Source organism: Acipenser ruthenus, chromosome 13, assembly GCF_902713425.1.
Source record: "Acipenser ruthenus chromosome 13, fAciRut3.2 maternal haplotype, whole genome shotgun sequence".
Classification (NCBI taxonomy): domain Eukaryota; kingdom Metazoa; phylum Chordata; class Actinopteri; order Acipenseriformes; family Acipenseridae; genus Acipenser; species Acipenser ruthenus.
The window spans coordinates 5,059,997-5,204,175 of NC_081201.1; the positions used below are offsets into that span (position 1 = coordinate 5,059,997).

The 144,179-nt window shown below is 39.0% G+C and overlaps 4 protein-coding genes and 1 long non-coding RNA gene across 10 annotated transcripts; 2 read left to right on the forward strand and 3 right to left on the reverse strand.

Annotated features, from left to right (window-relative positions):
* The first annotated feature begins 1,658 nt into the window (after positions 1 to 1,658).
* On the forward strand, positions 1,659 to 17,539 carry LOC117962960 (sterol regulatory element-binding protein 1-like). Of its 4 annotated transcripts, none has more exons than XM_034925964.2 (19): positions 1,659 to 1,976; positions 4,451 to 5,026; positions 6,802 to 6,992; positions 7,208 to 7,357; positions 7,692 to 7,910; positions 7,990 to 8,104; positions 8,540 to 8,727; positions 9,078 to 9,276; positions 9,390 to 9,574; positions 10,445 to 10,706; positions 11,091 to 11,257; positions 11,706 to 11,874; positions 12,204 to 12,312; positions 12,551 to 12,660; positions 12,885 to 13,017; positions 13,229 to 13,388; positions 14,306 to 14,482; positions 14,577 to 14,685; positions 15,195 to 17,539. In XM_034925964.2, the coding sequence occupies exons 1-19, from the start codon at positions 1,871 to 1,873 to the stop codon at positions 15,413 to 15,415; spliced, it is 3,546 nt and encodes a 1,181-aa protein (XP_034781855.2). In that variant the 5' UTR covers positions 1,659 to 1,870; the 3' UTR covers positions 15,416 to 17,539. The 4 variants fall into 4 exon arrangements, with proteins under 4 accessions (XP_034781855.2, XP_034781856.2, XP_058891488.1 ...); XM_034925965.2 differs by having other exon boundaries at positions 6,802 to 6,977; XM_059035505.1 differs by lacking the exon at positions 1,659 to 1,976 and adding an exon at positions 3,063 to 3,259.
* A 514-nt stretch (positions 17,540 to 18,053) lies between these two features.
* Positions 18,054 to 48,383, reverse strand: LOC117418552 (retinoic acid-induced protein 1-like). Of its 2 annotated transcripts, none has more exons than XM_034031722.3 (5): positions 47,946 to 48,383; positions 22,521 to 27,826; positions 21,737 to 21,830; positions 21,362 to 21,411; positions 18,054 to 19,908 (listed from the first exon to the last, which is right to left on the reverse strand). In XM_034031722.3, exons 2-5 carry the CDS (start codon positions 27,807 to 27,809, stop codon positions 19,900 to 19,902), a joined length of 5,442 nt encoding a protein of 1,813 aa, XP_033887613.1. In that variant the 5' UTR covers positions 27,810 to 27,826; positions 47,946 to 48,383; the 3' UTR covers positions 18,054 to 19,899. The 2 variants fall into 2 exon arrangements, with proteins under 2 accessions (XP_033887613.1, XP_058891490.1); XM_059035507.1 differs by lacking the exon at positions 47,946 to 48,383 and adding an exon at positions 44,107 to 44,233.
* On the forward strand, positions 23,164 to 30,302 carry LOC117418553 (uncharacterized). 2 transcript variants are annotated; one of them, XR_009330814.1, is made up of 3 exons: positions 23,164 to 23,272; positions 26,072 to 26,196; positions 28,646 to 30,302. It is a non-coding gene; the product is annotated as an uncharacterized LOC117418553 (long non-coding RNA). The 2 variants fall into 2 exon arrangements; XR_004546820.2 differs by having other exon boundaries at positions 26,072 to 26,191.
* An 11,848-nt stretch (positions 48,384 to 60,231) lies between the features above and the next one.
* On the reverse strand, positions 60,232 to 65,097 carry LOC117417662 (forkhead box protein L3-like). Its single transcript, XM_034029846.3, has 3 exons — positions 64,328 to 65,097; positions 63,099 to 63,267; positions 60,232 to 62,271 (listed from the first exon to the last, which is right to left on the reverse strand). Exons 1-3 carry the CDS (start codon positions 64,432 to 64,434, stop codon positions 61,816 to 61,818), a joined length of 732 nt encoding a protein of 243 aa, XP_033885737.1. The 5' UTR covers positions 64,435 to 65,097; the 3' UTR covers positions 60,232 to 61,815.
* Positions 65,098 to 79,393: 14,296 nt separating this feature from the next.
* On the reverse strand, positions 79,394 to 116,713 carry LOC117418035 (extracellular serine/threonine protein kinase FAM20C-like). The gene is made up of 10 exons (XM_034030555.3): positions 115,138 to 116,713; positions 113,398 to 113,576; positions 110,737 to 110,815; positions 84,896 to 84,988; positions 81,891 to 82,006; positions 81,414 to 81,594; positions 80,422 to 80,531; positions 80,238 to 80,319; positions 80,088 to 80,147; positions 79,394 to 79,960 (listed from the first exon to the last, which is right to left on the reverse strand). Exons 1-10 carry the CDS (start codon positions 115,695 to 115,697, stop codon positions 79,705 to 79,707), a joined length of 1,716 nt encoding a protein of 571 aa, XP_033886446.3. The 5' UTR covers positions 115,698 to 116,713; the 3' UTR covers positions 79,394 to 79,704.
* Positions 116,714 to 144,179: the final 27,466 nt, after the last annotated feature.

Below are 144,179 nucleotides of genomic sequence, written 5' to 3' on the forward strand. Positions count from 1 at the left end.
TACAAGCTGAACTCCAAGGTGAAGGTACGTCAGTTTCTGATCGCACCATCCGTCGCTTTTTGAGCGAAAGTGGGCTCCATGGAAGGACTCCACTTTTGACAGAAAAACATAAAAAAGCCAGACTGGAATTTGCTAAAATGCATATTGACAAGCCACAATCCTTCTGGAAGAATGTCCTTTGGACAGATGAGTCAAAACTGGAGCTTTTTGGCAAGTCACATCAGCTCTATGTTCACAGACGAAAAAATGAAGCTTTCAAAGAAAACAACACCATACCTACAGTGAAACATGGAGGAGGCTCGGTTATGTTTTGGGGCTGCTTTGCTGCGCCTGGCACAGAGTGCCTTGAATCTGTGCAGGGCACAATGAAATCTCAAGACTATCAAGGCATTCTGGAGCGAAACGTACTGCCCAGTGTCAGAAAGCTCTGTCTCAGTCGCAGGTCATGGGTCCTCCAACAGGATAATGACCCAAAACACACAGCTAAAAGCACCCAAGAATGGATAAGAACAAAACATTGGACTATTCTGAAGTGGTCTTCTATGAGTCCTGATCTGAATCCTATCGAATATCTATGGAAAGAGCTGAAACTTGCAGTCTGGAGAAGGCACCCATCAAACCTGAGACAGCTGGAGCAGTTTGCTCAGGAAGAGTGGGCCAAACTACCTGTTAACAGGTGCAGAAGTCTCATTGAGAGCTACAGAAAACATTTGATTGCAGTTATTGCCTCTAAAGGTTGTGCAACAAAATATTAGGTTAGCGGTCCCATCATTTTTGTCCATGCCATTTTCATTTGTTTTATTATTTACAATATTATGTTGAATAAAAAATCAAAAGCAAAGTCGGATTTCTATTAAATATGGAATAAACAATGGTGGATGCCAATTACTTTTGTCAGTTTCAAGTTATTTCAGAGAAAATTGTGCATTCTTCATTTTTTGTGGAGGGGTATCAACAAATTTGAGCACGTCTGTATATATATATATATATATATATATATATATATATATATATATATATATATATATATATATATATATATATCAGAGGCAGTAGGCGCAGCTGGCAGCCATTATCCAATCAGAAATATTGCACTATGACCTATAACTGAGGATTTGGAAGATAAATGCACTTTGATACCTCAGGAGACATTTCAACATACTTTAGCCTCATACACCAGGCATGCCCAAGATTGCCGTCGAGATAAAACAATGAAAGAATAGTGAATAAACCAGCTTCTTCTGTGCTTGTACTGTACCTGTGCTTCACTATCATGAGGGTCAACTCAGGTCATTTGATAGAAGTACCTATCAGATAAAACACATCATATCAATACTGAGAACACATTTATGCTCTAAAGAAGTGGCTGCAAAAGCATGCAAAATGTAACAAAATCGGACATTTTAATCTAACTGATGTATTATTAACTTATTTTATTTTTTAAATGTGAAGAGGGTGAATTTTCTTGGTGATAAATATGACATATTTACATAATAGATATCTATAGCGATATCACCACCGACTAGATATATAACTGAATAGAGTAAAACCATTTATCACTTCACATTTATACACATGGTCTCCTCTCTGGAGGCTACAGAACCACATGCGTTTCAGCTTCTGTGTATTGAAAAGCCATATTAAGTAAGTAGGCACGTTGATTTGCTCCACCTACTGTCAGTCACTACAGCCTAGCGCTTTCTTCCTGGTAGCAGGTTTGAGTTCAGCACGCTCTGTTTGGACAACTTTAGTTTCACAGATATGGAGGAGGATGATATTCATCAGAAAGTTTAATTTGAGTTTATTGTTTTAAATTATTTTAATTGTTAAAGAAGATCTGAGAACATTTAAAAAAAAAGATATATTGAAAATGAACAACTTGTCCTTTGACGATACGTCCCTGGACAATTTGGATCCTACTCTGACTCTAAATGAACCCAATGATATTGACACAGCACTTCTGAGCGATATAGATGGTAAGTTTTAATGCTGAAATGTTCTATGTTAAATTGTATTGATTGCGCGTTATTTATAAGTGTATGGATAACAATTGTGATGCATTCTGTTATTGATAGCAACTTACTCATTTTATATAAGGGAAACAAAACAGAGCAAAAATAAATACAAGCATATGCAATAACAGTACTCTAATGGAATATTATAAATCATTATTAGTTCAAGTTCATGTTTTTCTAACTGTAGACTGAACTTGAGTGAGTGACGTCACATCAGGTTACTATCGGGCATTCCCTTTGTTTTAGCGTTCACTGACATGCTTGAATAGAGGGGTTGGCTGTACAGCGCAGTCACTCAGCAGTCCTGCAAATGTGTAATATATAATGTCGGAATCGAACAGAAAACTGACAATATCTGTCTAATATTATTGGCGTTATATTTGCGCTATATTTAAATGCATACTTTCTGAAGCTAGAAACTACAAATGCTACATTTGAAATCACACGGTCCATAGTAGCGTAAGACTTCACTATTAAATCCCTGGCCAAATGCAATAAGCGCACTTTATTTATTTATTTATTTATTTTAATGGTAATCCCACTTATGAAAAGTAAATACGATTACACTGATGTAACGGGTGACCAGAGACCGTGAACCCTGAAATATACTATAAAATATATTTACTTATATTTCAGATTTTTATAGTGTCAGTATTTATAGTAATATTTGATTACACCAATGATATACATTTCAATTAATATATACGTTTGTCAAAGCTGTTTCCATAATACTGTATAGACTTTTTTTTGTCAGTTCATTAGATTTAGTTAATACAGTTCACTGAATGCAGTTCACCCCTCCCCTTTGAGCGTGAAAGGGTTAAATGAAAATGACCGTGAGTAACCTCCGAATACCCTGGAGTAACCCCGAGCTTGTACCTTGACAGTGTGGAAGTGGCAGACTGCAAAAGAACTGGGCATCCGTCACGTCTAGAGATACGCCCACATAGCAAGGCGGCCTGCCGGGCTTTCATTGGCTACCAGGAATCACCTCATGCAAAAATATTGCTTTACACAAACACCCCTTGCTGGCTGCCATACTTTCTGTGGTTAAGTAGGAGGCGTGCTTAAAGTCCCACGTACCTTACTTTTATTTTTTAGTTTAGCGGCAGAGGCTGATGGAAGATAACAAAAATAAATCAAATAAAAACCCTAAGGATGGGGTAATGTTACAGCATTAGATTCATTGATTGCATTAAGGAAGTAAATTGCTCTCTTTGCAATAATGGACTGCACTTTGGAAGGTAATAATGTTATGCATTAATATTTAGATTTGTTAATATAATGTAATATACGTATATCACAGCCTTCTTTATTTTTAATTTAGGCAACATTATGATGCCGTGTAATAACTTTTTAAAATAATGTTGTTTCACTTTGTAGAGCTTTCTCTTGTCTTTTTTTTATTTTGATCTTAAATGGCATTGGACTAACATGCCTGCTGTTCCAAGTGTACTTGTCCACTTTTTAAAGTTGAATACAGGTGCTGTTAATACTGTACTGAGTGAATCAATATGCTCCATGGAAACCCTTATTAATGTGACCCCTTTGCATTGTGCTGAGGTGTAGAGGCTTTGTGTTAATCCACAGTACTGCTGTTGAAAACCTCTTCACAAAAATTTGCTTCAGTATGCGTATGGATGATGTTACAGCTAAATCTTTTTATTTTTATTATTAATAGTATGGGTAAACGATTAAACTCTTAACCTGTAATACCACGATATTAATTGCTAAGTGGATTACTAATTGCTACTGTGACCTGATAAAGTGGCTTCATGTAGATCGGGCTGACCAATAGGACGAGAACGTTCTTCCTCTTAATCAGTTTTACTTTTATTATTTGTTTGTTGTGCTTTAACTTTACATTGGTAGATGTGCTTTTTACAGAACAGTTAGACAGTTTTGTTCATATGGTCTGAGTTTTAATCTGCGCTGGTTTCAATACAAGGGCTTATAAAACTGATTTATTTAATGTTTTATATTTGATTGTTATGATAAACTTTAACATGAAATAACTCTGTATAGTAGACTGTGTATCACAATTGTCATGGCTTTTTAACTATTTCTTTATTTTGCACCTGATATTAAGCCTTGGTACAGAATTTGTAGAGCAGAATACATTGCGTAGTATTTCAAGTAGGAATTGTAGTTATCATGTCTACTTTTAGTTTTATTTTTTCATGCATTTCTTTCAGTACAGGATTGCAAATTAGCAAAACGTTTGACACTATGAGCTTGCCTTTATTCAGTTACTTTTAAAGGCTGAGGTAACACTCTAAGAAAATAAGTCAAGTTTCTTATAGTTGTGGTTGAGCATTTTGAAGTTTTGGTTAACTTTTGAAAGCTCTAGAAAGCAAGCTGCAAAGGCCGTTGCAGGTTTTTTACAGTATAGCTCCTGTTGACTAAGAATGCTTTTTATTCACTGTTCTTCCTAGATATGCTACAGCTGATCAACAACCAGGATGTGGAGTTCCCTGGCTTGTTTGATCACCATCACTTCGGAGAGAACATGCCCACCCAGGAGACCACCCCTCCACCCGTCCTGCATGCTCAGGGCTTCCTCAACACAGTTAACGCACCTCTATTGAATGCGTACCTGGACAGTACCAACAAGCAGACAGCAGCCCCCGCTACTGCTGCTGCAGCCAAGCTGTATCAGGGCCCCCTCTCCCAGCCCGAGCCAGCCTTTCAGCATCCCCAGACACCCCTAATGGTGCCTGTTCCCCCTGCCCAAGCCCCTGCCCAGGCCCTCGTCCAGCCAGCTGTCAAAGAAGAGCTCAAACAACAGCAGCAACAGCAGGGAGCATCGTTGCAGACACAGCAACCCCTGCAGCAGCAGCATCAACCCCAGAAAACACAGCAGCCCCAGCAGCCACAGCTTCAGCTGGCCCCTCCATCCACCATCATGATGACCCCGAACTTCACAGCTTCCCCACAGTCCCAGTCCCTGTTCACCACCCAGCAGCAACCGCAGCCCCTAATCAGCTACCAGAACCAGGGAGGCTTCAGCGGTAAGGCCATTGCACTGATGACCACACTTTGTTACCTGCTGTGCTGCATTGCGTTCGCAGGCCAGACTGCAAGCATTGCAGAATATGATTGGTTGGCGCTTTGCTGGATTTGTAAACCTACAGTTTGGTTTCAGTACCTCAACAGTTTCAGGAAAAAACCCAGACAGCTTGTCCTGGGTTCACCCAAAGAGTCTCCCAAGTGCCGTCCAGTAGGTTGTTGTGTTTGGCTAAAGCATGCATGTTTGAATTCAGTTGCTTATAAAATTGCAAAACAAGCAAAAGCATCAATCTGCGGCATTGCAAAGTCCAGCAACAGCCAAGTAAAGCTGGTGCAATAATGTAGAGGGCACATCATGCAGGTCCAACATTGGTCGTCGTCCATTTGCTCCAGTGTGCCTTGAACCTGCCTCTGCCTTGGCAGTCTTTAAATAACGTAAGAGTTTTATGCCCTGAGTCCATTTTGAACTGATCACGCAGCACACATTTTATTTAATCAATAGTGAAGTTCAGATTGATTTAAAGTGATTGTGCAAAATTTAAATATATACACACATGGCAAAGCATGCTGGAGGCTGTCGTTGTGTTTTTATGGCAACAGATAATTTCAATGAAGAGTAAACAAGCAGTTCTTCAGTTTTCAGTCAAGTCCTACCCATCTACAGTATCTGCTGCAATGTAGTTAGTGTTTCATGTGGACAAACAGTATAGCAGAGCACTGTGACATTGTTTTCTCATATTATAGTTGCACAGTACACATTCACTTTCTGGACCAACTGAGACATTCTCCTGATCAGCCCTCTGATCCCTCATTCACCAGGGTCAGGCCTGGGCAGCTTTAACTAATACTTGGCCCGGAATACTGTTGTTGCAATAAGGCAGATTTGAATATTCAGCAAATGGGTAAAAATAGTGTACAGTTTGTGAGCCAAGGCAAATGTTGACTTTGTTTGGACTAGACAGAGGACATTGCATAGCACAGACTTCGCCCCTTTTTTAAACCACTGTACAGTGGGAAAGTACATTTCGTCTCATCATTGACGTCTGTAATAAAACTGCAAGAAAGACGCGGTTATAGGCAGAGACGTTTTTCAGTGAAACAGCAGTACAATATACAAATGACTTTATTTTACCTGCACTTTGACTGTAGGCTAGCTGTGCTATAATTACTTTGGAACTTCAGCATTGAGCCTGTTGGAACTGTTTAATTCATGGCATTGTACTGAGTCATAAAGTCAATTAACTTTTGACCAAAGCTAGTCTTAAACCCCATATTTATACTGTACCATATAATCCTACCTTTTGAAAGAAATGAGTGTAAAGCCTTTTTTTTGCACCCAGGAATCACATATCTGTGGAACATTAGGATGGATTAAAACAGTATAATAAACTACTGCTGGTAGATGAGGGGAGTACAGAGGCTGAAAATCCTTTCTAGAAAGGCTGAAAAAAAAACACAAACAAAAGGGAACAATAGAGGATAATGGCATATTCCCAGGGCTGGAGCCGCGGGCGACAGGGACAGTTCAAAAGCACTCTCAGTAGAGCCTGGGAGCTGCTTTAAAAGACTGCCAGGGGCACTGTAAGAGCCCAAAGACCTCAAATTGCTGAGCCTCGGGCAGTAATTCGGGCAGGTTATAGTCACATTGACAGACTGCAGTGAAACCTGAGTTAACAGGAAAGGAACATCTGTGGCCTCATACAGCTGCCTATCACTGCCACTTGGTGGATGGCTGTCAGCTAATCTCTGTTTTCTCTCTTGTGTTTATCTCTGGCAGCGGTGCAGCAGGGAGTTTCCTCCCCGCAACTCGCCTGCATCTCCGCCTCCCCCCAGCAGATGCAGCCAATGACCATCCAGACTCAGATTCAGAACATCTCCCCTCAGCAGCTATTGGCCACGGCGGCCACCACCACTTCCACCCAGCGCGTCCACACACAGATCCAGCAGGTTCCAGTAAGCAGCTCAATGGTATAAATCAGCTCACGCTTTCAATAGATATGTCATTTTCTCAGTCATCAACCATTCCAACAGTGGCTTGTGTTGTACATGTTGTACATTGAGACACACAGGGATAAAGTAAATGTGCTTTGTCACGTTAATATTTTTCAAGACTTCTAGATCTATATTTTTGTATTTTTACAATCCCAGTTGTCCCGTCACTGACTGGTCATTCCACTCCCCAGGTGCTGCTCCAGCCCCAGTTCATCCAGGCAGACTCCCTGCTCCTCACTGCTCTCAAGCCGGATGGCAGCTCTGTGGTGACGACGGTCAGGTCCCCATGCGTCACTACGCTGGCCACCTCGACCACCCCAGTGCAGACCACGTCTATACAGGTGCAGTACAATACAGTACATATTATTAGATACCCAAGGCCATAAATACTTAACACACATGTAAGTACAGTCAACACAAGCTTACATAATTAAAATCCAGCATCAGAAAATACCGTGTACACTTAACCATAGTCCAAAAGGTGGTTTAAGTACTTTGGCTGCTCTGCACTGGTGCTGTGGAAAGTTAGACAGAAAAAGGTTGTGTGTTTGTAGTGTGCATATTCTGTGCCCTGTATTTATTAACTTAGGCCAAGGATGGAAACCCTTCTTAAGCATCCAGTGACTGCGGTATGTACAGATTTCTGGATTTATGATTCCTGCCCTGTCTTTGCAGGCTCTGATGAGCGGAGGCACCATTCTGACCACAGTGCCACTGGTGATGGACGCTGACAAACTGCCCATCAACCGGATCACAGTGAACGGCAAGCCCTCCGGCATGCCAGTCAAAGGGGAGAAACGCACAGCGCACAACGCCATCGAGAAGCGCTACCGCTCCTCCATCAACGACAAGATCATCGAGCTCAAAGACCTGGTCGCGGGTACAGAAGCAAAGGTAGGACTTGTCAAAGTTGCCGTGACGCCTGACTGCGCTGTGGTTTTTGTTTGACGGGGGGTTTTATTTTATTTTTTAGCTCAACAAATCGTCCGTTTTGAGGAAAGCCATCGATTATATCCGGTTCCTGCATCAGTCTAATCAGAAGCTCAAACAGGAAAACATGGCGCTGAAAATGGCAATGCAGAAGAACAGTGAGTTCAGGCAGCTTTGGAACAGGCTGTGTGTCACATTGGTGTAGTACAGTGCCGCAGGAATGCCCTAGAATGTGAAATAGGCTCAGCGTGTACAAATCCAGCAAAGCGGGATAAGCCAGAACATCCTGAAAAGAAACTCGGCAGTACATTCTGTTATGTTTATAAAATAAGAATTTGCCTTACTAACACTCAAGCTTCCTGTAAAAACATTCAGTTGTGTGTGTGTATATATCTATCTATCTAACTAACTATCTATCTATATATATATATATATATATATATAATATATATATATATATATATATATATAGAAGCATTACGTTTGAGTTAGCCCACTAAGGCATTTGGTGTGTTTGAGATCTGTTGTGTGATTGATGAGCCTGTGGCTAGTGTCTTTGATGACCGAGCATCCCCCCCCCCTTCATTCCTCAGAGTCCCTGAAGGACCTGGTGGCCTCGGCTGGGGTCAGCATGGAGGTTGAGGTGGAGGAGCTCAAGCCGGAGGCCATGGAGTTGCCAACCCCCCCGCCCTCGGACGCTGGCTCACCCGCCCATGGCAGCCCCTTCTCCCATTGCAGCAGTGACTCGGAGCCCGACAGTCCCGTGTTCGAGGACTCCAAGGTAATAGACTTTTCTGACTGGCAACAAGCAGCATAGATTACTTACTCTGGTGAGTGGCCAAAAGGTTGGTCTTTTTGCCTGGCAGATTCTAATATGCTGCAGGATTTTCTATTTGGCTGCATCTGGCTTTCATTAATAAACGTAGCTTTTGAACCTAGCCACGCTACCTAAATATTGCACAATCAAGATGCGTTGAAACCGTGTGGTTGCTGTTTACTTCCTAAACAGTTTTTCAAAGCATGAGATTGTGCATTTTTAGGTAGTGTGAATCTAGGGATAAACACTGCTGCAACATGCTCTGTAATAAGCTATGAGGCCTTGTGGTTTAATTGCGCCCCTCCCTCTTCCAGGCTAGTGTGAAGCAGGAGCTGGCCTCCCCCACCACCATGGGCATGCTGGACCGGTCCCGCATGGCTCTATGCGTGTTCACCTTCCTCTTCCTCTCCCTCAACCCACTGGCCTCTCTGACGGGCGACTCGGGCAGCTACGGCTCTCTGGACAGCACTGATTATCATGGCACTGGGAGGAGCATGCTGGGTCACTCCCTAGGTCAGTCCTGCAGTTCAGGGGGAAAGAAAGAGCTTTTTACTTTTCACAGTGAATGGAGTTTTTCAAAAGTATTTACCACACCTATAATAAAGTCTCTGTGTCTCTGTGTCCAGGGAGGTCCTCTGGCTGGCTGGATTGGGTGCTGCCCACACTCTTCCTGTGGCTCATCAATGGCGTTCTGGTCCTTGTTGTCTTTGTCAAGCTCTTTATCTATGGGGAGCCTGTGACACGTCTGCACTCGGGCTCTTCTGTTCTCTTTTGGAGGCATCGCAAACAGGCTGACCTGGACCTTGCCAGGGTAACTACTGGCTTTTGTGTTTATGCATTTATTTATTTCATTATATTGCCAAAAAATTCATAAAAGTGGGCCTAGTGTGCTTTCTGAAAGCACCCGGTTGTCTTTTTACAACAGCAAAACAAAGCACAAATCAATGTCTCTCTTATCATAGGAGACATTATTTTCAGTCCATTGTAACTGCCAAAAAAGTAAATCCACATTATTCAGATGTTTTATATGCGTTATATACAAGTGATGGTTATACAGGAAATTAGGGAGTAGATTTAACAGACTCTGATATTGCCTGGTGTGTTTACACTCTACTTTTATTAATGTTAGCTTAGATCTGTACTGTATTTTTAATGGCATTCAGTCTCCCTGGGGAGAAAAGGCAGCATCACCAGTATCCCTTTGAAATTTTTTCTTTTTCTTTTTTAAATTGCTTGTCCTCCTATCCCTCTGAGAGATCTGGGTTCCTTTCCATTGGGACTTCCTTGCTAGATCACTACAATAGCTGTCTTATTTGCCATGGCACATCAATGAGGCGATGCGTGTAAGCACTGTAATGCGCTTCATTAGGAGTCTGCTTCCATGGCTTTCTATCCTGCGTCTCTCCTGGTTGACTTCTCATTTACTTACCTGGGGGGGATTCTGAGAGCTCCTAATCCAAGGTTTTTTCCAATCAACACACATGCAATCTCTACAGTACTGTATTGTGATACTGGCTGTGATTCACTCCATCCTGCCTTCTTATAAGAGACAAGCCCTTGAATAACTCCAGTCTAGCTTTACGGTAGACTGATATTAAGGCAATTAGCAAAAGTAGCTGATTTAAAGTCATTGAATGTTTGCCTCTCCCCAACTCTGTTTGTCTCTCTTGTCTTGTGTCAGGGTGACTTTGCACAGGCCTCTCAGAACCTGTGGACGTGCCTGAAGGCCCTGGGCCGGCCCCAGCCCACCTCGCACCCAGACATGGCCTGCAGTCTGATGTGGTCGCTGGTGCGCCTGGTCCTGCAGCGGCTGTGGGTGGGTCGCTGGCTGGCAGGGAGGGCAGGGGGGCTGTGGCGGGACCGTGAGCTACAGGACGATGTGAGGAAGAGCAGCAGAGATGCTGCCCTCGTCTACCACAGACTGCACCAGCTCCACATGACAGGTAAGAGCTGGACACCCCAGCCACAATGTTTCTTCTGCATAGCAGTTGGATCCATTCCTGGTTTTAATAAGACACCTGTGAGCTTGTTAGCTATGCACTGCGGCTAATCAAGGTTGTAGTAAAACCTGGAGTGGGTCTTTAGGTCTTAAATGCTCAATGGGATTGAAATCTTGAGTTGGCTTCTTGTTTTAGTCCTTTTCAGCAGTGCACTGGAACCTCACTGCTGTGCAGGATTTGAAATAACTTGTTTATTTTAGAATTCAGATAAATGGAGGACTCGTACCATACGAGTCCTCAATGCTTTTATACTATTTTGGAATGGCTCTGGGTGGTTCTTGCTGAATTGTGTCTCCAGAGGTTTTTTTCTTGTTGTTTTTTTGCCAGGCAAGCTGGGTGGCAGTCACCTTGCAGCCATCAACATGGCATTGAGCTCAGTGAACCTGGCGGAGTGTGCCGGGAGTACCATCTCCGTGGCAACGCTGTCAGAAATCTACGTCTCGGCGGCGCTGCGCATCAAAACCAGTCTGCCCAAGGGACTGCACTATATGTCTGTGAGTTCAGCCGGGAAATCAATATTAATGGGGGCTGCAGTGAACTTTGCAACTGAAGTGCACTTACAAATGAAATATATAAAATAGTACATAAAGCCTGAAGTACATCACGAATAAAAACACACAAAGTCGGATTGTAGAAAATGCACATGTATACAACATTCAGAATTTAACTGAATAGACTAATACAAAGAAAGTTTTACGATTTAGTATTTGGATTTAGATGTAATGCTGTAAGTGAACTGCAGATGGTAGCAAAGTGAGCATAAATACCTGCGGTCTATTTTAATTGGGATTGATAGACTGCAGTTGTTTGTACCATAACATCTCTTTCTAGTTGACTCACAACATCTCTTCCTAAGTAGGGCTCCAGCAGGTATGTGTCCTCCATAGCAGGCTGATGTTGTCTTCATTAGAGTTGTAATGGTGCAGTGTCCTTGTCTTTCAGAGGTTCTTCCTGAGCAGCGCCAGGCAGGTGTGCCTGTCTCCAAGCGGCACAGTGCCGCCTGCCATGCAGTGGCTCTGCCACCCCCTGGGGCATCGCTTCTTTGTGGATGGGGACTGGGCGGTCCGCAGCACCCCACGTGATAGTATCTACAGCATCGCTGGGAATTCCGGTAAGGACACAGATTGCTCTTAAAGAATATTTAGAGGGGTGGCTGCACCTGACATGTGCTAGTTTTCTTTAAGTTTTGTTACATAGATGAGCACATTAAAATATGCATCATTGATGGATGGCTGACTCAGCGATTACGTATCTAAATGTGCATATATTGGGTTCTCAGCAATTTCCACAAAAAATCCAAGGCTAAGATGGACTTGGTGGCTGAGTGCATCACCCTGGATCCTTGTCAGATGATACTGAAGAGCTCTGGATCCATTCTACACTCTGTGTCCGTCTGCGTGCATTGGTTGTGAACAACTATTTTCGTTGTTCTCCCTGCAGTTGACCCCCTGGCCCAGGTGACACAGGCGTTCCGGGAGCACCTGCTGGAGAAAGCTCTGTACTGCATCGCCAAGCCAGAGAATGAGAAGGCTCTCACTGAGGGAGAGGGGTGAGGCTCAAGTATAGGACAATATTTTTATGTTTTAAGTGTATAGATTTTACTCAAATGCATATAATTCACATTCACTTCAACAACGGGGGTTACAGATTTCACTTTTGTTAAAACAGAACGCACATTCATTCAAGGTAAAGCACAACCATAAGAAAGTAATAACGCCACACATGTCTTTGCTAGTTCCAGTGCTCTGTGATTCAAGATGCTGTTGGTTTTGCTCTGCTTCCTGCAGGGAGTTCTCCGATGCGCTAGAGTATCTTCAGCTGCTCAACGGCTGCTCGGACGCAGCGGGGATCACAACGCAGACGTTCGCTATCGGATCAAACATGACAGGAGTTACCGGTCAGTGTCCTTCTAGAAAATCCACCCACAATGAACAAAAATGTAATCTTTAAAGCTTTACTGATGAAGTGGTCTTGGCCCAGGAAAATAAAATTCATTAGGCATTATGGCACAGCGCAGTCTTGTGGTTGTAGAGCATTTACTGTAGCTTTGTGTGGTGTAGGTCCTGTTTGTCTCTGGAGATGCATTGTATAAGCGCTGTATTGTGAATTCTGTCTCCGCAGGTACAGACCCCATTGCGAAGTGGTGGGCATCCATGGTGGTAGTGGCAGTGAATTGGCTGCAGGGGGACGACGAGGCAGCTGAGAGACTGTACCCTATGGTGGAGTACATGCCAAAGGTCCTGAACACCACCGAGTGAGTCCTCATTCCATCAAACAATTGACCACCTGCACACTAGAAAAAACATTCATTCTAATTTGCTTATTCAACTCATTGCATCCTGATGGTTCATCTGTCAAGCCTAACGTTACGTGGTCTATGCGAGTCAGTAACTGGCTGTGAATATGTTACCCTGTTTGAAATCTCTGCGCGCTCTAATGAAGGCCTGTCTGTTTCTCCTTTGCAGGAACTCTTTGCCCCGGGCGGCGTTGTTTGCCTTCAGAACAATGCGCACCCTGTTGGCCAAGCATGAGAACAGCCAGCTGAGCCTGAACCACTGTGAGAAGGCGAGCAGCTACCTGCGGGACAGCATCAACATGGTGCAGTGCAGCAGCAGCATTGACAAGGTACGCCAGCTATTAGTGTGGCTGCTCATCTGTACCAGCCTCCCTGGGAGAACCAAACTCACAAACAACTCTGACAGTGCTGCAACACTTCTAAGAAAATACAACTGCATCAAAATTGATTAATGCAAAGCTTCAGTCTTATCAATATTCATTTATTTAAAGATAATAGTCATTTTAATTGTGCTCTGTAATTGGGAGCCTGTGATATTCATATGCTAGGTGAGCAGTGAGTCAATGAAGATTGTGGATTCCTTCCCTGTGGAGGAAATAGGAGCCGCCTGGACAGCTGTTTCTCTGCCTGCCCGTGAGGGGGAGGGTCGCCGCTGTCGTGCATTGTAGTTGCATTGCATGTGTCTGCTTCTGTGCAATGCACCTGTGATGCAATACAGAGCCTGACCGCACACATCAATCAGCACACTGCCTCTGTCTCAACCATTGCCCTTGGAGGAAAGCAGAGCAAATCACTCTGCTCTGCCCTCTTTCCAAACTAGGACACTGTTTCTGAACTCCAACTGACTGGGTGTTAGGAAGCACTTTCTTTGAGCCAGTTAGTCCTAATTTAGAAGTGTCACAATCCATCAGTTTAAAAATTTAGTAACCAAATCTTTTTCTTAACACTACGACAGAGTCCCATATCATTTTGCTGTAGATAATATCATTTTTCAGACTTCATTTTCAGACTTCGTCCTGCCACAGCGCTGTAAGTTTGAGGATAGAACCTCTGCTCCCTGTGCAGCACGTGTAACACTCCAATAACTACAAAGAGGTTCTTAGGACGAGTTTAGAAGATTAACTATAATGGCTGCAGAGCACAGTATTCTGCTACTGCGCACAACTATAACCCGGCCTGCAGTGATTACAGATGATCCAATCAGAGGGCTTGTTTAACTCTTCTGCCTGTTGCCTCTGTGATGCAGGCAGTGCAGCTCTTGCTGTGTGACCTCCTGCTGGTAACCCGGACGAACATGTGGCAGCAGCAGAGCCCGGCGCTGAGCAGCACTCCGCAGGCCTCCCCCCTGGAGCTGCGCGGCTTTCAGCAGGATCTGAGCAGCCTGAGGAAGCTGGCACAGAGCTTCCGACCCGCCTTGCGCAGGGTGAGCGAGGGAAGAGTGCTGGGGATTGCAGATTTGCAACAGTAGATAGTATGTTCCGGCTAACTTGTGTTACTGTGCTTTCTCCACGGCACAGTTGTTTCTGCATGAAGCTACAGCCCGGCTGATGGCAGGCGCCAGTCCCACACGCACTCACCAGCTGCTGGACCGCAGCCTGAGGAGGAGGGCAACCCCCAGCAAAGCAGGTGAGTGAGGGGCTCAGCTTCGACACATGCTCACCAACCTTCAGGAGCAGGGCAGGGCAATCAATCTCATTGTTTTAGATTTACATAAAAGGTCACTAAGGGCCTGATTTTGCCAAGTCCCCCCCCATTTTCATGCAAATATACAGCATATGGTAATATTTGCCAAATGCAAACATTGCCTAATAATATGAATCTTTGACATCAGGTACAATATACAATTGAGTGGTACCAACGAAATAGTCAATCTGAACAGGTATTCTTACCATTAAACCATTTTCTATTAAAAAATATAAGTAGCCAAGACTAGAATGCTGTCATTCCTAATAAGTCTAGTGTATACTGAGGCTTACTTACTTGCATTAAAGATTTCTATTGTATTCATTTTTTATATTGTGAAATCCATCGTTGAAACAAACGCACACAACAGTGAGCCCAGCGGTGGCTGTCTGGCGAGTGTGCGTCTCTGGAGGGATGATTTAGTAAGAGGCTGTGTGTTTGTGTCTCGTCAGGTGAGTCGGAGACGCGGCCAGGCCGGCGTGAACAAGCGGAGGCGGTGCTGCTGGCATGCCGATACCTACCTCCCTCCTTCCTGTCGGCTCCAGGGCAGCGTGTGGGCATGCTGGCAGATGCAGCGCGCACGCTTGAGAGGCTGGGTGACAAGCGCACGTTGCACGACTGCCAGCAGATGATCATCAAGCTGGGCAGCGGCACCACCGTCGCCTCCACTTAGAGAACACCCCCCAAATAAAAACTTAAACTCCAAGCCTGGGTGATAACCCAGTGACGGCCATTTTCACTGGCTGCCTCGCCCCTTCCAATTTGAATTTTTTTTTTTTATTGAAGAGAGATTTGACTGATGTTGTTATTTTAAACTCCCTGTTTCAGCGTTTAATAATTATTTTTTTAGATGCTAAGTAAGCTCTCACTCTCTCTTATTTCCAGTTATCTAGGGCTATTTTCTCACTGGGGTTGCCCAAACGAGATACATTATAGCATCTAAAGAGCGTGCAGAAAGTTAATATTTGACTTGCCCTTTGAGATCCTTGCTGCAATTAAAGTATTTGGCCACCATGTGGCATTGCATGCTACAGTTAAGGAACAATAAACAGTTAAAGTTAAAGAAAATGAAGTGTTAAATAGATGTTATTAATTTCAAAGACGGCAACTGTGATTTGTTTTTTTAAGGGGGAAGTTTAACCTGGAATCTGATATCTAGACCATTCTACAGTGTTTCCATGTTTTTTATGAAAGTCGACTGAAATGGGGAAATTTGTTCAACACGAGGCATAAGATCTGGGACCTCACACGATGGGCCACTTAGCTTAATCAGGCTAGTAAAGGCTGTTCCCTGTAAATGTTGTACATATCTCAATCTGCACTGACCATTCAGAGTTCTTCTAATTAAAAAAACGAAAAGATAAAAAAGCAAGACAAAAAAATGAACATGCATTTCCTTGTCAAACATTATTTTCATATGGTTTGACAAGGTGTTTTTTTTTGTATATAAAATATTTATAATTTTCTAAGAATGTTTGAATGCAGCAGAATTTTATTTTGTAGACGGATTCTCTCCTCTTCCTACTTCGCTATTTATTAGGGCTTGCCTTTAGTTAATAATATTAAATGTTGTTCTTTCATGGTGTTGCAAACACAGGAAGGACTAAAAAACAAATATTATTTAGAATTGAACCTCAGTACTGCTAAAGCCTCTAAAAAGAAATGAAAAGGTATACTTGGTATAGCTCCTGTATTAGGCTATCCCTAGAGTTATGCCTTGGTATTGTCAAAGAATGGTGACCCATTCTGCCAGATTGCATTTAGTAACAGCTTTACCTATCATTGGGGTTCCGCTGGAGGACAATTATGATTGGCTAATCAGACCACAGTGGATCCATAATTCCACTGAACACAGTGTCCTTGTAAATCAACACAGAAAATTAATTTATTAATTCATTTCATAACATGTAGCTAGAACCCTGTTGGTGTCTCAAACAACATTCTAGAAAAATCTCATGAAATGAATAACCACACCATGGTCTTGATATACCTGCTGGAAAAAGGTTACAATATGCAGGTTAAGTAAGTTGGAATAACTCCAACTTACTTATTTGTATTTGTATTCAGCCTCCTGGGTCTTGTCCTATATGCTCACGTCTCCCAGCATTGACAGCTCCATGGGCTTGCAGTGGCAAAGTGACCATTGGGGGGTGCTGTGTGATTGATAACGGTGCTGTGGCTGATGCATTTTTGAGCTCCCTCAAGGGTTGGCACATGTGAGAGCAGATCCTTGCTGTTTTGTGAATGGAAAATGCAAGTGACTGATATTGTGAGCCAGAGCTATAGCCCCTTGGAAGTGCAACAAGTCCCTGTTAAATGTTCATGTTCAAAACCCATGTGCATTCACAGTAGAGTTACCATATTTTGCAAAAGATAAGCAGAAGGATGGGGGTGTAGGAAATATTGAATACTATGAAATTAATTGATTTTATCCATTTAAGGGATTTTTGTAAGCAACCAAGTTATTTTTTGCTTTTTCTTAACATTTTTTGTTTTAATCTAATTAAATAGAATATATTTATTGAGCAGAAGTACAGCCAAGCACAAGCAGACAATAATACCTGCATTACTGTCATCATGTTAGAGAATTGCTTCTTGTATTTTGTTATTTTGTTCCTTTATTAACAGAATAAAGCTCACCAGATTTACGACTTAGATCCTTCTTTCCTATAAATCTATTTTTTTTAACATGCTATTTTGCAGCACTTGGTTTAATAAGTAACTTTTATGGTTTAATAAATCTGTAGTTCTATAATTTATATTTAATAAAATAAATCTTAATTGTTATGACTATGAACGGACTTGCTTCTTATGATTCTATTACTCATTGATGTATTTGAGAATGTAAATACAATTTTGTAACAAGCTGTTAATATGAAATATTGTTTACAGAACACAAAGGAACTTGACTATCATCTATAGATTATCTTAACCTTCTTTGCTGTCACACTGCACTGCCAGCTCTTCAGTGTAAATGAATTATGCAGTACCTAGGTTTACTGTAAAATTGCAAAACTCAACCAATGAAAAAGAACATTAGTTGAGGGAAGACGAGGGGTTGAACGGTCTTCGTGCATCATAAGTTTGAAAAGGCATACCAAAGTTAGCAAGCTTGGGTTTGCTTGTCAATGATAGTGTGCAGCTTACAGCCTTTAATCATTCAACCACACATGGTGACATCATAGTAATGTTGATCGCTGAACAGTGAATGAGATTCTGTTGTCTACCACAAGAGGGCGCTCTTCCCATTCACTTAAATCTGCTCAGTGCTTTTAAAACAAGGGAGGCCACCAAGAATAACATTCCAAAAATCATTTTTAATTCATTCATTTAATCACATTTTATAGGCAATAACATATTTATTTTATAGAAAATAAACATCTCTAAGAAATACTATACACAATTATTTAAGTACATCACATCTTACAATTAAACATAGTCAAATACTTATATACACCATTAATAATAATAATAATAATAATAATAATAATAATAATAATAATAATAATAATAATAATAATAATAATAAGCAGTATCAGTCTATTTTGTATTTCATTTTTATAGATTTCTGTTCAATCTTACACAATTCTTTAAATTAACTAATTGGTATACCTTGTAATTGGCTGAAGGGAGGTTTAAAATTGAGTTCTGGCAATGACCTTTGTATAAAGAACAGAAATGGGGCTTATCTCAGTTCTCCTCTGAATACAAATCAGGGAGTTATGAATTCACCAGACAGCGAGCGGAGAATATACCGAGAGTATCACTGGAGCGCTGAGCTTGATCTATGAACTGATCCACGGCCAGATCTATTTGTCACAGAGAGGCAGCTCCTCAAGATAGCTTAGAAACCAATGCTGCTCAGAATGCACAAGGACTGGGCAGTCCACTGTCAATAAGGATCAAGAATCTGTCGCTACTTTGCCTTGGTATAGATGGAAACAGCACTTACGAATGCAAAAGAGCAAACAAAAGCCTCCGAAAAGGTGGTCAGTAGAGAATGTGACTTGGTTTAAATTCTTATAGCATTGTAAGCTAATAATATTTATCTTTCAAATGACACTGCACAGCGGTTTGATACTGGCACTCGGCATCAATACTCTTAACATTGTTTTTATGTATAGATCACTTAACTCCAACGTTAATATATGTATGCTGAATAGATCCTTTGAGAGGCAGCATCAGGGATTTCAGAGATTTGCCATTTACAGAGGCAAGAGAGCTGAAAACTTCTTGGAGTGGGAATTTATCCAGTTTTATATTGGAGTTTAGCCAGTACACTGCTTTCTTGGAATGAGTGCCATGGGCTCTTTAGGTGACAAGCTATGCATCTTGTGTTGAATCTGACATGAAGCATCTCTATATACACCAGCTCCACCTGCTGGACACTTACAGCTAACTTGAAATGTATTAAAAATCCTGATGGCTAGTGCACCGTGATTCAAATTAACAGCACCTTTAGTAGCTTGTTTGACCCTTTTAGTGGCAATGAAAGGAACACAAACATTTTTACATTTTTGCATTAATTAAAATAAAAGGAGTCGTTAAAATACATTGCACAAATAGTAGTTCAGTTAAATCACTTTGTTGTTGATACAGAGACTGCCTGAGAATGTACAGGGATTCCCGACACAAAAACTTCTCTATTCCCCCCAGCCTTGTTTAAGATCTGAGCTTTGCATGGGTGAGAGTATGTGTGCACGGTCCATGAAAAGAATGAGAAATAAAAGAGCACAGACAGTGCTGGTATTTTTTATTTTAAACTAAACCCTAAAAAAATAACCAGCTTTGTATTTTCTTTGAAGTGCAGCAACAACTAACAGATCAGGGTCACTCCTTAACAATCAAACAATCTGTTGGTACTGGTAAGAGAAACTGTGTCACGTAACACTGGATGAAGACATGAAGCATTGCCTGTGAATAAGAAGTGAGAGAGAAAAAAGAAATCTGCTGCATTTATGTAATGAAAATACTGTTGCGTTAACAGCATTGCTGCAGTGCTGCTACGGGCTGGATTTTGTATAATCAGGTGGTGTGAAGCATTAAGCTCTAATCCATATTTAGTTGTCTATGCAAGGATGGATGTCCTTTGATGCACTGCATAGAAGGGGATATTCACAAGCCTGGCTGCTTCCCTTTCAGCAGAACTAGCAGGGTTCACACGCCCTAGGAAAGAAAAACCCACACACAATCAGAAAACGGAGGCAGGGTGAGAGACTTTGATGTCTGAAAACACTCCCATTAAAAAGTCAGCCGTCTGCATTGGAAACGTGGCATGACATGTACGGTACTCCATATTGCTAGCCTCTTCGTTATCTTTCATGCTATTTTCTCCCACCTCCCTTATTATTACGTTTATGAAGAAATCGTTTTCATCAGTGTGTATTTTAAACTCATCAAACTGATTTCTGATCTGGTTCACTCTTTTCAGAGGGGGCTGGTTAAAAGAGTAGAAGAGCTGCTCTCTGCTTCACCAGCACAGGCTGTTCGGATGTTATTTTCACATGCTTTAGCAGCACATCTTAAGCCACGTGGTACATGGGCTGAATCACAAAATTACCAGCTTAAGAAATGAAGCAAAAATGAGAACTTTGATTACAATGATTTGAAGAGGAGTGAAATAATACTAACACTAATGAAAAGTTGTGAAGGATTATAAAATGCTAAGAAGTATCCCTTTACGGCACTGCATTGTAGAATTGTCTCCATCAAATACTGCAAGGGACCTACTATGGTCATCAATCTGCTTTGAAAACACATACAAATAGATACCCAAGAGCGATTAAAGTCCATTCTTGACACAGATTGTAAATCAAGGGTCGGTCAATAATTCATAAACGGTCAGCAAGTTGTCCAAACTGAAGATAAGCAAAGGTGTCATTCTCTGTCTAAAACACAGTGATTGGAAATCACAAAATGTTTCAAGTTCTGTTTCGTAGTGTCTCAATAGCCAAGTCCAAATTCCTAATGTCTTCCTTGGTTTATCTGCTCTTTCTTTCTTTCTTTCTTTCTTTCTTTCTTTCTTTCTTTCTTTCTTTCTTTCTTTCATAGTACAGTGAGACGGATGCCAAAGAATAAAATCTTGTGTCAGAAGAAAGATTTTCCCTTTTACCTATTGACATCTAGACAGACTTTTCCCCTTTCATTACTGTAGTTCAGCCAGTTATCCTTCCCTGGACTTCACAGCCTTGATATGACTGAGCCCCCTTTGAAAGGAACCCTCCCGTGTCAAGTATCTGGTTCAGTGGGAATGTTTGAGCATAGTCAGTATTGATCGTTTCTCAGGCTTTCACATATTGCATCAGTCACTTTTTATTATCAGACAGAATATAGGATAGGCAACATTCCCTTTAGAAGATGCTTGGAGGAAAAATCATATTTAAAGAAACTGCAATTGGTACCATGTTCAATAAAAAATCATATTAATTAAAGGTAAATAAAAAATCTGTAGTACAGTACATTTTTAGAACTGCCATAGTACAGAACTAACTAACTAACTAACGAACAGTACAGTATGCATGACCTGGGGAATGATTTTTCCATCAGCATCTCAGCAATACTCTTATTAAGACCAAGAGTAAGCTGTGTCCTGTATAGTGCATTTTAGTACAATTCTTACCTTATGTTTAGGACATTTCAATGAGAAATTTTCTTCCCTCAACAGGCAGCCTAAAGAAAAAATACAAAAATTAGTTGGATGCCTAATATATATAATATATAAGGCATATACAGTTTGTTTTTTTAATGAATGAATAATAATAGTAATAATACATTACTTGGTTAAATAAAACAGATTTAATAAATTGAACTAAACAAATTAAAATTAAAGACCATCATGTTTTTAAAAATGCAACATGCATTGCAAACATTTTCAAGCTGCTAACCCTAATCCAAACTTAATATACACAGAACCTCCTGCCCTATCCAGGAATTCTGTTTGACTGTAGACATAGAACAGGATATTAACAGCTCCAGCAGTCGAAGAAATACTTACCCATATCTTTGGCACAGACGTAGTGAAATTTCTGCGTGCATCCTTTCGAACAACAGCCTACTGTGGCCCCAGATTCCAGGCATTTCAAACAGTTCTGAAATAATAAGGAAGAATAATAATGAATTAACAGACGAGACAGAAAGATAATAGATGATCACACCATGTTAATAAAGGGTTTGGAATGTGGAGTGAACAGATGTCTAGTGCAATGTGTAATATGAATTCAATTTAAAATGGGATAGAATGGTTTAACTGACAGAAGAAAAGTCCCTTTGTGACATGAAAAACCACCATGTGCAGGTGTTAAACAGCACTGATGGAGAATGTAGAAAACGTTTTAGATAAAGATAAAAAATGGAGTGAAGTAGGGACAAAAAGACAAGGGGAAATACAAAGGGTGATTCAGAAGTCACTAGACAAATGGGATAAACATTGTAACACAAGTTACAGATACAGTTCAAACTTGTCCACTGGGGGACTGAAAAGTCACTGGACAAGTAGAGAATGAACCATACCTGTAAGTTCAATGTTTATCCATCAATCAACGTGTCTATTATATTTGTCCAGTGACTTCTGAACCACCCTGTATATTGCACATCAGGTCTCATTTTCGGTCCAGAAAAAAAAAAACAACAAAAAAAAACAACATTTATTTTGCAGAACTAGACACAAACAGCTTCAAATGTTCTCGACAGGCTCTTAAGTCTTAAGAGCACATAACTTGTTTCTCAAGAAAGGTTCATAATGTTGAAAAAAGGGAAGCAGGTTTATAAAATGGGTTTACCGTTTCACTGGCCACCAGCACAGCTTCCTGAAGTCCATACAGCTTGCCCGCGACGAGGAATGCGCCATTAGTCCATACTACACAGGCCTCATGTACCCAGTGCTCTTTAGAATCTACCTCCAGCTCCAAATGCTGTGAGACTGGCCCACTGCAATCCTGTTCTTTCAGGGGGTTTGACTCTGCGTCCACAGCTTTCCTGTTGTACCCCTGAAACTGATGCAACTTCCGGTACCTGTCCCTAAACTTCGATCGGACACCGGGGTGTTCCCCTGGTAACTTGTCAAGACGTCGGGGCCTTCCAGGGACAACACTACTGCTGCTCTTCTCAGTTTCTGGCTCTGTAGCCTCACTTTGAACAGAGCTACATAACATTTTCACCCTATTCTCCCCCAACTCTGTTTTGCACTTAAAAGATTGTGTTTTTCTTGGAATGCTGTCCTCTGGGTAGTATGGCCCACAGAGGTCTCCCAGCTCTCTGTAATTTGCAGGCTTTCTACACAGGCAGCAAGTTAGACATCTATCAATCAGATTCTTGTTTATCAAAGGACCCTGCTGCATGACAGAAGAGTTTGGTATCACCTTGGCAACTGCTACAGAGTTCTTTATCCTTGGTGAATTATTTTTCCTTGTCTGAAGAAGCTGACATGCCTCTTCAGGCCTGTTAACAATGTTACATATAGAAGACAACTCTTTTGACTTGTCAATGTGAATATAAGGACAGAACTGAGGTGGCTTGTTTTCGTTTTTCTGAGGTTTGTATGACACATATTTTAATCGGATCTCAGGCTCCTTGTCTTCTACTATTGGAGCACGTTGTTTTTTATGTTGGTTCTTGAGCCTGCATCCATTCTCCTTGGTTTTAACTGCATCTAAATGCTTTCTATTCCTTCTGACTGTCCCTGTTTTTTTAACAGTCTTTTGATTTTGCCTGTTCTTGTTATCTAAATATTTCACCTGTTTCTTTTTTGGATGAGATAACCTTTGATTGACCCTCTTACATGTGCTTGTTTCTACGGTAACTGGTGTGGGTGTTGACAGTTCTGTTTCCAGGGGAGGTAATGCAAGCAAAGGGGTTGAAGAATGCTGGTCTGCCACAACATTGTCTTCGGGAACCGTTGACCCAATACCTTTTCTCCTTCTCCTCCGTTGTTTCATGTGCATTTCGTGATTGTTTTTGATTGCCCTTTGTTTAGCTAGCCTTGGTCCAACAACTAAATTCACTTCTGTTTCAAAGGCTGAGGCAATTTGGCTCCTACTTACACAGATCTTGCCAACTGACAGTTGCCTTCTTTTTGAAGGAGGGCTTTTGTTTCCTTCTAGTTCCACAATCACATTCTGTGATTCTGCATCAGCCCTTGGTTTCAGCTGCTGTGCTTCCTTTATTTGCTCATTCTCTTCATGACTCTGCAATGCAGTTGTTGGATTAGCCACTGTATTTTCTGCGTAAGTGCTAGGGGCATTCTTCTTGGAGCCTGGAGATGTGATCTTCTGCACCATGGCTTCATATTTAAGGCCCCTGCCTTTCCTTGGGGGTAGATATTTAGTCTTAGCAGGGTACTGAGCCTGAACGCAAGGGGTAACACTTGAGACAACGAGAGGCAATTCTTTGGTAAGGTAACTGTTTAAAGAGGTTTTGAAATGGGCTCCCCTCTGAGATTTCTTATTGGGAGTTTTTGCCACCACCTCTTTGTTATTTAATGGGTCCAGGAGCGCCTCACCCTTTCCCTGTTTCACACCTCTGTGTCGTTTCACAGGGATGGGTGAGCAGCCGTTGGACTTCCTCTTAAGGGCGGATAACAGATTCTCGGCTGGCTTTTCAGTTTTATTTTTTATTCTGTACATCACTTTTCGATGGGAGTCAGCTGTGTTTTGTTTAGGGCTTGCTCGTGCCTTACCTTTCAGAAAGACAGCCTTCTGCTTATGTGGTGTTTTAAGCTTCCTAGGCAGGAGATTGGGCATTCTTTTTTCTTTTACTTTTTCTTTCAGTGGCTTCTCTTGCTTTTGTTTTCTTGACCTCAATACCATTGGCCTTTGCTCTTTTAGCAGTGGCAATATACTCTGGGTGCCATCCTGGCCTTCCCCATTCGGGCAGCACTCACTCAGACTCCTTTTGCCCTTAATGCAACCTTCAATAGATTTTAGGCCTTTGTGTTTCAAGCACTTGATTTTGGAAAGCATGTCCGTAGGGTGACAAAGAAGGTCTTTTGAGGAAGCTGTCTTAGGGAGGCTAGGGGCTGATTGTCTTTTTATATGCACACAAGCCTTGGGGACACCCTGCGCTGTGAAAGATCGAGTACACATCCTTGATGGCGGGTTCTCTGCAAAACTTTTAGGTATCTGACTAGACAGATTGTTGCTAGTTGCTTCTGTCTGGTCTGCTGAAGTTGTATATTTACTAGATGACATATTGATCACTTGTGGAGCCGTTGGCAGCCCCTCTCCTACCAGACTAGAAAGCCTCCTAATTCTAACACTTGTGTGCATTAATCTTCCCGGTTGGTTGGTTTTCTCTTCATCATGTTTTCTGTTTAATTCATTGAGCTTTGCTGGTGCATTGAGTGACTCTGATTCAAAGGATTCTGGCACTTCATCTAGACAGTCAGTTCCAAGTTCTATTTCTTCATCCCATTTTTTTGAAGAGGGAGGGGTATCAGCCCATGATGAGGCAGAGTGAATCACTGACTGAACGGCTAAGAGAGGTATGTCATGGGCAAGTATCATGCTGTCCTCTAGATCACTGTTGTCACTTGTCTGGGACAAAGGTGTAGTTTCATCGGGGGTCACTAAAACTGATGTCTTAGAAGGATGTTGAGGTGAGACATCGCGTATTACTGATCTTTCCGTGCTAGAAAAGACTGCCTCTTGGACAATTGACTCAAAAAACGTTTCTTTAGGTTCTGGGATCTGGTTTCCCCTATCCTGGTCTTCTTCTGGACTACTGCATTCTGCAGACTCCTGCATCCATACTTGGTGCTTGAATGTCTCTTCAGGTAATAGTGAGCTATGCTTGTCCTTTATCACAGCAGGTTTACTTGATTCTGACAGCTGGACAGAGCACTCCTCAATGTACAGGTTCTCCTCAGCTGCTGAAAGCTTTTCTTCAAATACTTCGACTCCGGAATTAAATTTGGAATAATTGGAGACTTCCTCTTTCATGGTTAAATATTGCTCTTGTACAAGGTCGTTGCTCCAGTTGAACTGCACAGCTTTACCTGCAACGTTTAACTCTGCAGGAAAGTCTGAATTATACATTTCAGCATCCACATCAGAGCCTGCAGCCGTCCCACAGTGAAACTCAGCAGGGCTTGAGGGCTTCTCACAGTCTTCCCTCTCATCTGTCACATACTGGATTTGCATGTCCTGATATATTTTCTGCTCCATGCTATTGGGATAGCTTTTGTTTATTAATACTTTGCTTAATTTATGAAAGAACGCTGGGTATTTCTCTTCCTCCAGCCAGCCTCCTTGGTCTACCACACAGATGTCACCCTTCTCATCACCTGTGAGTAGAGGCTCATTTATTTCTTCCTTTTCTGCTCTTGTCTTATCAGGCCAAGCTGACTCTTCGAAGTTCTCCTTGATAATGGCAGCGGCAGCGTTCTCCTCTTGCTTCAGAGGACTGGAGGCAGACTGGCTTGTTGGAGACTTCTCATTGCCTAGGTTCTTCTTCAGTAAGGTTGTAAAATGTTCTCCTGGTTCACCACTGTGCAGAGAGTCGTCAGATTTGGCTGACATATTGTCAGGTGAAGTCACAGAATCTGAAGATACAGTTTCGAGGATAACCTGTGAGTTGTTTGTTGTCCGGGCTGGACTGTTCTGACTGCACATGTAATAGATCCTCTCAAGTTGCTCTTCAGAACTGCTTGAGTATTCTCCCTCTTGCATCTCTGTGTGGACTGACTGAGGAGTGCTGAAAGGTTCGGACGCTGGTGTGGCTAGCTGCACCTCAGACCCATCCTCCACAGCTCTCAGCTGACCTTGATAGTCTTCTGTTTTTTTAGGGGTCCGTTTTCCACCTTTCTTGTTGGAGACAAGAGCTTCGGAAAGCAGAAGCTGTTGGACATTATTAGAAATGTTCTCGACTTGAGAAGTCAGTGCATTGAGGCTCCAAAGGCTGGGGTTGGAGAGAAGCTTCTCTGAAAATCTGTCCTTGAGAGATCCTGCATAACTGGTCGGTTGAGGGTTGAGATTGGAAGAGTGGGTGTGAGAGGGAATCAAAAGACTCTGGTCTCTGATGCCAGTGGATGACGAAGCCCCTGTAGTGATGGGTGGCTGGTTGTACTGGAAGGTCTCTGGGTTGACCATTAAGGGAGAAGGCGTGGAACTGTAGGAGGGAGATCTCCCAACGGATCTAGCCGGGGATTGGCTTGAACTGGGGCTGCAGTTTTGGTAATACTGCTCGGGAGACCTCACAGAGATGTCTGTCAGGCAGTAGTTCTGCTGGGGTTGGTTATAATGTTGGTACTTTGAAAGGTTGTCCTGGGTATTGGGCATTGCTTGCAGGGGAGCTTGCTGTTCATAGCCAACTCTTGCAGGAGTCGACTGGTAGCTATAATTAGTCTGGGCTCTGTAGCCACCTTGTTTGATAGTGCCACTCCCAAGCTGCCTGTTGTATTGGGAATTGGAAGGCATGGCATAGTTTTTGTAACAGTGACTAGTTTGGTTGCATTTGTCCACCACGGTGTAGGAAGGAGTTGAGGAGGAGAGCGATTGGGAGTGCTGAGGAAAGTGGAGGGAGCCTTGTGTGTACGTCATAGCGGAGGTGGAGGTGTCTTGTTGGACCTTTTGCTGGTGATGGGTGGTATAAACTGGGGGGTTCTGCTGGGTAGAGTGGGAGCACTGGCTCCTGGATACAGGGTGTAAGTTCTGCTCAAGGTACTGACCACCACTGGTGGGGGACTCCAGCCTTCCTACGAGCTCCTGCTCATACTGGGGTAAATGTGAGGAGTCTTCCCACTTTTGCTGCAGGTGTCCCTCGCTTACGTACTGGGCTGAATACGCATTGGTGAGGTGGTTGCTGTAGCCAGTCAAGGACGAGCTGTTTTGCAGATGCTGGGTTGGGATTTTTGCTCCTTTGTATTGCTTATCTGCACCGGTGCTGTTGCTGTAGCCAGGGTAGACTTGCTGGCTGTAACAGTCCTTTGCTGCTGCAAGAGCATGCGCCTCATAGCCCTGTCTCGTCTGGCTCTGATGATGCCTGTAATTCTCAAGGCGTGATAATTCATGTGCCTCCTGCTGGTAGCACTGCTGGTTGCCATGGAAACCACTCCTTTCTCTGAAGGACTGCATGACTCCAACTCCAGCTTCTACAAACAAAACAGAATTCATGATTACTTCCAGCCCAGCATGTTTACATTTACTGTGCTTTCTTCTTTCTTATTAAAGGACTGACGTGGAACTGCTTCTTGTTGTTTTCAAGCTCCGTGTTTACTCACAGAAGGTTACAAATATTCTCAGCTTATTAAAGAATATACAGTACCCGATTAAAAAAAAGCTACTAAGAAATTGGTTGTCAGTTTTTCATTTTGTCAATAGCCAAGGTAATATGCTAAATGCAATCTTTGGTAAGACCTGAAGTACATAAGCTTCACATTGCAAAATATTTCAATTGAAGAATAAAAATGAGGTAACTTGATGGTACAGAGTTATGTTGTTAAGAAGCAAAAAAAAAAAAAACATTTCAGACCCAATACCACCAATAAGTATGTTGATTTTTAAAAATCATTTAGGTAAACAATAGGTGTGTTTGCACTGGCACAAATATTCCGGATTGAGAGGATAAGAGAACGGATTCCGGTCACCTTTTTGCTCGTGTAAACGTTACTGAGCACGTTCCGGAATCCGTCCTCTTATCCTCTCAAATGCTGAGTTCGTATTCTGGACTGAGTGGACAAGAGGATGGATTCTGGTCACTTTGTTTCAGTGTAAACACGCTGAGGACGGATTCTGGAAAGATAGCACAACTCCAGCTCCAACTCAAAGCATCTAAAAAAGTGTAACGCATTTCTATATTTTTTACATTAAGTATTGATAATATGTTTGATATATCAATTAACAGTGTTATGTAGTTTACATTTTTCGATGTGTAGAAACTTCTGGCTAAACCTAATTGTATTGTATTACAGATTTCGGAAATAATGTCGGAAGGATGCTTGTGCAACTTCACTGATGAAGAAAGCAGGGTTTTAATATCTATCTGGAAAGAAGACAGGATTCAACGAGCACTAAATGGGCATCAGAAAAATCTGTCACTACAGCAGGGCGTCAGCTTCTTTTTTTTTCTTCTTTCCCTATCAAAGTACGCATGCTCAGAGTCTGCTCCTGTGAGAAGTACCCCCTGCTGTTTCAAGCAAGTGTGAACGCACCGTTCCGTTAAGGACTGTCCCAGAATCTTATCGGAAAGATTCCGGAACGCTAGTGCAAACGCACCTAATATCATCTAGTTTTTAGGTTAACAAATATATATTTTTTTTATAAGCAGACTAAACATTATATTTTGACCAAGCTTAATTTAGAAGTGTTATTATAAAAAAAAGCAGTAAGTTACTGCCGTTGTCAGCTGAAAATGTTGCATGTAGGGCAAAACACCTTACAGCTTGTGTTGATAAACCGTCTGTATTGTTAGTTTTTTTAACCTTTTGTTTTCCAGAATTTATTGTCCTCCATCTCCTATCTTTCACCAGTAGACGATCAAACTGAAGTTTCTAGGGATATGCAACTGTACTCTGTGTACCAGTGAACAACATAAACAATACACAGTGAAGAGTACTGTGATACAGTATGGTCACTATAGAGGAGTTTTCTACGCTCTGTTGTCTAAAAGGTCCTGGCTTTATGCAAGTCATTTTGCTGCAGAATAAAGGCACTAACTGTGTCTCTTGCATCTGATAAAGACAGATCCTGTCCTCCTGGCTAACTAAAGCCTTCAAAGTGCAAGCACTATATGCCAATTTAACAAAAAAATAAATAAAACAAGCTGCAAATTGGGCATGTTTAGGGGCTTTATTATAATTCCTGATTAAGCTGTCCATTGTCACAAGTGCAGTGGTAGCTGCTTCTTTGTGACGAGGAACGCTGTGCTGTTTAAGAAGCTATCTGTGTGCAGGGAAGGCGGAATCTGCTTGTTAAGCTTTATGGTGGATAATCAGGCATGCACTGAATGCAGAGGCCTCTCTTGATCTCATCATCCATTTGGCAGGAATTACTTTTCTCTATTTCCCTGCCTCGGTTTCATTGAAGCCTGAACCCCATAAGGCTCTAATGCTCCACCCTGTATTTACTTTGCCGTCATCCCCTTTATTATGTATGGCAGAGCAGTTGGGTGGGAATAGTGAATACTCCTGGAAGGAATTCAGACACGGTCCAACACGCTTCTCAAAGGTTGCTTTGCCCTCGTTTTGTTCTACATATTTATGACCTTGAAATATGCAAATTATTTGGGGCTCTAATGGGATTGCAACATTTTTTTTTCTTTTAATAATCATCAACAATCTGCTTGTACTAGAAATTACAAAATGCTTTATAGTTGAAAGCATAATAGATTTTTTTTTTTTTTTTCACTAGGAGTACTGTTTGATACCCGTGATTAGCATTTTAATATACTCTTCAATGAGCATGATGGCAGCTTCCTTTAGAAGAGTTAGAGTCTGACAGGAATTCTGATCATCGCACTCACTGAAGCGGGCAAAAAACACGGACAACTAATACCTGTCCTCTTCATTGCCTGTCTCAAGCTGAAGGTTGTTCCATAGTGAATACCTGCTAATAAACATGTCTATTTCAGCACTATCTGAGTATTGTATTAATCTGGACTTTTTAGGTCTAATAATAAAGGCTTCCACTCGCTGGTTGGCAATGGTGACCATCAATATAATCTGTGAACTGGAGAACATCTTTACAGGTTTTATTCTTGTAACCTACACCCAGCTATTTTATTAAAAAGCCTTTAATCTAACAGCCACCTACTGGACTATTGTTGTATTGTAAATATATTGCCTGCACATCTTGCTTCAAGGCTATGCCAGTGGGTTGCCTATTCAAATTGGTGATGTGTCACTATATTGACTTAAATTTGAAGAATACATTTAATAAACAATGCCTCATTCAATTGATCTTCGCAGACAGCAGTTAAACAAGTAACCAAAGCATTACTCGTTTTTGGGATCAACATTTTAAAATGATAAATATTTTTAATAATAGGTTATAAGGCAGTTTTCGTGTTCATAGTGGAAACTTCCTTTATGGAATGTAAACAAACTGTTCAGCCAAAAGATATACTGTGCACCGAAAAAAATGTAAACAGTAACCCAACAAACTGAATATGCATATGAGTTACACAGCAGCTTTAAGAGATGCATATGGATTGTTCACCTCTTGAGGAACATAAGGCATTGCTGAAGAAAGATTTCCCAAGGGTGTTTATGGAGTATAAAGTAATTGTCTTCAGGGAAATTAAACACAGCAGTGGTTCTGGCAGGGAACTCACTTTAATCTTAGGTCAAATCACGTAACAATCAATCATATTTTAGGCGCTTCTGATAACAGACTAAATTGTCAATTCAATAGCTAGTTTCTTATTCGTCTCTCGATAAACAATACGTCCAATGATAAGGCAAGGAAAGGATTTATATCTTACCTCAATCCGCTACGTCACCGCTGTGCGTCAGAGTTCGCTTCCTCCTACCCAGCCTCCACTTGCTTTTTTTTGTTTTTGGTTTCGTCTAACGGAGGGCAACTAACTTGCATATTGTAGTGTTGGTTTGTCTGTGTTAATAAATACTCTATCGCATGAGTTTTCAGACTAAAAAGTATGTTTAGCCATGTCTACTGTTACTTGTTTTAATATTTGCTTTTCTATGGGTTACAGTTGCATCAGCATTCTTCCTATCTCCCCCCCAAAAAAGCAGGAAAGCAGGTTGCCAAAAAAGACTTGAAAGACTTTGTCTTATCAAAACAAAAGCTATCAACATGCTCATAATTGGGCAGATTAAAGCCTACTAAATTGTCAGCCTGCCAATGTTAGCTTTTGCCATAATCTCTGATTTCTATCAACGGTGAGTAATGACGTTTCTAGAATGTGCGCTGTCAGCAGCACTCGTTTATTTTCAATCACACCTGTGTGTCCGCGCTGGAGGCTGGAGACTGGAGACTGGAGACTGGAGATGGGGGAGAAGCAGGCAGCGGCTGACCCTGGATGATGTGACGGCAGATGCAAGGCTGAGATTTGGATCCGCAATGCGATGCAGCACAGCCTCGCACCCTTGGGATATATAAATAAAACTGCTGCTCAAGGACCGCTGTCCCTGTCACATAACCACACAATCTAGAACAATGGGCAACTCGGCTATCTGAAGAGCCAAATGCATTAAACTGATGGATTGCACTGCTCTCTCTGCCCTCAAGGTGGCAGGCCCCCTTTCTACCCAAATTAACCCTTTAAATCTTAGGTACAGGAGTGTCAGAAATACTATAGCATGCATTCATTTATTTAAGATTCAAGTAAGATTACCAATCGCTTGTTTAAAGGGATCAGCATTAAAACAAGAGTATTCTTTTATGTGGCGTCAAATTTCCTACAGTAGCGGTATTCCGAACCTTCAGACAGAGAATACCAGGCTTCCAGTTTTGTAGTTCAATCAATCACTCAGCATTAAATGCCGTATCGTTATTAAATGCTGTAACATTTTCACTAAGACCCTGAAGAAGGAAGAAACAGTCAAATTGCATTAGCACCATAGCCTATGCTTATTTGGCGTAGTCACAATGATAAATTGCTTGACGTGGTTCTATTTACATCCTGGCTACACAGAGCTCTAAAATGTTGCTTTCTGTTTTTTTGCAAGGTCCCAGGGTGAAAACTGATGACTGTCTGTGGGTTCATATTCTGTCACATGACTCTGGGCTCACGGTTCTATTTTTATATATTGCAGGATGCAGCCTCTTTATTGGCAGATAAAGCAGGCACATCATAACTAGGTAATGCAAAGCAAAGGAGCTAATCCAAGTGACACGTCACATGATCAGTTGTGCAGTAAATATGTCCCAGAGCAGTTAACTGTTAGTTGGCATTAAAGTAGATAAAAGCAAAGATTTATCAGAGCCTAAAATGTGCATGGTAGTGAGTGCATTGTATCATCCAGAGCTCCTGTATGCCCGGACACCATTAATACTTAAGGAATGGCAAAGGACCAAGAAGAAAATTACTGATCATCGTGATGACTCATAGGCTGCAGGTTATTGGGTTTAAACACCCAAACATGGAATGCAGGTGGTGAGCAGGGCAAGATGAGCAGGACAGTGGGTAATATACTGTAATTTATGTTGGTGTTACTGTTTAATCTCTATGACTGTGGAGGTTAATTGGTTTAAACTACACAGAACAACAAGCCTAGGGTTATGTAGCAGTGCTGAGTTTTTTAAAAAAAAATTTTATTGTACATTTACATAAATTAATATTTATGGAACACTGAACAGCACTCATACTGAAGGTATTCAATATATGTATACATTTTTTCCCCCAATGTATTTTGTTGTCATTTTCAGCAATTCTCAGTCATTAGTATATTAGTTTTCGCTAACCCTAATCCTTTTGACTGTCTCTTCTGATAGTTGTCAACAATCAATTTCTCTATCAATCTGACCTGCAATATGCTATTCTATAATTTTTCATTGCAGAATATCTTTTTTAACAACAGCCTAGAAGTGTTTTCCTGACAAACAAAACAGTGGCGCACTCACTCACTCCCTGACACTCACACGCACTCGATCGCCCACCAGGACACGCACACACTCACACACACATGACAAGATTATAAATGAACTTCTGTCATGGAGGCTGGCTGAGAAACCCCTGAGCTAGCGGAGCTGCAGCATGGTGTTCACAGCAGTACCCTGTTGCTGGAAGCAACAGCAGCTACAGAATCACACAAACAAACGGCATGCAGGGCTATTCAACAACTCGCTATTAACAGGTCAAACACAAGCATCCATCACCAGCTCACTCGCAGACTGCCTGTTATAAGTGTTATAAGCAGATCTCTCAAGTGATAAGGTGCTGTGGGATTAGTGAATTTCCATGCACAGAGACTACCCTTTACAAAGGACCTCTCTATGAATAGTTGTAGTGGAACCCATATTAACCACAGTACATTTGCAAGAAAATGTGGCATGCAAATAACATGCATTTACCATGACTTTTCTTGCTTGTCTTTAATTTACCAAGGCTCCACTAGGCTTTACCACACTTTACTATAGGTTTACCATGTCACACTGCAGTGCACTAATACAAGAGGAAATCACATCTGAGGCTCACAGTTGGATCCCATAATCTTTGGCTCAGTATGCTGAACTATCGCCATGGTCAATTATCTATCAGGTAAGTCCTCCTGAATCGTGCTTTATTGCTGAATTCTAATGGGATACACTGTGCACTAGAGGATAAAGCTGGACTGGGATCTATGGGATCACTGGTTCAAATCCCTGCTTATCTACTGATTTACAGTGTGGGCATGCAATAATAATATTATACTGCCTATTGTGAAGTGTGCTACTGAAATTAATAAGTGCAGCCTTATCCAGGAGATAACCTACCGACTTCCCTGAAATGAGCTGAATTTACATAAAGTAACATGCAGTACAACGTGAATTTATATAGCATCTTTAGTGCTTATAATGTAATCGACTGAACTATGTTTTGTCTAATTTATCCCGCAGCTGCTGAGCAGCCGTTCCCCAAAGCCCCTTCTTGTTTTCCCCCAACATCGGCAGCACACCAGTTAGCAGTCTGCAGTATAACAGTTTCTGACAAGCAGATACAGCAACCTGTAATTATATGTTTCCCCTGACTCTGCCGGGCAGCTCCCAAGGACAGGGCTCTGTGCTGCTCTGCCACTGTAAACAGCTGCTGTTTATTGTTGCAGCCCATAATAAGCAGCAAATGGAGTGACAAAGATGAAAGGCGAACGGAAAGAGTTTGGTATTCTGCAGAGATCAGTAAAATCAATCGCACACAAAGGTGTTAACATTAAGAGTTTTTATTTATTTATTTATTTCTAAAAATTGAAATAGTTAACACCAAAACAAATCCTACATTGAGCTTAGTGCTGACAGTCCTGGAAGTGCCAACATGTATTTATTTTTCTCCTGATTAAAATCTAAGGACAGGAGGTGTTGTGAATGTGTTTACTGCAGTACTACAGGAATCAACGCCTGATGTTCAAAAGCAAGAGATGGGAGGCAGTGCCAAAGTTGCACTGCCAGACAACATTGCTAAAAGAATCTAAATAGCGTGGCTCTTTTAGTGTTGAAGATCTCTCTGTTCGGAATACCTTTGGAGAAACATTGAACATTGTAATATATTGTATTTCCCAATGCGAATCCCATTCAAGTGATCTGCAGTATGAAGTGTTTCTTGCACTCCCCTAGCTTTAACCAAGCGCTTTGTTTAGTATGATACAGTGCGGTGGTCTGCCTTGTAACACTGTGAAGGTGAATGGATTTCTCTAACTCAAGGGACAGTCTCTGTGCTGTAGTTTTACTGGGCTAATCCCTGTGTAAAGGCTTGGCAGCCGCATCAATGCTCAAGTCTCCCGTGCCTCCTCTCGAAGCGCTGTCTCTTAAGTGACTGCTCAGGATCGCTGCTCTCTGCCACGCTCTGCCTCACCTCCTGACAACACTAAAACACAGCGAGGGAGCCATAGCTGCCGGAGGATTGGAAATCGCTGCCCATGCGAGCCGCAGCTGGGAGAAATTCAGAACGTGAGAGAAGGTCTTCTGTCAGAAAGGCACGGGCTCTCCCACACATGAATGCAAACGTTCCCATTCTCAGTAGATTATTTCCTGTCTGTATGTTTAATCATTATAGTTTTGTTTTGTAAATGCCCTTACAAAACCTTCAGTTTGGATAATAGTCTATTAACAATAAGACAAGCGTAGCACAGTGGTAACATTTTCATAAGGATTAATGACAGTGGCATGAACCAATATATGCTGTTGATCAATTGCACTACCATTGTACCGTCTGTACCAATGGCTTAGCATGATCAAGACAATTGTACAATATTTGTCAGAAAACTTTGCGTGGCTAAGGCTGTGGTCTGTTGCTGATTCTATCTAGAATAAGTTGAAAACCTTAATGACGTAATATTGGTTCCAGTAATACATTATACAGTACTGCCGTCATACAGGTACTCACGACAAGTATAAATTGGAGGTCTCTGTGTTGCTTCTGCTCTCTCTCTCTCTCTCTCTCTCTCGCTCTCTCTCTCTCTCTCTCTCTCTCTCTCTATATGAATCATTTAAAAATCTTTACAAGCAATCTATCCTCAAGAAGGCTGAAGTCAGAAACGAATACAGAAGATTTTCTGTTTATCAAATCATTTCCCTGTTCCATTGCCACAAGTAAGTGACTCATTTGTTGGAGGTAGACTGTGCTGCATTACAATGTCTGTTTAATAGCACTATATATGCACATGCACACACACCAGGCAAACAAGTGTTTTCAATAGCATGCTGATACTTTGGACTGTGACCCCTATTTATGTGGATTGAATACAATACAATGCAATACATTATGTGTGACAGTATATCGACATGCCATACATAAGCATTGTCATACATAAGTGCATCTCAGCCAAATGCCTTAATAAAGAGAAAATCCTTTGCAAGTGAAGATCTGATTTGAGGTCCAATTCAGGATCTTTGTAAAAAGCCAGACTGACATTCTCTGTGCTACTGTATGCATCGGTTAGCAGCACTATAGTTTTACTTTTCCATCCTGGTATTTCCAGTTCATGTATTTTGACTGTTGGGATTATGTCACTTCAAACACAGGGCTGCAGCAGTGGGCCTTTTACATGATTAAATGTGACTTCCGAGGAGCTGTGCCAGTCTTAAACCTATAGAAGAGCTCTCACACATCACTGTATTTCCAACACTTGTAATGCAAATCTCTCATTATTATTATTATTATTATTATTATTATTATTATTATTATTATTATTATTAACCATGGTAGACTTTTACTTGTGTCTTCCAATCGCATTCTCTCCTGTTCCCCCTAGCGGTTATCTGAAATTGTTTCTGCCTCCTTAGCTTCATGGGATCAGCTAGCCTTCCATACCCGTCCATGCAAACCAAAATGGTGAGAAAATATTTTGTGTCCAGGCTGCTGTCTCCTGCACTCCTGCACTCCACACACATGTCTGACTCCCGGCAGCAGGGGGAATCAAACTCGCGATGGGAAGTGTAATGTGTTTCTGGAGAATAGCCAAGCCGGTAGGGGGGAGGTAGAGCCGTCTTCCTAGCTGATGAAAAGTGACATTGAAATCCCCCCGACACCAGTTAGGCCAGTGCATGCTGCAGAAGCAGGTGACTGACATCTCATATAAGGCTATGGTATTCTGTTGCATTAGGGTAAAACTATAGGACTGATGTTGTATGAGAGTGTTTTGTGTTTTTTTTTTTCATTTGAGATTCAATAATGGTGTGCAGTGGTTTTGTGAGTGGGGTTTTGAGGGGAATACTGAAGAGGGAGCAAAATGGCAGTGCAGTAACTGTCCACAATAAACCACTGTTTATATGAGCAAATAGTAATATTAAAAATGCAGAGGCGGTGTGGATGAAGAGAAAAAAAAAACATTACATGCTGTTATGTTTATAGACCAGTCCGTAATGATGTTTGCCTTGCATAGTTTTATATACGCATTATTATTATTATTATTATTATTATTATTATTATTATTATTATTATTATTATTATTCCAGGCTGGAAGGAGTTAAACACAAGGGCCATTGCCATTTTCCCCCTCCCTCCCTCCCTCCCTCCCTCCTGTTGCTGCTGCTCCCTTCTGCTGTCCGCTGGCTGTAAGCAGATCTGCTGTGGACCCTAATGTGGTGTAAACAGTTATTACCAGTAGCGTCACAGGCGTTGTTGTGCTGTGATGGCGCATACTGATCATTCTCGCTCATTTCACTGAGGCAGGCTCAGACAGGAGGCTGGTAATGAAATGCGCCAGTCTGGCACTCAGATGAATGACATTGTTCTCAGGGAGGTGAGTTTGAGCCGCTTATCACAGCCCTGCAATAGGATTTCCATTCACTGGCAGCTGCTCGAATCAGGTGCTCGCGATGCAGCCTCATGAATAACTTATTGGATGCTGGGAGGCACAGCAGCTTTTCCTGGGCTCATTTGCATACTTTAAGGAGATATGACGGAACCTATTGATGGAAAGAAGAAAGAATGGCCCCTCCCCAGCCCACAAGCAAATAGCCTTTCCTGACTGTTCTGTAGTGTGTCCTACATTCTCTTTCTGTCAGTCTCTCTCTCTCTCTCTCTCTCTCTCTCTCACAGACACATACAGATGTAGGCAAGCTGCCACAATACTTGAGCGATTCTTTTCAATGCAAATGGGAACATCAGCAGCATTTTGAAAAATAAAACCCCTCATTATACAGGGAACAGCTCTACCAGCTGCTTGAGAGTAAAGAGCTATGCTGCTGTGCTAGGGAGGTGTACCTGGCCTCAAAACTCATTGCTTCCTATTTAAATCAGCTGATGACACCAAGAGCATATCAACCTTTGTATGAGACATTCTATGCTACAACAAAGGTATCCTGTCTAAATTCCTTCTGTTTGACCGAATTAAAAAGTCTTAAGCCCTCTGAAAATGGGACAGGAATGGAAACATCTTGTTTATAAACAGATATCTTCAAATAAATAAATTACCTGCTGTCCTGTCAGCTGTGCATGATGGGTGTCTGGGAACGGACAGAGCTGAGATCCGCAGCAGTGAGGGAGAGTAAGTGCTCTGGGTTATTGTGCTCCCAATCGGCTGACCTGGCTGTGGAGAGCTGCTGCCTGCTGTTTAATCAGGGAAGGCTATCAGACAAAGCCAGCCAATCGCTTTTCTCCTGACCAGAAGGCAATTATAACAAGCATATATAACACTTGTGAATAAAATGACCTCGCTTTTTACCCAATCATTTTGTAATGTGTTTTTCTCTAAATGTACACAGCTCCAGAAATGGAATTGGAAACACATACTTAGACATGGATTGTTTAAAAACTCTCACCAGTGCACCTGCATACCAAGATTAATTGTACAGTACATTTGAACTGACAACAGGCAATTGACTATAAAATCTACAACCAAACAAATGTGCTTATTTTCTTGTGTTTCCTTAGTACAGCACTACAAGCTCCTGAACCATCAAACAATCTAGACAACTGTCTAAAACCAGAGATGGCCATGTCTTCTGTAATTTCTGACAAAGCAGACATGTAAAACACTTCCATGCCATCCATCCCTATTGTTTATTTAAGACAGGGAAACACAAAGCACCTTTATATAACAGCAACTTATGATATCAGCCTGCAGAGATTCAAGAGACTCAATCCTTTTATTGACAACTTTTGATGTTTCAAAGCTACTGTAGAAACCTTTATAATATTGACTTTACAGAAGCGCAAGTCATCCCCCAGCGAGAGGGAACTTTACTGGGTGCAGTTCTGTGCAGGACGACAGTGAAGTAGACCGTAGCATGTCATTCGCATCTGCATCCAATAAACAGTGAAGGGAATACGAAAAATATTTAATCTGAGCTACTCAATACAATTAACCTCTAGGTTCCTTTTTCGCAGTTTACCATACTTTTTTTTTTTTATAAACTACACTTCCTCCAGGGAGGCTGTTTATTTTTTTTAAGCAAGACTCCGGCTCACACCTCTTATTCTTACTCAGGAGTCTTGCTGTGTTTTTTGAGGCAGTGCTGAAACTGTTGCTGCTGAGCCGCTAGAGCCAGGGTCAGGGCTGCAGTGGCACTCCTCCACTCAACAAGGGGCTCCAGGGGGAGGTGGCTAATGGCACATTGCTTTATCCATTGTATGTTTTTTTGTTTGTTTTTTGCTGGATTGCAATAGTACAAGCTATATGACCAAAACCAGCTAGTAAGTACAGGGAAATTCTGGGGAAAACAAAATTCTAAAATCCAGAAAGGAAAGACTTTTCCCCATGAATTTGACATTACAAAAAAAAAAAAAGATGTCCACAAAATTCGGTATTTCTCTCTTTTTGCTGAAACAAATAATGTGTGCAAGTTCTCTGACCTTTGATACACAAGCAAACACAATATCCTCCTGTACGTTTTGAAACACAGCACTTTTTGTTTTTCAGAAGAAATGGTGCACTGTGTACCTGTAAGGCTGATCTGATTGCATGCTGCAGCTGTGCTCTGGCTGCCTTCTGGGCCGGTGTTTCCCTGGAGTGCAGGCAGGGAAGGCACAGTTAATAGGTTGTAAAGAGAGACAGAAGCACAACAGAGAATGCGCAGGCAGGAGAAACAAGGGGCAAGCACCACATTACTCCCATACACTGACATCTTACAGTCCATATCAACCTATGCTAACAAAAAAATATCAGATGTGCCACTGGAATGAAGTAGGGTTGCACTGTATGAACAGTGTTTCATATGATTAAAGCTACATAGCACAGGTAGGGACTGCTTTATTAGGAAGAGGTGTCTTCTAATAAAGTAGCAACACTACTGAAAAAACATCCTGTGCACACATTCAGTGTCTGAGTTAATGTGCATATTGATTGACGATAGTTGGTCTTCAATTGTCATGACCCTTTAAAACTGATAAATATTTGCTTTTGAAGATTTTAAGGCCTAATAATTAAAAGCTAACTACTGTTGGCCTTACATACTGCCAAGCTGATAACGTTGCTGAGATGTGTCTATTGCTTCCTTTATTTCTGAATCATTCCTGTTACTGGTATGATTTATACACCTGTACCAAACAATGATATGATATTAAACATCTATTGCATTCCAGTAAAGACTGGAGCTAGCCTCCCACAGCACTTTCTTAAAAGGGGATAGCCACAAACACAGCTGCAGTGATGCCCTGTCACCACTGAACAGGTAATTGAAGCAGCAAGAAACAAGCTTGTATTATCCTCTTCAAGTCTGCTAGCTTAAGCCAAAGGCCTAAGGGATTGTGCACATGATATTACAGGGTTTGTTTATACTGTACAAACAGCCCATGTGAAACTAAAAATGTGTTAGCTCTAAGAGCTCACTGCAGCATAGTTCAGTATAGCAGAGTGAAAGCGTTAGAAAGCATAGCCAAGCTCATTGAAAGCAGCCCAGCATTGTGCTGAAGGCATGTGAAAGGGTTTCTATGATGGTAATGGCATGGGAGTTACAGCGACAGAGCGATAAAGCTAGCTATCTACAATTTGTGCTTCAAAATGATGTAGTCTGTTCTCCGACACCAGTTAAGGTGATTAAAAATACAGCAATGAACTTGTAAGGTGGCAGAAAAAAAATAAGGACTATTTATCTTGTGAATAGGTGGACTCCTGTGGATGCAATCACTTGCATTAAAAAACACGAGCCCAAGAGGTAATCACCAGATTGGGAGACAATATTTCTCCCACCCAGATCCCAGCTGACAAGCACTTTCTCAAAGCTCACATCCTGACAATTTGCATTTGCCGGTAAAATACTGAACCCTTTTAAAAGTAGACACAGCGTTCCCATTATGTCAAACACTATATTTCAGTTGCTGCGGAAATGATAATTCTGGCATCAAATCAATAACATTACCCTGAAAATGAGATCTAACAGCTGTTAGGTGTTTGAACGCTGTTCATGTCGTGATTGAAGTATGTACACTGGCCAGCAGATAAACAAGTGTGCCTGGCTCTCCAGGGAGGTAACCATGGATACCAGAGAGCTCATTTTAAGCTGTCTGTCCTGTAGGCAATATAATAAAAGGTTTCACGGGCCAGTGTCAGAATGCTTATTGATAAATGGATTTTCAAACACTGATATTGGCTCTGGCTGTTAGAAGCATAAAAAATATGTACATACAATGGTTTCATTTGGTTCAAGGAAGTAATGGCGTATGACTGGGTTATTATTAATAAGACTTCAATATTAATCCAATGTGAAACCAGACTATAGTATCTATTGAAGTTGTGGTAACACTTCACGCATTAAATGTCTCTAATTACAATGTAATTAAACTGCAACTGCACAGTTAAATGGTAATTACACTCAAATATACAAACACACGTGGAAATACAATGTCCTCACAAAATATATATTTTATTTTGCCATTAAACATGCAGTTGCATTGTTACTTTACAACCACACATAACAGAGCAATTAAGCAGAATAAGGAGACTATTGAAAAGCATTGTTAGATTTAAATCGCAGCTGATAATTATTAAGTGTTACTGTTAGTAATGCAAGAAGATAACCAATCAGCTAATGCACTGTAATGTACACATGCAGTTAAGACATCCGAACCAGCTGAATTACAGTATTAATAAACTAGAACAACAAAGCGGGGTAACAAATAAGCGAACGTCTTTAGTCTGAAAACGCAGTGTGTCAGGAATGAATGGGTTACAAACAAAATGAAGCAGCAATAACCCAAAGCCTTGCAGGTATTTTAAACATGCTCTGCAGACAAGAGTGTGCTAACCAAATGAAATGTACTGAAGACACGAAAAACTCACTTAATTAACCCGTAGTTCACTGAAATGCTATTGATCTCTGTAAATTGGCCTTGGTAGACTGTGCGTGTGTGTGTGTGTGTATGTGTGTGTGTGTGTCTGTGCGTGTTTGTGTGTATCTATGCGTCTGTGTGTGTGCGGGTGTGTGTGCGCGTGTGTGTGATTGCGTGCGTGTTCATCAGCAGCACAGAAGGAATCTATAAGGAAAAGACCTTTGCAATTGTTAGAAAGACTCAGTTGGTTCATGTTTTATGTGTTCAGTTTGTATATGTGACTGGTATGCTATTGAAATGGAAATGCATTCCCTTTGCTGGAACCACAAAATAAGGTTGAAACTATTGTGGTTAAAAATTTAAGAGTTACCTTTGGGATGGAGTGAGGTTTGTATTGACAGCAATGGGGGCACCCAGGTAGTACCATACAGTACATACAAATATCAACCTTTATATAAGAAAAGAGGATTCAATATATTGTCGTAATTAACTTACTAACTTAGAATATGAAGAAATATGATTAGTATGTAATAGGGGTGGGGTAATTGGGGAACACTGCCTATTGTATTATTATTATTATTATTATTATTATTATTATTATTATTATTATTATTATTATTATTATTGTTATTATTACTATTATTATTTAGTAGCATAATGTAAATAACTAATGCATGACACCATTTGTAATGCGGGAATATCCAATGTTTAAATTATGACTCAACATATCAGTACAATGAAAGTTACTGCACCACTGTATATATATATAAATTTACACTTGTAATATTAATTGTATGAAAAGGTAATGTGCATGCAGTATATGCTTTATATTGTCTTGTATTGTGTACGATTAAACTGGTAATTAACTGAGCAAGTAAAGTGATGAAAGCTCTAACCATACATTAAAGGCAATATTCACTGCCAACAGGAATGTAGTCTGTGGAATCACCAGGGAAAAAGAACTGGGATTTGGAACATGAGTTCTGCTCTTTTTTGCTTTCTTTTGTTTTGAATACATATTAAACATAACACATGTTAAGGACATAAACCTACACATGCTATAATCCTCCTTACCATTTGATGTTATTTCCAATCATTCTGAATGTATTCTTTTTCTATAGTGCTCTAACTGGCTGCCATCTCGTAGGTCTGTGTTGTTTTTAAATTCTTCACGAATCATGCGTGCAGTGACCTTTCAAACCTACCTGCTTCATCATGGGTGCGTTCACGGAGATCATTCTGCACAGGTTCTGCGCAGAACCTGACCAATTTAGCCAATGATCTTCTAAGAATGATCTCCGTCAACGCACCCATTGGCTAAATTGGTCAGATTCTGCACAGAATCTGCGCAGAATGATCTCTGTGAACGCACCCAGTATACTACAGGGTGCAGTCAACAATTATATTTTACAATTATTTCATTGCATTGCTAATTGCTCCCTTGAACTACAAGGTAAGCAGATGTTCACCTAATTAGTTATTTTTTTTTAGCAATAGAAATAACAGCTTCACTGTAGGTGGAAATCCCTACATTTGTATTCACACACACACCAGTGTTGCCAAGTCTCACGAGAAAAAAAAAGCGGCCTCGCCTTTCAAAACACGCCCAAACCATTCAATTTTCCATTTTTTTTTCAAATGACTTGCATATACATTGACACGTCAATCACCAAAACCACTCCTACAACCATTTTAACTGCTAGTCACGTTACCTATTAAAAAAAAGGGACTCTAAAAAATCAAAGCGACTCACAATTAAAAAAAAGCCCAATCCCGCGTATTATAAGCGGACTTGGCAACAGTGACACACGCACACTCGCACTCGCACTGCTTTTTTAAAGAACCTCTCCAAAACGTAATATAAAGTCTACCAGCGCCTCAGCAGTTAACACTGACTGGCGTAGTAACGTATGCACGCGCCCGGCATAAATTACCAAGCGAGCAAAAGAAAGAGAGAGAGCGTCAGGCTGTCTGTGCACAAGGATCAGCAGGACTGGAGCTCTGATTTCGCAGGCAGGAGAGGCAGCGAACATTCTTTTTTTCTGCAGCAGTAAATGGTGCACTCACGTCAAGCCGCCAGCCTGGCACATCGACCACACAGCGCATTCAATCAGTCCTAGCCATTTCCTTTCAGGGGGGGAAGGTACGGAGATAAACGTCTCCAATTACTCTTAATTTGAGGAGCCCAAATGAGGCTGCAGCATGAGAGTTAAGTCTGACCCTGAGCCAAGCACTGTTTTCAGCTCTTGCTAATAGGTGGTGACGAGGGATGATTACATTTTGTTTTTGTTTATTTATTTATTATATTTTTTCTTCTTTCATTTATGTTGTTAGGTTCCATTATGACTCTATTATTATTATTATTATTATTATTATTATTATTATTATTATTATTATTATTATTATTATTATTATTATTATTATTCTAGACTCCAAAAAGCCCCTCAGTTATTCAGTCACCTAAGGTTTAAAATTCCTTTCAATTATGCCTCTCACCTAGTACGTGATCTGACAGAGAAGTGTTTCCTGGATTCTATCTACCTCCCCCAACCCAATCACCTTTGCAGGATTTTTTCCCTGAAGGCTGAACATTAGAACACCAGTGATGCACTACTTGCATTATAAACTCTTGTCTGCTGTCTTCTTGATAGCAGACTCTGCAGTGTTACCTTTGATGTGGCATTCTCACAGATCCTGGACTGCAGAGGTGCATGAGAGATGCTCCCTGTATGTTAAGTACCTTAACAAATAAGTCCTACAGCTGATTAAATGAGCAGATTCCCCAATCTGTCCTCACCTACACCAGGGGCATCAAGAATCACTATGTGACACATCTCTAGTGAATTGCAATTGTCCAAAAAGAACTGACGATCAGAGTGGTCAGAATAGACTGGGGAAGATGAGGTCTGCAGGTGGAATGTGACATCTGACTTGTGACAATCTATACTCACAGTAACCCCAAAACAAAATGCAGGTTGTGAGTTTATCATGCAGTGGTACCCTGTACTGTATATACAGTACAACCAAACCTCACAGCAACTTTTAGACAGTCCCTTGAGCATTCAGTAAAAGCAGGATTGACTGAAGACGCATATCCTCTGATGCTGAAGATCACTTTTGCGTTCTTGCTGGCTCAGCAGATTACTGATAGGTCAAGGTCCTCCATGCAAACAGAGGTCCAAGCATCATGCGCAGTCCTTCCTTATAACTGCAGTACCTAGTGTCATCATAGCCATGCAACCTCCCATTCATATACATGGATATGCAAGTTGTGACTAAATTGAAAATTATACTCAGCGCTTTTACACGCAAAGTGTTATATATACCCATATTGCATTGCATTTGTTTAGTATGCGTAAACATGGCAATGCTACACTTGATTGGATATTGTGGTGGTATCATTTTGCAAGCTATACAAAACCTAGGCTGATTAAGGTGCAAAAACAGTAGCACATTGATGCTAGGTATGTGCCCTGGTACTGCATCAGATTACCAGTTTTGGTTAATATCATTGTGGGGGGGGGGTCAAGCTAAGGGGATCTCAGAATAAAAGACATTTCATAAATCATACCATTTTTTTGTGCAGCAGTCTAGAGCGTGTGATGTCTCCCCTTAATTGCATTTGAAGTCGCAGCGTCAAGAAACCTACAGTGTACGGTTTACCATAAAAAGATACAGTACATATAAATTGATATGAGGACTGAAGAAGATAGATACAAGAAAATAGTAATAGCATTTTTCTCACATGAGACCCAATGTTTTTTTTTAAAAAATCAGTATTATAAGCAAGGCCATTTATATATATAGATATATATCTTCCGTATATAACAGCTGTGGTAATTTGTATCCATCTTAAATAAAAAGTGGATGACATATTTTGTTATTTTTTTAAAAGGGAAGGTACATGACTAGCACTAATCGGAAGGCAGATTGAAAGCGATTTTGTTTTTTTGTTGTTCGTTGAGGCAAAAAATCCTAGCTGTACCTGTCCACAGTGGCAGGTAAAAGAGGCTAGTTTCCCTTGGTTACGACCCAGTGGGCTGGTAAATCTCACAAGAGGAAGATCAGAAATGAACAGCCACAGATCCACTTAGATGGGCCAGTCATTTCAAATCCCTGGATGGATGCCAGGTAATTTCCATGAGCTTTGAGAAAATAGAATTCACCCCCCACACACCCCTCCTATCACACTCCTCCCCTTTACCCCAAGGCAATACCAGCACAACATAAACTAAAACACCGGTAGATGGGGTTTATTCTGAAACACTCAATTCAGAACTCCTACAGTACTGTACATAAAGCATTCTAACACATGGAAAGTCAACCGTGATAAATATTACCTGAACTTAGTTACTGCAAATCCTGTGTTAGTTCATGCATAATTCCATACATAATTCCATGAGTTTTACTGGCACTTTATTATGGAGTGTTAGCCAAGGACCTCTGCTTGCACTTGAAAAAGGGGTTGGGGGGGGGGGGGGGGGGGGGTCCTTGATTTGGTTTGTCGTGTTCAAGCTGTTGGGATGTGAAAAAAAAGGAACATTGCATTTTTAATGCGTCAGACAGTCTCTAAGCTTCCTGACAGAACTGGTACCTGGGGATTAGTTCTGTTCAATTAAAACTGACCAAGACTGCTGAGGATTATTAGGAAGCATGCGGCAGAGTCGGAGATGAATAAATGATTCAGAAGGTGAATGATCACTTAAATACAAGCAGAGCGCCACTCACAGCTTGCACCACATTGTGTCCCTGTCCTGTATCCTACCTGCTCAAGGTCTCATTAGCCTGTGTTTTAGATGCCCAAAGCTGCAGTTTCAGGTTTGAAATAGGCTCCTCCTGCTCGTTGCAGAACCATGCATTTTGCTTTGGAATTCCCACACATAAACCATACACTTCACATCTTTAAACATGTTTACCCACTTTGCCTGAATGCTGTTCTAAAATGACACAGTTTAGCACATTTATTTTAAAATTTGGATCTAGTAAATGCATTCTTCACTTCCTTGCAGTCAAAGTATTTTTCTGGTACTAGTTTTTAAACAAAGTAACCGATTGCTTCAGATGGGAGAGGAACAGCATCTGCCAAGCTTACGCATTTGAAGTTTTTTTTTTTTTTCTTTTCACATACATGTATAAGAATAGGAATACCATAGTAGTATCTTTAATATTTACATGGATCTGTGAGTATTATGTTAAAGTATTTTGTTATTTAATTCATGCTAGTTTCCTATCTTCTGATGTCACTGAGGACACAATGCACCCCCCTGCCCTTCTGTCTCTCTAAATGAGTTTCCAGGCTGTCCTAGGCGTCTATTTCAGTCATCTATGACACTGCAGTCTCAGTGCAATGTTTAATAGCTTTTAACTGCAGCAGCAATTCAAGGTTCTCTTGTTTTGAAGCACTCTGATTGGTAAAGAACAACGAAGTCTGTGAAACCCCACAATTGGTCAAAGACAGCAACACAAATAAATCACCCCAGTTTCCCTTTATTTTGGCTTGCTCCACGATTATAACAATAATAGGCTGAATAATAGAAAAAATAAGACCGACAAGCCGCTAAGGTTTAATGACACAGCATTGTCAGTGCACCTGTAATTGACAGTGCTACTTTCAGGCTTTTTATCTGATTTTTTAAGGTAATTAGGGCAATTTTTGTCATGCCTGTATGCACTAAAGATGTAGTATCCTTTTTTACTTCCATAAACAGATCAGTCATACAAACTCCAAATAGTTATCCCATATGTTGCTATACTGTCCCTGCAGATAGAATGCATTCTAACAAATACAATGTTTTTTTATGTTTTGCTCTTGCACATGCACACACACTAGTAAACAGTTTAGTGACATTGAGATGCCAAAAGAACCACCATCAGAAGAATCAGAAGAAAACGCTTGACAACAGTACCTGCTTATGTATTGGTCTGTCTCCCTCTCCTTTCCAGCAAAGCTCGACCAGATTAGATCCTCAGCAAGGTGAAATAGCACAGAAATTTCCAATCAGCTGCAGCCACTCTCTCTAATGTTCCTTCCTCTTACCCTTAGCAGCCATATTCACAGAGGCCAGGGAGATACAAAGCAATTAGAAGCCAGCCCTGTAGCTTCCAGACTGAATGTATAATGGAATTAGCACTGGGATGCTCAGCTGGCGGATCCTGCAGCCAGTCCGATAGAGAGAGAGAGAGAGAGAGAGAGAGAGAGAGAGAGAGAGAGAGAGAGAGAGAGAGAGAGAGAGAGAGAGAGAGAGTTAGCCAGGCGTTCAGGGTCAAGGGAAGCCAGTAACAGGGCCACCTGCTCTGGCAATGTCAAGTGAAGAAGGATGCTTCCTTGAGACGTTTTGACTGGCTCTTTCTGTCCCTCTGAGTGGGTGGCAAGCAGACTGATCAGTGTGTGAGTGTGTGTGTGTGTGTGTGCGTGTGATTGTGCCATGAATGAAAATAAGGAGGAGGGGCCCCCCTTTCAGTGAATAACCGACTCGGCGGAACATTCAGTGGCTCAGACAAATTTGGCTACTACATTACAGAGCGCCCTCCAACCCTCCTTTAATCAGAGCGCAGCAGCACAGCAAAGCAAGAGACAGCCTGCAGGAAAGAAGCAGCCACTTATCACCTGGCTCACTGAAATACTGATTCTGAACGCTTTTCTGAAAGACTGATAAACAACCCAATTCAACCAGTATGTTTTTGGTCGTGTTTTGTTCTGCTATTGTTTCCCTATCATAAAATTCTGACATACTGTAGCAACATTGGTTTGTGTTTTGTTTTATGTGCTTTCCTTTATATAACAAAACAACCAATATAACTGGCACTAATAGGAATGGCTGAACTACCCTCTTGCCCTTTAGAGGAGGGTGATCTCTCAAAGGCACATTGATGGGGAAGGGGGAGCTACAGCTGCCCATGCTGTACTTGCTCTGTGTATAAATAGAGGACTTCGCGCTCCAGTGCCACTAATTCAGCATCTTTCTCTATGCTGAATTCTTCACTTTTCTGATAATAATACTCCGACAGCAGTTAATTCATTCTAAATTTAAAAAAAATATATTATTTTTCCTTACTTTGAGCTGAGAAGAAAATGTATAAAAGATGAATGGTTCAGTCTGGTTTGATCTGCTAGATCTTTCATTTTTTTTTTATATGAATTGTTATTTCTAAAGGAAGAGAATGGTTAGTGGTAGACCTACGGTAGTTTAGAGATTACAGTATTTAAAAAAATGTTACAATTACATCGCAAAATCTGAGTAGTACAGATATGCAATACTGCATGTCCTTTAAAACACATGATGGGATTTGTATTGATTTATTTTTCTACTAAAACTTCATTTATACTTGTATGTATTGCGCATATGTTATGCTTACAATCTTTTGCCTCTGCCTGCTTTTCCAGATCTCCAGATCAGAGATGATGCACCTGACTAAGCTAAATCCCAGCTCATCAAATTGATCGATCAATAGATAGATAGAGATAGAGATAGATAAATAGATAGATGGATAGATATAGGAAGGTTATTTTCTCTAAACACATACAAGTTACATTGTATATTGCTTTGATATCTGCAAATATATAGTACCCTCATTAGAGCAGGGTCTCCTGGTGTCTCGTCTACTGGAACCCTTTATCAGTGTGTGTGCTGCAGTGACGGTAACATTAAGCAGATTTACTGTTCAGGAGATACACAGGCATTGAAGCACTGCATTAGAAGGATCCTAACAACGAAGCATATATGAATAAGGGCAGAATACTTAGCCAGGTTAATCCTTTTTACTTTAATTGCTGTTGATCAAGAAAATATGAAGCATCAGACTTCCACGTTTTTATAATAAACCAATAGTGCCGTAACACATCGACTAAAGAAATCCTTAAATGACACACCAGATTCAGAATAAAAAGTATTGAAAACTACAGCTACGTTCTGAACCAAAATAAAATGACATCTTTAATTACAAACAGGATCAGTTTGGTTTTGACTGCCAGGTGCATTTTTTTTTTTTTTTTGGCCAAATAGTCTGAAGGGCCATGTTTGACCAACCCTAAGTTATATTATAAAATGGGAGTGATTGCTATTGCAGATTCAATCAAAACACCAATGTGATGGAATATATCAGTACTTTGTAGCTGATGTTTGAAATGCTCCATTGATATATGTGCTTAATAGATGTGCAATAACAGAACCCTCTTTAATGCTGCTTTATAACTATTTTAATCGTGTATTACATTTCTAATTATGTTTTCTAGTTTGAAGTACTATATACAGTATATATATATATATATATATATATATATATATATATATATATATATATATATATATATATATATATTTAAAATAAATATGGTGAATTAATGAACCATCTTAAGCATTAAAAAACAAAAGGAAAGCCTTCAACAAATAACTGTGTTTATTTATAAAAACCCAGTTTGAACATGTAAAAAACCTTGAAGAGGGTAATTAAAGGCTCACACTGTGGAGGAAAGAAAAAGCCATTTGAAGAACAGGGGCCTTCACACAGCTGTATACAATGGCTTCACTGGACCACTTTACCGGCGTGCTCTGAAATGCAGAGCCTTGCATCTGGTTAGCTTTAATTAGCTGTAGCACCCTGGCTGTCTGTGGCAGCATGAGGGCCTGGGATGTGTGAGTATATTAATCTGTACAGATGTGTGATACAGCTTGTGCGTATCGCAGCAAACGTCACAGCTCGTCCCTGCATGCTCAGAAAAGAAAGGCAGGCTGCCTAGTGTGCAGAGGGTAAACAACATGGACAGAGACTGCAACGGAAGATGTATCAGCTGTCTCTCTGAACTCAAAGCCTGCAAACCTCTCTCTGGCCAGTAAAGCTGCCCGCTAATAATCAGAATTAACTTTCTAGTCTCATTCACATGCTAAAGCCCCCGGGGCTTCACCTTTCTCTTGATCAGATAGAGCAGAGGATGGGATAGGCTGTGGATTTGATTCCAATCTGTATGTAAAAGCTCTTGTAAATTCCCTGTATAAGTCTCAGGAATATGTACGGCTGCTTTTCAGTTTAGGGATATAAAAGCAAAGCATAATGTTTGCCTGGAGAGTTTGCAGTATTACAGAGTGATGTTTTATAGACAAGTTGGTGAAGTTCATCTGAACCTCAGTTGAATCAAGGGATTAGTCTGGCCTAGCAGCCCCAATGTGCTGTTCTGATTTGATCTTCTGGTTCGATGTAGGCATTTTTTTTCTCAGAAACTGTGCAGATGAGTGGGCTTGGAATACATACAGCATGCACAAATACATGCAGAAAAATATCCCTAAAAATGTAACAGAAATTCAATCCATAATATTTCCTCAGCACCCTCAGAACACTGAAGCAGTCCTGTTCAACTAAAAGCAGTACCTGACATCACATTGCGTGTCTTTAGGCTAAGAAGGTCGATGGAAATGTGTTCATGCACTGATGAAGCTCCATGAATCTAGCACTCTGCACAGTTGGGTTATTAATATTAACCAGCGAATAGCACTTTGAGATGAAGCTTTTCAAAGGTGTCAAGAGGCGAATGCAGAGAGCTGCACAATCTTGCTGCTACACCAGTTTCAATTAAACTGAGCTGCACGAACATCAATAAAATGAAGTACGGCATAATCAAAACACTGGATGTAGAATATGAAATCTGTCAATTAACTGCGGCTGGCAGATATGTTGACAGGTGAAGGGGCCGACTTTTCCTTCAAGAAGAGCTCCAGTGGCATTTTTTTCCCCAGATACTGTAGTACATTACCTAAGTCAGGTCAAAAAAAAAAAAGGCTCTCCTCACAAGCACCCAGCAATTAATTTTGCAATGTGCTAAAATAATGCACAATAATTTATATGATTTTAAATAGAATAAAATCCATATAAATAAAATAAACTCAACTAATATTACAATTAAATTAAACATATTGTATATTAAAATGGCATAGTGTTTTTGGTACTGTGTTTTTTTGGTACCTTATGATATCATTGCAGAAACATTTTATAAAATGAATTGGTAATACATTAATAATTGGTAGTCAAATAATATTGGGGACACCACTTCTGCAATGGACTGCATTCTCATTAAAATCAAGGTATTTAATATGTAAGACCATGTCTGACTCTGGATAAAATGGAAAAGAAATACCCAACACCCCATGGTTTTTAAAATGTATTCAACATATGTCCCAAATTTTGCTGAATGAGCGAGTAATGTTTGAATTGTTGTGATTTTATTTTCCCTTTTAAAAAAGGACCACTTGTACTTTTTGTTTCACATCTAATAATAAGTAGAAATTGTCAGACGTGGGATTTGAAAGTGGGGCTCTGGAGGAGATGGTAAGCTGACCTCAGCTCATTTACCCTGCTCACCCATCATGAGTCGCTAATGAGGGAGACCCACTGCTGAGACGTCACTGATGGTGCAGTGACTCACTGCATTGGAAACTAGTGATTTAGTGTGAAGCAGAACCAGACTCAGCTTTGACTGCCCTTTCTGGTGATTATGCAGCGTGAAGCACTCTCTGTCTTCAAGCCTTCTGGTTCCCAATCTGGCCTGGCTGTTCCTGTCTCTCTCATAATAACAGTATGCAGCAAAGCCAGGGCGAGGTTGTTTCTATGGAGATAGAGAAAGAGCAGCTTTTGCTTGATACTTGTTTTATTGTTACCAGGGGTGATAAAAATTCTCATTAAAGGCACCGGCAAACTGAATTGATATCTAAATGGATATCTGTCTGCTGGTCTTTGAAACGATTGGAGGAAACTCGGTTGAGAGAGATCTTTTCAGCAGTGCATTAGACCAGCTGCCTACTAGAAAAATAACCCAATACAGTTAGAATTCTTCTTCTTCTTCTTCTTCTTCTTCTTCTTCTTCTTCTTCTTCTTCTTATCATTACATTCACTGCACCAAGTTTTTTTTTTTATTTAATAATGTTGTTAACAGACACATTTTAACAGAAATATATAATATTACTGTTCAAGAATGCATGTGTTGCCACATCAAAATATGTCATTCTTAATCATTTCTTTACAAATTCCAGATGGATTATATATTCTATTAGATAAAGTCTTGGGTTTCAGATGGTTTGCTTCTTTAAAATTCCTCTTTTAATGGATTAAATAATAATAATAATAATAATAATAATAATAATAATAATAATAATAATAATAATAATAAAAGTTATTTTGTGTGCACACAGCAGCACACCTGCAACATCTTATTTTCAATTGGATACCTAACCCTGAAGATTACCTTGCAGTTTGCGTTATTTCACTGCTTGCTGGGTGCACAGTGATGGAGACTGAAGTTCGATGCAGTTTCTCCAGTGCAGTTACAGCATGAACACTGGCCCTATTGCAGCTCTCCCAGTCGCTCCAGTGTCAAGGTGACCCATATTCTCTTCCAGAACATAGCCTTTTACAGTTTGTTTCTCCAACTTTTATTATAAGATGAGGATATGTATATATACAGATACAGATTTGACTATATATATATATATATATATATATATATATATATATATATATATATATATATATATATATATATATATATATATATATACCTGTATATTATATAGTACAGGTCTGACTAGATATGTTTTGTTAAGCAAGCAGGAATGAAATGGCCCACACCACCTCTGTACAGGGTCCCCAAGTGGCTCACCTGGTAAAACTACAGCCGCGTGCTGTGCAGGTTCACGTCCCGGCTGTGCAGAGTCACCGGTCTTCACTGGGGATTCCGAAGGGAGCATCGCATTGGCTTGGGCGCTCCTGTGAGTAAGGGAGGAAAAACTGTCAGGGACTGTTTCTCCTCATCGTGCTCCAGCGAAGCCTGCTGGCCATGCGCCCAATGAGCTCAAAAGCGGACATCTGCAGCGATGGCCTTTGACCTCCAGAGGTCGGTAGCTTGCTGACATCTACTCTTGAGTTCCTGGGTGTAAAAGAGGAAGCTGGCTCGCCATGGAATCGGAGGACGTCAACTGAACCTTCAGTTCTCTGGAGAGTTGTGGGGGATTGCTGCGGTGAGTGGAAAAATGATTGGACCTTACAAATTGGGGAGAAAACAAAAAACACTTCTCGAAAAACAAATGCACATTTTTGGACAGCACTGAAAAAACAAATAAACAATTAGCTCAAATATCTCAAATAGCTTATTCTGTGGGCTGCTCTTGTATATTACCTGGTTGCTGTATAGCTATTTGCAGAAACAGGTTCTGGCGGTCAATATGTCATACAGTCAAGAAAATCTCAGTTCAGCAGCACTATTAAAGTAGAGCCGTGGAGCTGTCCTCTTTGCCAGGGAGTGAACTGCACTCTCTGTGCCTGAAGGGATCTGGGAAGTGATTTTTCTTCAACTTGCACTTGGGGGCAGCCTGGGTATTTTTAGAGCCAATTCATCCAAGCATAGTCATCTACTGCTCCATTTTATTGCATGCAAAATAAGCCAACAAGTCACAGGCTGAACTGAAGTTTAGCTTTCCTGAAAAGATAACTGCGGTGATATATGACAGCCCCAAAGACATTTATAGGCTATAATTAGCCTTGACTTTGGAGGAAGGTATGTGTTGTGTGCAGTGTGGGCAGAAAATTAAAGTTAAAGGTATGCTGGGTGACATTAACTTGTACCAGGCCCAAGGCAGTCGAACCAAATTGAAAAGCAAATGCAGGGAGCAACTGAGGCACTTCATTATTTGAAAAAGTGGCCCTGAATTAAGTAACATGTCCCCGACTTAACATGATAACATGGCTATTATGATGCTTTTTTTAAAACATTTTTTTATTTAACCCATAGGTAGATGTTGTACAGACATCAATAATAGTTCTGTTTTAGGGCAGCCTGAAACAAATTCACATCATGGTACCATCTAGTGGAGGTTCATCGTAACTACAACTGTATAATACCCAATATAAACATAGAGCTGTTACAGCTTTGTTGATAGCTTGCAAACCTCCCTTTTTATCATGTTTTTAAAAATATTTTTGAATAATAGAAACAGAGAGAACAGTAGCAACAGCATTATGGTGGTTTTGAGGCAAGCTTGCAGGGCCATATTGGGAAGCTTTTGGTGTTGGGCCAATAAATATACAGGACATTTATTCCTAAATTTCCTGTGGTGACACTCCTCCAGCACATTTTAGAAGCACAGAGATTTATCAGATTAGCTTTTAGCACCTACTCCCCCATCTGCCTCTCCAGTCCTTAGCTGAGTGCAGATCTGCAGACACTGCTCACGCCTTCAATCAGGTCGATAAGCACTTTATTCAGACAGTCTCTCCGACGATACCACGGCAACCACACAGCGCACTGGGTGGGAGGCAGGCCAGAACTCTTTCCTAGGGAGCCCCTCCTGACACATCCACAGTTCAAGAGGTCAGCCTGCTTCCCTACTGGGTTAACCCCTTCCTTCCCAGTGGGAGATTCCAGCAATAGGCAGCACTGGATTTAGGTTTGAACTGCTAATTTGTGTGGGTTTTCAACTGATTATGTGGTTTCAAGAGGTAATAAATCTGTCCCTTTCATTTATATGCTGTCTACAGTGAAATTAATTGATATTTAAATTGATACAAACCTCTGCTGGATTGTTTTTTATTTACATGCAAGAAACATGTGAATGTATTGACATCTATTGCAAGTCATCAGCAAAGCATTGCAGCTGATTGAAGGTCCAGCTGGTTCCATGGCAACCAGAGATGCTGCCTTCTGAAGAGTTAAAACCAGGATAAAGATTATATTGCCATCTTCTGGTTGTATGTTGGTACTGTAAACCTACAAGGGTCAAGAAAAATTTATGGTCATATTAGTTTAAAACTCTAAAAAATGTGTTATTAAACTGTTTGATTATTATTAAAAAGAAATAACAGCTTATATATATATATATATATATATATATATATATATATATATATATATATATATACATATACACACACACACACACACACACACAGTGTATAGGTTTATAGTTTAATGACACAATATTGGTGTAATTATTTCTAGTTCTCATAATATTGTATTGCTAAAACCTATATTATTATTATTATTATTATTATTATTATTATTATTATTATTATTATTATTATTATTATTATTATTAGTAGTAGTAGTATTATTATTATTATTATTATTATTATTATTATTATTATTAGTATAATAATAATAATAATAATAATAATAATAATAATAATAATAATAATAATAATAATAATAATAATTCACAGATTCCTAGTAAATCTGGCTCAAATGTCCATAAGTAACACCAGCACTTCTAAACACTGCTAAAAATTAGATACTACACTAAATCCTGTAGGTCATTTTCTGTTGTATGGTTTTATTCTGGATAACAAAAAACTACAATAAATACAAATTTGATTTGTTTAAACACATTTGGTATTCATTTATTAAAACATGAAGGATAATGCACCATCAGATTTGTTTACTTTTTGTACACTCACAGCACCACCTTGTGGATTTGATTGTGATTAATTCACGTTATAACCCTAACCCTTGTCTGATACAATTGTGTACTTGCATGGATCGTGCAAAAAGATTTACACATTACATTGTAACTGTGCATAATAACATTATACTTATGTGTAAGTACACATGTATTTGCTGTGTAACTACTATGTAAATACACAGTAATTACAGATACAATGTAAAGTTTTACCAGTGACACAACCTAAGTAATGCACAATCATCACGTGCTTTTGAATGAGTCATTGCAATCATGGTTTTAATGTGTGTTGATCATCCAAAACTTAGGTAGTGTGGATAAGGTGTATGAATGCCTGAAACTGGAAAGTACTTTTCTTTCTTTCTTTCTTTCTTTCTTTCTTTCTTTCTTTCTTTCTTTCTTTCTTTCTTTCACTAAAACAAAACAAAATCAAATAAAACAAAACAAACCTCAATGCAAGCAATGAAACATGTCCTAGTACGCCAGCACATGCAAACAATCACAGGATTTAACCCTAACCCTGCTTAATTCTTTATTTATATTCTAAATAAACCTTTTAAATTATCGCTACATTGTTATAAAGCACAAATTCTTATGTGCGGGCTATAACATTCCACACTATGAGTGCAGTAAGAACACATTTTCTGTGAAATGCAACCCATCACACTAATATCCAGTAGAAAAAGCACACCTCAATCAATGTTCAAGTCATCTGACATTTCCCTTTGATTTATGGATTAACCTTTACTTCCCACTTGATTTAACTTGCTTGTTTTCATCACTTACTGATTTGTTTCAAACCATCATTTCCCAGCTGGTCCCTGGCTAAGTCAAAGCATTCCTGGTGATTAAACATCAAGAACAAGGTCTGTGTTTTACAAACAATGGGCAAAAACAAGCAAACTAGGGCACAATTAAGATGAAATGAGCCGGGATGGTCTCCAACTTAAATTCACATTTAAGAACGTGGAACGAGACTAAGCTATCAAAAATGTCCCCACAAAAAAACAGGACTGTTGCTTCAATAAGAAGACTGTGGCCTGTCCAGGGAGACCGTGAGCTTAATGCAACTAATTCATTAACTTTAACGCCTTTAATCCCAATACCTGAATCATTCTTATAACAATACCAGTTATCTACAGTACCCATGCTGACCATTCCCCTTATACAGTATATATTTCCATGTTAAATAACCTCTGTGTAAACAGCACCTGTCTATATAGAGCACTTTTAGGAGGTCTCTTGAGTGGTCAGTATTATCAGCTTTGAGTTCTCTTGTAGGGTTGGGGTTAGGTGATGTGTTGGAGTACGAGGGTCAGACTTTATTTGTTTATCATATACATATAAACTTTTAATGTAGGTAGAACCTCATGTCTTGTGAAAAGATAACATTAAAGCCTCTTTTGCTACCTGTACTAAAGGTAGTGGATTGCTGTAGCACATCATTGATTTGGGCCGATTGCCCATTATGAGTGATACTGAGAAAATGTTACAGTGAGCTTCTATGAGAGTCCCAGGAGAGGCAAGGAACTAACAAGGCTAGCTGCTGACTTTAACTATTGTTAATTGGTTAATGAACGCCAATTGATTAATACTATGGTAGGCACTCCATAAGGCTGCAGGTCTAATTAGCACTCTGTGACTCAAACTCTTTAAAATGGGACTTCAGCCACTACGTTCACATTCATGCTAATGTCCCTTAAGTACCCAGAATACTCACTATATTACCAGTCATGTCATTTAGCCCTAACTGAGACCTCAAGCGAGCCAGTGTAATGCCTGCAACGAGGGCTTTATTGCTGTTATTGACAAAAACAAACAGATTTTGTAAGAAAACATTTTAAATGTGTGTGTTTGTTTAATAACAGCATCTAGCAAAGGAACAATGACCAGTAACAATCTATTCAGAATCTGATTGGCTGTGACAGTGAAATTTATAATCTTGTTTTCCATGGCTTGCCTTGTAATTGGATACCATGTTTACAATATATAATTACAGATAGTATAAATAATTGCATTCCTGTTACATTGTGCTGTAGTCTAAATACAAACATGTTTTTGACGATGTTTTCAGAATTAGAAACTGGGAAAAAGAATGATTGCTACCTATGTTTTATGTCCACGGTTTGGCTATTGTGTCAATAAGAATCTCCATTAGCCTGCGATTTTCAGTAGCTATCAAGCCTTCTTCAGTTCTAGGGGTAATGAATATATTCAAATATAAAAAACTAATGTAGAATATTAATCAAAATCTCTGTCAGAGAACACAGTCCACCAAATTGGTAAATGATCTTAAGTACTTCAAGCAACAGATTAAACAAAAAAAACAAAAAAACCCACAGAAGTATAAAATTAAATGACCTATTTCTGTTTACTGTTCAGGTTTTAATAAAGTTGCAGCTCATCGCCTTCCCAATTTCTCTTGTAATTTTGTTGTGGTCGCCAAGCTGGAAATCTTGTTGTTGCACCAAAACCCTTTATATTTAAATTCACTTGCAGTGTTTAACAAGTTTCAAGATACATCAGCGTTTCTCACAATACACTCCTGTTTGTTTGTTTTGTGTTTTTTTTTTTTTTTAGTACACAATTAAATATAAGCCATGCAGAAAACATATTCCATATTTTAATGGAAATATTTTAAACAGACAAAGAGTAGCTTCCTGTATCTCCTAAGGAGGCTCAAGTCTGTATTCCCTGTACACTGCATGCATGTTTAGCTTTGAGTGCTTTGTGTTTCAACCAGCAGCCGCCACATTTATGCTAAGTTAATTTACCTAAATATATCCCTAGCATATGGCAATACATGACCAACTTTGTTAATGGAAATCTGTTGATCCATAACACCTCTAGTGGTAAACATTTGCTAGGGGGCAATACAATATTAATGTTAATATCAATGATCGATCAGAGGATTTGCAAGAAGGCATAGAGTGTTTAATTATAATTGCATTAAGAATGGCATTGTAATGGCTTCAGCATTTGAATAAGGTCACATCTAACCCTCACCTTGCAAGTGTTCTAGTATATTAAATGCCACTCATGTTAAGTGCATTGAAACCTGCTGGATGTAGTCAGAATATAATATAAAGGTTAAATTGAAAAATGTCCCTTCACTCCCGGGAAAACGTATAATGATTGATATCCCTTTGCACAAAAAGAAATGTTAACCGTCCGTCTTAAAATGTAATTTTTTTATGAATAAATTGTATTTAAATGAACTATTAGGAATAAATCTGGTATGTTGCAATTTCACTTGAATTGAAAAGGTCACAGTAGGGTTTAGAAGGGTTTACACAAGGTTAGACTTATTTCATTTGTCTATTTCTTAATTGCCTTCAGAAAGAGTAAAAAAAACACTCAAGTCCTCTGTCATATCCAAAGATTATTTTAGTATTTTTTTTTCTCTCTACAGTGCCCCTTAAGTTTCTTAGGCAAGCCAAGGAAAAGCAAATCTGTATGTTTATTGTCTTACTGTGGATGGAGAATACATTACTGAAATAGAGCATCACATTATATTATTCATAAAGCAAATTTCAAAACTCGGTAATGTATTTTAGAGAATTACACACAAGCGTACTAAATAAGATAAATATGACCATCTTGCTAGAATGTACTAAAAAAAAATTGTGTCAAGTATGTAGTAAGAGAGCCTTTTGTGATATTTACATTACTTTCTTTATATTTACCTCCTTAGAATTACTAATCAGATTTAAGTATATATTCCTCGAAAACTATAATTTTGTATTTGTCTGCTCTGCCTATCTGTTCCCATAGTATGAATTATTAAGTGCTGTAACATTATTTTTTTTATACACTTTTTACATGACATTTATACCTAAATCCCAGACACAAGGAAAATAATTTTAGACAGTTTTGCATGGTTGTAATCATATTTAGCAGTATCTTGTAAAAACAAAGTTAAATGAACAAGGGTTCTGATTTAAAAAAAAACAAAACAATGGGAAAAAAACCTTTAATATTACAAAGCAGGTTTAGTCAGTCTTTATTTTTGTACATACGCACTGGTGAAAACTTGGTGAAATCAGGTTATTTTTTTTTATTATATTTTTATTATATTTTATTAATACTTCAAATAGAGTTTTCAATTATATTTCCATTCATCACACACAATAAAAACGGAAACAACATTTTATTTTACAAAAAGGATCTTGATCATTAGTTAATAATACTGTACATACAATATGTTGATTAATGTTCTTTTTTTCTTTCTTTATTTTTTTTTTTTTAAAGAATTTACATGTGAAATCCGGTTAAAACACAATTTTTAAAATTCTGTTTGGACAGTAGAAATTAAGAAATAAGATTAAAAAAAACCCTAAATCCAGAACCCCTAATTATGAACTGCTGTACTATACATTACATTTAGTCAGTGAAGCCTGTTACCATGCACTGGTTCGGGGATATCATTTTTGCTTTGCACATTTTTGCCTTAACAACTCAAATTAAAAATACAGTTGTAGTAATCTACACCATATATACAGTATGAAACACCATTAGCTTGCTAAGGGTTTTCAGTACAGGTAAGAGGGACACACTGACAGCTTGGTCATCCCTTTTGAACCTTTTTACAAATACACTTCAAAGAATACATTCTCAGAGCATTTTACTTAAAATCATTATGCAAAGCAAAATAGTTTGAAACAACAAGTTAAGGTGAAGTCTTAAAGATGTTTTTTTTTTAATTATTAGAATTGATTGGGTGATAGTTGAGAAACAAAAAATGTAAAAAAAATAATAATAAAAAAAAACATTTTAAAATGGAAGCACAATTCTGTGTCTAATCATTTTGTATTTTTTATTTTTAGCAACCTAGTTCTTATTTTGTCTCTATTGATCAAGCTGCCTGCGTTTAAGTATTTACAGTTTTTAGAGCTACCATGTATTAAGTGATTAGATACAGTTGACCAGCCCGGCATCCTACAACGCACATGGTCCTGTACATGGTAACTGATCATTATAGAGTGATGTTAATTACAATTGTTATATTTGTGCCAGTTACCACTTTTTCCTCTGATGTCTTTTCCGAATCCTCTGAGGAATTCCCGGTTCCTGTGCACGACACAGATCCCTTTAAAAACCCTGTACAGTGTGGATCTGTAAAACACCATGATCCAGCTTGGCTTTTCTTACATTTTATTGTTCTTGCATGGTTCTGGACAGACAGCTGTGTTGGGAGAGGTTCAGGGGTTAAATAATCAAATCTCACACCAGTACAGAAACTAAAAACTACACTGCTACTATTTGGAAGGACGGGGCTGATAATGCCTGTAGGTGTTATAATGCCTCCCAACTCTTTTCCTATTAAGACAGGGCTCTAGTTTCACATTGTCCAGACATGCAGGTTGATGTGCTGTGGCTCCAGCTGGTGAACTTTGCTAACCGTCCCACTGAAGTGGGGTCTCAGCCCTGGCATTGGGTCCGGGGCTGAGAGGATGTAATCAATGCTGAACTTGATTTCAGAGTCAGGTTTTGGCAGGTTGGAGTTTACCTGAACCTGCTGGTGGCCGGTGTCACTGGGATAGAAAGTGTCTGATTCCTGCTGCCTGGACCCAGTCCCCAGATGGTTGTCATGGAATCCCCCGAGTGCAGAGGGCAGCTCTGGGGATGGGGGCCCGTCACTCTGATCCGTCTCATCTCTGTATCCTGATTTCATATTGCGCCTCCTCCTTCTTCTCCTGTAGTTCCCGTTTTCAAAGAGATCCAGCATGGATTCGCAGCCTGTTGCAAACGTCCAGTAGTTTCCTTTCCCTTTCTCGTTGCCCTCTGTTCTGGGAACCTGCAGTTAAAGATACAGCAACACTTAACACTTCATTCTTATTATTAGCTGTGGGGAAAATGTTTGGGAAATAAAAATGTACAATAAACATAATGTAATTGGTAAAACGTTTAATGAATTGTGCCCTTATAAATTCCCAAACCAACTATAGTAATAAACAGCAACACAATAAAGCATGTTATGCTCTTAGTTTTTTTTTTTTTTTTTTTGTGACATACATTAAAAAGTTTGGTTAACATGCACATTAATTTTCTGCTTGCTAATAGTCAATGCATATAGTTTAAAAGTTTAAATGTCAGCCTGTCAGACAAAACTACAAATTAAGTCAATAAATAAACACGGTGCAATCTGTGTAATTCACTTTTGTATAGTTCTGATGTCTTCTGTGTGATGCGTACCATTTGGTCAGTTGGTAGAACAGTAGTTTTGTCTGCAAGCATTACTATACTGTACTTTTTATCTGTAAGCATTTTATACACCTACTGTTCGAAAGAGGTAATGTTGACATCTGCAATCATTTACACTTAAATTCAGTATTATTGAAAATATTATTAATAATATTTTCAATAATAATCTCTTAAATTTCTTTGGTAATTTCTCAAATATGAGGATATCTCTGTCTACTTTGAGTTCAAGGAAAGTAATCAAAACAACTAGTTTTGACATATTTTGTTTTGCTTTGCTTGTATGACTTGGGGTTTAAGTAGCTTACCAATAATAAAACAGGATGCCAGGTGTAGTGTTTGTGTTGCACCTCGCATTCCTGTATAGAACAGTAAATCCTAGCCTCGGAGTAAACATGCACAGATACTTCAAGGGCAGCTCACCTTTACAAAGCAGCTGTTAAGTGACAGGTTATGTCGGATGGAGTTCTGCCACGCTCTTTGATTGGATCTGTAGTAAGCGAACTTCTTCATGATAAAATCATAGATACCAGACAAGGTAACTTTGGTTCCAGGACTCTGTTGGATGGCCATTGCGATGAGAGCTATGTAACTGATCAAGACATAAACGATGGTCAATGTGGTGTAGCATTTTCCTATTTTATATTAAAGTATAAAGCTAAAAAATACTATTTCCAAGCTGTTCAAAAGGTTGCTGTTGAAAACCCTTTTTATTGGACCAATACAAAATCATATTTGTCTGTTTCCAAATATCACAGAGACCTCTTTTACATCCAATACTGTAAAATTTGATGAAATTAGCTTCCATATATATATATATATATATATATATATATATACATTTCCAAATCATAAACTTATGTAAAATTAAAGTATCTCTGTCTTTTTAATTTAACATATATATACATATATATATATATATATATATATATATATATATATATATATATATATATATAGAATGGGCTAGTGATGGTAGCTATTTATTATAAATAACATTTTCATGAAGAAATGCTATAAATACATTTCTAAAGGGGAAAAAAAATATGTGGCACCATTTTCTAAATCATGCAAATAAACTTATATGAAAACAAGACACTTATTATTATTATTATTATTATTATTATTATTATTATTATTATTAATAATAATAATAATAATAATAAACAGTAATATAAGCAATATTTTTTTTTCTTAAACTTGAGAAATTCTTTATAATGACTCATTTTTATAAATTGTAAATAGCATCAATATAAATGCCGACTTACAGTGCCACATATTGATAGATTGATTTAATTTAATTAAAAACACGTACATATAAATTATAACTAAATAAAACTTAACAGTATCATCTTAATATGAAGATCATATTATGCTGCTTCTCTGTTCCCCCAGAAACATACAGTTAAAATGTAATCAGTGTAATAAATAACAATTATAGGTGAGAAAAAAAAAACAAAAAAACCAAAAAAACCCTATAGTTTAGCATACTGTTATATAGGACTTCATTGTATTTTGGTGTAAAATGATTATCCCTATACAGTAAACCTAACAGGCAGCTGCACTGGATACACAACACTTTGCTATAGAAGCATATTACTGATCAGTAAAGAGAGACTTCAGTAAGGTAACAGGAGCACTGCTGCACTTACCTGTATGCAGGTCTGGATATGTGCTTCTCTTCATCTGAGCTACATGTTAGAAAGTCATCGCCATCATAATTGAAACAGTTATAAGGATATTGAGAATTATCAAACATTATCCAGGTTGTTTTTTTTCTGACTGTTAACAAAAAACAAACAATCAAACCCCAAACAAACAGAAAAATGGTATTTTTTTGACCAGTAACCTCTTGTTTGTTTGTTAGAGAGGCACTGAGAGTCCTTCTCAGATTGTTATAAATAAGACTACGCTTAACCTGGTGGTGAGGTAGATTTTTTTCTAGCCCCTTAACTCTGGATCATGAAGTCCTATAGGCACGCAGCCACCAACCAGCAGTCTGTTGGGAGACGTATCTCTCTTTTCCAATCTGCTTGTAAAACAAGGCTGCTAATAACAGAATACATCGGTTAGTTCTTTCTCTCATGAACGTTTGAACCCTGGGCGTGGTCAAGCAGTAGCAAGTCTCTCCCTCAAACTCACTTACTGGGTGGTCCTATGTACAGAACAAGCAAGCGTGCCCCCATTCCCAGCTACAAAACCAAACACATGAAAACAACATAGCACACCTAGCATTAATAAAGTATTGCGCACGCTAGTTTGATCCTTGATGAGTGTCTGGGTGTATGTTATAGCGTTATTATCCACTGCTAAAACGACACATTTTTGTTTCTATCCTCTACAACAACAAACTACGGAAGCTGCAGCCAATAATGCAAGTTCCGCAGATTTAATCTATAATACAGTATAATATACATAAATTGCATTTCCGTGACTAAAAGGAATGATCTGTGTTCAAAGAGGAGCGAACAGAGAATTGCGAGGGACTACTGTCAGGCGGGCAAGGGAAAGGAAAATAGCTCCGGGCTGTAAACGCCTTGTGTGGGCTTTGATCCCGAGAATGGATAAAGCTGATAGCTGACATCAACAATACGCTAGCAGTTTAATAGCGCTTGGGGTTTTGGGGTTTTCTCCAACAAATGATCCAAACCAGAAACTGTACATTGCGAACTCGAAGGATCAGGCGTCTTAAAAAAAAAAAAAAATGCTTGAGAAGATTATTGGATTTATTAAAGCATGTCAATATTATTCATTCTAAAGATGAAACTAACAACAAAGGCATAGCGATATGGAATGCCAAATTAGTAATCATTTCAGAAAAATTAAGACGATGAAGAAGAATACACGAAGTTACCAACATACCGTTCTTTCTTTAAATCAATAATTCAAATTGTTGCGGAAAACAGAAGGTTACATGGGACTATAGCAGGTGCGTAAGGAGAGTGAAAATCTGGCTAAAAGAGGGCACATATCGGATATCAATAGAAATGAATGAAAAAAGAAACACCGCATAAATACAGAATCGAGAATTAAAATGCAATAAATTAAAACATATCCAACTCATTAATATGGGCCTGCTAATCTGGTATAAAAGTATAAATCAGCATTGTGTATTAATGTATTGCTATTCAAGTTCAACATCCCTATGCTTTAACAATCTAGGAAAGAAAATAATAAAATGGAAACGCAAATTTAAACAATTTTACCAATCATTTTTAAAAGCATGTTGCTGTTCAAACGGCCTTTTTCGAAGTATACTATCGAGCGCTTATATGGGCTCAGTAGGCTATATATATTCGATAGTTCTTCCCGGATTGAATTAATAAAGTGGGTACGGGTGTGTTGTGGGTGTGGCCACAAAACACCTGTTTATTATTATTATTTATTTATTTATATCAAAAACTGCTTCAGTTACTCTATTGATATCTTTAAAAAAAAAGAAAGAAAAAAAAGCCTCAAGGTTGAAATATGACACTTTTTAAGACTTTGCCATACCTAGACACTTCAAATCAATTCGTATATATATCTGCTAAAATTGCTTTAGTAATACTACAGTCTACTTTAGTACTATTACAATATACTATACTACTACTATAGTTAATATAACACATGGGGGTGGGGTTAGCGCAATCACAAATGCAAGGGTGTAGAGCACAGATCTTGTTACTTTATCAAGCTTGTATGTTTAATTCAATGCATTTTCTTTGATTTTCTATGTATACAAAAGTGGGCACACATATACCATTGTATTATATATTAAATCCTGTTATAAGGATATTAACTGAAGCACTGCTAGAAACACTGTGGTACTTTAAATAGTTCTGAACAGTTACAATAATCATCACTGAGTTGTTGCATGTGATTCATACAGCTTTACTGCATGTTCTGTTTAAATAGGAGGAGCAGATCTGAAATGTAGCGGATGCATCTTTTTACAAGTCCCCTTAGTGCAACAGAAAATCATTAACTTGGTAGAAAGAATTAAACCAAGCATTCCCATTCCAGGTTGTAGTGCTAATTGCAATTAGGTTCAATAATGGTTGATTGCATTGTCATCGAAGCCATGTGTGCTTGCTAAATCCATTCAGCACATAATGAATACATTTTTAACCACGTGGAGGCGACTGGATAGCATACTGTGTAGACTAATGTCTTAATTTCACTACAGTGGAGCAGCTATGTACTAGACTGTGCAGTAATTATTCTTTACCTCCCTGCTACTATTGTGAATGAAAGATAACAACAATACAGCCACAGCATAAATTTAGTTCAAAAACACTCCCAAGAGCCATTGAAAATGTGCTCCCTTACAGGATTTAAGTGGAGCATGCATGGTGAGTCATAGGGCATGTAAACAGCTAATAGACAAAAATCAAAAAATAAGAAACACAACAAACCATTTCAATGTGCCTCCTGGCTCTCTGGAGTCAAGATCCCATGGACTGGGTCATGCATTCCCATGACGCAATTTCCTCAAAATCTATTTCATAGTCTGGGGCCATTTGCATTATGTTGGCCTACCGTGCTGCTTGGTTACTTCTGTTGCCATTCTTCAAAAACACATTAACATTGATAAGCTACTGTTGTGAAAATCAATGTAAATCTAGCTATGAGATCCCCCCCCCCCCCCAACATAAGATGGACACATTTAGAAACCCAGTACCTTCTGCCATAGCTTCCCTGGGGTTTTCATAAATGAACTTGCCTTGATGTGGGATTCTAAAAATACCCGTCTCCTAAGAATTCTTAGCATGTTGACAAGTAGAAAAGTGAGGACAGGGGTTGCCCTGGCTTAAATATTTAATATTTGTTAGTGGCTATACACTGGTAACCAGTCCGGTAACAACTATCTCTACAATGAAGTGAATTTAAATCTTTGCATTGTTAATTGCTTCCATTTTTGAGCTACTGGGGGAATCAATCACAGTATAGGGAATGAGTACAGCAGCTACATGCAGTACTGTACAGATTGTATTAGTAGTTTGGGTTTGGCTTGCTCTGACCTTTGTCAAACCTGCAAACGTCTCCTTTGGCTGTGTTCTTCTGTGTATGGAAATGTGAGGACATTTGCGTCTTTGTGTGATTTATTCAATGTTGATAAATTACCATATACTTTTTTAAATACAATTATTTTTAATAATTGTACAGTGACAGTAAATGAGAAAAACAGAGAGATCTTCATTTAAATTAAGCTGGGATGAAGAATGCTGGCATTAGGAAATGAAGCTCAATACAACCTTCATCGAAGACACGTTCTGCTTCATGAAAGGAACCCAATGTTATTTTCCCACCTAGAAATAATGGAATTGAAACTACTTAGGGCAGCAGTGTGGAGTAGTGGTTAGGGCTCTGTACTCTTGACCGGAGGGTCATGGGTTCAATCCCAGCTGGGGGACACTGCTGTTGTACCCTTGAGCAAGGTACTTTACCTAGATTGCTCCAGTAAAAACCCAACTGTATAAATGGGTAATTGTATTTAAAAAAAATAATGTGATATCTTGTAACAATTGTAAGTCGCCCTGGATAAGGGCGTCAGCTAAGAAATAAATAATACTTATTGACAAAGCCAAATTATAATAAAACACAACTCTGGGTTTTTTTTTTTTGTGGTTTGCTTTTGATGCTGCAGTTTTTACATAGCAGTGTCAAATTTGGCAGATGGACATTGGGTATTATAGTCTAGAGCATTTTAAAAAACAAATAAAAGCCAAAGGAAAATGTGTGTGTGTGCCATTTTAACAGGCTCCAATAGGAAAGTGGGCTAAATACAGATTTTAAAATATAATATATTCAGCACTAACACATTTGTACTTTACTGAATACGTTTGGAAAGAATTCTGTCCTTTCCCATCCAGGGACATACCCTCTTCTTTTTTCATTGTTTTTTTCTGCATGATTAAAACTCTAGGTGGCGCCAAGTCACTACAAAATGAATCCCAGACAGCTTTTTCATATTCAGGACAGGTTACATGCTTTTAGTCTGTCCTTTTGGGCCCTAGTCTTCTTTCTAGCATTCTACTGTAGGATATGGAAAACATGCATAGACAGGCATGTTGTAATCTGAATATCTGAACCAAACTACAAGACCCAAAAAGTAAAATCCTGGACTGATTCAATTACATTTCAGATGTGTATATGTGCTTTTATTACATATATTAAATTATTACAGGGACTGATAACAACACACTCCTGTGACACCGATAGAATGACAAAATCAATCTGATAAACCAATAAAATGGATTGGGTGAGGGGACCTCTATTGATCTGTACAGTTTCTTATCTTTAAGTCCACAGTGCCATCTGCTGAAAGGGAGATTGAGTTTAATAAACTGCTGAGACAAGTAAGGTTTATTAATCAATTCATTCCAATTCATTAATGTCCTTTGACCTTTGATGCACAGTTATTTTCATTCAGACAATAAACAGCAGGGGGGATTCCATCAAGAGCACAAGTAAAAACTCTGCTTCTCTCAGGAACACATCATATATATATATATATCAAGTAATTACATCATATGAAATTCATTGACACCTTTTGAAGAAGAGGTATGAGAGAGATTTTATATATTTGACACATGCTTTTTCCTTGCTGATGATAACAGTGTCCAATTGTGCATGTGTCAAAGCTTTAGGTAGCGGTCTAGTGAACAGAGAAAAGCAGACATGTAATAAATGTGCAGTTAGGGATGCATTTAGCCAGCTAACCACATCCTGTGAGAGCCCTGGACAGGGTCGTTATTGATCCCTCACAGTACTGTGCACTGCGGTAAACTTCCTGCCCGAGAAACCCTTCTCTTCATGGGAACGGCGTCCAAGTTTCCATGAACCAGACGGAATCAGGGGATTTGTTCATGAAGATTTTATCCATTCCCGTCTTCTAGCCTGAATTTATATTTAAACCAAATAAAGCAAGAATGAATGATTTTAACTAAGAGGATATTTAAAATGGTCTTTAAAAATATTACTACTAATGAGAAGCAATTCTAACCACAATATAACCCATTTCAACATCCGTAGATCTTTTTTTACATATGCATATTTGCACACATACTAGATTTATTTTATAATTATTTTAACTGATACACATTCAACGGAAACGTATCTATATAATGAAATGTTACCACTAGAGGAATCCTTTTTTTTTTTTGCTAGTGCAATGACATTGGGTCGTGTCCAACTATGTATGGAACTTTGATTAAATAGATAACCAGTGATCATACGCTCATGTGGTTTATTGTTAGCTTTTTTTTGACGAGACATTTTTTAGAATACACCCAATCTCCCAACTAGCTGTAGAAATCCCATCAATTAATTTGCTATAGGTTTGTCAAACATCCAGAAGAAGATACAACTTAAAAAGTGAGCTTGAAGAATAAGAATAACTATGTGTTCTCAACCTGCTCACATGATCATATTACTGTATTTGAACCTGAAAATGATAAACATGTTCCAAAATGAACTAACCATTAAAAGAAAATGAAACATATTTTCAACATGTTAGTAAAATATTCTTTAGCATTTAAAAAAACAAATGCAAACTTCTTAGTGTTTTTCAATTTGGAGTTTAGAAACTCGTGTGAATACAGTCCTGCATTATTACTTATTTTATTTAACTGATAATAAGGAACCAAATCTATTACCCTATGCAGCACACCCATCTTGTGCTAACCAACTAGAAAGCCACAATACTTGCTGCTGCCATCTAGTGGGGGAAGTACGTATGACACCTTTGGGTACATCAAGTATGGCTACACAGAAGAGTCAATTTATGATGCGTGGTACTGACAGCCGTCCAACTGCTTGGGTTGCTTAGGCAACAGTAGAATATTTGGTATGGGGCTTTATCAAATTAAATCTTTCTGCCTGCTGTAGCAACCTAGCCTTTTCACTTTTCCCTGGGGAGAAATTTTGCCATAGGCTTCCTTTGGCTTTTGCCCATGTAACATCTGCCAAGATTAATTTTAAAATAGAATATATTAAAAAGGAATTAAATAGATCGTTTTTTGGTTTACCCCCTTTTGTTCAATTTATACAATACAGCCTTTCTTCCCCAGTCATTTCAGAACATATTGACTGGATTGAGGCCAAAAGAAGCTGCATCCGTTACAGAAGGGTATAGGGAGGCGATGCTAGTTAATTCCTTTGTATCTGTCTTACGGGGAGTTGACACTGATAAAAAGTTAATCTGTTACATTGGACTTCAAACTCCAACAGCAAAACCCAGCAGCCAAACACAAATAAGTAAGGCAGAAACTATCTCAGGGGATGGATCCTTTCAGCTGCATAAGTTACTCTCCTGCATCTTAGTATTTCTGCTCAGTTAAAATTACATAAAGGAAGAGACTCTCAGACCTTGGTAAAAACATCACAAAATAATTGAATGCACATCCACACAAGGGCCCTTGATGTTGTCTGAGAATCACATCTTGTAACATATATAGAGACGCCCCTTGTAATTAAAACAAAAATAAAATAAATAAAAATAATAAAAAAAAAACATAAGGAAATTGTACGGATTTTAACAAGATCTGATTGTGTCTCCTGCTCCTAGGGACCAATAAATGAATACATAAATTAATTAATTAATTAAAATATTGGATTAACACAATGAAAGGTAGGCCCAAGTTAATGTATTCCTAGCTTAAAATTGTTCAAATCTAACTTGGGTGGGTGTGGCAATGTGCCCCGCCCCTGTGTGCATATTATGTGTTGTATGTTGCGTGCGTGTGTTAATGTTGGTGTATAGTCATTGGTACACGGGATATAAATGGGTCTGTGTTTCACGTGTATTTAAAAAGGGTAGATTTGTATTCAGGCTCGAGGAGGGCACAAATCACTTCACGTGCTGGTTAAAAGTAATATGTGAGCACGGGGTTGCACAGAATTAATTCACGTGCTGGGATTCAAGTGAATAATTAATTAGTAATTGAATCCCAGCACAACAGTATATATAGATGCACGTTTCATTCAGTCGGGGTTGGATGTTCAGGGCGAAAGAACGGGAGAGAGAGAGAGAGAGAGAGAGAGAGAGAGAGAGAGAGAGAGAGAGAGAGAGAGAGAGAGAGAGAGAGAGAGAGAGAGAGAGAGAGAGAGAGAGAGAGAGAGAGAGAGAGAGAGAGAGAGAGAGAGAGAGAGAGATAATCTAGAAGTGTTTGTACTCACCGTGTTTGTTTGTCTCTCCGTGCACCGTTTGTTAAGTGTTTAGTACGTTTTGTTTGTCTATTTATTTTGGCGCAAGTGCCGTGTCCTGTTTTGTGTTTAAAACCTTTTATTTTCTGTTCTGTTTATTTATTAAATGCTGAGCGAAAGCATTCGCTCAGCTTCACCAAACTCTACCTCTCGTTTTGTTTATTTATTTCCTGGCTCTGGTCTGACACCACCCACTCCGGCCGTCTTTGTGACAGTGGGTCATTACTTATTTTTCTTTTCAGAGTAAATACTGGACCCTTTGACATTCACGTGTGTCATAGTCTCAGTGAAGCAGGATAGCACAGCCTGTGCGAAGTGCTGTTGAAAGGAGAAGATGCTGCTCTGTAGTGTAGTACCTTCGAGACTTTCCTAAGTGAAGAAAATGTAATAGAAATGTGGACTAAACTAAACCTTTAAAGATAGATAACTTTAGGCTAGACATTTAAGTGTTTAATAGGATTATGTATCAGCAGTTGTTCTTTACATGAACTAAATATACAGTAATTCAATAGGAAACCATGAAAGAGTAATATATATATACAGTATATATTTTTTAAAACTGTTCCACATCGGGATAGACTTCACTTTGTGTATGGGATTGTTGGCCTACCTTGAATGAATATGTTAAAATGCAGGGATGCTATCGTTTTGTATCAGGCCCTGGCATTGTTTGGGTTACTGACACTCAAGGGCATATCTTCTAGCTACTCAAGGGCAGACAAACCTGGCTGGTTAGTAATACAAAGATAGAAAATTGCTTCAGTAGTACATGGCCATTAAAATTCAGCTTATGAAATGCTGCATTGACCCTGAACTAGCAAGTGGTGCTTGGAGCAGACTTAATAAAGTATTGCAAAAAAAACCAAAAAAACCCTGAATCTGACAAGTATTCCCATTTTACAGTTTTAGGCAGATAGGCATGACTTCTCATTTATTCTTGCTTCACACTTTTGCTGATACAGGATAATCGCCGGCCAGACTGCATGACATTATCTGTGTGAGTGTGAAATCGCTGCGTGCTTCACTTTATAATGTCATTGACAGAGTTCTCACCCGCCTGCCTGGAACAAGGGGCTTTACTCTCAGCCCCCCCGGGGCAAACCATTACTGGAGCCGGTAAAACTGTGCAGCAGTATGTCAAGGACATTTAATGACTGCACTCAACCCTAGCATTTTATCAGACGTTTCCTTACCTGTAAGTAGCCTGGGCTACATAGATTCTAGTGGGAGGGGTTGAGATCAGAATCATTGACACTGAAACAGTAGTTAGCTTTAGTAGTAGCTTTGATCAGCGTAGAGAAGTGGCATGATCTCTGAGGTGTATTGCTAATTGATAGCAGGAACACTTTGGAAGATCCTAATCTCATCATTTTGGTTTGATCCATCTTACTTTCTTATACTAGTGCTAATATCACCAGTTAAGCCCGTCATTATAAATGCCATATACAGTGCCTTGCAAAAGTATTCAGACCCCTGACCAATTCTCTCATATTACTGAATTACAAATGGTACATTGAAATTTCGTTCTGTTTGATATTTTATTTTAAAACACTGAAACTCAAAATCAATTATTGTAAGGTGACATTGGTTTTATGTTGGGAAATATTTTTAAGAAAAATAAAAAACTGAAATATCTTGCTTGCATAAGTATTCAACCCCCACACATTAATATTTGGTAGAGCCACCTTTCGCTGCAATAACAGCTTTAAGTCTTTTGGGGTAAGTATGTACCAGCTTTGCACACAGTGCCGGAGTGATTTTGGCCCATTCTTCTTGGCAGATTTGCTCCAGGTTGTTCAGGTTGGTTGGACGACGCTTGTGGACCGCAATTTTCAAATAGTGCCACAGATTCTCAATGTGATTGAGATCAGGACTTTGACTGGGCCACTGTAGGACATTCACCTTTTTGTTCTTGAGCCACTCCAATGTTGCTTTGGCCTTGTGCTTGGGATCATTGTCCTGCTGAAAGGTAAATTTCCTCCCAAGCTTTAGTTTTTTAGCGGACTGAAGCAGGTTCTCTTGCAGTATTTCCCTGTATTTTGCTCCATCCATTCCTTCAATTTTAACAAGATGCCCAGTCCCTGCTGATGAGAAGCATCCCCACAGCATGATGCTGCCACCACCATACTTCACTGTAGGGATGGTGTGTCTTGAGGCATGGGCAGTGTTAGGTTTGCGCCACACATAGTGCTTTGAGTTTTGGCCAAAAAGCTCTATCTTGGTCTCATCTGACCACAAAACCTTTTCCCACATCGTAGCTGGGTCACTCTCATGCTTTCTGGCAAACTCCAGATGTGCTTTCTGATGGTACTTTTTGAGTAACAGCTTCTTTCTTGCCACCCTCCCATACAGGCCAGTGTTATGCAGAGCTCTTGATATGGTTGACTGGTGCACCATTACTCCACTCCCAGCCACTGAACTCTGTAGCTCCTTCAAAGTGATTGTTGGCCTCTCTGTGGCTTCTCTCACAAGTCTCCTTGTTTGAGCGCTGAGTTTTGAGGGACAGCCTTTTCTTGGCAGTGCCTGGGTGGTGTGATGCAGCTTCCACTTCCTGATTATTGATCCAACTGTGCTCACTGGGATATCCAAACACTTGGATATTATTTTGTACCCTTTCCCTAATCTATGCATTTGTATTACTTTATCTCTAACTTCTGTAGAATGCTCTTTGGTCTTCATTTTCCTTCAGATTCACAGCCTGACCAATGATCCTTCAACAGTGGGGTTTTTTATCCAGAAAATGTGACAGCAACTTTAATGGTTCACAGGTGGATGCCAATGGTCCTCGTTAGGGCAATTTCTTTCATCGGTGTAAACTGGGAGCTTCCACAGCACAGGGGTTGAATACTTATGCAAGCAAGATATTTCAGTTTTTTATTTTTCTTAAAAATATTTCCCAACATAAAACCAATGTCACCTTACAATAACTGATTTTGAGTTTCAGTGTTTTAAAATAAAATATCAAACAGAATGAAATTTCAATGTACCATTTGTAATTCAGTAATATGAGAGATTTGGTCAGAGGTCTGAATACTTTTGCAAGGCACTGTATATGACTGGTCACAATTGTTCCTTAATGCTTAGATAATGGTTCACACTCCTCGCTGCATTGGGAGCTGTTTGAAACCAGCAGTAAATGATGAATGAAGAGGATTCACTTTCCATTCATGTTGGTGATCGTTTCTCTCCGAACGACCTTTGCTTTCAATCCAAGGAGGAAGATTATATTTGGGCTTTATGTAATTTATTTTACCAAGGAACAAAAATGGAAGAGAAAATGGGTTTGAACATGTGAACAGAATATAATGCAAAGCAAAGTGCTTGAATTTAGCTGGCCATGGGGACAGCATTAACCCCTGGCCACCTTCACCACCTAATGTAATAACTGGAAATGGGTCTTACTCTCCAGTGAACAAGGACATGGATTCCAGACAGCAAACAGAAGCAGAAAGCACTTTTAAAACACAGACGACAAAACAGTTACCATATCTTTATTGCACTTGTATCATGTTGCAAACAAATTCCACAGAAACACTGCAAAGGAAATTGAAGTCTATGGCTGCAGAAAGCAGCATTTTCGTTCTCCAACTATTTATATTTATTTACATAGAGCTATGAAAATCAGACAAGAAAAACAACCAAGCAGCAAATCTACTGCCACAGTCTAAATGAAAAAAGAGCTGCAACCACGTTTTGTTTCCCTATCCAGATGTACATTTTCATTTCATTTAGTGAACCCAACATTCAAGCATTTCTGTCATTGCACAGGTACTATGTTAACTTTCAGTTGTATTTTTATAAATGTAAATGTACATTTTTTTTCTTAGCATTTGCACTCTGCTGTCCAACAACATTGAAATGTACATTGTACTTTCTAAACCTTTAAGTTCAGCATGAGGTTGACATCTGGACTTCAAACTAAAAACTAAATCGAATCCCCTTCTTTATATTTGTATTTTCTCATTTAGAGTTTAATAAATAACAATAAAAAATTAATATATTTATATATTTTATTGTATTATATATATATATATATATATATATATATATATATATATATATATATATATATATATATATATATATATATATAATACAATAAAAGTATAGACATGTTTGTCGCTGAATTGAGATTTTAAGACTTGATCACCTTTATGGGATGATATGATTAAATGCCACAAAAGGAGTTTCCTAAAGTGTATTACAGGAAATGAAAAAAATGACATTTGGAGGATACAATATTCTTTCATTAGTAGTCTACAAAACACAACGAAAATAAAGCTTTTGAAAAATACAGACTTGCTCATTTTCCTACATGGGTCTTTAAACAATCTGTTTGATTTCTTACAGTGAATTAATGCAAGATTTCATAATCGTCTAGAACACATAAGAGGTACAATAGATAATAATATTAGCACAGTAATACAGATGTATGTGAAGTACACTCTAAGTACCTTGACATAACATGTGGGTTCAAAGTAAGTACCATGATTAAGAAGTGTATCATAATTTAATCAAACACATCATGATTTTGAACAAATAGTCATAGCACACGTGTGGCTGATACACAAGTTAAAAAAAATACACAACAGATATGAAAGATGGGTCTTTCTTTCCATGGGAGAGAGATACACATGCATACTGTACTTCCTGTATTATGGGCTGGACATGAAATTGGTTATTGAACTGATAATATTTCCATCATTAGTTTTATTCAGTTCTAAGACATTATAATAATAAAAAAAGCAAAAAACATCAAATTAAAATAACAAGACCGACATTGTAATGTTTAGGTCAGCTTGAATTACATTGAACCATTTCTCCTAGTTCTAGCCATGATATTGGAGAAGCTGTGAGTAATGCATGCACTCAATGCATAGGCACACCACAGACTGTTTTTGGTATTTGACTTGTGACCTGAGCCCTTTGAAGGCCATTGCTGGTTCCCCCTGACTGGTGCACACCTGTACCTGACTGCCTTCTGTGAGTGCTGTGACTCCAGTATCATTCATTGTGTAGCAAAAGGACAGTAAATGACTACACCAAGCGAGCAAAGCCTGTTCATGTGATATAAACGGGTTGAATAAAGCTGACATTTCCATACATCTGGGGTGTTATTGCAATTCCTCAAATATCTGGAACTACTGTGGAGCTGGACGGCTGATCTTGAATTCAGGTCAAACTACTTTAACATAGAGAATATATATATACACATACATTTATATTGCAATAATATTAGAATCTTTGGAAATGCCAAACAGATAAGAGATAAGAGGAATATAAACACATCCTTGTTGATAACAGCTTTGGGATTTCTACTGGCTCTTATGACAACTCACCGCTTAGTGGTGCCTTATTCACAGGACATTCTACTTTACATTGTTCTATTTTTTTTATTTGTGACTATTGACTGACAAAACAAAAAGTGGCAGATTACTGGTACCAGTAAATCTGAATAAAAATGGAAAATAGCTTGCTAAGTATTATAAATTATTTTCAAGTATAGCCCAACTGCTGTCTTTTCTGACTCATTTAACAGCTATCAAATGACATGCCCCAGTTCAACCAGGAAGTCTGGGGCTGGGCTGGGATATAGAAACATAAAAAGCAAATTGGAAATCTAGCTTTGGTTGTGGGGAATATAGAGCATAAAAAGATAACCCACAACAGACGTTATTAATGTGCCTACCTTCATTCTTACAATCATTGCGAGTGTCTGTGATGTAGTTTTCCTGACATTTAACACTTTTCTAAGTAATAAAAAAACGAATACAAATTAGATTTTGTAAGTTGGATAAATGTGTTCTAGCTTGCATGCCAAACTCTGCAGTCACAGATATGTCTTGGCAGCAACCCTCACAGCTTGCATGGCCACATACTAGTTTAAAATTCAGCACAAATTGATATCCAAATGTACGCATGGTCTAAACTAAGATCATGAATTTTAATGTCCATATGTTGCAGGAGTCCCCTGTGCCCAGTTATCTGTGGATTTCTTTTTTTTTTAGAAGAATCTAATTCAAGTTCAGAATCAAGGATGCTACAGAATCAAGGATGGATGTTTAAAGAAGCGTGGTTTTAAGTAAGTTCTAGGGGAATGCAGAAAGATATTTGAAATAGTGAGTATTTTAGTGATATATATATATATATATATATATATATATATTTGTGTCAGTAAAAGGTCACAAATGTAGGTAATAAACTCATACGTCAAAAGTGAAATAGGTAGAAAATGATCAATAAAAAAGACACCTGTATTAACTGGTCACGGATTGGGGTTATGTGGGAGCAACATGATTCCAAGGTTCCAAATGCCATACAGTACATTCTCACTTTACATTCCACACCTAGAGCAGTGAAATGTTTGCCTTTTGTTCATATGCCTCCAAAAGAAGCCACATTAGACAGACTTGAGCCTTGATTCCAATGTGGAAATTGGATTACAGACTGTAAAATCAACAACTGAGAGACGATATCCGAAAAATGTCAAGCGGCTTTGGGTAACTGAATATTGAACGTCCGCATTCTGTTGCATTGGATTTGAGGGCTGATTTTCTGTCGTGAACTGATTTTTTTTTCTTCTGCTCTTAAAAGACAAACATTTTTCAATTCACAGACAAACTTGAAATGACCAAAGACTGGGTTTCTAGGCTTTGTTCGGAGTGCTTTCTTATTCCTTTTCTCTTCTAAGATAAGCGAAGGGCAGAGCATACAAAAAAAATGTTTAATTGAGATCAAGTATTTTAAATGAAGGCTGAAATTAAGTTAGAAGTATGAAATGAAGTATGACATGAGTAGTGTTATGATGAGTAGACCTGTCATAGGAAGTTTTTTAAACCAGTGGCAGGGCAACTCCTGTCCCTGGCTTGTTGCCAGTAATCAGAGGGTTTACAATCAAGTGGCCATTCTCATATATGACAGTAATTTGGGATAAGAAATGCAGGAATGGTATAATTTCTACATGGGGTGCTAATTCCACTCCTATTGGAGGCAGGCAGTCCCTTTTCAAGGTGGACCCAGCGAGCGAGCTTCCCTACAAATTTGCATTACTACTGTAAATCTTGTGATCGAATCGTTTAAGTTATGGATGAACTGGATTCCCTACAAAACTCCAATGGCTATGTTTTTCAATAATTCTGACCTAAAGATTACAGTCCTGCTTGCTATCGGACCTGGGCCTCTCTTTGGAATATAGGCTGACATCTGTGCTAATCGCTTTGTGGTTTAGTGATGTGGAACTACTGTTAGCAGAGGACTAACCCAAGCCAGGGTAGGACTCAGGTTCAGATGTGTATTTATGAAGACTTTACATCATTTCATCTGGATATGTATGATTTGTATTGACTATACTTCAATGACTGCTTTTGATAATGTAGTCGAAATGAGAGCTGTTGTGTGATTTGTTCCTGCATATATATATATATATATATATATATATATATATATATATATATATATATATATATATATATATATATATATATATATATATACATATATAAATATATAAAATAAAGAAGAATGGCCGGGGAATGTATTAGATAGAAAAAAGGAATTGGTAGAAAGAAACAACATTTAAAAACAGTACTCGGAACAAAACCTAAGCAGTATTTTTTCCTATGCACTATTAAAATAAGCAATACAACTTTTATTTTAAAACATAATTTCTGTTTTTTTTTTGTTTTGTTTGTTTCCTATATATTTTACATGGCTAGGGGATAACACAGAGCCTATGAATTCACTGAATTCAAAAAGTGGCATCAATAGTCTTTTGCAAGACTTTCCTTTTATATTAATCACAATAGTACTCTAGAAAAAAACACACTCCTATTGGACGTTACTACCTCGTGCTTGTGATTGTGTTAGCAGTGGCACTGTCAAGGTCATTTTCCACCACATTGTTATAACCGTCCCTCTCAATGCAGTCACTGAGCACTTTGAGCACAACTCGCAGCCTGCGGTCCATGGCCTCCAAATGGGGTTTTATAAGGATGGGCATCAGCTTGTCTCGCAGTAAAGACTCTTCCACCAGCTCGCTCAGCTTGTACTCCTCCTTAGCTAGGAGCTGCAGTCGCAGATGGGTAGATCTCTTTACTCTGGAACATAAATGGACAGTAATTACGTTTGACCAAAATCTTTGCAGCACAACAATTGCTTGTTCATCTATTAGAATGATGCCTCATTTTTCATGGCTAACAAACACAAAGGTTTAAGGAGACCTACCTGCAGCATTGGCTTAAAGGCACCAGTATAGAAATCTCGTCATGGGAGTGTTTTCCAAACCTGTGGGTGCACAGGGAAGACAGTAGATATTTTTAAAGCTTTCAACTGCATATAACTATGCCACACATCTATTAATTTGAACTTACGCACCCTCTGCCGTTATCGAAGTGGATGATAAAAGTTTCATTGCCAAACTTCTCAAAGGTTTCGTAGTGATGTCGATCCATATTTCCTGAGGGAACAAAGTGATAAGGCATAATGAGCTGCTTACCCAATCATCATTCCACATGCACTAGAGCCCTTTTGGCAGTGACCTGTGCCGTATGTTACATACCCATCAGGAAATCAAAGATGGTCATATCCATGACATTCAGGAGCCGTGAGCCACTGTCATAGGGTGGTGTCTGTTTGACTTCCTCACAGTAGTCTGGATCTACCTCCCATCTGAAGATCAGAACACACACACACACACACAGATTGTCACACACAGACATATGCGAGAGCGGCATTCAAACATGGGCAAGGTGGACTGATCTGTAGAACACAGACCTAGCAAGATGTAAAACGTCTAAACCATCCTGTCATTTTAATAAAGTCGCGAAGAAAAAAAAAATTATATATATATATATATAGAGAGAGAGAGAGACACACAGAGAGAGAGAGAGAGATCGGTACACACAGCAGGGAAGTATTATACTCCCCTGCCCCACCCCCACCCCCCTCCCCAAACCTCCCGCCAAAATCTGTATTGGATTGTTCAAATCCTGCTGCAGCACTTTCTCAATCTTTGCCATTTAGTAGCCCCCCTGTTCAAGGTCAGTAATTCAGCCATGGGAGCTACAGGGATTACTCCGAGATGGGATTCTGTACAGGGATAAGACATCATTTTAGGAGAGCAAATGACACGGCTGTTAAAACTAGAGGCCACTCGAGACCTGAAGGTATTGATGGGGTGAAGATTTGGGTTTGAGCCGTAACCTTGCAACTTCTTCTTCAATCACGCAGGAATTTTTCCTTTCTTTGATCTAAGATCCTTGAGTTAGATTACAAAAGTTAAAACCTGCCAAGTATTTCTTATGCAGGTTACTGGTTTTGTTCCGCTATATATTGAAATAGTCTGGGGGATATATTTTCCTTGTTAAAAAATAAAAAGAAAAGTTGAATGTTTTGTTTTGTAAGTAAGAAGAGCCATCCAAGCTACAATACTTAATAACTTTTTTAAGTTGGACTTTAATCATCCCTCGGAACAGTAAAGGAAAAATGCATGTAAAGTAATGAAGAGTGCTTTCAGAAGATGATAGTGTTTGTCAGAAAAGGGAGACTCACTCTGCTTTCTTGCGCTTGTGGTAGGAACGCCTCCAGGGGTTCCTCCAGGTTTTCCGCTTGGCCAAGGCCAGGTCTGGGAGGAAAGCAGCCAGTGAGCCCTCGATCTGATCAGGCTTCCCGCACAGAGCGTGCTCTGTGGAGCAGTAATACGAGCACTCGCCGTAGAAACAGATGTTATTGGCTATCAGGAACAAAAAAAATTAAGCGTTTCATAAACCTGATATTCATCCATGAATTTAAACTCTCAATCATAATAAATAAAGTAGGAATGAAAAGATACTTAGCAAAGAAGCTTGACAAACATTTAGACGACAAATATATATATATATATATATATATATATATATATATATATATATATATATATATATATATATATATATAGATATATATAAAATATTTAGTACATGAAACGTATTAAGATATTTACTTCTAGTTTAAAACAAAGGTCACATCTAAATCCCTGCTACCAGTTACCTGGGGAGATGAAGAACGTTCTCCATAGCTTTTTGTCCCGAGTTACGTCTCTGATTTCTTTGGTCATGTTGACCAGCCTGCCCGCAACTGGAGGCACACGCCGGAAATCCAGGATCCTGACAAAGAAAACCAAACAGACAATAAGAATGCCGCTATTAAAAGATGAAGACCATGGTATTGTCCTGTAGACTTCATTTTTTCTTGGACCCCTGCATTATAATGTATTTATAATGCAGTTCAGTTAACCTGGCCAACAAAATTATATGCAGCTGTTTTCCCTACTGTCTGTGTAACTATTAGATCCCACTGCCTTCCATAGAACTTACAGGTTCAGCACATGGACAAAGAGAATGGACCCTGCAAACAGTGATCGTTGCCTAGCTGCCAAGCCTCCTAAATTGAACAGTGTCCACTCCCCAGGTCAGGTTTCACTCTCCCACATGCAGCCAGAACCTTCTGCCAACATGCCGCAGCAGGCATTGGAGATGCCTATCATGCCTATGATAGCATGCCTATCAAAGCTGCCAGTGTTCGTGTGGGAAAGCCCTCAAGTCTCGCAAGCAGCGGAGGGATTTTATTGAAAACTTCAATCCTTCCCAGGAGACCCTGTTTGTGTTTCAAAGAGGTCAGAGATCAGCACTTACAGCCAGCGGGCACTACTGCTGAAAGACCTGTCAGTTTCCTGGAAGCCATGCAAAGACATCGAGCATGTGGCTCTGCTTTGCAACTGGGCGTGGGAACCAGAATACTAAACCTAAAACTGTCAGACTATCAAGATAAATAGCATATCTAAAATAGGAGTCATTTTAAATGCTACTGTGCCATTGGTAACTTATTATAACAATAAAAAGACGTTTCAAAGTTTGTTCCTTTAGATGTTGTATTAATGCACACAGGTGAAGTCATTGTGACCAACAGAGGGAGCTCCTCTCCATTGCTGTCTATGTGAGGTTTGCTTCACCTGCTACAATTATTGGCGGCATACCTGGAGAGTCTCCCTCTTCTTTAAATCATAACCACTTTCCCAAAGACAAAACATGCCATCACCAAATACAGTAAGTGACTTTCTCATTAAAGTATTTTTTTATTGTTGGAAAGCCCATCAGATGATATGCCCTACACCTGTACACTTTTTGTAACAATTATGATAACGGACATCCTTACAGAGTTTCACCGCAATTGGATGAATGGTTATGAAAAAGCAAGTACAAGTGTGTCATAAAGGCTTACTGATGTATGGCTATCCACACCAACAAGCGTCATTCTAAAGTGAATCACAAAGGCATTTTGTGCTTGCAGCAAGCTTCCCTTGAATCCAGCCAGCATTAAGATCTTAAGTATCATGGTATTGAATTTACTGTGACTGCACTGGGTAAAAGCAGGGGTTAGATTTCACTTAAAATGCTGGCTTGCATGACTGTGTTTTTCAGCAATGTGGGTAATTACCACTGTTTATGGATTTCCCTTTTGATAATGGTACTTTGCTAGGTTTTACCAAACGTGAAGTGTGAGAACGTTTTTCGTTTTATGTGTTAGGGGCACGGCAGCGCTACTACACACTGAAGCCATTGTTTCCCATCCAGCACTAATTTATAACAGAACTAAAATCTACTTCTTGGAAGCCAATTCACATAGCTTTAAATCTAGAAGCATTGTTTGCTTTATGCTTAGTTGGCTTCCATTTACTAATCACATATTTTCAATTATTTATTACCTTCTGTAGCAGCACATATGGAAATACACTCAATTCAAATTCTAGCAAGTGTTCTAAAATATGTGAAGTTCATCTATTTGATGATGACTTTGAGCCTGACCATGAAAAGTATTGCGACAAGTGAATTTGTTTTATATTAAACATTAACTGACAAAGTTGGATAAGATTTTAGGTCGGTGAGTAATTACTGTACCTTCTACAACAGGCAAAATCCCAACCCACATGCACAGTTATACCATACCATTTCAAGGTTTTTTTTTCCTGTTAACTTGTACCTTGCTAGTTACCTATTTAGGTTACATATATTAAGTGCTGCCTTTTCTCCAGTCTTAACACTGGATTCGACTCCAGGAGGATCTGTGTGAAATGCCTGCAGAATCCAGTCTTCAGACAGTGATACAGTCCAGTCAGACAAGCAGTGCCCTGTATCACACTGTCGGAAAAAGTGATGAAATCCTATTTGTAGCTACAGTACATTTCAACAGCGGAAGCTGCTGATACTGTCATATACACACACAGTAGCTGATTCACTTTTAACACTTTTTTTTTTTAAACACGCCTCAATGGAAAATTATTAACAGCCTACAGCAAACTACAGCACACATTCTTCTTGTAGACAATGCAGAGGTCAATAGTTAATCTACTGGCATGCTATAGTTATATTGTAACATAGCAGGGGCAGCAGTGTGGAGTAGTGGTTAGGGCTCTGGACTTTTGACTGGTGGGTCGTGGGTTCAATCCCAGGTGGGGGACACTGCTGCTGTACCCTTGAGCAAGGTACTTTACCTAGATTGCTCCAGTAAAAACCCAACTGTAAAAATAATGTGATATCTTGTAACAATTGTAAGTCACCCTGGATAAGGGCGTCTGCTAAGAACTAAATAATAATAGTAATAGCAGCATCTGTTTTGCTATATTGGCTAAGGTACTCAACAGCAAATCATAACTAGCTAGACTTGAAGAATCATTGCCCAACTCTGTTCTGCATCATGGTCAATCCCAAATGCAAATCTACAGGATTAATCAATATCTGTCTGACGCTATTCCAATTTCCCATGCTGATTTTGCAAAGGTTGAGCATCAACCATTTCACAACGACAAAAACTACAGAATTGAAGGATGTGAAATCCCCATTGTTTTCTTATGATTAGCATATGGAGACCTTTTCATTTCACCACACAAGATAGATGTATGTGTGTGTGTGTGTGTGTGTGTGTGTGTGTGTGTGTGTATACAGATGGGATGGAAAGCATTTCAGCTGGCACTTAAAGGTTTCAGACATGGCACTTACCTATCCAGATGAAAAGCTGCGATCTCTGCGTTGTGCCTCTCGAAATCAGAGAAGTAGAAGAAGTCTGGGGGTGTTTCCTGTTCCCTTGTTTGCCTGTAAAATGATAGAGACAGAACATGAATGCCTCCTGCTCCACATGCTGCACTCACAGGGAGAAAGGTCCTATACCCTGATCCAACTGGTGCATTAAGAGTAAAAAATGCCCTCCGGAGTTCACCTGATCGAAACAGATTTTTACCAAATCTGGAAACGAACACAGGAAAGAGTCATAAAAACCCAATGAATCCCAGTTTTAAACGCTGCATATTCAGGCAATACTACCAGGGCACACAGATGCATATATATTTATACAAATTTTTTTATTAACACATCTCAATGAAACACTGGTATATATATATTATATATATATATTATTTGTTGTTATATGTTGTTTACACCATCCTTTCTAACACATTTAAAGATTATTATTAATTTATAACAGAAACTATAATTGTTAACAGAATGTTTGGGGGTATTTGCATTTGTTCTTCTGGCCCTTTCTCTCCCAACAAAGAAATGTTATCCAATCAAAATAATCAACACTTACAGGCAGGATTGCAGTGCCCATATCCAGCCAGACTGAAATGGTGACTGATCACAATCTTGGCAAAGTTTCGCTCACATTCCCAGCTAAAGAAGCTGTAGTTGTTCCAAACTGCTATTAGCCTGACATATGGACCGATCATTAAGGCCCAGCATGGGATCCTGCAGCTTTCCTACTGACAGATTCCACCCCCCTCTACCGCCCCCCCCCCCCCCTCCCATTCCCTCTAGCTCTGGGCTCTGGGACTGAAATGCTTCTGAACTCTTTCAAAAATAATAAAAATGATCCAGTTTACTGACTTAAATTTATAGGTAAATGCAGCCCAATCAGAAATGTCTGACACTGTATTTAGTATCTGTCTAGACCGCTGGTATTTAAAACTCCTGAAAGAACCTCCAAAACATTAGCAAGCTTTGACAGCAAGTCTGTGGTTTGTGATGGCTGAACAGTACAGACCCAGACACGTAATGTTGCCTAAGGTGCTACTTGCACCTTTATAAGTTTACTACCACTGCCCTGTAAATATGATGGAAATGTACTGCTCAGACTAACTGGGAGACCAAAGCTCTCTGTCTACTAGTCTTGAAGTGATCAAGCATGGTCCTCAACTTTGATGTGCCTCTGTTTCCCAGCCCTGGATGGCTTGACAGGTGAGAGACACTGGGTGTCACTCTCCATTCAAATCCACAATTCAGACCAGTGACTTCTCAATGTCAATGTATGATATTATGTATTATATTCAAAGGGTGTGCTTTAGTATATGTGAACAGCTGTGACGGAAGCCCTGAAAACTCATTAAAATAAAATATTGGATTTTTATTATCAGGAAATCTATATATTTTGCAACCGATAGGTACAAAAGCCTAAGGCATTCGGATATTTATCATGTTTTGTTTTAGTTTTTTTCAGATTGCTGCAGTTTTCTAATTAACACTTGCTGACCGAAAACGATTACAGCTCCAACTAAAAACAAACACAAAAAACCATCATCATCAACAGGACTTATTACCCTACTGTGTTCAGTATTGCCGTTAAATTGTTTCTTAACCTCTGGTGGGGTGTTATAACACTACAAAACTAAAGCTAATTCCCAACTTCTCCGTGTCGCCAGAAAGCCAATGAGGGCTGGAATTTCTAGTCACCTTGCAGGGAGAAAAAGTAAATCAAGCCAATTTAAGAGACACTTTTGCCCTAGCAAAAACAATGACAGCTATGGTTCCAGTACAGTGCAGCCCGTGAGGGATTCTAGGTACTTTTTTTCTCTCAAGCCATTATGACTCACTGAAATGATAAACCCCTAACCTGAATGCTGCTACTCCAAAGGGCAGGCTCCCACACAATACACACAAATAATGACTTTATTACGCATGCAGGACCGATCCTCACTATAGAGTTTTCTGTTACACAAACCTACCTGCCTTTGACATAAGGGACGCTAGAGGCTGGCTCTCAACATGCAGATTAAACTCACCTTTACACTGGGATAACCTTTCTTAGAATGCACATTCATCACCTCATTACAATACATTATGATGATGAAGATGGCTGATGACTCAAAGTATATCTGTTAAGTTCAAAGCATGTTTTTAGTTGGATATGTATGGAAGAAAACACTAGAGCAGTGTTTCTCTCTAACTGACAATGACAGGGCAGAGTTACAACTGAATGACTCACTTTCTATAAGCACTGGTCCATTATACATTGAAAATATGTTACGTTAAAGTCCATGCATTTCAATGTATGTATTAAATAAATTAAAAAAAGTAGTATAGTGTGATTTTTAGATGGAATTTATTTCTAGGCTATTCTTAAAGAAAGCTGCACTGCCTGCTAACTTCATTTCCTTTCCAGATTTTCCCCTACAAATCAATGTCAGTAAGAAGATGCAGCCTGATTCTTTTACTAGAATAAATGTGTATGTACAAATCTGTTTGGCCAAGGGAGCGGCAGGTTACTCAATAGAGCCATTCAGTCTTTGTTGAGGCTGTACGTCAGATTTCTGGATTTCAGAGATCAAAGCAGCTCAAATACAATAGGTAGGATAACGCTGAGTGTTGTTACACTACATAAAATTGTATCAATTCAAATACTAACCACTGACCTGAAGCCAATATTGTTTGTCAGGTTTATATAGTACCTGTGACCAAATACTGGACCATATTACATCTAAACAGCAGCAGTTCTAAATAGTGTTGTAGTTTAGGCTGTGTATTTTTAGACTGTAAAAAGTATGTATTAGTTCTTCTGCTGTCTAGATGATTGAATAGGCCCCATTGGGTTATAAAATACTTTATTTTAGCTATCCTTAGGTGTAGGCTGATTTAATAAACAGTGCAACAAAACACTGACTGAAAACAGACGATGTTTGGGTATAAACGTTGTGCCTGTGGTGTTAAGAGGCTGCAGTGTTTTGTAACTGGAGTGAGAACCAGTTCCCAGAGTGAGACGTCTTCCAAACGATTTTATTACAGAGCCGGGAACCAACGAGAGCTTGACTCATGAGGACTCAGTAACAAGCCAGGTGGAGAGAGCAGCTCTCAGTGGCTTTGTCAGCCTTGGCGCAGGGCGGTAAAGCGATTTCAACAAGCCGTCCTGATGCCAATTGCACAAAGCTCTTATAAATTTCCCAAAGCTGCAGAAAACCTCTTGCAGTGCACTTTAATTGAGAAATTACCAAAGGTTTGTTCCCCCCTGCTATCATTCAGAAAAGCATCAGAGTAGCCCCTCTGACACATAGTTAAGACCTATCAACAAATACCAGCCAGCCTATAGAAACACTGCGCTGTCACTAACCCCTCTTGGAACTGGGAAACAGCATGTTAACTCAGTGCTTGGGCTATGTGGTCATTAAAAAAGCTCTTCTGTCACGGATGGAGCTCAGGGTTTATAATTTTGAACTCAGAATGCAATAAGCAAGCATTTCAATGTTCAATCAGTAATATCAAACACTAAGCGAGAGATAACATATATAGTAGATAACACAATGTATGTACTAACTTCAAAGGTAAACTATTCTGTACTGTGGGGGGAGGGTTGGGGTTATCTTTTTGCATTACAGGTAGAATAAAAGTAGAATAGGTCTAATTGTACCCTGCCTTACAAAAGCAGGCCTGTAATGTGCTCTGAGAGTGACAACAAGGTCTAATTGTACCCTGCCTTACAAAAGCAGGTCTGTAATGTGCTCTGAGAGTGACAACAAGAACACTAAATTGGTGAGCCATTTCCTGTGCGGTGACCCGGATCCTTTACTAAACTCCTTTATCGCGCTGACCCTGTGACTGATTGCTTACGCCGGTATCCTGCAGGGCTGCAGCTAATTGGGTGTCTGTTTGCTGTTAGGAGTTTTTGCTAATGCGGTCCTATCGAACCACTGAGCAGATCTGCCAGAGTGGGTAATTACCATGATATACGTCTGATATAAGTGCCAATAATCTGATGTAAACACATTATTAGCCTGACTGCCAGATTGTGTGGTATTGAATCAGAACAGGATGCTTATGACAACTGTCGTCACGCATTAGTCTTACACACATCACCACATCCCTTAGGCTTACACACTCACCACATCCCTTAGGCTTACACACTCACCACATCCCTTAGGCTTACACACTCACCACATCCCTTAGGCTTACACACATCACCAAATCCCTTAGGCTTACACACTCACCACATCCCTTAGGCTTACACACATCAGCACACCCCTAAGGCTTACACACTCACCACATCCCTTAGGCTTACACACATCACCAAATCCCTTAGGCTTACACACTCACCACATCCCTTAGGCTTACACACTCACCACATCCCTTAGGCTTACACACATCACCACATCCCTTAGGCTTACACACATCACCACATCCCTTAGGCTTACACACATCACTACATCCCTTAGGCTTACACACTCACCACATCCCTTAGGCTTACACACTCACCACATCCCTTAGGCTTACACACATCACCACATCCCTTAGGCTTACACACTCACCACATCCCTTAGGCTTACACACATCACCACATCCCTTAGGCTTACACACTCACCACATCCCTTAGGCTTACACACATCACCACATCCCTTAGGCTTACACACATTACCACATCCCTTAGGCTTACACACATCACCACATCCCTTAGGCTTACACACATCACCACATCCCTTAGGCTTACACACATCACCACATCCCTTAGGCTTACACACTCACCACATCCCTTAGGCTTACACACTCACCACATCCCTTAGGCTTACACACTCACCACATCCCTTAGGCTTACACACATCACCACATCCCTTAGGCTTACACACATCACCACATCCCTTAGGCTTACACACATCACCACATCCCTTAGGCTTACACACTCACCACATCCCTTAGGCTTACACACTCACCACATCCCTTAGGCTTACACACATCACCACATCCCTTAGGCTTACACACTCACCACATCCCTTAGGCTTACACACATCACTACATCCCTTAGGCTTACACACATCACCACATCCCTTAGGCTTACACACATCACCACATCCCTTAGGCTTACACACATCAGCACACCCCTTAGGCTTACACACTCACCACATCCCTTAGGCTTACACACTCACCACATCCCTTAGGCTTACACACTCACCACATCCCTTAGGCTTACACACATCACCACATCCCTTAGGCTTACACACTCACCACATCCCTTAGGCTTACACACATCACCACATCCCTTAGGCTTACACACATCAGCACACCCCTTAGGCTTACACACATCACCACATCCCTTAGGCTTACACACATCACCACATCCCTTAGGCTTACACACATCACCACATCCCTTAGGCTTACACACATCACCACATCCCTTAGGCTTACACACATCACCACATCCCTTAGGCTTACACACATCACCACATCCCTTAGGCTTACACACATCACCACATCCCTTAGGCTTACACACTCACCACATCCCTTAGGCTTACACACATCACCACATCCCTTAGGCTTACACACTCACCACATCCCTTAGGCTTACACACATCACCACATCCCTTAGGCTTACACACATCACCACATCCCTTAGGCTTACACACTCACCACATCCCTTAGGCTTACACACTCACCACATCCCTTAGGCTTACACACTCACCACATCCCTTAGGCTTACACACTCACCACATCCCTTAGGCTTACACACTCACCACATCCCTTAGGCTTACACACATCACCACATCCCTTAGGCTTACACACATCACCACATCCCTTAGGCTTACACACTCACCACATCCCTTAGGCTTACACACATCACCACATCCCTTAGGCTTACACACTCACCACATCCCTTTATCTAGTGAGGCAACTGAGACATAAAAATCCAGTTTACTACCATGAAAGAGGCTATAAGAAAGTCACATCTCTACAGTACGTGTATGCGCTGCGTATTAATTTATTGTGATTATTCAATAGCCAGTTAAGTACCATCTACATCATGATATCCTCAAGATCTTATGCCAAGGCTTGCCCTTACCACAAGAGAAGAAGGAAAAATGTAAGGGTGATGTGTACTACAGTACCTCCACTATATGCCCATAGCCAGAGACATTCCTTACCTATGAGGGACTAACATGTAAAGAATGCTATTAAGGAAGTTCATTTTAAGTAGTAGGAGAATGGTACTGTAGATACTGTAAACATCCTTAGAAGACGGACCAGACTGGATTCAAGCCATAGACACTGAAAGACAACTAACATGCGGTTACTAGCGTCTGAAATGAGAAGTGCTGTGCTGTTTTTTTTCCATAATGGATATTTTGTATGCACAGGATAAACACATTACTGGTATTTACATTCTTTCACAATGCAACCTCATGGCTTACATTCAAATGAGTCACTCACCAACAGAAAATATTCCTGTTCTCTGTACGTACATGTAGCAACAGGAGGCAAGTAACAACAACACAAGCCTTCTGCATCAGCAGCTGGTTTTGAACAACCTAATGTTTTAAAGGATTCCTGGAGCAAGAAGACACATTAGTAATAAATCATTCCAGATAAAGGGGTTATGTTGCAAGTGGTAATGGTACTTCAGATTTGGTACTCTGCTCTCCAATTATAATTAATGCAAATATTATTTAGTTGTCCTCCAAGCAAGATTATAATGCTCAAACAGTGTCTTATTTTTGCTGATTTTTGACCAAACAGTGGGGATCATCATATGTTAGACTTTTTTATTTATTTAAACAAATAAGCAAATCAAATAAATAACAAAAGTAATGGTAAATCGGTTTCTCCCACATGGGGGTGCTGTTGGGCTACCCTGTGTACTCGTAACAACAGCCACATAGATCAAGCGTGATTGCCTGACAAACACAAGGGCAGACTCAGATTAGCAAAGTGATCATTATATAAGTAGATGGAAGTGTCAAAATACTCTGAACACCCCCTAGCGTGCAAACAAGTGAGAGAAAGTTTGACAGACCACAGACATATTTAAATTGCCCTGTGGCTGTCATTGGCTTGTTGCTCTCTGATACATTAGCATGAGTGTTTATTGAAATCAGCCATGGAATTTCTAATAAGAACTGTTAGAATTCATAGCAAATACACACACACGCTCACAAAAATCAAAACAATGGATTCCTTTTCTATGGGCGATAAATCTTTGACACTGAAGTATCATTGATCATTATTTTTACCCTATACACAAAAAAATAAATACAAAAAAAATATATTATTATTATTTGAGTATAACATTGAGGGATCCATCAATCATACAACAAAACAAACTCCATAACAAATCTAAAGTATGCACTGCCTGAAATAGTTCATTCAAAATAAAGCATGTCATTTACCAGCACATAGCATTGTCTATCTTGTAAAGCGCTTTGTGATGGTGGTCCACTATGAAAGGCACTATATAAAATAAAGATTGATTGATAGCTGGGCAAGAAAGTGGAACAGTTTTCAAAGTGGTCAGTACCTCCCAATCAAACTATGCATAATATAAGGAATCCTTCTAAGCTACATTGGCCGATAGAACCATTTGGAATGTTGGACTACATTCCAAATGCTCAACAAGGACATGTTTTGGTGTTCCTGATTTCATGTTGATGACGGAGATGAGTGAAAAATAGACATATCTATATGCTCTGTGTGAGCCCATGCCCATTGTGCTAGCACCTCAGCACAATGGGAACAGAAATGCAGCTGCATTTACTCTAAAGAGCTGCATACATGGTGCCTATTGTGTAATACAGCTGAATTGTGAAACGTTGTGAATAGAATGCTAGGTGTTGCTGGGAATAGGCAACAAAAGCCTAATACATCCAATTCTATACAATGCCAGCTTGGCCCAGTGTATGGTAGGAGTCAGTGATGGCAGCATTACTGTACGTCCGCTTAAAAACAAAAAAACAGAGTTGATTTTATTGCTTGTGCTGTATGAATGGTTGGCAACATTTTCAAAAGCAGCAGCTTAGCTTGCATGATCCCTGCAGTTTTAGAGCCTGCTGGTTTGGAACAGATACCGTTTGTAATGTGCTTTTTTTTTTAGCTAGTTCCAGTGCTGGGGGTGCTGTAATAAAAACTTAAAAATCACCCCGCTGCCTGTTTCTCTACTTCCATTTTACAAGCTGCACAGACTCACTTTGGAAGTTGGATTTGTAGTGGTGGTAAAACTAATTGTAATAAAGGTGTAACTAACAGAAGATTACAGGCACTGCTCTTCGCTGGTTCAGATCTTACCTGTCTGACAGAAAGCAATCTGTTTCAGTGGGTGGTTATTCTTCTGCCTCCAGTCTCGTATCCACAGGTGTGCCACAGGTTTCTATACTGCAGCCTCTCTTATTCAGCAGATATTCAATCAAGTGGCTGTTTCTGTACTTTCACACTGCTTGGCTGAAATGTAATTATGGATGCAACAGAACTTTTTGCAGTTGAATTCTGAAAACACAGAGGTAATGTTGCTTGGCTTTCCACTCGATAGCTTTAACATGGTTATTGATGGGATTAGGAATCTTGGTGTCATTTTTTACCCTAGCTTAACCTTTGAGTCTCACATGCGGAATGTCACCAAGGTGACATTTTTTCATCTCCGTGACATTGCTTGACTACGACCTATTCTCTCTCTACCTGATGCGGAGAAGCTAGTACATGCCTTTGTCTCTTTTCGACTTGATTACTGCAATGCCTTACTTGCGGGTGCATCACAAATGCTCTCAGTAGGCTACAGTGTATGTACAGAATTCTGCAGCTACAGTTTTAACAATAACTAAAACCTGTGAACATATAACACCTGTTCTGGCATTATTATTATTATTATTATTATTATTATTATTATTATTATTATTATTATTATTATTATTCCACTGGCTGTTGTTGACCTATAAAGCCTTGAATGGTCTGGTTCCGTTACATTTCAGACCTTGTAACTAGCTATATTCCTGTGCGTAACTTGCGATCTGCAGCCTATGGACTGTTAAGTGTCCCAATAACCAGGATGCGCTCTATGGGCCTCATTTATGAAAGGGCACTAAATTTGGAGTTAGCACGCATGTAAAGTTGTTAGCCTAACATGCGCGATAAATCCAAATTTACTGCCCTATTATAAGATGCTTCCAGAGTTGCTGATAATGGGGGAGGTGCAGCCTCAGGTGTGGGAACTACTACCCATAGTCCCTTTACACTGACAATTAGCTCTAGCTCTTATTTGTATTTGAAATGTATTTTAGTCCAGCTCTTTTTGTTATTAATCACCAGCTATTGATGGAAGACCATCAGTGGTATAGCTTTTACCCTCAAAGTGTTCTTGGAATCTTTGGAATCTCATTGGCAGGGTACTTGCTGATTACACAGATAGACTGTAATACTGCTAGTCTGCATGCAAACATAGAGTACATTACAGACAGTCTGGCAGACAGGCAGAGACAACTACAGAGTATACACCTCAGCTGATGCACTCCAAGATAGAAAAGCCAAGAAAAGCATACTATACATATTATAGATAGAACACTGATTGATACAAGATAACAGTCGCAGACAAAAGCATGGGCAGTTAAAAAAAAATTAAAAACCACAAAGAAAGTGATTTCTGTAATTTCTAATTGTTCTATTGAAAGACTTATAATAAAACATTATTGCATAAAATGCAAAATAACATGCAAAAACTAAAGTATTTGGGCAATTAACATATTTCATATTTCGTAATTGATCATGATTGATTATAGATTAAACAAATACATAATCATACATAAATTTCTGATTAAAAAAGCAACAAAAATGGTTAAAACTAAAGAGTACAGCAACAATCTCAAAATGGTGTGATACAACTAAACGAAAAAGGAGAAACTACCAGAAAAATAGCAGAAAGACTTGGTTTACTGAAAAGCACTGTGTGGGCTATTATTGACAAACACAGGCGAAAAGGAACTACTGCAACTAACTCCAGGTGTGGAAGACCAAGAAAGATTTTCTCAAAATCTGGAAGAAGAATTGTTCGAGCAGTCTTGCAAAATCCTCGGATTACTGCAAAAGATTTGACACAAGAACTGAGAGAAGATGGTCAAGAAATTCACGAGCGAACAATTCAACGATACCTTAACAAGATGAATGTCCATGGACAAAAACCAAGATGCAAACCTTTGTTAAAAATGTTGCACTCTCATTTGTTAGCCAGTGCTAGAAGGCTTATTGGACAGAAGTTTGTATTCCAGCAGGATAATCACCCTAAGCATTCTGCAAAGTCTACAAAGGAATTTCTAAAGAAAAAAGGAAGATTACAGTTATGGATTGGCCATCTCAGTCCCCAGACTTGAATCCCATTGAGGTGTTGTGGATTGACTTGAAAGCTGCTTTTGCAAAAATGAAAGCAAAGTTGATTGCAGAACTGAAAGGTGTATGTGTTGAAGAATGGGCAAAAATATCTCCGGAAAGATGCCAGGAACTGGTTTCAAAATACAAAAAAAGACAGCAAGCTGTAAAGGAAGCAAAGGATGGGCACACAAAATACTAATGTAAGCGTGCCCACTTTTGTCAAAGTATGAAATTTGTGTTTTCAATAGAACAACACTTTCTTTGTGGTTTTTCTATTTATTTATTTATTTTAACTGCCCAAATACTTTTTGTCTGCGACTGTATATATAAATACGTAGAATATGCAGAGCTACGTGAGATAGCTTTTTGGACAATAATCTTCTAACATTTAATAGATGAGAACGAATGAACAATGGATAAATAAACAGACAAACAGAACAAGGTTTACACTGCTTTGTTACCTATTGCATGATGTTTTCCTGGATTGGCTCTCCCTGTCTCTCCATGTACTGCTTAATACAACAAGGTAGACATAATGCGGAAGATGGGCTCATCAATTTAGTGCTGCATTAAAGCCACTTGAAATATTAAAGATCAACAGCCCACTCTCAGAGCCCCAGAGAGATTGCCATGGCAGCAGCAGAGCAGCCTGCTTTCTAAAGGACAGACAGGTTATAACAGAGCTCACTCCGATAATGATGCTGCTCAAACTGTAAGTGTCGAGGTCAGTATCAATACCTTGCTGAAGTGCAGCCCTTGCAGGTCTTATTCTGATCGTTCACTCATTTCTTTTTATTTTTCCCTTCCAGAGGGTATTTTTTTTAATCACCAGCTATAATAGGTGTGAGTAATTTATATAATTAAGTATGACTGAGCTACAAATTCCAGCTGCAGTCAGTATCAACATGTTTGGAAACAGAAGAGATTGTTTCGTCCATTCAGACCTGTCCCTTGCTCCCCTGTGCGCACACTGTTAGCCTCAGGACAGAATGTAATTGTTTCTTGAATTACCTCCATCATTTAGCTGTCAGATCATCACCTGGTCAAATATTCAGTGTGTTTCAACCTCCTGTTCTGAACATTCTGCTCAACTCAGCTTTCCCTTGTCCTGCTCATCTTAGAGACCCTCAGTCCAGCCGGATATTAATCCCTTTGCTGTTATGTTCACAGTTAGTGCAGGGATAAGGCGGGATATTTTATTCCTGAGCGTTAATTGCACTAGAGCTTAACCAAACCCTGAGAGATTTGCTTATTTTATTTACCCCGAGGGAAATTCTGACATGTCTCACACAACACCTTCAAAGCAGCAGCACAGTTTGGCACCTGGTATGCAGGTCCCTGCTTGGAGAACACAGTGAATTTCAAAGCCAGTTATTCAGGCCGACATGAAACTGCACCATCGCCGTCTCAAATCTCACTGCCTTTCTGCCTAGTGGAGCTTGGATTCCTCATAAGGAACAGTGCCTTTGGGACATGTAACACAGTGGGGTTGAACAAAAAAGGAAAATGCCTTCCATACCCACTGGGTATAGGGCCACCACGAGGGCAGGCCGTACTACACCGGTTACTAGGATACAAGGTCTAGGTTGCAAGGTCAAGGATACGAGGCCTAGGTTACAAGGTCTAGGATACAAGGCCTAGGATACAAGGTCTAGGTTACAAGGTCACAAGGTGTTAAATTGGGATTTAGGACCATTCCTCAAGGATTGCCGCCTCTAATTCTTTCACTGAGCAAAGTGAAATGGCACATACACCCATCACTTTGGAGACTAGAATGAATAACCATTATGTATTGAGTGCTGTTGAGTGAATATATATATATATATATATATATATATATATATATATATATATATATATATATATATATATATATATATATATATTCCTCCCAATTCCTGGAATAACTGCTCCATGAAAGTTCATAGTCTATCCTCTGCAGATCCCCTTGGGGGTAGATTCAACAGGAAAAATAACATGGATGCTGTCTTATTGTATTTTTTTTTTTATTGACCCCCCCCCCCCCCCCCATAATCAAAATGACTTGCAAATGGAGGTAGCAGCCTTTATTACATAATTCATATTTCTTTTGCATAACAAATGAGAGGTATAGACCATTTACACAAAAATACATACTGTACATTGTATGTGTTTCCCATTGTTTTGTCCGACCCCTGGAGAGCTAATCAATTTTAAATCATACTGCTACATAGCTGCATTAGTGATTCAACAGCAGTCAGGGGATATTAAGGGAGACATCATGTAAAAATGCAATTGTTTCTGAAAAGAAAAGCAGAAAATGCAAGTAATTGAATGCTGTCTGTTCTAGCAGCCCGTGTAGCTGTCTACAAGCCTGCAGCCCGCAGAGTATGCAGAATGTACACTCTCACAGGACTGTAAAGTCTGTGCATAATTTATGCCTCCAATCTTAAAATGGCTTCCAAATAGATTTCCTAGAAGGTATTAACAGTCACATCTTATATCTGATCTGTCACAGCTGGCTCGAGAAGGCAAGGGATACAACGCCATTCTGGCTTCTTTAATAAAGTAGAAATATCTTTTATAGATAATAGCAAGCCCTGGATGGTAATCATGTTACACTGGTCAGAGGCACAGATGCTCTGCTAATAAGATGATTTAACATAAACAGTTTACAATACAACTGTACTTCTGAGCTAATAACTTAACTGCAAACAAAGACAATTACATATAGTATGAGTTTTTATTTAATTATTCATTTAATCGATTTTATGCATATTTGGCCTTATCTTATGGGTAAGATGGGTATCATTTCATGCTCTCATCCAAAACAACATGCGACAATACAACACTCTTTCTTTACAGATGCCCACAGCCAAATACATTCGAACTGTAAAAATGTCTTTGGACATATACAGTATATAATATACAATAATAAAACAGAGGAATGCCTATATTAATTCTAAAGATGTGTGTGCTGGAGTAGGTTACATTGTATGAATCAGGTTGACTTTTAATGATCCTGCTATCCCTTCAATAAAAGCATCTAAATATCCTCCAGATTGAGTTTCCTTGCTGGTCACAATCTAAATGCATGTTTTTGTTCAAGCTATATACCCAATATTAATCAGGATTCAATTGAAAATATTTCACTGATTGCGTTACAGACTGCAAGGTGAACGATCTGAGGCTTATTGATGCAGAGGACCTGAGCTAGTGCAAATACTAATAAAAAAAGTTTTAACATTTAACTTGGACCAGACCTGTGGGTCTTCATTTGTATTTCAGAAACACCATGACATTGGTGTACTGACCTATAATCTAGGTACTGGGTGCGTCACTACATAACCTTATTCTTAACCCATCACGTTGACACTAATCAGACGTGAAAGTAACTTTCATTTCTTACCGGTACTGTATTATTGTTGAGTTGTCGTTCCACCCCTCCACCCCATTGAAGTATTGCTACGGTTTTTAATAGCATGTTTTAGATTCTTACATATTCTTACATATTGCTTTGGAAGAAAGCATGGGAAAGGGATGGGACTAGGGAGACACTTCGCTAATTGAATTAATACGTGTTGAATGACTTGCAGTAGGAGAATAGTGCAGTATTCAGTTACGCAACGTTTTCTAGTTGTTCGGCTTGAATTTTGGTGTCTGGAGTTTTTATTTTATTTATTTTTTTCAATTTGCTGAAATTGTTAAATTAACAGTATATAATAACACAATAGTTGAGTGTCTTTATTGCAGATGATAACAACTCGTTACTTGCTTTATATTGTCATCTCAAAAAATGTTAAATGTGCAAAAAGCCAGATTTTAAAAAGCTCAGCTATTAATATTACCATTTAAACGTAATAAACACATAATCAGAATAATTAAAATCCATATGATTGTTTATTTTATTTTTTAATGGCGCTAACACAGCCCAGTACATTGGTCTATTCTTCTAATATTATCTTGCTGAGCACACAGAGTTTCTGTACTTAAAAAAAAAAGTTGATAAGTAACGGCAGCAAATGTTTTACCAGAACACAGTACCAGGTCGTACTGGCTTACTTTCACCTCTGACACTACTAAGTATATACACACCTGTATCACTGCGTCCCCTTCTGATTTGTTGGTGGGCACCAGAATGGTTTTTGACCCAAACTGATCATTTTTCCCATTCACCCACTAAAAAGCATCTCTTCACTGCAGGATGTCATGTTTTGACAACATCCTCAACCAGGCATTAAAAACAACTAATGCAGCATGGGGAAAGTATTAAAGGAAGTGGGATCGACAATAACAACAAAGTATCCCCTTCGGAGTGCTCAGTTGATAGCAGAGATGCCTTCAGGATGGGAGTTTTAATTGCTGCTTGGGGTCAACATACAGGAGATGCACATGATGAAAGCTTCCTTTATGTCTGATATAGGGATGGGAGAAATGCTTTAGAAGCAAACAGTACCATCACAAATTACATTACAAGTTGTAAAATGAACAGATTTTTTTTTTTTCCCTGAGGAGAAAGTCCCCCCAGAATTTAAATATATAGAAGGTGAATCAACAGAGGGTTGACAAATATACAAACAAACATTGAATAAACAAAAAAAGTAGTGTTTCTCAGAGCAATACAATTCTACTATCACCAACAATACTGTAGTGGCGCTTTTGTTCCTTTTTCTCAAAAGTTCCCGAAAACAGAGACGCTCCTTTCTTCCATTGTCAACATGGACATTCACATTTTCCAAACGCTCCCCTCAGGATAAGAAGAGCCGAGATGTAAGAAACATCTGTACAGCTCACAGGCCCCAGTCATAAAAGCCTGAATGGCAGTTACGTCATCCAGCAACGAGCGCTTTCAAAACTTTTTACACCGGTTTTCTGCCTTACATCTGTCCCTGGTTACAAAATCCACTGAATGCTAATATTATTTACAGGACTGGGAATGTTAAAACTGGACAACAGTTTAAGCCGAAATACTGCATTCTCTCTCTCCAACATGAATTCCTGCCGTTTCACGGACACTTTGTGGCAGAATTAAGTCTGGATTTGTTATCAAGCTTTGCAGACCTTGTTTTATGCTTCCAGATGTAAGACAGCCTTTATTTATTTATTTGGCTTATCACAGTTTGCAAGAACTATGTGGATCTATGGATCTAATTTCGGTAGGTCTGAATTCTTAGAAGACATTATACAACCGTCTATAAAATAACCCTGTTTCTATTTGACAATTGCCTGTGGTTATTTAATCTACAATATCCAACAATCTCCTTATGAGTAGGACATGTTTGTCCAACGTAGGTTAATCAGTCCTTAAAAATAAATTCTAAATGCCACAGCTATGCTACTGCCTGTGTATTGGTTTTGCATTGGCAGTGCCAGGCTGTTTACCGCCTTGCCAAAGACTGGGTTGCCTTTGCTTTGTTTGTATGAACAGCTTTCTCCTATAGCACAATGGGAATCAGTATATAAAAAGAGCCATCCGTGTTTTAAACAAGAGGTCATTAATTTATGACTTTCTTCCATGGTCAAAATGCATACAGTCTCCTGGCCAACTGCACCCTCCCAGAGGCAGCCTCAAACTTAACAATATAACTAAGCAACGTGATATTCATACACAGTGGTTTGTGTTTTAATAAGATATGCTCCTGGAAAACCTTTTTGCTTAGACATCTATTGTCCCAGCCTAATATTATAACAATCCATCAGTATAACACGACTGTTCCTACAATGTTGCCTTTGTGATGTGCAGTTGGAGTGGCCCAGTTTTCAGCCCCATCGTACTGTACTTGGGAGGGGCCTGCTCGTTACAAATGAGCTACCCATTCAATGGCAGGTAGTCGGGCTTGGCAGGAACCGCACAGTAAGGTGAGGGCATACCCCTGACAGAGAGGCACCTTGTGTTGCAGACTGTAACAGTATAATGTATATATACTGTATATAATGTATAATTTTCCCTGTAACAGTATAATGGCTCTGATTCCAATAACCATCCAAATTCTACTTCTATGAAGACATACAGTATATGTGTACATGGAAAATGTCTACTGTTGCTCATCTCAAAAATAAATCACATAAACAAGTACATGGATGTTAAACAGTCTTAGACTTAATATTCTACAGTTAATATTGTGCGCCTTGATTGTTTGTATAATATATTACTAGATTTCTGACCTCAGTTTGAGTGTACAGTTGTTTTTTTTTGGTTTTTTTGCAGTATTATACCTCAACTATAACATTTTCCATTGCAGACACAGTAAATACCCATAATATGCAATACTGCTGCATTAAAAAGTCACAGTGCCGAAAATACAGGTACTGCATTATACTGTTTGGCTTTTCACAAACGCTACATCAAAAAATATCTGTGGATAAAGGGATTAAAAAGAAAGCCAAGGCCGGTAATTTTAATGTTTTAGCACTGGGCTGATTAGTGTCTTAAACCTTTCTTGAGCTCTGAAAAACAGAGTCAGTTTACATAGGGGGCTCCAGGTATTAAATATTGATTCCTCGCTGGCCTTTGCAGACCTTGTGAGTTTCATATCCCAGGTATAAAAATACTTGACATATATTTAAAAATGAAACTATGCTGTACCATTAGACCAAGCAACTTAAGGTTGTACATTATAGCGCCTTATCAAACCCAGACAATCTCTTTACAGAAAAATATACTTTGCCTGGCTAAATACACGCCCGCTTAGCAGTAACAGTTAAGTGGCATGCAGTCATTTTTAAATATTTGGTTTAGTTATGCACTGCAGTTAAACAAAACATTTTGAAAGTTTAAATACAGTGTTATTCCCTTCAAATTAAGTACTGCTGCTAATTATAAAGCAGGTTTGCAGGATGTAAGCAGCACATACATGTGGTGTTTAAAAAATGCACACACCACTGCAATCCAGAGCACAGGCACTATAAATACTGGGAGGGAGGAAATATAAGCACACTGCACGTGGTCCATTTGCAGCAGTCCTTTTATAGCTAATGCAGCTAATGACCTCCAGCCTTCCTCTTTACATCCTTTAAGGAGCATCTGTCTGAGTGGAGGAATGGTAGAATAAAATCAGCCTGCAAACATGAACAGTGAAAGAAAACTCTCATTTAGCCGATGAAATCGTTTTCGAAAAAAAAAAAAGAAGAAGCAGCGACCCAGCTTACATAACTGCATGGCTGCACTGTGTGCATAGAGTTTTTTTTTTTATTTTTCTTTAGCAATATTGGCTCAGAACACTCTGAGGCATTCAATCTTCCTGACACATCTTCACCATCAGATTGCTGTTAATCTGTTGCTGTGTATTCAGTGTAATGCAATGACTGGCTGTCTAAGTGATGCCGTTCTTCACTGCAATTGGTTTTAAAACAAACCTGAACATTAGGGAGTGCAAAGAGTGGCAAGAGGTGTAATTAAAAAGTAAACACAGAAGCTAGCATGTCAGAATGGGAATAATTAGATGGAAATCCACATTTACAAAAAATACAGGCTTACAGTGCTAAAAGCGACTGACAGTGTTGGGAGGTCAATGGGAATCAGTTTTCCACTGTAAGGTGATGACTGCAGTTAACATCTGTATTACAGTGCTCCCCTTATAACACTGTAGTCGGGAGCCATAGTTAAGGGACCGTGCTATTTGCATTTCGCCTTATAAAGAGACTACTAGTGTTAGTGTAACAGTATTATGGGGAAAATGGGAGCTATGACTGTACCGCCTTATAACCTGTCCGCTGTATAATGGGCCACCTTATAAAGGAGGAGCACTGTATTACTGTTGTTTTACAAATATTTGGGAAACTTATTAAAAGGCATTCAAGCAGAGAAGTCTGTGATGATGCAGGGTGGTGTTAGAGGGCAATACTGACCGCTCAACCACAGACCGTTTTTTGGGCAATGGCACAAACTATGTGCGGTCATGTGACTCTGCATTAGCCAATTGGGATGCAAGTTTCAGTCTCAAGATTTAATCAAAAGTGTAAAATCCTTCTCACCTATGAGGAATAATGACATGTTGTATGTCTTGAAGGCACCCAGCTTAGACGGTCCCTTAACAAACTGGATTGCAAAAGATGTCAAATACTGTCTTTTATGAATTGATACCTGGTAACATCAAAGGTCGGGTTGATGATAAAACTGCATTAAATTTCACAAAATGAACAGAGACACTTTATAACAGCACTCCAGTGGCATTAAATAACATGCCAGTAGAGAATAACATGCCTGAAGTGGTTCAGTAATCCACGTCTGAAACCACACACTCCCCTACAAAAAACAGTTAAAAAGAAAAAACATTACCACTGTAAGAGATTGCTAATACAGAAAACAGAAGACAACTGCAAACAGAACTCGACTCATATCTTATTAAAAGATACAGTAACAGCAGCATATTTTTAAGTCTTTGCAGCGCTGTAGATAGGTGCGAGGGATTCAGGGACTAGGAAAGAAAACTTCACTCCACTCAACAATAAACTAATCTCGGGTGTGTCCTTATAGAACATGTCTAGACAATTTTCATATAAGAAACTGTGGTCTATTGCAAGGTTATCTCTATCTCTGCATGGATAGTGTTGAAAGGTTTAAGGACCGAGGGGATGTTGTTCCAGTCATACAGTGCTGAATAAGCAAACACATGTTTACCAAGCAGTTTATATTTTGGGAATCATTAAGGCTATAGTCAGTATTAACAGATGGCAATAGATTCCAAGGAAGGTTCTAATTTGAGTAACAGCTAGGCATTTTGCCTGCAAGAACAGGAACCGTGTGATTTAATAAAAATTAGACTTTCTTGAATGGGAAGCCTATAATTCTGGATGGGAACTTTCAGACAGATCTCATTCTATACAGGAATAGGATTAACAGTTACAGTGCTGGTGTTTTCAATATATTCCAGCAAAGAATTTTGTTTCCATAAAACTACTGATCCATAAAGAAAACACACTTCACTATAGGTAAAGTGTCTAATCCACTCTCGTCCCCCCAAACATATTATAGTATTATTAACATTTGGTCAGGAGATTGCAGCAATTAGCCCCCTATTGTTTTTGATAAAATCCCAGTTTACTTATTTATTTGTGTTAGACTGTATTAAATATTCAATGCACAAGCGCTGTCTCCATCGCCCCATTGCTGGAGGCTATTCACTGTGCTCCTGTACTGTTCAGTCATGGAGAGGCAGATGCTGACAAACTGTGTTAGTTTCTCTATTTTACTTCCATTTAAGTTCCCATGCTCCATCCTTACAATCTTACAAGCCTGCCATAAGATACCCTCCTGCCCTGGCCAGCGAATGGAAATTGTCAATATATGAAGACATTAAAGAGAATAATAAATGATTTCCTAAGTATATGGTTCAACCCACTTTTATAGCTTATTATAAATTGTTGATGCCCCCCCTAGTATAACTCTCTTTCTTAACATGGGCCGTTCTGCCATAGCAGTGAGTCAGTCAGCTCCATCTCCTGGTTCTGGATTGTTCAATCCAGCAAACCCCCTACACTGATCAAAGTCAAGCCCCAGGTAAATGCAACTGAGCTTCTGAATCTGGCACATTGGCACCAGGAGATAAAGCAGCTATCCTTGGTAGCTGCATTTTATTGACCACAGGTGAGCCTCACACACACACACACACATAAGAATGCGCACAGTGATTTCTTTTCTTATCTGTTTGCATGCTTTCCTCAGTTTACTAATATCATTTTATAGGGTGCTCAATTCAGGCCTACCTGTTGGGATTAACTGTGTTTTTGTTTTCATTCCATTTACCCCATTATATAGTACATCTAAATACTCTTTATATCTGCATTAAACATTCAGGGTGATTTATCAATCCGCTTATATAAGAGATCTGCAATAGAGAAGTATAACAACTTTTAGGGAGGCGATAAAAAGATCTGCCAATGTTGGACCATTGAAAGATTATAGAGTGTTCCCTCCTGTATTCAAAAGATAAGTTGTTGGGTACGAACTTTCTATCCATTAATTAATACAGTGCTATGTGTTACATTATATTTGAATACTATTCTGAATTCTGAAAGCATATTCAAACAACACTAGTTTATGTTAATGTGTTTATTTAATTTTTTTTTCCATATGGTTGCGCATCCAGCACTGTAAGTAATTCCAATTTTAAATCTCCAGAGTGCCGAACTAAACAGAGATATCCTTACCACTTTACTGGGAGCTAACATACCACCTGACCTAGCAAACTGCTGATGCATGCTAGTACAGTGTAACATGTACACCGACCCCATACCACATCGGCCTGTATCAAACACAGCTGCCTGAGTGTTTTAAATACCTTTGCTCCCTCCACACTACTGCCAAAACAGACCTAGCACTCTGTTTCATAAGATTCCGCTTTTACCCTGTAGGAGAAGCCAGCCCAGCATATTGAAGCCTGTTTCACCAACAAACAAATAAACCAAGCTGGCAGCTGTCTGTGTTTTATAGGTCTGTATTCAAACTGGGATTAAACCAATAAACTACAATTGCACAGAGACTTCAGCTCTCTCTGGGGATATATATTAAGATACTCCTCACCTCACAGAAACATTTGCAATGGCTTTTCAACTTACTGTGGCTCTTGAGGTTTGCCTCACAAGTGAGCTGAGTTTAGTCTCTCATCTTCCTGAGAATGCTGGACCTAATCATTACTGAGAAAAAGGCATCCTTTGTTTTTTAAAAAGAAGATGCACAGTATCTGCAATAAAAGTGTAAAACTAAAAAGTGAATAAAAATAAAAATAGTTGGAGCACAGCCTCATCCCTTGGAGTATCCCGGTGCCGTCTGCTAATAAACAAACAATAAAATAATAAATCTATGCGACGTGTTCATCCCGGTGGACAAAAATGATTAGGCAGAGGAGCATCGTATACTCCACCCCCTTAGGACGAGGTTGGGAGTGAGGTGGTGGTGGTTGGCGAGGAGGTGGTAATTCAAAAGCACGGCAAGACTGAGTTTGCGAAATAGGTATATATTGTGACAGACTGGGGAGAGGAAGAGGAATAAAATGTAGTCCAGGAGGGGTCTCAAAAGACTACATTCCCTAGAATGCAACAGGAGGGAGCCAGGATGAGAGTCACCTGGCTCCAATCTGTAATTATTATCACCTTATAACCAAGAGAAATGTTTGTTTGAGGCAGTCTCAAGTCTGTGTGAAATGAGGCGTGATAGAGAGAGAGAGAGAGAGAGAGAGAGAGAGAGAGAGAGAGAGAGAGAGAGAGAGAGAGAGAGAGAGAGAGAGAGAGAGAGAGAGATACACACCTTATAGGTTAATTGGAACTTGCGTAATAGGCTTGTAGATTAACCAATGCATGTACCAGGCACTTGCACTATAGATTTCCTGCCTGAAACCTGGCAAGTTTTCTATTACAGAGTGGCACAACTTCTTGTAACACCGTAGAAAGAAAAGCCTGCAGTAGAAAGAAAAGCCTTCTGCAAACTCCAAAGGGCTTGTGTATATAGCTAGAGAGATAGACGTGTTGACGCAGCTTGTTTTTTTGGAATAGTGCAGATTATAGGGAATTCCATGGTAAGGCCAGCATATCTTTTCTATGAGCTGTAAACATATCTGACAACCGCAAAGAATTCTACAGTAACCGGACCGGCCCAACAGTATTTGTGACACTGCTGACAAAATGAATTCAATAAAGAGTGCAGGTGTGGCCTCTTCAAAGACATTATTAAATGTCTCAGAGCTTTTTGTGTGGTGGCTTAGCTACAAACATTATTGCTCTGAACTGCTATGTTTGTTGCTCTCCTCTCTGCTGCTGCTGCTGCTGCTATTTGTAGTTTTGGCAGGGGGCTTTAATGAGTCATAGGCGGTCAGATATTTACATGGTAAGAAAAACAAATGCAGTCCAACTGTAGGGGAGATTCAGTAAATGTGTGTAAAAAGCAACAGTGTGTGGGTTAGACTGCAGTTTAAGTTTGGAATATAGAGTAGTTTGCTTTACTATGTTAACCAGGAAGAACTTTATTTTCATCCAAGCAATTCCACTTAAACCGAACCAAGAACTCTGCAATTGTAAAAGCATAGGGAAGCATTGTAAAGCACAGAGAGGTATGGTAAAGCATAGGGAAGCATTGTAAAGCACAGAGAGGTATGGTAAAGCATAGGGAAGCATTGTAACGCACAGAGAGGTATGGTAAAGCATAGGGAAGCATTGTAAAGCACAGAGAGGTATGGTAAAGCATAGGGAAGCATTGTAAAGCACAGAGAGGTATGGTAAAGCATAGGGAAGCATTGTATAGCACAGAGAGGTATGGTAAAGCATAGGGAAGCATTGTAAAGCACAGAGAGGTATGGTAAAGCATAGGGAAGCATTGTAAAGCACAGAGAGGTATGGTAAAGCATAGGGAAGCATTGTAAAGCACAGAGAGGTATGGTAAAGCATAGGGAAGCATTGTAACGCACAGAGAGGTATGGTAAAGCATAGGGAAGCATTGTAAAGCACAGAGAGGTATGGTAAAGCATAGGGAAGCATTGTAAAGCACAGAGAGGTATGGTAAAGCATAGGGAAGCATTGTAAAGCACAGAGAGGTATGGTAAAGCATAGGGAAGCATTGTAACGCACAGAGAGGTATGGTAAAGCATAGGGAAGCATTGTAAAGCACAGAGAGGTCTGGTAAAACATAGGGAAGCATTTTAAAGCACAGAGTGATATGGTAAAGCATATAAAAAAATTTGACAAACCAGGGTAAACTATGGTAAAGCATAGTATAACCACGGGAAAAGCATGGCAAAGTGCAAAAACACAGTGGTACACTTTTATAAGGCATATGCTTACAAAAGCCAAAATTCAAAGTGTTGAAAGACACCAGTAGGTAGCAGCAGTCCATTCATCTAAGATGGAAAGACATCAATAGTGGAGAATGCAGTATTTTTTAGTAAAGCCATTTCCACTCCATGTCAGCTCATTCTCCAGCCTCAGAAGGCACATTCTAATAAGAAGCATTCATCTTATGCAAAGATTCCATGAGCATTGTACAAATTAGTTATACATGTTAAAACAAGCAGCCAGTTTGGGGGTTTTGTGATAAGCTCTAAAATTAAATAGAAGAATACAGGGACCCATTGTTGGAATTGCATTCAGAATCTTGCTGTGTGAGAAGTCATTAGGTATTTCCTTGGCCCGGAGCTACTGCACTATGTCCACGATAATAAGGTCAGGTAAAGTTAATAGTCTGAAGACAGCAGAAATGAATGGAAGAGAAAACTCAAAATGGTCAAAAAGCTAACTGTGTCAAAGCTGGCTGCTTTAAATCGGACGCATTTAAAGATTGTAATTATATTAAAAAATACTTGGTCATTTGGTCAAGCCACTGAGTCTTTGTACCAGACTTCAAGAAGCCAAAGATAATTTGCATATTTAGGAATCCAGTTTGAGTTGAATCATGAACACATTTTAAAAGAAATGTTGGTATCTACAGGCAACAACTGGTTGCTTATTGCTATAAATAAAATGCTTTACTTGTAGCTTTGATAAACCAGTATAAATACACTAGACACTGCATTACACAAGCTTGTTAAGTAACATTATCATCTGGGGTGCTGTACAATCACAAAAAAAACAGCAATCAGGGCAGTATCCAGTCCCAGCGACTCGTCCGACTGTACACCACGTTCACACTGCACCAGAGGCAGACTAGGCAGCATTTATCAAGGCTTTCCATTGTCAAGTGTGAAAATATGTGTGTCTGCCAGGGGAGTTCGAGGTTTTGTTCAGAGCCACATAATTCTATCCAGTCGCATCAAGCTTGAACCAGCAATGATCCCTGGTTTTATGCCTTGTTTGAATTATAGCATGCTTTTGAAAAGGGCTCCTGCGTGTCCTCTAAGCATCTTCTTGCCATACACAAGCAGGATCCCACTGCGAGGCTGTCAGTGCCTCTGTGCTTTAGGAACACAAAAGGAGTAAGCCACATGTAATGATCACCACTCAAATACCTAGAGGGGGACCAGTTGCATCTCTCAACTGGTCCCCTTCTAGGGCAAAGACATCTCCACACACGAATAAAAGGAGAATGCAAATGCTGCAAATCACTGGATAAAGCCTGTGCATTGTTCTCTGCATTTTCTGTACGAATCCAGCAAATACATGTGTATCCATGCATAACACCTGTGCTGGAGTAATCAGTTAAATAAGAATACTATAAACATGCACATCCCTATACCACAATATCATATATGTATGAAGACTGGGCAGACGTGTGCCAGGATATGGGTCTATTCCAACACCTGACTTTCAATGGTAATTTGTAGGTCTGACTTGACTGTTGATCTGGTATTAACCTATAATGCAGGATACTTCAATAAAAATATATACACGACAAAGTCGCCACCAGAAAGGAGCAACATAAATTATCAATGTTAAATAAGTTAAATAGTTTGTTTCTTTCATTCCAGAACTGCAATAATTTTTTATTTGTTATACTTTGGCCCTCGCTGGGCTCCTTCTCCTACTTTGGCCCCCCCCCCGCCCTATGTGTGGATGAACTGGGATGCAATGATCACTGACAGCTATAGCTAGCGGGCAGGACAAGTGGCACTTTGGGCCACCTGCCCCCATGACCCCCCCCACCTCCCCATGAGCTGGCTGAACTGTGATGTAATGACTATGATTGATGACAGCTGGCGGGCAGAGACCTAGCTCCCCTGGACAAGGCATGCTGCGAGGAGGAGGCAGGGGAGGAGCAGGACCAAGCAAAGAAATGACAAGGAGGCATAGGCAATAGGCTATTTATGGAACCGTTTGTGATTAGAGGGAGGGTCCTCCTTTCAGAACCACAACATAGTGTCCAATTAAAAGGTCAAAACAAGACTGACAGCAACTAAAGAAAAATAAAAAAGAAAAGAGGAAAATAAATTTCTCCAAGAGTACTGAATTACCTCTAATAGGCTGGCAATGACAAGCAGTTAGAAATAAATGAAATGTCTGGCGCAGATATAATGGAACCATAACTTAAACTTTTAAATACAAAGCTATACCAACAAATAAGTGCATGGTACATTACTAATACACATCCCAGGAAACAATACTGAGCTAGAAGAGTTTATACAAAGATTTTTCTGAATCAAACTGATGCAAATGTCCTAAAACTGTGGAAACCTGCTGCACTGTATTGCAGGGTAAGTAATAAGACTCCTGTTGCAAATCAATTTGAGGCATTGCAGGTTTAAGTATGAGCTTAAACACACACATCTGAATTGTACTGCAATGGCCTAGTTTCTAATCCTGTTGTTGTTTAAGGAAGCTACCAGCTTCTTCTATGACTTCCATCATTGCAGTTCACAAAATGTTCCTAGTGATGTCCATGACATCCTAATGCTTTATGACATTGGACATTACAGAAAGGTCATTTCAGCTACCACAGCCATGGGGTAATGCCATTACAATATACACAAAGTAGTTGCTGGTGTGCCATTGTAGCCTTAGTACCGACCGAGAGCTACGGCTGGGCAGACCATCAATCATTCAAAACGGGCTTAATGGATCTTACTTACTTCATCGGTTTGAAAAGCGCTTGTCCGTAGTTTTGGAATGTCATGATGAGTTTAAGCTGAGTGCCTCCCGATTTCATAGCTGTCAGGGAGAGACAAAAATGGGTCATTCAGAACACTTTTAGGGCAATAGTTCAAAAGCCACCCCATAGGAACACACACACACACACACACCAACTTTGAGCAACCTTTTCTATTATAATAACGTTCCACCCACTTTCAAATAACAAAAACAAAGCATCCCCAGGGAGGGGGCACAATGTAAGAGTAGTGGATCTGATGAAATAGTCTGTAATTATGACGTAAAATGGATATGAAAAATATCTGTATCATTGATTTGGTTAAAACGACTTGGCATTAAATAGTTAATTTCTATTGTATGGACATGGTCATGCAACTTAATTGAGAAAATCATAAATACTGAAAGATAACAAATAAAAGAATACTGTCTCTAAAGTATATCCAAGAAAGAAAATATGATCCTGACTATAGTAGTTTTTTTTTTTTTTTGATTATAATTTCATTTAATTCTGCCCGGTGTATTGAGTCACTGTGGTCAATCAGATGATGTATTTATAAGACAGAAGACAGAAAGGCAGTAGAAGAAATCCAGGGTTCTGAAATGGTATTGTACAGCTTGGTATAGCATTCTGGAATGGAAAAGGTACAGTGTACAGATGGGGTTTAAAAAAGAAATACATGTTCCAAATGTGTGTTTGTTGTGGTAATGCTACTGAAGGCTGTCTGTCTGTGTTGAGCCCTCGTGGAGGACTGAGAATGATACGTTTCTTTGATATTGCAAATATAGAGTGCAAGTCTGTAATAAATGCAGCTTCCCAGCTTCAATCATTACAGCTTTGATGTGGGTTGAAATCACCAGACCCTCTTCACTGACTTGTTTGTGTCTTGCTTGTCTTTTGATTATTGAACTCAAAGCCACCCCTTCATTTTAATTCAGCCCTCAGGCCATTATACATATAATTTAAGACGTCAAATCAAAAAGAAAAAAAAGTGCTTACTGACCAAGACTGCTCGTTGCATTTTTTGTGATTACGTAGGTACTTCTTAAAGCTAACAGGAGAGCAGGGCGTCAACATTAATGTTTTTCTGGGAGAAATGCAGTTAACTTGGCTCCTAAGGTAATACTATTACAGTCTCTCCTCTAAGTAAGCTGTTTTGATGTTGCTGCATATAAATAATTATTGGTTCAGTTTCGTGTGCGTATATTTCCAGGATACAGACAAATTCTCTTGGATTTAATCCTAATCCGTGTACCATGCAAAATCCGGCACACCATTCCACCAGTTTCATATGGGAAAATATGTCTCTGATGTTTTGTGGGTTTTTCTTAATATTGTTTCGTAGCGACTCTGCAAACACTGCAACATTGTAGGCCTACAGCTCCAGCAACAATGTGTGGAATAACGCTTGTTGTTTTACAATTAATAACAATCTAAAGAATAATCTTTGATTTTAGATACATTTCAGCAATTTAGAATTGAGGACCAAACTGAACTAGTGTTTGTTTCCTTTTACAAAACATATGCCTAGAAAATATACATAAGGAATGCTATATGAAAAACACATGCAGTAGTTATTACAAAAGTTTAATCAAGAAACCATTATGCATAACATTTTGTTCATACAGTCTTCACTGGTAATTGTATACCCTGATGTATAGATCTGACATTGAATGCTGAAATCTTCCCCTCATTTGGGAACATTAAATATACATCAGCCAAATAATGAATGCTACTTATAGGCCAGACCTATAGACCAGAATGGCAAACTTCCCCCATTATTCAAACATTTAAACTTAATGGAGCTTTTTGAACAATTTATCAATGTTTTTTAGATTCAACTAATAGGAGGACATGGTGACTCAGTAGGGTACATTGGTCTTTCTGGGCTCCGATATTGGGGGTACTCATGCTGCTGTAAGTGCTGTCATTCGGATGAGATCATGAATAAAAGGTCCTGTCTACTCTACTGTGGACATTAAAGATACCACAGCTCTTTTGAAGATAAGCAAGGTTGATGACCCTGGCTTCCTGGCCAAAGTCCAGTTCAGGACAGTGTTCTTGTGTAATCTAAACCCTTCCTATCCTCCAACTTCAGTTCCCACAACCTCTGTATGGAGGAAGATAATTCTTGAAAACCAGATGCTGCATCTTATTATTTCCAGTGTAAAATATCTTCAGTATTATATCAGTGTTAACCCAGCAATGCCATAAACCTCCATCTTGGCTTTTAAATAAATTATTACGCCTCTTGCATTTGTCTCCAGCTCTGAGTTTCCTTTATAATAATATCATGAGAAGCCTTAATTTACACAGCACCCACTGGGAACATCAGCACTGGAACCGATCCACTTGCCCCCTGACCTTAAGGAAATGTCAGCCTGGTGCTCACGACTGCTGGAGAATTACAAGACATAATTGCTTCAGACCTGGAGTAATTTTCGATTTTGAGTTACAATGATTTGATTTAATATGCACAACAAATCAAAACAACAGAAGGAATGGGGTGTTCTAAGACATTTGCACCCTACTGTATGTATGTAAGTATTCATGAAGCATCTGTATGTACAGAACATTACTCATCATACAAATCAAACATGAATACATTAACACAGTACAGATATTTGATGAGGTGTAAACTTACCAACACTGCTGATTTTTTGGGAGACTAGATCCTTTAACAAAGAATCGATCACTGGATTGTGCCTGGAGTACAGTTCATATCGATTAATCCCAATGTGGAATTTTAACCAGTTTGGATAGGAATCTGCGGAAGGTTCTCCAGTTGGAACATACTCCTCTTCGTTATTTCCTTCATTTTGCCTAAGGATTAAAAAAATGAATAATTATAATGATTACATGAATTACAAATAAAGAATTATATACAGTTGTATACAAATGTTAAACAGTAAACAGAATTAAGATGAGTGGGTAAATATTCCTCTGGCCAGAGACATCATAGTATTTTTAGATTTTCAGATCTAATTTCTAACTAACTAATTCTCATGGCGGTTGTGCAATTTATCATAAGTGTAACAATTTAACATCAAAGTCATTAAGGGGAGCTCAGTTACACAGTATAAACATTAATTGGTCATTTTGTAACACAGGTTTTGCTTAGCTTGGTGAAATCGCCCCCTCATAAAAAAAGGAGTTGTCTTCATCATCTAAAATATAACCTACTAGGCAAGATTTTAACATTTTAGTTGCAACTAGTTACACACCGGAGTGTGTAACTATGGATACAAGGCAATCAAGAATAGTGATATACATATGTTCTTTAAATAACATCACAGTTATAAAATACAATATTTATTATTCCACAGTAGTACAATGCAAAATATAATTTGTAGTTCCCTGACTACAAAAGAGCAGTATTTTATCAAAAGGATCCGTCTTATAAATAAAATAATTTCAATACTGTAGTTGTAGGTAGATATACTATTCAGAAATGTTATTTTTTGCACTTGTCATTCCATATTCTTGATAACTGCGTTCTGCGTGATAGTTACAGTATTTTTAATTACAGTACTGTCTTCAAAACTAATCCGGTTTTTAACCTTGAACAAAAAAATTGGGGATTCGCTAATTATTAATTATTTCCAACCAAGATTGTTAGGCACAACATTAACTGGTGCCCATTGACAAAACGCCACCAAGCGTGATAATGCATTAACCCCTTTAGGTCCACGATAACCAGGCTTAATACATTATTCTAAATACTACTAGTGATACAACATTATAATGAGAACATTAACGTAAAATAAGCAGAGACGGTGTTCATGACACGAAATGACACATGTATGTGAACTCCTAGAGTATACACTTATAATAAATATTTGCCATATTTTGAAAAATGCTGACAGTGTCAGTGCATTGTAAACAGCCCACCCTTTATGTACAATGTATCATTAACAGATTAAACACATTGAAACCATTTTAGCAAACTACAGTTTGATGAACCAACCCTGTTAAAGTAAATCTTTTTTTTATTATTTTATTTATTTAAATCTGAATGCAAATTATAATAATACATTCGATTAGGTCAATTTAACCCATTCTAGAATAATGCACTAGATTTAAACCATTGTAGAATCGGTCAATCCGTTTAGGAATGATCATTTGGTTGAAACGGGTTATAGTACAGGTCAATAATTCAAAATGTATGTCAGTACGCCCTTCTTAAACTCGTGTGCTCTGGGGACAGTAAAGTACAATATCGCTTCATCTCAAGCACAAGAGAACACGAGTGTCCACACTATCTTGTGTTAAATGTTAATTACATGATAATAATGAATTTTTAGATCCCTGATTATTTTTAAAATGTAACATATCTTTCCATTCAGTAATCCAATAGTATATGCAAAAATAGTGTTTCGCTTACCATTCTTGATTCTCAGCCGCTTTAGGGTTAAATCTGATATCAGTATTGACATTAAATAAGGTGTCCTCGTCAATGACTCCGGGGACCTGAATTTTGTAAAGGGAATGCTCAAACAGAGCGTTCAGTTTCGAGTAACCCTTAGCAGGTTGATTATCATTGGTATTCGTGTCCTGGATAAACTGCTTCTCAATATTCTCATGCTGGGGATATTGTTCAAGTCTTTTAAAAGCCTCGGTTTTGTCCGCTGGTCCCGTATTTTTTTCTAGTGAATGGGAGGACAGGTTAGAACTCGGCTCGTTGCTAAAATCCTGAAGAATCCTCAGGGTGTGCTTGTCAGGCCAGCCAGATTCTGCCCCGGTCCTGGCACGCCGCTTGCCCCAGCTCTGAGGCTCTTCACTCGGTCTGTGTGAGCACGAGCATCCGCTGTTCCCCGCAGTACCAGGACCCGCCGCCCGCTTCTCGAGCTTTGGTAGTAAATCGATCATAATGTGCATGGTACATGCGATGAGAAACACCATCAGAATTAACACTCTAAATTTGCGAAACAGTATCATCTTCATTTTGATAATATGATAAATTAATATATGTATATAGGTTTAAAATAATACATACACATACACTAAAAAGTAACGTATCTTGTGCTAGTACAGGATTATCAAATAATAAGCACAAGCGAATGCTTAAAATGATACATGTGTAAGTTTGTTGATGTTACTTAGCTTATGAACATGGCATAGTGTAATTGTTAATCAGAAAAGCTTTTCAATTTAAACAAAAATCGGGAGTAATTCTTTTTGGGGGAAATCTAGACAGAAAAAACAGCCAGGTGACATAAATTTACTAGAGAAAAAAAAAAAAAAAAAAAAGATTTACACCCAGGTTTGAAGCATCCTTCCTACCGCGTAAGAGATGTCTTCATATTGTGCATGCGAATGCTCTTTAACGATAGTTATGTACAGAACTCAAAGCAGGGTGTTAATACGAACACAAATATCCATAGTATTTAGTGCATTCGAGGGTTCCTACAGCGACTCTCCAGAATCTGGACTGCAGAGCCGGGATTCGTTTTCGTCTTCTGGACATGTAGAATGCATTTGCCCAACTTGTATTTTCTAAAACGTCGATGCCAAAATCTTCCGCAAGGCCCGATACTTACAAAAAATTATCTTGTTGTTGATGCTGTATAATAATAATAATAATGAAAAAAAAACGACTTAAAAACCGCTACATCCAAACAGTTCCTTTCTTTATTTTTATTTTCTGACAGAAGTACGCAACTTGTAGTATACAACACGGTATAGCTCTACCCCTGCTGCAAATTGCAGGATCAAATATGGAACATTTTTTGCAGTGCAAAAAAAAAATCAGAACAAGCTTCTTGAACAATGAATCAGATGATCCAATTCCTTCCAGAAAAGCGCGGTCTGTGAAGTATACTCAGAGAAGTTATCATTTCTGCTATTATTCTTAAATAAAATAGGATATAAGGCGATTGTTGACAGGTGCAGACTGCGTGAATACCCCTGCAGCTCTACCGATCGCTATAGACTGGTTGGGCTGGTGTTCTTGCAGCTTAATTCTGGGTGGGTGTGTTAAATATTATGATCGAGTCGTTCTGAATCCAGCCTCACTGAACGTCATAGGGAAGAGATTGGCTGAATTCACGTTACAGTGATAGTAACAGAAAAAGGCAGCTTCAATCTGAGACTTTATTTTACTGCAGCTCCAATAAGCACAAGGAGAGGGCGTCTGACTCTCACTTTGCATGCAGAAAAACAAAACAGATCTACATCGACAACAGCAAGCATTGCACAATATATTGGCAGGCTGGATGTCTAGTGCGCAAGATGAAAATGACTAATCCATGTCTGTGCATAAGCTCCTGCAGCATATACTACCTCCTACTGTAAAGATTTAATCATCTGTATAGTGCAAGTGTATTGCTGACAATATACAAACCCAGCTGTACTGTACATAATCTTTACCTGCATGAAACCAAAATTGTTCTCCCATCACTTGTCTTAAGTCTAATTTCCTTTTAGCCAAAGTTTGCAAGTGAATAGGGCAGGATAATTAAGTATAGTATTGTACTGTAAATGGCCACTTATAAATATGTATTAAAAAAAAAAAAAAAAAAGCTTTGCAATTTTGACATTATACTGCAGATGGCTGAAAACAATCCCCTTGATTCTTTGGAATCATTAAGAATTTTTAATTAGTATATCAGATGACCCTGCAATTCCCAAATTAGTTTTGAAGGTGTGCTTAAGTGTTTTAAAAATAGACACTGATGATAATAGACGGAGATGACAGTGATCTGCTTATAATCTCACATCTTGTGCAAACTTGGTTGTATTTTTGAAAGGAGAATCTGCCCATTAATCAAATATGTAATGATCAAACCATATATATATACAGACGTGCTCAAATTTGTTGGTACCCTTACAGCTCATTGAAATAATGCTTCATTCCTCCTGAAAAGTGATGAAATTAAAAGCTATTTTATCATGTATACTTGCATGCCTTTGGTATGTCATAGAATAAAGCAAAGAAGCTGTGAAAAGAGATGAATTATTGCTTATTCTACAAAGATATTCTAAAATGGCCTGGACACATTTGTTGGTACCCCTTAGAAAAGATAATAAATAATTGGATTATAGTGATATTTCAAACTAATTAGTTTCTTTAATTAGTATCACACATGTCTCCAATCTTGTAATCAGTCATTCAGCCTATTTAAATGGAGAAAAGTAGTCACTGTGCTGTTTGGTATCATTGTGTGCACCACACTGAACATGGACCAGAGAAAGCAAAGGAAAGAGTTGTCTGAGGAGATCAGAAAGAAAATAATAGACAAGCATGGTAAAGGTAAAGGCTACAAGACCATCTCCAAGCAGCTTGATGTTCCTGTGACAACAGTTGCAAATATTATTAAGAAGTTTAAGGTCCATGGAACTGTAGCCAACCTCCCTGGGCGCGGCTGCAAGAGGAAAATTGACCCCAGATTGAACAGAAGGATAGTGCGAATGGTAGAAAAAGAACCAAGGATAACTGCCAAAGAGATACAAGCTGAACTCCAAGGTGAAGGTACGTCAGTTTCTGAGTGCACCATCTGTCGCTTTTTGAGCGAAAGTGGGCTCCATGGAAGAAGACCCAGGAGGACTCCACTTTTGAAAGAAAAACATAAAAAAGCCATACTGGAATTTGCTAAAATGCATATTGACAAGCCACAATCCTTCTGGGAGAATGTCCTTTGGACAGATGAGTCAAAACTGGAGCTTTTTGGCAAGTCACATCAGCTCTATGTTCACAGATGAAAAAATGAAGCTTTCAAAGAAAAGAACACCACACCTACAGTGAAACATGGAGGAGGCTCGGTTATGTTTTGGGGCTGCTTTGCTGCGCCTGGCACAGGGTGCCTTGAATCTGTGCAGGGCACAATGAAATCTCAAGACTATCAAGGCATTCTGGAGCGAAACGTACTGCCCAGTGTCAGAAAGCTCTGTCTCAGTCGCAGGTCATGGGTCCTCCAACAGGATAATGACCCAAAACACACAGCTAAAAGCACCCAAGAATGGATAAGAACAAAACATTGGACTATTCTGAAGTGGCCTTCTATGAGTCCTGATCTGAATCCTGTTGAACATCTATGGAAAGAGCTGAAACTTGCAGTCTGGAGAAGGCACCCATCAAACCTGAGACAGCTGGAGCAGTTTTCTCAGGAAGAGTGGGTCAAACTACCTGTTAACAGGTGCAGAAGTCTCTTTGAGAGCTACAGAAAACGTTTGATTGCAGTGATTGCCTCTAAAGGTTGTGCAACAAAATATTAGGTTAGCGGTCCCATCATTTTTGTCCATGCCATTTTCATTTGTTTTCTTATTTACAATATTATGTTGAATAAAAAATCAAAAGCAAAGTCTAATTTCTATTAAATATGGAATAAACAATGGTGGATGCCAATTACTTTTGTCAGTTTCAAGTTATTTCAGAGAAAATTGTGCATTCTTCGTTTTTTGTGGAGGGGTACCAACAAATTTGAGCACGTCTGTATATCCAATGGAGTAAGGCCATGGGCCAAATTCAAATAACAATATACTCATTTACGGACATGTTTATCTGTCAATTCAATAAATCATTCATTTTCTTTCCATTGGTGGATGTCTCCTTTCTGAACTGCATTTTCTATCAAACGCAATGAGAAGTCACACATCTAATCCGGGATGACCCAGGTTTTACAAACCCAAGTCCGGCCCGGTCAGTGGAAGAGAGATCATGTAAAAGTTAAATGGGGAAGAGGATATTTTTCTGAAACACTGTTTCTTTCAAAGAAACTCTGATGACTGGGAAGCTGGACCACACGCTGTTATATACTATTCAAGCTTTGAGGATAAAAAGTATAAGAAAAAAACTGCAGAGAACCTGTTAGATGGAGGTGTCAGACGATGGTGGACAATATGATTCTAAGAACTACCATAACGGTGCAGTACAGCCAGTGTTTATAAATGCTCACAATGCACCCACAGGATTAATATAACACTAACATTAGAATACTGTTGCCTCTTGCAAAGTGGCCAAGTGGCTTAATAGCTATTTGGGCCTGGATTACATCACAATGACGGAACTACCATTGCCTTTGCGGGGGGGGGGGGGGGGGGGGGGGGGGGGTGTTGTCAATTTGTTTTTAATTGAATCTACCCCAGAAGTATTTCTGTGGAAGTGCCATAAACTCTGATTGAATTCAAGCCACTGGCACTCTTGTGTTCAGTTATTCTGATCAGGGTTCACTGCTGTTATGATTATGGTGTTATCTGCAAATGCTTTTAATTCTGGATGCAAATATATTCTTAGCATTCTGATAAATACATTTGCCCTTACCCAGGGCGACTTACAGTTGTATACAAAATAAAATACATATCAAGAATTACAGTACAATTAAGGGCAAGATACAAAATACAGTGACTTCAGTCCTAATAAGAGCAAATACAAAACACAGTACGATTTGATATCGGGGCAGTTCAAGAGCTGATAACAGTGTTGATAGTTACATCATGGTTAGATACGAGTGCAAGTGAAATACAAAATACTACAGATTGGATTAAGTGCAGGATTAAATACAGTAAAATAGGGAGCAGATAAGTGCAAGTTAAAGTGCATTAAAGGGATTGTGCTATATTGTCCAGAAGGGAAGAAAGTTTTACAGGTGTTGTCTGAAGAGGTGTGTCTTGAGGAGGCGCCGGAACGTGGTCAGGGACTGGGCAGTCCTGACATCCATAGGAAGGTCGTTCCACCACTGCGGGGCGAGGATGGAGAAGGAGTGGGCTCTTGAGGCAGGGGAGCGTAGAGGAGGTACAGCCAGTATTCTAGTGCAGGCGGAGCGGAGAGGTCGGTTGGGGTTGTAGGGAGAGATGAGGGTTTGGAGGTAGAGGTGTTAAAGAATTTGCGGATATCAGAAATTTTAGCAGAGAAGGAAGAGGCAAAGTCGTCAGAGGAGATAGAGGAGGTAGGAGGAGGTGGGGAGGATTGAGGAGGGAGGAGAAGGTAGAGGATAGTTTCCTGGGGTTGTTCGTCGAGGATTGGATAATAGATTGGAAATAGGAGCGTTTAGCAGAGGAGAGAGTAGAAGAGAAGGAGGAAAGGAGGGAGCGGTATAGGTCTAAGGCAGCAGGGAGTTTGGTTCTCTTCCATTTCTTTTCAGCAGAGCGCAGTTTGGTTCTTGCCAAGCGGAGCACAGAGGAGAGCCAGGGTTGGGGAGGGGAGGGGCGGGCAGGTCGGGAGGTTAGGGGACAGGGAGTCGAGGGAGGAGAAAAGAGTGGAGGTAGCAGAGTCTACAGAGAGTTGGGAGAAAGAGTCAATAGGGGGAGGTGAGAGAGAGAGAGGTGGAGGCAAGGACAGAGGGGGAGAGAGAGTGGAGGTTACGGTGGGAGGTGACAGTGGGGGTAGGTGGAGTAGGGACAGAGGGGACAGACAGAGAAAAAGAGATGAAATATTGATCAGAGAGGTCCAGAGGGGTGACAGAGAAGGTGGAGGGGCAGCAGGCCCTGGAGAAGGTGAGGTCCAGTTGACGGCCAGCTTTGTGGGTAAGAGGGGATGGAGAGAGAGAGAAGTTGAAGGAGTGAAGGAGAGGAAGGAATCTGGCAGAATGGGTGGAGGTTGGAGAGATGGATATTGAAATCACCTAATCATCATAATGTAATACATAGGTAGATATTTAATTAAATGCTTATACAACTTATAAAACAGTGTGACAGGGTGGACGAGTGGTCTGATGTCAGGCAGAAGCAGGAACAAAAACTGACACCAGGGACGTACTGCAGGTAAAGGCGCTCGCGCCGTTTTTATTTACAAAAACAAAAATAAATAAAATAGTTAAACAAAAACACACTTGCTCATAGAGCAAAATAAAACAGGTAAACAAAACAAATCACAAACACAAAATAAAACACAGGTCAGGCTGAGCTATAGCCTTCACTGATCCTGTTATCTTTTTAAACTCCTTTTTAAACTCCCCGTTCTCTCCACTCTCACTCTCTCCGCTCCTAACACCCACCCGGAACATGGAGAGCTGCAGGCTTTTATAACAGGTGACCATCTCCCGATTAGCAACAAATTAAATCACCTAATTAATTCAGGAGATGGCCACCTTCTGCACGAGTTTTAAAATACCATGTGGATGGGGCTTCCCATCCACGTTACTAAACAAAACAAATACAACAAAACAACCGGCGCTTCGCCGTCATATAAATACAACTAAATCATAATACTAATACAAAATAACACAGGGGGTACCCCGTTCTAAAAATAAATCAAACAAATCAATGTACAGGGCTGCTCGCCCTGTTACAAACATCTATAATTATTTCATGATGATCAATTACCATATTTTAGTGAAACGAATCCTGATGTTTTAATGTGAATGTATATATCCCCTATTTTAAATGAAAACTAGTGCAATAAATGGAATGAAAAATCAATTAAATTCAAATAAATACTGCTTCGCTTTTTTTATTGCATACCTTAATATTTGAATTAGGTCTTCGCTTGCCATTTTAACTTTGTCATTTTAAATTGCGGTATAACACTTTCATCTTTTTACTATTGCTGCTGAGTCTCTAGCCACTTATTTGATATAAAAAATGTATATGTACCGTGCTAAAATTATATACAATTTATTTCAGTACAGAAAGATCACCAAAATCAGTCTTGTTTATGCCAACGTATTTCCTATAAGTACTTTATTAAATGTTGTTGTATATTTACAAAGTTTTCTATTATGTTTGATACATACCTTGTTCCTACTTGTGTTGTTTTCTGAGATCTGGGACTTAAGCCAGGAGTTATTTCTGTTGCCCCCTTTTTGACATAATACATACAGTACTGGTGTGTGAACATACCTGTGACATTTTCAAGTGATTATCATCTCTGTTGGGAATTTACTGGTGACCAGAAAGAGATTGGAGTTCTGACACATTTGTAAACTTAATTTTAAAATACCAAATTTGTGTTATCAGTAAATTTTAATGCAGATAACAGTCAAAGGAAAGGTAACGGCGGTCCTCCAATGAACATTTATACAACCACCATAATGGGCTCCATGAATACATGAATATCAAAACACAGCACTGCTTCAAGTATAAACAGAGAGGGGAGTGAAATGGATTCAGAGTCCAAAATAGGACTAAATATACCTTATGTGATAAAACCCTTCATTGTCACCTTGCACTGTGTATTTGTTTTAAAATAAGAAGAGACATTTTTTATCCTATCTATGTGGTGGACATTAAAGACAAAATTGCTTTTTAAATACTGTATTTAAATGTCTTAAAAAGGGCCATACTTCACAAGATCCTCTTGTTTAATTGAAACATGATGTACAATGCAGTCTACTTAAATCATATCTGTAACATCAAGTGTGTGAACTGTTTCAAGTTATTTACAGTTCTCATGACAAGTTATTCAATGAAAGAAAGAAAAAAGATTTGCTTGAAAAAATACTATGACTACTACCAATATTAATAAAAGGAACTTCTGTAACCTTATATGACCTGTTAGAAAAAACAGGTCTTGTATCAAAACCAGCTTCGTAATGAGTGTAAAGTGATGTCTAGTGAACATTTAATGAAGCCTGGTATTAAACACCCACTATAACATTTCTGTGGTTTCTACCAGTGAACAGTACTGCCAGTAACATTTGGCATTAATTATGTGGCTTCAGGGAATGAATAGCAATTCTCAGTTTCTAAGGTTTCTATTGAAAATATGCCTTTCATTTTTCTTGCAGGGTTTACATGGGTTTCTTTTGCTGCACCCCCTTTTTTGCTAACATTATCTAACTTTTTTTTAAAAGGGTTGTGTTCTCAAACACATCCAGTTAGGTAATGGAATGGTCGAACTTTTACAAGAGCAACCAGGTCAGACTCGTTTGGACTGGGAGGTCATGCCATTGTCCTCCAGTCATGTTTCACCTAGTCGAGACACAAATCTAAAATGAGAAGCCTGTGGGAGGTTGAATGCATCACCAAAGGATAACTGCATTTGATTTAATAAAGAAAGACATGGTGACCAAAGTTCTAAACCATCTGTGGCAATGCGCCCCGCCCCTGTGTGCATTTGTGTGTTCTGTGTTGTATGTTGCGTGCGTGTGTTAATGTTGGTGTATAGATTGGTACACGGGATATAAACGGGTCTGTGTTTCACGTGTATTTAAAAAGTGTAGATTTGTATTTAGGCACGAGGAGGGCACAAATCACTTCACGTGCTGGTTAAATGTAATATGTGAGCACGGGGTTGCACAGAATTAATTCACGTGCTGGGATTCAAGTGAATAATTAATTAGTAATTGAATCCCAGCACAACAGTATAAATAGGCACATTTTTAGTCACTCGTGGTTAGGTGTTCGGTGAGTGGAGAACGGGAGAGAGAGGAGAAACTAAAAAGTGAAAGAAAGAAAGAAAGAACGTAAATATTGCTTTACTCACCGTGTTTGTTCATCCCTGTTTGTTAGTGTGTGTTCGTTTTTGTTTGTCTCTTTATTTTGGCGCAAGTGCCGTGTCCTGTTTTGTATTCCGTTGTTTAAACCTTTTATTTTGTTATTAAACGCTGAGTGCAGCCATTGCACTCAGCTCATCACAACCACCGTCTCTGTGTTTGAATTCCTTTCGGGTCTGACGCAACCCACTCTGGCCGTCTTTGTGACACCATCTCATAAAGCATAAGGTACAATCCATAAAAGTAAAGCTTTTTTGCAGGGGGGGGTGGGGGTTAAGCCAATCAAATACCAAGCCTAAGTGACTTTTTACACTATACCAAATTCTGAATTTCTGGGTCCGAATTCTGTGTATTTTTGAAACACTCCTTTCTCAGTATTTAAAGCTACACAACAATAAGAAATAGTGTGAGTTGATTCATTCGACCTTCTTAAGTCTTAGAAACCATAAACACTGTGCTCAGGTGTTCGGGAAAATGATTTGCTGTAATCACATGTCAAAAGCATCATAGGACCTAAATTGATCCCTCCTGAGTAAGTGAAATATAAGGAATGTGCCAGAACATAGCGGTTTCATCTTCAGAAGATGAGGCTCTTGGGTCAGGATCCCTCCTATCATTAATCTTGGAAATCTTGACATTGTCAGTTTTTCTTGGCACACACCTCTGAATTCACAGCCACTGCCTCTTAAACCACAGAAAGGAATATGCTTCCTGGAAAATGCAAAGAGAGTGCTCTTGTTATTGAGGGAAACACTGCCCATTGTACTATAGCATGTCAACTTTGGTACAGAAAAGCGACAGATTTATGTACCTCAGGCAATACATTTTTAGACATTTATTTAGACCAAAATGCCAATACATAGTTTACATACAGAATGCCTGAATATTTATATACCAAATTACAAATGACCTTTTCTTTTATATGTGACACAATAATACTTATCTTAGTCTTTTTGACCTGTCAAAACAAATCTCTTTTTTTCTCCAAGCCAGCCACAGGGAGATTTAGAGAAAAATGATAACAATTCAAAACCGGAGCAACAGAGCCCTGAGGCCCTCAGAATGATTGCACAGATCATAAAATAGGAAACATGAAAACATCTAGTGACATTTGAAATCTAAATGACATTCAAAGCTCTTTAAATGATTTCTGGCACTGACAGAGTTAAGTGCAGCTCCCACTGATTTATTTTCTCAGGCTGGTAAGACATTGCAGAGAAGTATTTAAAAAAATGAATCTGTTTCCATGGAACTGGGGATTGAAGAATTAAACTATCTTGAAATTAATACTTTTACTTTACAGCGATTACCAGTATTCACCCACGAACACACCTGCTGTCTAAGGGAAACATCAATATGCAGAGTTTTCTCTATGGCAGCATTTCTGTTTATTAATTAAAAAATATCTAGTAGTCAAAGTTGACTTTGAAATCTTGAAGGGCTAGAGGGTGTCACTTGTATCTCTTATACAAACACACACTTGTCAGCTATGGGAGATGCTGAGGTGATGGATGTCGACTCGTCTGGTACCAGATTCCCTGGGAACTTCCACGATTTCAATCTTGTACAGAGAATAATATTTCAATATTCTCGCATTGAGGATTAAATAGGAATTTTGAAATCTGGCTTTAGAGTTAACAATAAAGTTCCACTTGGTACGGGCCTGAAAATTCAATTATCTTAACTAAGGAATTGTTGTTGTTTAGAATTACTTTGTATATAATTTTCTGTTTCAGTTACATTTGTACATTTAAAGCACCCATAAGTATAACAGGGCAGAGGCTCTGCGCGAACTGGCGACCCCTCTCACCTGCAAGCGAGCATTTTAACCACAATCCAAAAGAGCCAGACTCGTCTAACCTCAGTAAGCCTAACAGGCTGAAGGGAGGTACAGTGAGTGGTGAGGGTGTACTGAATGTAGATGAGGCTCTCAGAGCTGTAACACTCCATCTGTGGATTCTATTTCAGCATCAGCATATGATAAAACATTTATGGAGCACATACCCTATCAGACACCTGCTTATGCATTATTCTATATGAAAAAACAAAATATTTATTTTATAAAAGAATAAACATCCTGTGTTTACAGAAGATTGCCGAATGCTAACAAATAAGTACACATTATTTTTGCTATCATAGAATTCAGGTTAAGATAAAGCCCGTACCTTGAAAAAGATTTATGCACTCCAAAGGCAGGGAGAATGCAACTCAGTGCCTAGTATATTTTAACTTCACAACAGTATCTCTATCAGCTGCAATATAAAAATCTGTAAATTAAAACTGTATGTCATCTGATCTTCATAGTGTAATCCATTGAAATCTGTTGAACCAACAAACAGCTAAAAACATATGCAGTACCAGCTTACCTGAAGTATACCGTTTTTTTAAATAGTATAATTCTTATACCGGTACCGCATTTTAATAAGGGAAGAACATACATGCTTGTGACAGATGACAACATTGATCCAGTTGACAAAGTTGTCACATATTTGAAAGCATCTGTCAACATTTTCACAAATGAATACACAAGAGAGGTTCCAAGACTATTAACACTCTATCAGCATGATGAATATGTTGACATCTGTCGTCTGTCATCATTACATATTTATTAAATATTTCTAGGTAAAAGAGAATGATTTTATAATATATATATATATATATATATATATATATATAGAGAGAGAGAGAGAGAGAGAGAGAGAGAGAGAGAGAGAGAGAGAGAGAGAGAGAGAGAAAGAGAGAGAGATGTGTGTGTTTATTATCACTGGGTTATTAAACATGCATCAAATTCAACTAAAGATTGAAAGACAGAATGCAACGCAGCATCACCTTGGTACTCCTCTGAATGTAAATGACTGTTGACACACACAGTAGTTTATTAAACAATCGCATTCTGTAATATTCATTACATGGAACACAGTTGCCTCCTTAGATAAGTGAGGGGGCTGCCCTGGTGTTTGATGACAGAAGTGCAAACATCCATGTCAACTGCTGTGATTTTAATGAGATAATACCAGACTCCCCCGTTATCTACAGCTAACATACTAACATACTTAATGACCGTCACAAAATGATCTTCTGGAAGGACCATGAATATCTTTTCACAGCCAAGGGGTAGTTAGCAAAATCAGTCACATTTCAAAATAGATGTCTGTTTTATAGTTTCATCTTAAAGTTTAGCATATTTTATATGAATAACAGCTGAATATATCATGGGATGACATTTACTTCTTATGAAGCCAATATGAGTTCAATAGAAGCAAAAGCACTGGTAGTTAATTATACTAATTGTTACTGAACACTGTCCTGAAGGTACACAGGAGTTGTGTAAGAAACTGTCTTGCTAGCGTGTACCTATGTATGCATTTTGCCATGCAGCAGGGTAGGTGTTCCTTCGACAGCTGGGCTGAGCTGAAGGATGAGTCTCAGTGGACTCGTATAGCTTGCAATGCAAATTCCCTCTTCAGCTGGGACTGAGTAGGTCACTCCAGGCCTCAGAAAACATTATTCTTTCAGCCTGCTTAGGTATAAGTCTCCCACCTCCTACATGACAGCCATGAATAGGAACACATACCAGAACAAGATCTAACCACCCCTTTGTGTCAAAGTGAGACTAGTTTGAATTATTTTCATAGGTAGCCCCAAATGTGTAAAAACTATACTTTGGAAATAAAAATGTAAAAAGTAATAAATAAATAAATAAATAAACACATTGCAGACATATGATTTTAAATAAAATCATCAAACCATCCGATTCATTTATTTATTTCAGAAGTACTAAAGTGGGCTAAGTAATGTTTAATTGCTAAGTCAATATTGCAACAAGCATAATATCAAAACTTTCCAAAATTATAAATATGCACTAAAAAGAAAGAACAGTGCTTAACAAAATGGTACAGCAAGTAGCGCACATGCATTGAAATACTGAATACTGTATTGGTAAACTGAAGACGGTCCCTGAAAAGAAGTAAAAGCTAACTTACATTTAAGGAATATATTGTATTTATTTATTTATTTATTTATTGTATGTTCATCCACAACTTTAAACACTCAATTATAAATTCTATTTCAAACTAAACAGCAACAGGAAAAAGTCAATTTAACAAACCATTCCATTGTAAAGTCACCTGTCCAAGTTTACTACTTTATTCTGCACCATAGATGCTGCACGTTTTCCTTGATGAAGTTTTTATTTCTACTTTTCAAAGGTAAGCCCGACATATATCTGAAGTGCAAAGCAATGTGTACACTGTAGCATTGTTGAACATCAATCTCTACCCCTAAATAACATTTGAGTTCCGTAGTATATGTATACACCTTATAATTTCCTCCAGAATGGTTTGTTAAATGGACTTAAGTTGGTTGAAGTATCCATTATCCACCACTTTCATCTTTAGAAACCATCAGAATAACTAATGAACCAAACTAGCCGATAGTGTCCTGCCATGTTTTCCACAGCTTTAGAAAATACTGAATCGGTGGGAAAAAAAGGTCAAAATAATGCAATCCTCCAGCGGATCTCCTTTGAAAATAACCACCATAGGGTCCTTTTTATATTTGCATTAAGGAACCCATAAGCTTCATCTTGTGCTTCAACCGAGGGAGCACAACCCCTGTCTGTTCTGTCCTATGGTTTAATTCCTAACTATTGCTGGTCACCAGGGACTCCTTCATCACTGAATAGATTCAACTCCCTGTCTGGTCCAGTCATGATCCAGCAGATGACCATTCTAGAATGATGTGACTTTTACTCCATTAATTTAGGGGTCAGTCCCCTGGCTGTCATCAGACTTTCTTCTTTGCTTTCATTAGCATGCGCAAGTGCACCTGTAAAACTGACCCAAGTGACCTCCTGTCAGGAAAGTGTACCATTTTCACATTGAAAGGTACAGTAATTCCCACGGTATGGCTATTAGTATTCCAGGGAACTCGGGGGATAAAGTGTAAGCTGTGTTTAAAAATGCTTGACACCTTGTAGAAAATAAACCTTACTTTTCCAAGTCAGCACATACGTTTTTGAACAAGTGGATGAGTTAGTAGTCACATTCAGGTTTATCACCCGATTTACATCCTGTATGATGTGTGGTACTCTCCCACATAGACTACTGCAACATCCTCCTGGCCGCCCTCCCTGCGTCCGTCACCCGTCTGCTCCAGCTCATCCAGAACTCTGCTGCTTGCCTGGTGTTCTCTCTGCCTCGCTTCTCCCACACTACTCCACTGCTCCGCTCACTCCACTGGCTCCCAATCACTGCTCGCATCCAGTTCAAGACTCTTGTACTCGCCTACGATGCCTTGACCAGACTGCACCCAGCTACCTCCAGACCCTCATCTCTCCCTACACCCCCACCCGATCTCTCCGCTCCACCCTGCCTCCAGAGCCCGCTCCTTCTCCACCCTCGCCCCGCAGTGGGGGAACGACCTTCCTACAGATGTCAGGATTGTTCAGTCCCTGACCACCTTCTGGCCTCTCCTCAAGACACACCTCTTCAGACAACACCTGTAAAACTCAACTCTTCCCTTCTGGACAATATAGCACTCTGCCTTTAATGCACTGTAACTTGCACTTATCTGCTCCCTATTTTACTGTATTTAATCCTGCACTTAACCCAATCTTGTATTTCACTTGCACTCGTATCTAACCCTGATGTAACTATCAACACTGTTATCTGCTCTTGAACTGCCCCAGTATCAAATCGTACTGTGTTTTGTATTTGCTCTTATTAGGACTGAAGTCATTGTATTTTGTATCTTGCTCTTAATTGTACTGTAATTCTTAATATGTATTTTATTTAGTATACAACTGTAAGTCGCCCTGGGTAAGGGTGTCTGCTAAGAAATAAATAATAATAATAATAATAATAATAATAATAATAATAATAATAATAATAATAATAATAATAATACCAAAAAGAACTGAGAAGAGATTGGTGTAGGCATTGCACTACAATAATGCAAGACACAACGTCCCTGATCCCTGGTCTGGTGAGCTGTGTGTGTAAGTTACAGTGCACAGTACTTTCCATGACATCCACAGACACCCAAGGAAAGATACATACCGTATGCATTGCGAATGTGAACATGTATCTTATTTTTTTTTCTTCTCAATAAAAGAATAACAGGTGAGATTAAAGGGTTTCTTTCTTTGATAAACTGAGAATACATGGACAAAATTTGCAGTTACACAATCTCCTGTAAATTAACGTTGCCTCAATACTGATTTGGGAGCATGTGTTGGTGATGCTTGGGTGTGTTCCCCTATCAATCTGTAGAGGGCAATGTGCTCCAGTGGTTAAAGTCCAGGGCTTGTAACCAGAAGGTCACTGGTTCAAATCCCACCTCTGCCACTCACTGACTGTGTGACCCTGAGCAAGTCACTTAACCCCCTTGTGCTCCATCCTGCGGATGAGAAATCATTGTCCTATTCTAAATGGCTCTGCATATAATGCACAGTTCACAGCCTTCCTCTGTAAAGTGCTTTGTGGTCCACTATGAAAGACGCTATATAAAGATATCATATTATTATTAATTATTCACCGCATTCCCAAAGCCTTCCCAAACAACCTGTTCCCACATATTCACAGAAATAGTTACTTGGCAAACATAAACCCAGAGCTGCTTTACTACTTCTTCTGCAGAGACGGGACTCCCACTGACATCACCATTATCTGTGGCATACTGACGGAAATGTCATTGTAACTCTGCCAATGTAACTTTCATTCTCCTGCCTGGATTTATAAATCTACCAGCAGCCTCTGATAATTAGCTTCACATGTTTGAGCCTTATTATCGGCAGTTATCTTGCAGTGCCTGGCTCTGTTTCCAGTGTCAGCAGGGAAGTTAGGATGCCAGAGGGTTTAGATGTGTAAGGGAGTGAGTCTGTGGGTTTATCTCCTGCTATGAGATCCCTCACTTCACCTCTAAGCTTTGGAACATAATGACTAGTCATATTTTATACAGTTTCAACCTGCCAAAATAAAGCCTTTGGGACAGCCCATCTCATTTTTAAATTGGTTCCAAGCAACATAGACAACTCTATTCGATTGTTACATCATTAATCTGTAATACAATGTCAGAAACATGCCCTTATTCCTCTCAGGTCCATGTTAGAAAATCAAACAATGGTCAGCACTGGTTTAAGCTGGTCAGAGCTGGTAGTTGCATGAGTTTTCTGCAAGTCAAGCTGTTTCAAGAGAAACCTTTCTTTCGCCAGGAATATAGTCTAGTCTGTTCTGGGTACAATATGTATAACTCAGCAATTTTTGCTGGCTACCAGAAATTCAGTATTTGTTGGAGTTTACAGCTGGGTTGTGCCTCCAAGGCACCAATGGAAACAAGTTTGTTCTTTCAGTGGGTTTTTCTTGGTAAAACATTCAAAATAAATAAAATAAAGTAGACCACAGAGGCCATCTAAACAGAGCAAGCTGAATGAGAATGGTGGAGGTGCTTTGAAAAGGGCTCCATGGAGCTCACATTTAAAAGTATGTTGCTGAGCCAGTGGGGATCCCTGAACTGTGCTCTCCTTCACTGCAGTTGATCTTCAAATTACTCAGCTCTCTGCAGCACTGCCAGCCTAAAAGCTCCTGGACACAGACCCAATTTCTTAAAACTATTACAAATCCCAATAGACCACGATTTCTGAACACTGGGGCTGCGGGTGGTATGATGCACACTCACAGTTAATAATTACTCATAGATCAGGGCAGTCTTTGCAAACAGTGTTCAATTGGAGACAGTTGATTCTGAGTAAGAAGTGCTGTTTCGAAGTCATTCTCCCTATCCAGCTATTTGTTTACTACAACATTACCTGTGTTCCCTGTTAATTTGTATTATAGAGAACTTAAATTTCAGTTTAATAAACATTCAGCAGATGGCATTGGTGTGGTTGATGTCTAAGGTTAGTTCTGTCTGTAGACATTAGGGTTAGCGTTAGGGTTAGGTTTCATAGTCCCTGGTAAATCATTATGTTCAAACAGAAGAGCAATTAATGGTTAGCTTTTTAAAAATAGATTTGCTTTAAACTGCTGTTCTTGATGTCAGATCAGTGTGGGTTCATTGTCAGTTGTTCTTTTTTAACTCCAGTGTGTTACATGTTTGGAAAAAGTGTTGATAAGAAGGGTGAACTTGTGTATGAGGTAATAATTACCTAACCTGGCAGAGGTGTAGCAAGTCCAAGCTCCTGTCTCCATCCACCAATGTGTGTTCCCAGTGATGGGACTCCAAAGCTACCCAATGTCAACACAACAGAAACAAACAAGGGACCATTTAGTCTACTCAGGTTATAACTTACCTGTTTCTTACCATAAAGCACTGATTCATTTACACTTTAAATCCAAACCCGTCAAAATGAGTGCCGTGGCGGTTCTAGTGTTATGCAAATAGTAAAAAAAAATAACACTAAATACTCTCGTAAAGTACTTCAACGTGTAGGCCTGCACAGAAACATTACATGAAGCCCAAATTCTCAGCATGTAAGAACAAGCAAATTTTATTTTGGCTATACCGTGTCAGCATGCCAAGCGGTCCCCTCGAAACGTATAAATCCGTGTAGATAACGTTCAGATTTTATGGAGTAATACAAGAGGTATCCTTAAATTGTACATGTATAAAGAATGAATACTAAATAAATCCAATTATCCTTTAAGATCTGACTTGACAATCAGCTACTAGAATCAGTGTTTTGTCGAATGGCATCCTCTCGTTCGTACATTTTATTCTGTTCTTATGTTTGCAATGATGTTTTTGTTACTAGTTATAAGGCCTTTTATAAGCTAGCTACAAAAAAGTTGTTTTTTTTTAAACAAGGGCCTTCCACATACCAATTACTGGCAATGTTTTTTAAAAACAATATTGCTCCCTAAACTTTATAATGATTATCTTGCAGTTTGTTTGCATTCTTAAGCACCATGTCGGAGCCGTGAATCAATTCTTAAAAGCAAAGCAATTTGAGTAATTATTGTTTCAGATTTCAAAGGAGGGCACCTGATTTGATTTAAAAAAAAAAAAAAAAAAAGCTTTTACCTATTTGGCAACAAGGTTACTTAGTGATAATTATTTATTTTTTCTCTTTGCCGTGTACTTTCTATTATAGTTGTTAATAAATAATTCATCTTCAATGCTTGATTTATTTACTAAAGTATTTATTTCCTCCGGTATATATCATGTTATTTCCTTTCATGAACGTGCACAGCATCTTCACTTCAAAGCTAATGTACTACTTAGGAGATTAATTGTGGTTTCAATGCTACAGTGCTTGGCACACACCCAGACATAATACAATGAGGTAGTAAAAACACAGAGATATAAGGCTGCCTGTATACTCCATGGTTTGGGAACACATCTTTACCTTCAAGATTTATCTTCAATGGAGTTGCAGTGGTACTTCACAGATTCAATAGTTCTGATCTAGAGGGCAATGGTAGCATAAGAGCTGTTATTTTGATCCTGTAGTACTACACTGGCCTGAATGGTTTCCAAATTATATTTTAAAATGTTTTGTATAAGGGCATGACAAAGTACAATCTAACCAGTTACACTGCCAGCTTGTACTTTACATGCTCTACATGGAGACAATTAGAAAACCCAATTGATCTTGTCTGGTTATTAGACGGTTGGACACAGCATCTCAAATGAATAACACATTCCTGTACTGTAAACCACCTATGTGTACTGTAAGCAAACTAAAAATGTTAACACTGGTAATTTCTTAAAAAAGGCAAATATATTTCTTTGAGCAGTTAGGAATACAGCTTTATTAGTTCAAATTGTGTTTGGTTAAAAACTATGAACAGCATTCAACAATATTGTGTTGTGTAATTAAAATAAACTTGATTTTAAAAATGGAGTTACATATGTTCAAAAGAATTGGTATAAATATGATAACGGATGGCAGGCTATTGAATATATTTGTAATCAAGTGTGTTGCTTAATCAAGAGGTTGTTCAAAATATTGTAGCTAAATGACTTACTATACAAACGTAGACATATTGAAAGCATGTATTTGTATAACTGAAGCAGCCCAGTTAAGACTATAGGTGTTTACACTGGCACACTGAGAGGACAAGAGGACTTTTTTTCAGTGTAAATACGCTGACGACGTATTCTGGAGTGTGGAGTAGTGGTTAGGGCTCTGGACTTTGACCAGAGGGTCGTGGGTTCAATCCCTGGTAGGGGAGACTGCTGCTGTACCCTTGAGCAAGGTACTTTACCTAGATTGCTCCAGTAAAAAAAAAAAACAACTGTATAAATGGGTAATTGTATGTAAAAAAATAATGTGATATCTTGTAACAATTGTAAGTCACCCTGGATAAGGGTGTCTGCTAAGAAATAAAGTCATCAGAGTGCTGCCTTTTCATTTAAGCATTGGAATTGAAGGCGGGAACACAAGCAAATTTAAACTCCAACTGATGATGGCGCTCATTTATGTCGTCACTACAGCAGGACGTCAACTTCTTCTTTTTTTTTTCTTTCCCCCTCAAAGTACGCATGCTCAGAGTCTGCTCCTGTGAGAAGTACCCCCTGCTGTTTCAAGCAAGTGTGAACGCACCGTTCCGGTACAGACTGTCCCAGAATCTTATCGGAAACGGAACGCGTACTGTGCCCTTTAAACCTTAACACTGTAATAAAACCTGGTTCCCATGTTGACACGGAGCAGCCCATTAAAACATGTTTTGAAAACGAAGATTGACCAGCTGTTGAGTTTTGACTTCTGCACATATAAACCCACTAACACAGCTCTTGACAGCTCTTTGATGCGTTAATGAAAACAGTGTTTGTTTTGAGAGGGTTCTAAATAGACCCTTTAGTTAAATTAGTTCTTCCAATCTGTGTAATTTTAGCATACTTTAAAACTATGGGCCAGTTCATAGTCATTTTGTAAAAGGAACTCTGGATACATTTGAAAATGCATTAACTACCAGTATATGTAGTTTTCCTTCACCGCACCCCTCCCCCCCTTTTCCCACTCATTAAACATCAAGAACAAAATGTGCTAAATTTCAACATACTTTGAGCATCTGAAATTGTTCAAAATAAGCATATTGGAGCCATTCCTGCTCCAAACTAAGGGTGGCCATAGCATTATACATTATTCTTTGAATGTACTAAATCAAATCAGCTGGGCATGCAGCAATGCCCCCATAGGGTTTTTATACAAGCCATCTTACATATGGCTCTGAGTCGAATTACATTGACATACATTTGTAATTTGGTGCGTATTATACCAAAACATGCAAATCCAGTTAAATTCCTCCTGTACACAATTATTATTATTATTATTATTATTATTATTATTATTATTATTATTATTATTATTATTATTATTATTATTATTACCACAGTGACACGTGACCTTTCAGAAGCCACTTTTCAGCTTTCATTCAAAATTACTCATGAGTTATGGCTTCAGACTCCACCTGTCATCTGGTCTATGTGTATATTTTTATACTATTAACCCTTTTACAAGTGGACTCAACTATACACTTGTTTGTCCAGCTGAATCAGGCATCATCTGTTTCCCATTTTCACTACACTGATCTCTCTACACTGAAACTAATGCTTACTACAAGCGCTCTGCACATATAATGTGGCTTGTTAAAGGTAGATGAAGCTAGGCAAATGGATTCAAACTTTATTGTATTAACAGATACAGCACCCTTTGGTTCATGTATAATACATATGGGTGCGCACAAACCAGGGACTGCAGTCAGTGCTGTTAGCCAAAAATCAGATAATTTAGTAAGCAATATTTTAACAGCTTAAAGACATATTGATAGAAATGATACAGTCTTTGTGTGTCCTACCGCTCAAGGATTGTGTGGATCAACCCGCCACATGTTCCTTATTGTATGTATTTTGAAAACCACTGGAAATGAGATTTCCCCTTAAATAAACAACCACAATCAATTGGAAACCTGTTGCCAAACAAAAATGTACTACTGTATATGTCCTAACCTAAAGTTGTGCTTACTTCAGGTTCTGTAATACAGGTATGACACATGTGAAAACAAACATTGAAGTAGGTGTAGCATTGTTACCCCCTATTGATTTCAACATTGCTTTTGTTGTTTGACTTGTAAGAGTCACCACAAGAGCAAACATATCGCTTGACAGCCTGCAACAATTAACTGTTTCTTAAAGCATTGAGAGCCACAGGGATCCGGGAAATTAATTTTCTCAAAAATATCATCAAGATTCAGCTGCAGTAGCACCAGTCAAAAACTTACAGTAAGTCAAAAACTTACACCAGTCAAAAACTTACAAATACAGCACGGGCTGTTAATTTACTTAAAAACTTACAGTAAGGTCCAAACAAATCAAAAACTGCCTTTTTTTGTGACCTTGGATTGTATTATTGAGATGGTATTGACTGTTTTTCACCTTCAAAAATAGTTTTAAAAAGAGATGGTAGTGTTTACATGTTCTCTTACCGCTGTGATAAAATATGTTGATCTGGAGCTATCGATGACCTTGTTTACTGCATAAGTTTATATCTATTGTGCTATGATTTTTGCAATTCATTGCACAAGTTTAATTATTGCAATTAAGCCTGAAGTGCTCTTGTCGTGAGTTGTATTCTTATTTGATAAGCCTGATGAAAGTGCTTCCCAAAATTATGATTAAAAAGAAATGCAGCAGTGAAAACGGACTCTATCACGAAAGCCAGGAGCACAGACTCCCCTACTCCCCTACACGGCTTGGAAAAATAACAACCTCTGATTGGTTAAACAGCATCACATGACCGTGTATATATAGTGTATACCATGGCTTGCATACTAATGAGCCGCTTCACACTGAATGAATCACTACACACCACTACATTCTAAATTCCATGACAAACTGCCATTTCATTTGTTATTAGTTACGAAGCCACTGCCAAAAATGAGTGACATTCCACCTATTTCCTTTAATATATTTGGGAATGAAAACAGATAACTGGTACAACACCAACTTGCTGAGTGAAGACAGCAGTCCACCTGAGAAAAATAAATAAATAAAATAAGTGCACCAGCACTGTCAAGAGTAACTGTCAACATAACAGTAGATGAGGAGCAGCTTAATGAAATAAAAGAAAACTAAGATTGAAAACACACACACACACACACACACACACACACACACAAATACAGCATGGGCTGTTAATTTACTTAAACTGGCTTAAAGAAAAAAAATATGGATGTTAATTTTAAGGAAATAAGTCGGCTAGTATTCAGTCTCAGAACACCAGAACTTGGTGTTAGTGAGTTAGTGAAAAAGGAGGTGTTTCCATGCTTTTCAGAGTTACCCGAGTTATCACATGAGTTGGGCAGGAAATACTACAGATTTTCTCCAGAAATACTTAAAGGTATTTTAAGAGTTAAAGGTCAAGACTTGCATTCGCTGCAGACGGTATTACAGTTAAATTATCAATGATTTAAAAAATAAATCCATCTAGATATTCTTTTGCATTTGTTTCACACAGTACGCAGAACAGGGAAAGAAGTGCAGGACAAGGGAAATAATGTGTCGGCTGCCAGCCCGAAGTTAGACTACAGATTTCAGGTCATCCCGAGGAGTGAAATCAGACCAGAGAATTCGAGCTCCTGCCCGAATTGGGAGCCAACTTGAGTCATTTAAAAACATGGAAACTGAGGTGTGGGGGGTGGGGAGCACGTTCCCAAGTTCTGTGGTTCATGGAAATGTGGTATTGATTGTTCAATCCTAATGCTAAATATTTTATTCTTTTTGTGATACTCATCTGGATTGCACATGGGCTTGTTTCTGTGTCTGTGGTCTCTGGGCATTGAATGCGGTCAGTGATGCGTGGTGCAACTTTAAGAGTGTCAGTTTCTGTTTAGATTACATTGGGACAGCATATAACAGAGCAGCCATAACAGGTTATATTTCTCCTTCTTGAATGGTTCAGTGTCTATGTTTTAAACCTTACCCTCACTCATTATGAGCAATGAGGAGGCTGTGTGGTCCAGTGGTTAAAGAAAACGGCTTGTAACCAGGAGGTCTCCGGTTCAAATCCCACCTCAGCCACTCATTGTGTGACCCTGAGCAAGTCACTTAACCTCCTTGTGCTCCGTCTTTCAGGTGAGACGTAGTTGTAAGTGACACTGCAGCTGATGCATAGTTCACACACCCTAGTCTCTGTAAGTCGCCTTGGATAAAGGCGTCTGCTAAATAATAATAAACAATCAGTAAACTGAACTTCTAGTGTAATGTAATATTGAATCTGACATACCATCATATTCCCTGATTATATTCCTTATTTAATAACACTTGCAATAAGGACAACTAAAAGTCTGGACATCAGATAAGTTGGGTTTCTTCTGATAAATTGCCCAGTCCATTAAGTTCCAAACTATTCAGAAATACCATACTCATAAAAATGCACACAGGCATGTAAAAACACCTCTGCATGTTACTCTTTGGTGGCCGCCAGACACCTGTGTAACATTATCATTATCTGTGATGCAAACATCAACAAAGTCAAACAGAAAAGCAGGCCTCCCATTCAGGAGAAGTCTAGGGAGATACCATGGTCATCCTTCACTGCTTGACGCATGGCACGGCACTGCCTGGAATGACAAGCACAGATATTCTTCAACATCCCTGAGATGGAGATCTCTGACTGCCACAGTTCACAGAGTGATGGTGCTTTTTTATTTACTGTGTGATGTGCATGAAGAAAGTCTTTATTATTTTAAGGAACAATTCTTGGAAGCTAATGAGGCAACACAGGATAGAAAAAATATTCAGTGATACCTTCTGCTTCTCAGCTAGAGGTGAACACTAGAGAGATGTAACTGTAGGACACATTGTAACATTGAGGGGCATTGTGAAATGATAGAAAGCAGTGTATATGCTTTTCTTTAAAAAAGGAAATGGCTTTAGTCTACAATTTAGTTTAAAGGCTAATACGATTTTGGCTCAGATTCTGGCTGAGGGGAAACTTTTTTTTCAATTGTATAACTCACTCTTTGTTTGAAGTAAAGGTTTATGATACTGTAATTTGCATTTGCTGATTTTATTACAGGACCGAAACCTAACCTGGAATTCAGTATGATTTTTCATTTCTTGCTTTAAATCAATATAAATTCAATTGTGTGGTCACATGTTTTCTACTGGATTTTATCCTAGGTTTTTCACGCCATGTTTGATAAGTATGAATATGAAGTCTTGTGAAAAACAAAATGTGTAGAAGTTTATCCCCAAGGTTTCACAAAAGCACTGCCTGCTCAATGAAACCATTCTTAACTAATGCCCTTGGATACTAGTTGGCCTCAATAAAACTATCCATAGCTGAAATCAGCAGTTTCTTACATCTACACCCACACAATTCAACAATATACAGGCAACCTTCATACACCACCATATAACAGTTAAGCAAACAACCGGTCCAATTACTTTAATTACTTCTGCAGTTTCCTAGGAAAACCACAGCAACGCAAACCAAGTCATTTACTGTATCTGTAAAGCAGGACAGATTTGCTTGTGACATAGGCACTGTAAACAAGCTATTTTTGATATATCCTCTGTAGACCTGAGTTGCAGAAGTACAGTAAAGGTAAGGTCATCCTAGCGTACTACACAGAAACTAATGGTGCAGTCTAACATTTTAAACATGAACCACTTTCATCAATAAAATAGACCCTCTGTAATTAAAGTGGGCAGTCAACAGCCTCTCCCTTTAAAGGTAAGATTTCTCTGGCTCCTTTTCAGACTTCTCTGTGTAAAATTTCTTCAAGTAACCCAAGGGTCTGTCATAAAAAGCTCTAATTAGATGGTGAGGGGGTACAGTATCACCACCTACTGTATTGTTATTTGTGTTCTGCATCCACTAACCTTTTGCAGCATCTATTAAAGTGTACCAACTTTACCGGTCAAACAAACATTTTAAAGTAAACATTTGCATCAAGTTGTCCCTTGTTAGATGTATGTATTATGGAACATTTTGAGAAAAGTTAATGTATAGTGGAGAACATTTATGGTGCCTGGTATTTTTTTTTTATAGGACTGTAGTATTTTTACAGTATGGTACAGAAAAAAAAAAATCCTTATTAAAAGGTAATTTTCATTTATCCAGTTTTACAACATAGCATAACTACATTTTTAACCAGCATAGTTTGAACTATGTAAAATTAACATCATTTACATCTTTTTTTATGTAGTACTGTAGAATGTTTCTAGCCGATAATTCCAACTTTTGTAACAGATCTACCCCCTCAGAGGTTTCTTCATATTAAGTCATCCACAAATGTCTGAGATTCTATTTAAAATGTTGCTAATGCGGTATAAGTGTAATGAAATGATTTGAACAAGTGGTGCTGGCACCACTGTTTCTCAAGTATCCCAGGACACCATCGGAAAACAAAGCATCTCATTTCAAAGAGCTTCTAAAATCATTCCTAAAACAAACAAGAAAACAAGCCCAAGAATGAGAGTGGATTTAATGAGTTGTATCATGAGCAAATGAGCGAACGAGTAAGATGAGTGAATGAATGACTAAATCAAAGAACAGATTAGTAATTACTTAGTAAATACATGTGTACTACTTAATGTGCAAATCTTTTTGCACGATATAACCCCAAACATAACCCTAATCATTTACTGATACTATTATGTATATATGCATGTATTTACTAAGTAACTACAATGTAATTAGACAGTAATTAGATACACTTATTCTAAGGTTTTACCCAAACATGTACAGTACAGTCAACATTTAGTAATTAAATAATTTAAACTTGTGCAGTTTACAGTTCAACATGAAAAATGTGATTTGCACTTTCTTAAAATATTGCTTCATCAAAAAAAACCAAAAAAAAAAACAAACAACATACTGTACCTGATATTCTTCTCACCTACAGATTATATTTGAATGAGTTGATAGTTCAAGCATCAGTTTTATTTTAAGTTTGTAATCTTTATATGCAAACAATAGTATGGAAAAATCTCTTCCTTCTCATTTACTGCCTCCCTTGACCTATGAAACCAGTTTGCTTGTAAATAGCATTCTTCATGAGTGGTGTTTAATTACAGCATGATCTTGGATATGAGGCAATGCCTCACAAACAGAATAATTAGTCCAACCTGTATTGTGGGGTGACATTAATTTTCTTGGGCTTGTTGACATAGTGTAAGTAAAAATCTAATTATTTAGAATTTTAAGCCTCATTGTCGACTAAGTGTAAATGATAAATGTGTAATCCAATAGCAGTACTGGAGACAAAGCCATGCACATTATGTTGTGGTTAGTGACTCGATGGCATGTGAATCTTAGCTTTCACATCACCCTAAGCAATTCATACTGTCTTGTAATATAATTAATTGTGACAGGTGGGCTCTATGTGTTTTGGTGACTTTTTTTTTTGTTCGCCAATGCTTATTATTAATGACTAGTCAGCACTGTATAATAGACCTTGAGTGTCTTATATAAAAGCTGTTGAAGAAATGTGCATTGTACTGTATTGATTTACTGTAGCTGTATGTGAACCCTAGGGATACATCTGTCCCAGATTTTAATTTCACTTATTAGACTATTGAAAGCACCAAACAAAATGCTTGTCTTCAAAACTTCAAACACTCAATCACACATTCTAACTCCCTCAACGTGACCAAAACTTCAAAACGTATTCTCACATACATTACTGTATATTCAGGTCAACCTTATCCAAACCCAGTTGCAGGGCACTACCACGTGCTAGATGACTGAAGAAAACTCAGAACATCTAGCTTTGAAAAAACTAAAAGGTAGGAAAGCTAAACATTAAAAAGGTAAACACATCTATTAATACACTGTGTACTGGTTTCTAAACCCAATAAAACTGATTACCGGGTTTTGCCTTGATAGTTTACTTTGTCTTATCGTTCTGATGCAGTCATCTACCAATTAGGATTACTAATTAGGATTCTGTTGAAGTACGTGGTGCCGAGAAAATAATATACTGCTATAACTGAGTTGGTCTCAGATTTTATTAGGTAAAAGCGAATTTGATTTATAATTGTAATTTATTGGGAGATGTTGGAAAATAATATTTATCGAATGTCACTTACTTTTTAAGAATGGCAGACACTTTTTAATGCTGCAGTCACGTAAAGGAATTGGGTCACCATTGAAAACACGTCAGTCATAGGAAATGTAGTGATCGGCACTCAAATACCAGTCTATGCGTCTACTTTCTGGGAGTCTGAGATCTTAAATGTCAAACGTGTGTCGGATGCATTCCTTCAACAGGAAGTACAGCATCGAAAAGAGTGCAATATACACACACCCATTGTATTGTTTATAAATGCTATTAAAAACAATATCAATAAAAATCATTTACACGTTTAATATAATGTCTGCCTTTTTCATATAGGAAAATGTGAGATCTACAAAGTGATGTTAATACATAGTATGTAAGATTTAGTGGAATTATGTTATCAGCTGTATGTACTTTATGTAGTGCAGTCTGGCCAAGGTATCTTAATCAAAGTGGAGCTGTTACAGAAGCTCAGTACGCTAACATGGGTTCAAAACAGTGCTTGAGGTACAGGTTGTTTTTCTTTATCATAAAGCAAGACTTGCCTAAAAAAATGACAGATCTCTACTGACTCAAATGCCAGCTCTGAGTTGTGTTATTCATACCCAATTCGCCTCCAGATTATCCAGGTCCCTGTATCATAAAACAAGACTCCTCTGGAAAAAAAAAAGAAAAACAACAATGGCTTTCTCTTTTTCTGCAGTTCTCAGATCACTCTGTGAACCCGTGAGTGCTGTAATACATGGCTGATCAGGTATACTGTGGTAATATGAGTGCAATGTGACAACAGGGAACTGGAAAAGTAAGTGGTGCTGCAATAGGCCATTTTAGGAGTGTAGAGTTAATAGTGATGCACTTACTGACCTTAACAGAATGTCAACCTTTGTCTAGAAATCATGAGGAATCTAGTGGGTGGGTGTAATGCAGTAGTAAGCTTAGCTTACTGTAACGCAAGCCCTCTGAGCTGGCTGTGTGAGTGGGTGTTGACTGAGCTTTTGGCTGGAGGGTAGGTGGGGGTGGAAGCTTGTGGGTAATGTGGATTTCTCCCATGGGAAACACTGGATAGCACTGTTAATAATTACTTATCACCCTTGCTTCCAACCATAAGAGGAGGAAATTGAGTTTTAAAAACAAGTCCCAGGCATTTCTACTTTTTTTATCAGCAGGATTTTAAACTGTTTTGTAATGTGGAAAAACATCAACAATGATAGTTAAAAAGTGTATCAATAATGTTAGCTACTAGTGGCATGCAAAGCAACTCTATCTATCTATCTATCTATTTATCTATCTATCTATCTATCTATCTATCTATCTATCTATCTATCTATCTATCTAGAATAGCTTTATTTGAGTGTTTTTATATGTTCAGTGTATAGAGGATACTTCATCAAAAGTACTCATGACTCATGACGATGCCTGTAAACAGCCTTTTGGGAGCTCTTTGGTAGAAACTAAATGGAGAACGTTTAGAGTGCAAATTGAACAATTAATATAAAGTAAAGGAACATCACCACTCTAAATACATAGGTTGCATTCAGCTAAATCAATGCAATTAGCAAAAGCAGCAATTGTGGACTTGCACATCTAGGTTTAGTAATTAAACAATAAACATATCTTGTTGCACTTTAATTAAAAATTCAGTTTCAATCAAAAGGTGAATGGGTTTTTGAAAATTGGCTTTGTTGACATTTCCAGTTCCAAAAATTTAAACAGTGCAATTTTACAGTTGGTTGGATAATACAAAAAGATGCCAAAATATCTATCATTTCAACACATGACAAAACCCATATGGCACTATAGCTGCAAAGTGCCTGAGCTTAGATCTGTGAATTGTGAACTTTTGACCATGGAAATTGGTGCCGGTGAGATCCAGTGATTTACAATCTGGTCTGATATGTTCATTTAACATTTTCATGACACTGCTGATTAACAATGTGTGCAAGTGAATATTTCAATATATTTACAGTATATTCAATAGACCTCCCTAGTATAAAACATATAGGGGTAGATGTACTAAAGTGTTGCATCTGTCGCAATAGTCACAA

What these genes read in the sequence shown, in the direction of transcription:
- LOC117962960 (XM_034925964.2), top strand. Translation starts at nt 1,871, where the DNA reads ATGAACAACTTGTCCTTTGACGATACGTCCCTGGACAATTTGGATCCT. An exon ending in GCTCTCACTGAGGGAGAGGG is followed by an intron (nt 12,313 to 12,550) that starts GTGAGGCTCAAG and finishes TGCTTCCTGCAG; the next exon opens with GGAGTTCTCCGATGCGCTAG. An exon ending in AAGGTCCTGAACACCACCGA is followed by an intron (nt 13,018 to 13,228) that starts GTGAGTCCTCAT and finishes TCTCCTTTGCAG; the next exon opens with GAACTCTTTGCCCCGGGCGG.
- LOC117418552 (XM_034031722.3), bottom strand. Translation starts at nt 27,809, where the DNA reads ATGCAGTCCTTCAGAGAAAGGAGTGGTTTCCATGGCAACCAGCAGTGC. An exon ending in TGCTGGTGGCCAGTGAAACG is followed by an intron (nt 21,831 to 22,520) that starts GTAAACCCATTT and finishes TTATTATTTCAG; the next exon opens with AACTGTTTGAAATGCCTGGA. An exon ending in CGTCTGTGCCAAAGATATGG is followed by an intron (nt 21,412 to 21,736) that starts GTAAGTATTTCT and finishes TTTTTTCTTTAG; the next exon opens with GCTGCCTGTTGAGGGAAGAA.
- LOC117417662 (XM_034029846.3), bottom strand. Translation starts at nt 64,434, where the DNA reads ATGTTTGATAATTCTCAATATCCTTATAACTGTTTCAATTATGATGGC. An exon ending in ATATCCAGACCTGCATACAG is followed by an intron (nt 63,268 to 64,327) that starts GTAAGTGCAGCA and finishes TGTCTTGATCAG; the next exon opens with TTACATAGCTCTCATCGCAA. An exon ending in TTAACAGCTGCTTTGTAAAG is followed by an intron (nt 62,272 to 63,098) that starts GTGAGCTGCCCT and finishes CTTTAACTGCAG; the next exon opens with GTTCCCAGAACAGAGGGCAA.
- LOC117418035 (XM_034030555.3), bottom strand. Translation starts at nt 115,697, where the DNA reads ATGAAGATGATACTGTTTCGCAAATTTAGAGTGTTAATTCTGATGGTG. An exon ending in CACAAGCGCAAGAAAGCAGA is followed by an intron (nt 80,532 to 81,413) that starts GTGAGTCTCCCT and finishes TCTGATCTTCAG; the next exon opens with ATGGGAGGTAGATCCAGACT. An exon ending in CCTTTAAGCCAATGCTGCAG is followed by an intron (nt 79,961 to 80,087) that starts GTAGGTCTCCTT and finishes TTTATGTTCCAG; the next exon opens with AGTAAAGAGATCTACCCATC.